This window comes from Anabrus simplex, chromosome 3 (assembly GCF_040414725.1).
Source record: "Anabrus simplex isolate iqAnaSimp1 chromosome 3, ASM4041472v1, whole genome shotgun sequence".
NCBI classification, from domain to species: domain Eukaryota; kingdom Metazoa; phylum Arthropoda; class Insecta; order Orthoptera; family Tettigoniidae; genus Anabrus; species Anabrus simplex.
Genome location: NC_090267.1, coordinates 492,076,814 through 492,198,709, shown reverse-complemented (window position 1 = coordinate 492,198,709; position 121,896 = coordinate 492,076,814). Strand labels below are relative to the sequence as shown.

The following is a 121,896-nucleotide window of genomic DNA, read 5'->3' as shown; positions in this document are numbered from 1 at the left end:
TACGTCATCTGCTACGTCACTTGATCTTTCTCGAATGAACTAGTCTTCGCTTCCGGGCGTGTATATATTGGACTGCTTGGCCCGTCTTCGGCAGACTGGCATCATCCTTTGTAAATAGTGTGTGTGTGTGGAGGGACTACGGACCTCGCACGGCTTGCCGTGTGCTGCGCCATTTTTCTTCCCTACGAGCTGATGGAATTATTCTGAAAGGACTTTGGTGAGCTAAACATATCATTTGCTAAACTTGTTTTTGGAAACTTTAATACTCGGCCTGTTTCGGCATGTTGAGTGATGGCATGCTATGAAAACTTTCAAGGTCTTGGTTTTGAATTTAATTTATTGCCACCTTCAAAAACTGATTAAGTTCAAATGATTCTTAGTGCTGAATACTTGGTGATGTGGACTGAGCCTAAACATCGTCAAACAGAAAATTTTCACAACTTTAGACGATTCTAAAAAAATCTATTGGCAGATCAGACATTCTCCAGCATTACGCAGTCGGAGTTTCCTTTCTTTTCATCCTCACTTGTCCTTATTGTACTGATCCTCCTTTTTACCCTACCTTTTTTTCTTTTATTAGGTGTGTATGCTTTTTATATTAGGGCGCCCTGGAGGCGTATTTGGGTTTTTTGTGGCCAAATATTTTCTTGATCTTCATGGTAAAAAACTGTACTTGTTGCCTCGAATTTTGGTCAGATAATAATATTTAGAAATATCTTCTGAGGTGATTGTGTGTGTGACACCTCTCTAATCAAAATATAAATAGTAATATTTGTGAAAACTGGTTTTGGTCGAGATTCACGCTGACGCAGTGATTCTATTGTAACGATTTTTTTTTTAAATTTTTGTCCTAACTTATCTGAGGGTTAGTCCCCTTTCTAAAACGGGGACCCGAGCTGTTTTGTCTTTGTAACCAATGCCTGGGATATTTTTCTCGGACTATATTTTCTTGTTTAACAAGGTGCATATTATATATATATATATTGGTCAATTTTATTCTGTAGGTTTTAGCTTAATTATCCCTTTGATAATTTCCTACAATATCCAGAGTATATTTGAGGATCTGTTTTGTTAATGTGTACTGTATTCTCGTTAAAGCTGCTGTTTCCAATACATTTGGTCATCTAAAAATTTTTAGCAACGTGGTGTTCTTTTTTGATTTTCTTTTTTGGTACCATCCACGGTAAACCTCTCCTACTATCCCTCCCCCAGTACTGCTTCCGCTCACTCTGCTGTTTTCTTGTTTTATGTGATCAACTCCTCGCTGCAGTGTTGCCTATGCACAGACCTCGTTTTGGTGGTTTAAGTGTGTTGCACAATACGTCACATATGGTAGCAGACATTTTTTTTCTTCCCCATTTTCATCATATTCTCTTGTTTAAATTGATACACTTTTTTGGTTTCTCCTGAGATCTTTTCGCATTTTGTATTGGTTGCTCTAGTAACACTATGGCTTGCTTTTCGGATAATTTTCGATTGGGCGCCGATAGCGTTTCATCTCCACCCCCACTATATCATACTCGGTCTTTACCTGAGGTTTCGACTAGTAACTTAATCTCCTTCTCTGATACCCCAACATTATCTTCCCGTGTTAATTCTTCCGCTTTGCTCAGTGATTCAGAGGGCAAGCCCTCCTCATTACCTCAACTTCATTCTATGCCTCCCGATCCACATTTCTACCCCCCTCCCCCTTCACTACCTCAATACACGCCTGTTGATGCCTCTCTCAATGTACAGATCATAAAACAATCTCTTGATCAAGTCCCTAAATTACAATCTACTGATCCTCGGAGTTTGACCTTGTGGCTCTTTTCTGCACGAAAATTTCTAAATATTGGTTTAGCTTCTTTTCCTCAGTTAATGGGATTACTGTCCCCTAAAACAACCGGTTTTTTTACTAAATTTTGGGTTGATAATATGTCAAGTTTTTCCAATTGGTATCAACTTCGGAATGCCATACACAACTATTTCTTACCTTACGAAATACGTTGCAAGCTGAGCCTTGAATTTATTCGTCGTCATCAACTTCCTCCTGAACCTTCTTGCGTACTGAGGGAGAGTCCCTTTTTGTTTATTATTTGGTATTTGGATTTATTTTCTGTTTGCTTTGTTTGTTCTGGTCCACATCTTTGGAAATTTATTTTTCTCTCTTGGCTCACCCAGTCCCTTTTTTTTTTCTTTTCCCTCCACCCACACACACTTTTGATGTCAGACTCTCCCATGCCCCTTTCTTGTATTGTTCTTGCTTTTTATTTTCATGGGAAACTTCCTGTCATTTTTATATTTGGCCACTTAGTCTACTATGTATTGGTCCGGACCGTTTTTCATTGTTCCTACTTCCTTCTTCTTTCCTTTATCCCTTTCCCTTCTTTTTCTCTATTTTCCTTGTTTTGCTTGCTTCTTGTTTTCCATACTTCTGTTGTTCCTTTTTCTTTTTTCCGATACTGCGTTTCTTCTGGTCGCCGATCATCGATTCCGGTGGAGAAGCTGCTCTTGGACTTCCCTGCTGCTGCTGCTGCTGCTACGCCTACTTGCTTTCGCCCATCCTTCGGATTCCGCCCGGTGGCAGGAATATGTAACGTGCTACTGCCATAACCTCTCCATCGACGTTCTACGAGTTTCTGCAAACTTCGTCGCATGTACATCTCCACATACTCTACAAGTTTATGTTTCTACAAGACTATAATGCTATTATTATTGTCTGCTCTGCTTATCAATACTTCTTCCTATCATCAGAATTACCTTACTTTGCTCACCTGTCGTTACCCTCCGACTTTTCTCGACACACTGACCGCTGTCTTTCTGTCTGCCTCGCACCTACTACGTCATCTGCTACGTCACTTGATCTTTCTCGAATGAACTAGTCTTCGCTTCCGGGCGTGTATATATTGGACTGCTTGGCCCGTCTTCGGCAGACTGGCATCATCCTTTGTAAATAGTGTGTGTGTGTGGAGGGACTACGGACCTCGCACGGCTTGCCGTGTGCTGCGCCATTTTTCTTCCCTACGAGCTGATGGAATTATTCTGAAAGGACTTTGGTGAGCTAAACATATCATTTGCTAAACTTGTTTTTGGAAACTTTAATACTCGGCCTGTTTCGGCATGTTGAGTGATGGCATGCTATGAAAACTTTCAAGGCCTTGGTTTTGAATTTAATTTATTGCCACCTTCAAAAACTGATTAAGTTCAAATGATTCTTAGTGCTGAATACTTGGTGATGTGGACTGAGCCTAAACATCGTCAAACAGAAAATTTTCACAACTTTAGACGATTCTAAAAAAATCTATTGGCAGATCAGACATTCTCCAGCATTACGCAGTCGGAGTTTCCTTTCTTTTCATCCTCACTTGTCCTTATTGTACTGATCCTCCTTTTTACCCTACCTTTTTTTCTTTTATTAGGTGTGTATGCTTTTTATATTAGGGCGCCCTGGAGGCGTATTTGGGTTTTTTTGTGGCCAAATATTTTCTTGATCTTCATGGTAAAAAACTGTACTTGTTGCCTCGAATTTTGGTCAGATAATAATATTTAGAAATATCTTCTGAGGTGATTGTGTGTGTGACACCTCTCTAATCAAAATATAAATAGTAATATTTGTGAAAACTGGTTTTGGTCGAGATTCACGCTGACGCAGTGATTCTATTGTAACGATTTTTTTTTTTAAATTTTTGTCCTAACTTATCTGAGGGTTAGTCCCCTTTCTAAAACGGGGACCCGAGCTGTTTTGTCTTTGTAACCAATGCCTGGGATATTTTTCTCGGACTATATTTTCTTGTTTAACAAGGTGCATATTATATATATATATATTGGTCAATTTTATTCTGTAGGTTTTAGCTTAATTATCCCTTTGATAATTTCCTACAATATCCAGAGTATATTTGAGGATCTGTTTTGTTAATGTGTACTGTATTCTCGTTAAAGCTGCTGTTTCCAATACACTTGGTCATCTAAAAATTTTTAGCAACGTGGTGTTCTTTTTTGATTTTCTTTTTTGGTACCATCCACGGTAAACCTCTCCTACTATCCCTCCCCCAGTACTGCTTCCGCTCACTCTGCTGTTTTCTTGTTTTATGTGATCAACTCCTCGCTGCAGTGTTGCCTATGCACAGACCTCGTTTTGGTGGTTTAAGTGTGTTGCACAATGTCACAGATCATCAGACGAATCAGGGTCAAATGCTGTAGAAGAAATAAATAGAAATTTAAGAAAAAGGAGCTCATAAAGTGTCGCCGGCTCCTACTTCGAAGGCCAGCGTAGGAAGAGCCATCTGGTGACGATGACCGCACCACTTACTAGAGACCAACAGTAAAAGCATTCTTAAATTATTCAAACCTTCATTACTGGAGAAGTCTTGTTCGTGAACAGTTGCGATTTTCTTCTGAAGACTCGGAGCAAAGTTCTTTGGGAAACGTAAAGACTTTCACCACCTTTTCTTGTCCCAACAAAAGCCCAAAAGCATACAATTAAATATTTTCAAGTACAGCTTCGCATTTTCATAAGTCTTTTTATGCTGTGCAGAATGAGCTACTTGTTCACATTAGGACAGTTTTGAGATTCTTACTTGAACTATCTACGAGGGCCATTTCATAAGTATGGTAACCATGGTATATCTTGCGATAATGCGACATATCCGACTGGTTGGCTGAATGGTCAGCGTACTGGCCTTCGGTTCAGAGGGTCCCGGATTGGATTCCCGGCTGGGTCCGGGATTTTAACCTTCATTGGTTAATTCCAGTGGCTCGGGGACTGGGTGTTTGTGCTGTCACCAACATCCCTGCAACTCACAAACCACAAATAACACTATCGTCCACCACAATAACACGCAGTTACCTACACATGTCAGATGCTGCCTATCCTCATCGGAGGTTCTGCCTTACATGGGCTGCTCTCGGCTAGGAATTATTATTATTATTATTATTATTATTATTATTATTATTATTATTATTAGTATTATTATTTAATTATTATACTTTTGTAATGTAAAATACCTACCACACATGAATGAATGAATGAATGCTATTTTTTTTTTCTAGTTGCTTTACGTCGCACCGACACAGATAGGTCTTATGGCGACGATGGGACAGGGAAGGGCTAGGAGGGGGAATGAAGCGGGCGTGGCCTTAATTAAGGTACAGCCCCAGCATTTACCTGGAGTGAAAATGGGAAACCACGGAAAACCATTTTCAGGGCTGCCGACAGTGGGGTTCGAACCTACTATCTCCCGAATACTGGATACTTGCCGCACTTAAGCGACTGCAGCTATCGAGCTCGGTGCTAGTTGTTTTACGTCGCACCGACACAGATAGGTCTTACGGCGACGATGGGACAGGAAAGGGCTAGGAGTGGGAAGGAAGCGGACGTGGCCTTAATTAAGGTACAGCCCCAGCATTTGCCTGGACCTACCACACAAAAGTAACAGTTGTCATGGTGATTTGTAGGCTCCCGTCATATTCGGAGAATAGCAAATGGCATACATTTTCTTGTTCTTGTACCCCAGCAGCTGCCACAAGTCATATCGGGTGCCCACATAACACGTTGGTCTTTACAGAGCGGTCGGAAACAGCATGAACCGGATACGTGAGCGTTGAAGGATTAAAGAGTTGGTTGAAAGTGTAATGGACTCAGCTCGTCCACCAATTATCGTTGTACTTTCTTCGCCCCACCTCGTGTTGAACACCAGCGGTGATCACCACCTTTCTTCTTCGCCGGCTGATCTATCACTGAAACTCGTTGTCATACGGCAAGTATCAGCTGACGTCATTGCTAGCAGCTTGCCTCGCACCTCGAATGTTCCAGTTGTGTGCTGCGTGTGACATAAGCCCCCCTCCGACTTGGCAACATATACTGCCTGATACGGCCTTCTCATCGGGACACGTTTCGACTGTTGGGGGGAGAGACACTGGCAGAAGATCGTCTTTGTGATGTTGCTGTAAATGTCTAATCTAGTTTAGGATTTCTCCATACCAACATCCACCATGAGGTATTGTAACTTGAACTTGTACCTTTACATTCTGGTTGTCTAAGGTTATCGAGTGTTTCAACTCGATCTTGGAATCGATATGGCAGCCAACGGATTCTTAATTCATGTAACTTGTTATGATCTTCCAATCTTGTGGTTTTGGTGAAAATGGACATAATTTTGGTCAATACTTCAGAACTCTTGTACTCAGGGCTGTTTGTATAAATTTAATTTGAAGATGGGTTGTGTCGTTAAAGATTGTAGACTGTTTATCCTTCGTATTTATGAACTGTTTTTTTCAAGTATTCTCTTAATCACTCTTCGTCCACTCAGTGTTTTCTATTTAGGCTATACCATCGAATTGGAATTATAAATTTCATTTGAGAATATTCTGGAGTCTCTATGTCATTTCAACCTATAGTGCTCTATTCTATTGTTCACCTGTGTTGTATTCTCTATTTTTTGAACACTTGGTTGGGAAAGATCATTTCTATGTATTTCAGTCTGTATTTGATAATATCTTATTCAGATGATACAGTATGTGAGATAAGGGTTATTCTGCCCGAAGGCAGGCCCGAAACTCCACAGATGTGTGGCTGAGCAGGAGTTTACGTACGGTAGGCTGGCCAGTTCCTTTCCGCTCCTCCATTCCCTTACACCTCCTCCAACAGCGCGTGGCAACCCATCCAAACCTTGACCACGCCCAATGTTGCTTAACATCGGAGATCTCATACGATCCAGTGTTTCAACACGGCTACGGCCATTGGCCTCAGATGATATATAATCAATGGAATACTTCCGTGCTTTATCTGTAATTTTGTAAGCGTTTTCCTATCCTTTGTCATGATCAGGAATGTCTTTCTTTCTTAATCTGCTTACCCTCCAGAGTTGGCTTTTCCCTCGGACTGAGCGAGGCATCCCACCTCTACCATCTCAAGGACAGTGTCCTGGAGCTTCAGACTCTGGGTCGTGGGGATACAACCGGGGAGGATGACCAGTACCTCACCCAGGCGGACTCACCTGCTATGCTGAACTGGGGCCTTGAGGGGGGATGGGAAGATTGGAAGGGATAGACAAGGAAGCAGGAAGAAAGCGGCTGTGACCTTGAGTTAGGTACCACCCCGGCATTTGCCTGGAGGAGAAGTGGGAAACCACAGAAAACCACTTCCAGGATGGCTGAGGTGGGAATCGAACCCACCTCTACTCAGTTGACTTCCGGAGGCTGGGTGGACCCCGTTCCAACCCTCGTACCACTTTTCAAATTTCGTGTCAGAGCAGGGAATCGAACCCGAACCTCCAGGGGTGGCAGCTAATCACACCAAACACTACACCACAGAGGCGGACTATGATCAGCAATGTAACGTTCTGTACTTTGCCTCGATATATCTATTTGTTAGACTGATTTTCTTTGATATTCTCGGAAACCCTCTTATCTCCTTCTAATTTCTATCTGCACCATCACGGTTCTCTCTTGCCCAGCGTTTGGTTGTTGTTTTGTTATTATGCTTCCACTCCGCTACTAATATTCTCCGTGAGCTCTTTGCCTACTATTTTTCATTTTAATTGTAACCAAATACACCACAAAAGCACCAATCGAAGGAAAAGCTTCTCCAGGAGAGAAATTTGAACATGGCCCTCCGAGCTGAGAGGTCACATCGGCTGTGTTTGTGTTCGACGCTGATTTCCCGGCACGGCCCTTAAGATGGTCCTAAGCCACGCACAGATTTAGCAACACCATCTCGCAAAGCTCATTTTAATTCGCCAGGAAAGCGCTCTGATTGGTTAACTTCGGCAGCTGATGAGAATTTTTGTGTTCTCTATAAGTCAATCGTGAGGTCAAAATTAGAATATGCATCCGTTATATGGATACCAAGATACAAATTATATATAAATAAAATTAATAAGGTTCAAAAGAGATTCTTACGGTTTATTACAAGAAGCATAATCAGTCAGCATATAGGATACGAATTTCATATAGACACTTATTAACAGAATTTAGCTACAATTCATTAAACGCTCGCCGAGAATTATATCAACACCTGTTTCTACACAAAATTATAAATGGCGTTATAGACAGTGGTGATCTACTAGCCGGAAAACATTTGACGTAAGCAAATCAAACTTGCGTAGCCGGACGTACTTTTACAATCCCTTATCTAACATTAATTCGCAAAAATTCGCCATTAGTAAGGATGTGTTGTACGTTTAATGACTTATTCTAAAACCAGGGCATAGATCTCTCAATGTCCCTAACAGATTTCAAAAAAATGTTTATTGATATTCTACTTAAACTATCTTCACAAATAGGATCTCATAAGAAGAAAATAGAATTCATTACACTATCCTTTGTCGATAATGCAAATGGAATTCAGTTGTCTATAAACTTCGGGATATTATTTTTAGACTGTTATTCATGCACCTGACCTGTTCACATATGTGTGTGCTTGCACATAAATATTTATTCTTCCTACTTATGTAATCAGGAGTCAGTAGTTGTTCCACAGTCTAATCCTGATCAGTTAATAACAACTTTTAAACCTACTGTTGTTTTTTGTCATTTTTCTAAATTTGTTTATTACAATTTTTGAAAGTCTGTTGGTAATTTTTCGTGATCTTTTTCAGTTTTACATTATGTACCATAATACTATATTTTGTAGTCCATTGTAATTGGAGCGCAACTCTGTCACATACATGTGTCATAAATTAATTAATTAATTAATTAATTAAATAAAGTAACAACGGTTTGAGATTTCGAATTATCTTTTTCAAATTACTTATCAGTATGCCCAACCTTCTAACGCTCCTGTATATCTTGTGTAACGAAACAGTGTCATGTAACACAATGTGCGAGGCGATGTTACCTAGCAACAGTACTTTGAGAGCTCCACAGGCCGTGTCATGGCCATCCATTAACCTTCTACTGCCCAATGTTACTTTGAAGTCACATATCATTTTGTATACATGTTCTCATGGGCGCCCGCAAGGGGGGGCAAGGGGGGGCGCTTGCCCCCCCCTGGAATTCTAAAAAGTTGATGTTCAATTGTTTAATATCATACCAGATTATTTCATAAACTGAACTTACTGACAGTCATCTAGCATCTGTTATATTCGCAAATTTCTGTAAAAATATTAATGTTGCATATGTTATATTGGTATTTATATTCAAGAAAATTGTTAATGTGCCCCCCTTGGAAAAGATCCTGCGGGCGCCCATGCATGTTCTGCTGTTAGAATGCAATTGAGCCACAACTTCCCAGTGTAACTTTAAAGTTACAGTATGGCTGTTGTGATTTTCGACTGTTTATAGTTTAATAGTTACATGCATAAGCCACCAGTAAGCGATAAATGTATGGTTGGAAGCATTTTCCAGGCACATGGCGGATAGCTAGTTTTACAGTTAGGCCTATGTTTCGTGTTATTACTAACAAATTATATGCATAAAAATATAGAAACCAAAGGTAAGCGTCTTGAATACGTTATGAGACTGTTTTATAAATTAGTTGATTTTTTAGCTTATAATTCAAAAGTAAAGCTTTGTAACCTAAAAGTCACATTGGGCAATAACGGCACCAAAACCTAATTTTATGTTTCATGAGTCATGAGTGTTCGGTCCTTTTATGGAAAGCCTAAAGGGAAGGAAAATAACGTCCAGACTAGGGCAATATCTGGATATGAATCAGAAGATTCTGATTCAGATGAAGGTGTTTAAATAAGTAGGAATGAAACTCCAAATATTATTATTCCAAAGAGCGATGACAGCGATATAAATGAAGAAGAAAATAATGTAGGAGTAGAAGATGATGAAAGAATGGCGCCTGATAATGAAATTTAAAATGCAGCACCTAATCTTACTGAATGTTCGTGGAAGGCGATTACTAGTCGCTCGATTATGCCTATTCCACCATGGAAAGGAAAACTCTCCTGTGGACCAGATGTTATTCAGTCACCAATAACATATTTCAAAACATTAGTAGATGATAATATTCTAGAAAACGCAGTATCTCAATCTAATTTATACTCTGCGCAGAGAGATCCTTCAAAAGCCTTAAAGTCGGACAAAAGTGAAATAGAACAATGTTTTGGATGCTGTCTATTTATGTCTATCTGTGGACTACCATAATCTCGGATGTATTGGAAAACTGAGACACGAGTACCTGCTGTGGCTAATGCAAAGTTCCGTAATCGGTGGGAACAAATAAAACTAAATCTTCATTTCAGTGACAATAGAACCATAGATCCAGATGATACGATTTACAAGATTCGACCATTTTTACAGGCTCTAGTGCAGAATTTTAAAACAATACCCATAGATGAGCAAGTAATCCCGTTCAAGGGCAAACACAACCTAAAGCATTATATAAAGAACAAACCTAGAAAATGGGGATACAAAGCGTTCCTGCTATGTGATTCATCAGGAATTGTATATAATATGGAATTATGTATAGGAAAGGTCACTCATAATGCCTCTTTACCAGATGTTGGTGTAAGTGGAAATGTTGTTATTCGCCTGGCAACCGTCGTACCAAAGGATGCTTTCCATAAGCTTTATTTCGATAATTGGTTCACTAGTGTAGATCTGCAGGATGAATTGCAAAAACTAGGGATTCTGTCTGTGGTTACAGTTCGCTGTAATAGGCTGAAAAACTGCCCATTTTCCTCAGATAATAATTTGAAAAAAAAGGGAAGAGGCAGCTTTGAAGAATCTGCTGGTAAAACAGGCGGTGTTGATCTAAAAGCTGTAAAGTGGTACGACAATAAGCCTGGACACTTACTCAGCACATTTGTTGGTGCTTATCCAACTTCAAAAGTACAACGGTGGGATGAGACAAAAAAAGAGAGAATTTCTATTGAATGTCCTAATGCGGTCCTCTACTATAACAAATGTATGGGTAGAGTTGATTTGCTGAACTCCCTTACTGCACTAAACAGAACCAAGATTCGATTTTTAAAAAAATGGTATCTCTGTATTCTTTTCCACTTACTGGATGTAGCTGTTGCTTTACAGGAGAGACTGTCTGGCTTGCGGAGCGAGGAGCTCTCTTTGGTCGACTGCTTTGTGCCTCAACACAAGAAGACAGGAAGACCCAGTTCGTCTGCATTAGGAGCTGAAATTGAGGAAAAGAAGAAGAAAGGACCAGCTGCTCCAACTAACCACTGGCCTCAGTTCACGGACAAGAGAGCGAGATGCAAGGTGTACCTAAAGTTATGTGTGGAAAGTGTAATGTTCATCTTTGTTTCACACAGAGTAGAACATTTGTTTCAAGAACAGTTTTCAGTAAAGTGCAGACATTGAACAATGTATCTTGTGATAATTCTGTGATTCAAAAGTGTTAATCTTTTATAAAGTAAATAGTTCGTCTTCTATAAAGTTATTTTCCAGTAAAAAAACTGCTTTGTTTCAATTCCTCAGTATAATTTGGCTTTGAGCATGATTACGAAAATGTGACAAAAATAGCACATATCAGAACATTATTGCCCAGTGTAAACTGGAAGTCACAAACCTAATTTTTGAAAATCAAAAATGAAAATTTAATAAAAACTGCATTTATGTGTAGTTTGCAACATATTTAATTAACATATGACAGAGAACATTCTTTTAAAACACAACAAAATAATTTGGGCAGTAGATGGTTAATACTTCACATCACAGCCTGCACGGTTGCTGAGTAACATCGCATCACACCCTTTTTTGAAAGACATATTTATGATCATTTGATTTGCAAAAGGGAAATTTACTTAATTGTTTTTAAATATATCTTCTTCTTCTGTTTACATTGCAGGGTTGATTTTCTCCTCAGACTCAACGGATCCCACCTTTACCGCCTGGAGCGTGAGACTTTGGCTCGTGGTATACAACTGGGGAGGATGATAAGTACCTCGCCCAGGCGGCCTCGCCTACTGTGTTGAACAGGGGCCTTGTGGGGGGTATGGGAATATTGGAAGGGACAGGGAAGGAAGCGGTCGTGGCCTTAAATTAGATACCACCCGGACGTTTACCTGGAGGGGAAGTGGGAAAGCATGGAAACCACTTCGAGGGTGGCTAAGGTGGGAATCGAACCCTCCTCTACTCAGTTGACCTCCCGACGCTGAGTGGACCCCGTTCCAGCCCTTGCACCAGTTTTCAAATTTCGTGGCAGAGCCGGGAATGGAACCCGGGCCTCCGGGGGTGGTGGCTAATCACGCTAACGACTGCACCACAGAGGTGGACAAAATTCTTATCAACATCTTGATCTTGTGTACTGTCTTCTTCGAGTTTTATTTTTGGATTGGATACCAACCCATAGTTCCTCCTTCTATCGATGGCTGTTATATCGACACGTGTGTTAAAGCCTTTAGATGATAAACAAAAGTGGCGTATGCTGGAATCAAGACGTACGCTCCCACTAGACTAATGATACCCCTTTTCGGTAGTTGGTTTAGTGAAGATGAAGACAATAGCCAACGGAGAAGCTTGCTGTGTTGTCAAAGCTGTTTCACAGGCTATTGCCTTACCCTCTGCTACTGTCAATAGTCGACACCTGATCAGTGGAGATGGTAGCCTAAGGTTTAGCAAACTAAAGTTCGGCTTTGTGGCTAAATGGATAGAATGCTTGCCTTTGGTCCGATGACCGCGGTTCAGCACTCTGTTATGAGGTGAGGAAGTACCAATGCATTGAGGAACGGATGGTTGTTAGTAGTGGCGATCTGAGGAAACGAAGTCTAGCACAGCCATCTCCCTGGTCCCCGCACCTATCGGACATTCAGCAGCGTGTCGAGCGAGGTTAGACGAGGCGAGAGGAACGCAGAGCCTGGGCTGCGATTTCTGTCTCCGACGCCTTCCTCTCAAAAATACGAGCGACGTTTTTCCTTATTGCTTTCAAGATTTGTAAATGGAACAATGTGTCAGATGTTTACATTATAATATGCTTTAGATTTCCAACGTTCTCATTTGAGTTTTTGGGCTTCACCGATAGCCTTGGTAGCCCTCAGTATACGCCACTGATAAACAGACTCTACCAAACGTGTGGACATTATGGCTATCCATTGAAGCACGCTACTATTCCTTGTTCTAGAACCAAATTGCAGAGAAACAGACGTAAACAAGCACTAATTCCTAGCCTCAAAGCAGGTTGTCAGGTTTGGGGGATGGAAGACCTACCATAGTAACTGGACATGGTCTGAGATCTATTTATTACAGTGGTAACTTATTTCATTTTATTTCTGAATCACGTCCTATCTTCTGGCACAACAGGAAAGTCCTCGTAGCATTTCCAGCCTTGCGCGTATGGGCCAAAACCGAAAACCAATCTTTGTCCCGGCACTCTTTTTAAATATCCACTCGTGTAGTTGTATCTAGAAACAAATAAATACAAAGAAATGCATAAACATATTATTTACTGTGACAGGTTTAAAGAATATAGACTAAACATCAGTAAAACAAAAACTGTTGAAAAGACTATCAACAGGAAAGGCATAATGTCAAACATTTTTATGGAGCGAACTCGCTTGCAATCTGTTTCTATCTTCAAATACGTTGAAAGTTTCACTTCGAAAGGTAACACGAAAGCAAGAAAAACTGAATAGGACTCAAAAATCTTCTCACTTTTATTTTCAAGTGAGAAATCTACTGTGGGGAGGTAAAATACCCAAAAAAGCAAAACTGGCCATGTTTCATTCCTACTTCATTCCAGTTATCACCTATGGACTCGAACCTTGTACCCTACATAACAGGGCAATTAATTAAAAGACCAGGAAATAAAATATGAAATGAATCAAACATGAAGGAAGCTTGCATCAAAATACCTGTTACCGAGCTTTTGGAAGACACAGACTACAGTGGTTTGGACATGTAATGAGGATGGACAGAACGACAACAGGGATTTATTTTGACGGAGATGTGAAAGGGGAGAGACCAGTAGGGAGACTACGGAATGCACTAGTGTCCAAAAGTTAAGCATAATCACTAAACGAAGCCATACCGCCTGATAGGAATGTCAGACGAATTGCTGAACAAACGGAAGCTGACTCACACACCATATGCCACACAACTTGTCCAAAGCAACAGTGTCAGAAAGGTTCTGATAGCTAAGGTACACCTTTGGCAACAACTAACAAAACTTGGCAATGTCTTCCACAACAAAATATGCTGTTAATAGGGTGTATGGTGTCCGGCTCCATGGCTAAATGATTAGCGTGCTGGCCTTTGGTCATAGGGGTCCCGGGTTCGATTCCCGGCAGGGTCGGAAATTTTAACCATCATTGGTTAATTTCGCTGGCATGGGGGCTAGGTGTATGTGTTGTCTTCATCATCATTTCATCCTCATCACGACGCGCAGGTGGCCTACGGGCGTCAAATTGAAAGACCTGCATCTGGCGAGCCGAACACGTCCTCGGACACCCCCGGCACTAAAAGCCATACGTCATCTCATCTCTCTCAGGGCGTATGGTTACCCCTAACGGCCACACATGCTTCGCAGCGACGTGGCATGCTCTCTATCAGGTGGTCCAAGAGCCCTTGTGGCAGTCGATCCAATGCCTCCGAAAGGGCAATCCGAAGGCCTTGGAGGGTCCTTGGTGGAGGCTGACGGGATGCAATTTGCCTACACATTGCATTCCAGGCATGTCCTATAGGATTCATATCCGCAGACCTCGCTGGCCAGTCCATGCGATGAATGCCTTCTCCAGCCAGGAATGCATCCACCTGAGCAGCGCGGTGCGGTCGGGCATTATCGTCCATTAAGAGGAAGTCTGGACCAACCGCGCCTCTGAAGAGTCGAACATGTGGTCTCAGTACCTCATCTCTGTATCCCCGAGCGTTAACAGTTGTCCTCGGACCACCCATGAAGATGTGCAGGTCCGTACGGCCATTCAACATGACGCCACTCCACACCATGACGCCACCACCACCACCATACTGGTCCCGTTCCACGATGTTCCTCTGGTTGAATCGGCTACCGGGTTCTCTCCAGATTAATGTGCGACGGGAATCGTTCTGCAAAATGAAGTGGGATTCATCTGTGACGGTTCCACAGTAAACGGACCCGTCTCTGTGCTGGAATGAGCGGGAAGCACACCGTTGGACGTCGGGCAAACACCCCTGCTGTTCTGAGCCTCCGGTACACAGTTTGCCGGGAAACTGCACCCCCAGAGACGGTTGCAAGCTCCACCGACAATTGTCTTCAAAGTGCATTCCGATTTCGTCGGGAGCTTAAGGCCAGGTATCGGTCCTGTTGTCGGGTGGTTACCCTTGGTCGACCTGGTACTGGCCTACGACTAACATCTCCTGTGTCTCGAAATCGTCTCCAAAGCCTGGAAATGACACTTTGTAGCATATTCAAGGATACGGCGACTTCGCTCCGTGTCTGGCCTGCTTCCAGGCGACCGAGTATTGTACCTTGCAAAACGGGGTCCAAATGGCGTCGTTGTGCCATTATGTTGTCACGTTCACGACGAGGCTACACTCCGCACACTACAGAACAAACACGACTGAGGGAATATGGGGCGCAGGCACTGGCTGTGTTTACCTTGCGGTTACGCCGCTAGTCAAAGCAGGGAACAATCCTTTCCTATACAGAGCGAACACGTAAGGTTGGTAGGTGCATATGTCGTGCGATTTGCAGTCTATTTCCAGTTGCTCTGCTTACTCGTAACTTATGCTTAACTTTTGGACACTAGTGTAGATGACAGACACAGTGAAATCGGAGGTCAGCAAGTGGGAGGACATAGAAAACCAGGAACTATATTCTGACAGGAGGAAATGACGACCGCTTCCACAACACACCCGGGAAACTGGAGCTAGTAATGGTTATCATCATTATTTGCTGTGTGCTTGGCATTATTTAACAGCCTTTTCATGGTAAATAGCATCAATATTAAATGAAAATAATTATTTTGCTTCACATCAGCATTACCGTCCCAGATAACATCAGCGAGACGGACTACCTGCTGTTAGGAGGACAGAGATTAGTAAATAGACAGCGATTAGTGAGGTGTGGTCATTCTTGGTTCAACATAATCGTGTGTGTTAATACTAATTTCGGCCATCTTCGATCGATAACGCAGATTCGCGACCAATAATAATAATAATAATAATAATAATAATAATAATAATAATAATAATAATAATAATAATAATAATAATAATAATAATAATGTGAGCGGTTCAGACGGTTGAGGCCCTGGCCTACTGACCCCAACTTGGGAGGTTCGATCCTGACTTAATTCGGTGCTATTCGAATGTGCTCAAATACTTCACCCTCGTGTCGGTTGATGTACTCGCACGTAGAACTCCTGGGGCACTAAATTCCGACACTTCGGCGTCTCCGAAAACGGTAAAAGTAGTTAGTGGGACGTAAAGCTAATAATAATAATAATAATAATAATAATAATAATAATAATAATAATAATAATAATATATCCAGCTACGTGGCTAAAAGGTTAGCGCACTGACCTTTGGTCACAGGGGTCCCGGTTTCGATCCCCAGCAAGGTCGAGAAATTTTAATCATCATTTGTTAATTTCGCTGGACGTATGTGTCGACTTCGTCACGACTCGCACGTCTCTTACGGGCGTCAAATGAAAAATCCCTGCGCCTGCCGAGCCGAACATGTCCTCGGACATTCCCGGAACTAAACGCCATACGCCATATCCATATAGGAGAGACCGCGGTACTTCCGAACACCTAAGCTTTGAAGCGAGATTTTACAAAAGTTTGAAGACTGGTGAAAAACAATGTGGATTAGTAAAATCCATCGTATTTACCCCGTAAGCACTCACAATTATAACATTCAAATGTAGATAGAAATATTTAAAAATTCAGTTCCAAAAAATTACTGCAACGTTCGGCATTACCCCACTACCAGGGGTAATAGCGAACTTTATGTTAGCCATTACCCCTCATGCAAATAATATGTTCAAAATGATGTGAAAACTATATTTAGACTACTAAAGCATAACTTACAACATTTTGAACAGTATGGTTTAAGTTAAACTCTTATTGACACTTTCGGATACAAAAATCACATAAGTTAACGTTCAGATTTATTTTCCCAAGAACTGCAGTCTTTGTGAGTCCATTGCTTGCAAGATGCATTTGAACATTTATACCATAACTCATTGTCACGTCCAAATTTCGCACAAACACAACATAGCTCATCAGAATCAGTTTTGGATTCACCATCCATGTCCAATATATCGACAAGATCAACATCTTCATGAGTGTCGTCACAAATATTTTCACTTACATCTTCATCTTCTGATGATCCAAAATTAATTGACCTACTGCATGAAGGCTTGTCAATGCTATGCTTCTTTTTCCTTCCAATACCATTTGGTACTATGGACACCACCGACTGTTTCTTCTGTGCATTCAACTTCCTTCTCTTCTCCTTTTCTTGAAGTCTTTCTTTCATTGGAGTTGCTGTTAGATGTTCTGAATGTTGTTTCTTTCGTCCACGATATTTTTGTCCAGAATTTGATGAAGGGCCTGGGATTGGTGAAATATCTGCAAGAGAAATGTACCCATTTCCCTTTTGATTGGTACAAAGTGGCAAAGCCACATGATCCGCTGAAATTGTACTTGGCCTGCTTTCAACTCCTTCACGAATCTCTTCCTCTGGTTGTTCTCCTTCGTCGGGTGTCTCATTGTCATGAACAATTCTCACTGTAGCACCAAGGAAGTCCTCCTCACTGAAAACTCCTGGGTTAAGAGGGTATATTCCTGTCGTTCTAAAGCCGGACATCCCTTTCTCAATGTTCGCTACTTTGATAAAGGCTCTCTTGAAAATGACCGGCACATCTGACATGATGATCTTTGGGTTCTCTCTCATGTGAATATCACACTCTTTATTGAAAGCGGCTTTCAGAGGCCCATATAAAGTAATGTCAAGGGGTTGCATGCGATGAGAAGAATGTGGGGGTAATGGTAGCACGCATATACCATTGTCCTTGCAGAAATTATATGAACACAAAGAAATGTGGCTGGAGTGATTGTCCAGCACTAGAAGAACGGGGTTTGATCTTGAGGCACCAAAAAAAGAAGCAAAATGTAGCAACCAGGTGTGGTCAACCCGATTTGGATCAAGCACTGATTGTTCCTTCTGGCCCACCGCGACGAAATTCGGCATTAAGGCGCAGTGCAGGGAAAATCATCATTGGGGGAACGTACGATCCAACAGCATTCATTGCACAGTATACGGTTATTGTTCTTCCCCTTTCTCCACTAGTAGCAGCTCCTACCTGCTTCTGACGTTTGGGAGCCAGAATAGTACCTGGTTTCTGGACACAACTTAGCCACTTTCGTCCATATTAAATCTCTTCGATAGAGGGAAGTTGTGCTTGGCCATCAGTTCGGACAAGAGTGAAAAAAAACTATGAACTTCCCCTTTGTTGAACACTGTTATGGGATTCAGACTTGTTGCCTCAGGTTTCCTTACGCTTACGGAAGGATTTCTTTTTAAGAATCCAGATAACCAATCGTCACCAGCTTCACGTTTCTCCTTATTGAAGTTATCTGTGATTTCATTTTTTTCTGCAAACTCAAACGCAAGACGTCTTAATTCGCTTGGTCTAATTCCACAGAACGCTTTGGCTAAACAAATTACATGACAGGCCATATCTGTTTCTTGATCTATACAAAATAACGGTTTTCTCCCCATGTTTGGTGCCTCCGTGTTACCAGATTTAAGTATATCATATAGAGTAGTAACAGGAATATTGAATAATCTAGCTACTTCTCGTACAGGTCGGCCTTCTGCTCGAACTTTCTTGGCTCTTTCGAGATCCTCCTCTGTCCAGCTCGCTTTTGCTGTCTTCCGCTTCGGATTCCTCATCTGAAACGTTTTTAAGATGTGCTAATAAACAGAATGAATAAATGAACAGATAAATAAATAAATAAATAAATAAATAAATAAATAAATAAATAAATAAATAAATAAATACATGTGATACATAAAACGAGACGTATCACCCTAAATAGAATGTTTTTAAATTAATAAACTGAGTTTTATCAATCGTAAAATACACGGGGCAATGCCGAACAAGTTGTTCACGATAGCTCCGTTGAACGCCATGATACTACTTCATCGTTAACTTACAAAATAACGGTTTAAAAGAGTTCTGTAGGGTCCAGATATTGTATAAATGAAGGTAAACCTTACTGGTACTATCCACATAAATACAAAGTAACCAAATATATACTTACTTTTGCAATTAACAGCTGCACAGTGTTACAAACAGTCGCGTAGTAAACACGTTTGACATTCACACTGGCGTCTTGCGGCCAACTGGAGTTTAGGCTAAAATGCGGAAGTCAGAGGAGCACTCGCGCTAGGTAGCAGCACCAAATAAGACACAGGAATGCCAACAGTTGCTCGCAAAATACTCTGTCCGCCATTACCTCAGTGATCGCCAATACCCCGGTCTCCCATAATAATAATAATAATAATAATAATAATAATAATAATAATAATAATAATAATAATAATAATAAAAAAATGACCACATGGAAATCGCCGATCAGTCACCTAGGCGAATACCAGATCGACCATGTAGCAATTACCAGAAAATTTTCCCCTGAAATTATGAACATCAGGGTACGCAAAGGTTATGTAGAGTCAGACCACCACCTCTCACAAATCAAAATCCGTTTCAGACCCAACCGAAGGAAATACCAAAAACCTACAATCCCACGCATTGACCCAGGTTATCTGCAAGAACATGCACATGAGTTTGCCCAGTCGTTGCGTGCAAATGCAAAAACATGGGATGCACTCCTTGAGAATATCCAAGAATCATCTAGGAAACTTGGCCAACCACCCCGTAAACGGAAACATAGATGGTGGACTTCGGATTGTGACAGAGCACTGGAAACACGTATGCGAGCCTGGAAGAATTGGCACAGTCATCAAACACCAGAGAATTGGCATATCTTTTCAGAAACTCAGAAGCAAACGTCCAAAAGACTCAGACGAATTAAACGTGCATACCATCACAAGAGATTAGAGGAGATCGATAATGACTTCAAACGGAATAACACGAGAAATTTCTACAAAACCTTTCGCGAAGAACTGACCAGCTACAAGCCACCCACTCTTTCTTTTCGACGCCCTGACGGAACTCTCGAGACAAATACAAAGGCTAACTGTGACATCCTGAAACAACACTTCAAAAAGTTACACAACTGCGAATCACCAACTGAGAAACTTCAATTCCACATACCCACTCCAAACACAGATTCCCTTCCACCGACTCATGAGGAGATAAGGAGCATCATATTACATCTCAAAAACAATAAAGCACCAGGAGAAGATGGTATAATCGCCGAGATGCTGAAGATTGGAGGGGATCAAATGATCGACCAATTACAGGTCATCATTGCGAACATATGGGAAAGTGAAGTCATACCTGTAGATTGGAAAACTGCCCTGATCCATCCACTGCATAAGAAAGGTGACAAGATGGATCCAAACAACTACCGAGGTATTTCCCTTCTGTCAATAGCATACAAAATTCTTTCACGTGCTCTGCTTACCAGATTGGAACAACAGACAGAAGATAAGATCGGCGAATACCAGGCGGGCTTCCGTCCACATCGATCGTGCGTGGAACAGATCTGGAACCTGAAGATGATACTCCAACACCGCCAGTCAAACCGCACAGTGGTCACTTTCGTAGATTTTAAAAAAGCATACGACTCAATAGACCGTGGTACCCTGTTCAATGTTCTTCGAGAATACGGTGTTGATAACAAAACACTCACGTTAATCCAACAAACCTTAACAGATACAACCTCTAAGGTGAAGTTCATGGGTGAAATCTCTGCACCCTTTGAAATAAAAACAGGCGTTAGACAAGGTGATGGATTGTCCCCACTTCTGTTCAACCTAGTACTGGATAAGGTCATTAAAACATGGGAGAAAGAAGTACCCGGAATAAACATGGGAACTAAAAGTAAACAGATTAACATTAAATGCCTTGCCTTTGCTGACGATCTAGCAATAATTACCCGGACTCCCGAAGAAGCCAGGCACGCCATCGAGAAGCTTCACGAGATTGCAATAAAAACTGGTCTCCACATCTCTTATGAAAAAACGCAATACATGGACTCCAAGTGCACACACCTAACATCACTAGCGACCAAATATGGCAACATTTTACAAGTCAAACAATTCCAGTACTTGGGTGAAATTATTGCTGATTCAGGCAATGAAAAAGCAGCCAACAAAATGCGCGCAGAAAAACTACGTAAAGCGTACCTAATCACCTGGAACTTCTACAATAAGAAATCAATATCCACAAAAGCCAAACTCCGACACTACCACACCGTTGTCCTCCCTGAGGCACTCTACGCAACTGAGACATCAGCACTTACCATTAACATCAAGGACATTGAGAAAATTGAACGACAGGTACTGAGGAAGATATTCGGGCCCAAGTTTCAAGAGGGCAAATGGATGCGAAGAAGCTCGGAAGAACTCTATGCATTAACTGAGCGATTCTCTTCAGTCGCACGCAAACGGCGTATGAAATTTTATGGACATTTAGCACGAATGGATGACTCACGACTGACTAAGAAGATATTTCTTATTATCAATGGAAACCGACAATCCAAAGCTCGCTGGCTAGTGGATGCACAAAAGGACCTCGCAGAAGTCGACGTTGATCCAATGGCAACCACAAGGAATACATACAGACAAAAGATCAACAGCCATAAATTTGCACCCAAGAATCCATCTGAGAAAAGCTTGAAGCTCAAAAACTCGTGGACACAAGAAAGACGGCAGGCCCATAGTGAAAGGATGAGGAAGTTTTGGGAAGATAAGAAGAACAAGAAGATGAAGAATACCAGTGCTATTTAATGGTTCCACGTGCTCCTTAAGGGGCTAAACGAATGTATATATAATAATAATAATAATAATAATAATAATAATAATAATAATAATAATAATAATAATAATAATAATAATAATAAATACACTTTCATTATTGAGAGTCATAATCATGTTGTAACTCTCAATAATGAACGTGTATTTAATCCCCAATGACACCAACATAAACAGGAAGTACCATGAAAAAGTCTACAAGTGCGAAGAACTTGCAGAAGAAATCAAGAGGACCTGAAAGATGAAACTGGTACGGACAGTCCTTGTGATTCCGTCAGTCACCGGCCTCATTCCACACACACTTCACAAGAGTCTGCAAGAACTGGGTCTTCCACCGAACATCTACAAAGTTATACAACATTCCGTCCTCCTGTCAACATTCAACACGATCGTTCCTCTCGCAAGAATGAAGAACCCGTGATCTAGAGTTTTGTATCGCCATTAGTAAGGATGTGTAGTACGTTTAATGAATTGTTCTAAACCACGACATAGATCCCTCAGTGTCCCTAACAGACTATAAAAAATGTCTAGTGATTTCCTTTAATGAATATACTTAAACAATCTTCACAAATAGCGTCTCATAAAAAGAAAATAGCATTCATTACACTATATCTTTGTCAATAATTAAATTCGTGAGGCTATTTCTAGCCGAGTGCAGCCCTTGTAAGGCAGACCCTCCGATGAGGGTGGGCGGCATCTGCCATGTGTGGGTAACTGCGTGTTATTGTGGTGGAGGATAGTGTTATGTGTGGTGTGTGAGTTGCAGGGATGTTGGAGAGAGCACAAACACCCAGTCCCCGGCCCATTGGAATTAACCAATTAAGGTTAAAATCCACGACCCGGCCAGGAATCGAACCCGGGACCCTCTGAACTGAAGGCCAGTACGCTGACCGTTCAGCCAATGAGTCGGTCTGTTTACAAATTATTTATCAGAATGACTAACCCACTAACGCTCATATATCCGGTTCACCTTGTTTCCGTCTACTCTGTATATCTCTGATGACCCAGTGCTTGAACGGCAGCATTACGACCCAGCAAACATTGTCAGTTAGCAGTTCTGACGATGAAATCACCACATACCCTTTGCTGGAAAACAAATACAAAATTCACAAAGCCGAGAACACTAGGTGTGAAATATTTATGCAAACCGCCAACAACAGAATTTTATGACAGACTGTTTAGCAAAGCAGAACTCGTACGCGACAGAAATAGAAGTAGAGGCGATAATACAGTACTTGTAGTTTCGAAGAAGAAATTGCTTGTAGTTTTAAGGGGTCTAATATCGAAGGTCATCGGCCCGAAGAAGAAATTATAACACTGTGCCCGCCTCTGTGGTGTAGTGGTTAGGTTGATTAGCTGCCACCCCTGGAGGCCCGAGTTCGATTCCCACCTCAGCCACACTCGGAGTGGTTTTCTGTGTTTTCCCACTTCTTCTCCAGTCAAATAGCCGGGTGGTACCTAACTTAAGACCACGGCTGCTTCCTTCCCTCTTCCTTGCCTCTCCCTACCGATCTCCTCATCCCCCCCCCCCCACAAGACCACAAGTGAGACTGGCTGGGTAAGGTACTGGTCCTCCTACACAGTTGTATCCCCAACTAAATGTCTAACGCTCCAAGAGACTGCCCTTGAGGCGGTAGAGGTGGGATCACTCGCTGAGCCCTGGGGGGGGGGGGGGGAGAGGAAACTATCCTGTTTAACTGTCTGCTGGAGAAGGTCATTCGGGAATGGACGAAAACACTAGCTGAGAACTCTGGTTTAAAAATCGGCTACAAAAAAGACAAGTTAACAGTTACTTGCTTAGCCTTCGCAGATGACCTCACACTCTTAGCTTCAAGTATGGAAGAAGCTACGTTCCAGCTATCCTCCCTAGAACGCATAGCAGCTAAAGCAGGGCTAAAGATCGCTGTCAATAAAACAGAATTTCTGACAAACATCAGAGAAGCACCCAACTTCATTTCTTTGGGGGACAAAATAATACACAAGGCCAACTCATTCAAATATCTTGGAGAGTGGATAACCCCAAATGTTAATGAGGATCTTGCAATGAAGAGTAGATGCACTAAATTAGAAAGAGCTTATCATCTTTGTAAGAACATATACAAGTCTAAATCCCTCACCTTGAATCTGAAACTTAGACACTACAACACCGTCGTAAGACCATCTGTACTGTACGCCTCAGAATGCCTAAACATGACCCGGAAAGGACAACTCAGAAAACTAGAACTGAAAGAGCGAAAGATCCTTAGAAGGGTTATGGGTCCCATTAAAGAAGGAGATGGCTACAGAATCAGGCACAACAACGAACTGTACAGTAAAATAGAGAGCATTACAACAGCTATGAGGAAGAGAAGACTAATCTTCTATGGTCATGTAGTCAGGATGGACAGCCAGAGACTCACTTCAAGAGTCTTCAACACTGTATCTAGAGGGAAAGCAACAAATGCCAAATGGACGAATTTAGTACGGAAAGACCTACAATACCTAAACATTGATCACGTTGACATTTACAACCGAGATAAATTCAGAAAGTTAGTCAAGACATCTGACTCTCTCCAGTCACTAACAATTAAATCACTGCGTCCAGGAGTAGGAGTGAAATGGACTCAAGAAAGAAAAGACATCCATAGCGCTAGAATGAAAGAATACTGGGCTAAGAGGAAGAAAAGAGCTCACCAGAGTTAAGAACCACGTGGTCCATCGTAGGCCTAAACGAATAATAATAATAATAATAATAATAATAATAATAATAATAATAATAACATACATATATACATTATCATTATAGACCGTTATGCCTTTCAGCGTTCAGTCTGCAAGCCTCTGAGAATTTACTAAACGCCGCCACAATCCTCGATTTGCAACTAGTGTTGTGGCCTCATTTAGTTCTATACCTCTTATCTTTAAATCGTTAGAAACCGAGTCTAACCATCGTCGTCTTGGTCTCCCTCTACTTCTCTTACCCTCCATAACAGAGTCCATTATTCTCCAAGGTAACCTATCCTCCTCCATTCGCCTCACATGACACCACCACCGAAGTCGGTTTATGCGAACATCTTCATCCACTGAGTTAATTCCTAAATTAGCCTTCATCTCCTCATTCCGAGTACCCTCCTGCCATTGTTCCGACCTGTTTGCACCAGCAATCATTCTTGCTACTTTCATGTCTGTTACTTCTAACTTATGAATAAGATATCCTGAGTCCACCCAACTTTCGCTCCCGTAAAGCAAAGTTGGTCTGAAAACAGACCGATGTAAAGATAGTTTCGTCTGGGAGCTGACTTCCTTCTTACAGAATACTGCTGATCGCAACTGCGAGCTCACTGCATTAGGTTTACTACACCTTGATTCAATCTCACATACTATATTACCATCCTGGGAAAACACACAACCTAAATACTTGAAATTATCGACCTGTTCTAGCTTTGTATCACCAATCTGACATTCAATTCTGTTGAATTTCTTACCTACTGACATCAATTTAGTCTTCGAGAGGCTTATTTTCATACCATACTCATTGCACCTATTGTCAAGTTCCAAGATATTAGACTGCAGGCTTTCGGCACAATCTGCCACTAACACCAAGTCGTCAGCATAGGCCAAACTGCTTACTACATTTCCACCTAACTGAATCCCTCCCTGCCATTTTATACCTTTCAGCAGATGATCCATGTAAACTACGAACATCAAAGGTGAAAGATTACAGCCTTGTATAACTCCTGTAAGTACCCTGAACTAAGAACTCATTCTACCATCAATTCTCACTGAAGCCCAATTGTCAACATAAATGCCTTTGATTGATTTTTAATAATCTACCTCTAATTCCATAGTCCCCCAGTATGGCGAACATCTTTTCCCTCGGTACCCTGTCATATGCTTTCTCTAGATCTACGAAACATAAACACAACTGCCTATTCCTCTCGTAGCATTTTTCAATTACCTGGCGCATACTGAAAATCTGATCCTGACAGGCTCTCTGTGGTCTGAAACCACACTGGTTTTCATCCAACTTCCTCTCAACGACTGATTGCACCCTCCCTTCCAAGATGCCAGTGAATACTTTGCCTGGTATACTAATCAATGAGATACCTCGATAGTTGTTGCAATCCTTCCTGTTCCCTTGCTAATAGATAGGTGCAATTACTGCTTGTGTCCAATCTGAAGGTACCTTACCAACACTCCACGCTAATTTTACTACTCTATGAAGCCATTTCATCGCTGCCTTCCCACTATACTTCACCATTTCAGGTCTAATTTCATCTATTCCTGCTGCCTTATGACAATGGAGTTTATTTACTATCCTTTCCACTTCCTCAAGCATAATTTCACCAACATCATTTTCCTCCTCCCCATGAGCTTGACTGTTTGCAACACCACCATGATGATTTCCTTTTACATTGAGAAGATGTTCAAAATATTCCCTCCACCTCTCCAGTGATTCCCTGGGATCTACTATGAGTTCACCTGAATTACTCAAAACACTGTTCATTTCCTTTTACCCTCCCTTCCTAAGATTCTTTATTACTGTCCAGAAAGGTTTCCCTGCTGCTTGACCTAGCCTTTCCAGGTTATTACCAAAATCTTCCCACGACTTCTTTTTGGATTCAACAACTATTTATTTCGCTCTGTTTCTTTCATCTACGTACAAATCCCTGTCTGCCTCGGCCCATGTTTGGAGCCATTTCTGATAAGCCTTCTTTTTACGTTTACAGGCTGCTCTCACTTCATCATTCCACCAAGATGTTTGCCTTTTCCCATCTTTACACACAGTTGTTCCTAGGCATTCCCTTGCTGTTTCTACTACAGCATCCCTGTATGCCACCCATTCACTTTCTATATCCTGAACCTGCTTACTGCCTACTGTTCGAAACTTCTCACTAATCATATCCATGTACTTCTGTCTAATTTCCTCGTCCTGGAGATTTTCTACCCTTATTCGTTTGCAGACAGATTTCACTTTCTCTACCCTAGGCCTAGAGATACTTAGTTCACTACAGATCAGATAGTGGTCTGTATCATCGAAAAATCCACGAAAAACTCGTACATTCCTAAGAGATTTCCTGAATTCAAAGTCCGTTAAGATATAGTCTATTATGGATCTGGTACCCCTAGCCTCCCATGTGTAGCGGTGAATAGCTTTATGCTTGAAGAATGTATTCGTAACAGCTAAACCCATACTAGCACAGAAGTCCAGCAAACGCTTCCCATTCCCATTAGCTTCCATATCTTCCCCACATTTACCAATCACCCTTTCGTATCCTTCAGTTCTATTCCCAACTCTCGCATTGAAATCGCCCATTAGCACTATTCTATCCTTGCTGTTGACCCTGACCACGATCTCACTCAATGCTTCATAAAACTTGTCAACTTCATTCTCATCTGCACCCTCACATGGTGAATATACGGACACAATTCTTGTTCTAATTCCTCCCACTGACAAATCTACCCACATCATTCGCTCATTTACGTGCCTAACAGAAACTATGTTCCGTGCAATGGTATTCCTGATAAAGAGCCCTACCCCAGACTCTGCCCTTCCCTTTCTAACACCCGTTAAGTACACTTTAGAATCTCCTATCTCTTCCTCATTATCTCCCCTTACCCGAATATCACTTACTCCTAGCACATCCAGATGCATCCTCTTTGCTGACTCAGCCAGTTCTACCTTCTTTCTTCCATAAGCCCCATTAATATTGATAGCTCCCCATCGAATTCTATTTCGTTCGCCAAGTTGCTTCCAAGGAGTCCCTCGCCTGTCAAATGGGAGTGGGACTCCATTACTCCCATAGGTCCGAGGCTTGCTTAAAGTGTTCTGAGCTCGGTAAATTCATGAAGCAGGATGCTGCCCTACTTGCACATAGTCGAAGTGAGGATCTCTCCTCTAACGGGTTATGGACCACCGGTGAGTTGTATAGTCCTAGCCGCCTGAGCACAAGGAGGGCCACGACTCAGAATATGTCCGAGATGCCCACTCCCATTCCATACCAACTGGTATCCCGACTCTCAGGACCACTTACTAGGCCACTCAGTGGTTGGCCACGGTTCACGAACTAGGACGTGACTACAGTAACCCACAAACATGAACCATATAATAATAATAATAATAATAATAATAATAATAATAATAATAATAATAATAATAATAATAATAATACATCAGTCTGCATGCCTCTGTGAATTTACTAAACATCGCCACAATCCTCTATTTGCGACTAGTGCTGCGGCCTCATTTACTTCTATAACTCTTATCTTTAAATAGTTAGAAATTGAGTCTAACCATCGTCATCTTGGTCTCCCTCTACTTTTCTTACCCTCCATAACAGAGTCCATTATTCTCCTAGGTAACCTATCCCGCTCCATTCGCCTCACATGACACCACCACCGAAGTCGGTTTATGCGAACATCTTCATCCACTGAGTTAATTCCTAACTTAGCCTTTATCTCCTCATGACGAGCACCCTCCTGCCATTGTTGCCACTTGTTTGTACCAGCAATCATTCTCGCTATTTTCATGTCTGTCACTTCTAACTTATGAATAAGGTATCCTGAGTTCACTCAGCTTTCGCTTCCGTAAAGCAAAGTTGGTCTAAAAACAGACCGATGTAAAGATAGTTTAATCATGATAAGCCAAAATAATATTATTCTAAACGTAATTAAATACTTAAATTAATAAATCTGTACAGTTTTAATTAGTTACTGGTGATTTAGTTAAAATTGGTACTCGTTTTGCTATTGTAATATCTACACTGGTGGCCATAATTCTGGAAACTTTGTAAGAAATATGGTAATTATAGTTTTTGAGCACTGAATTTATTTGGATCGATTTAAAATAGCTCCGACGACATTAAAAGCATTAAATAATTCATTATTAATCGAAATAACTTCATCTTAGTATAAACAAAGCACCTTTTAAATGTAATAACTGGGAAAATGCACGGTGCGTTCAGTAAGATTCTATGTGGTGTTCTTCGCATTCACTTGCTATTAATGAAATGTCACATTTATGCTGGGTTACCTTAATTATCATAAGTAAAATATTTATTGTTTTTACGGCATTTCAAGCGATTCCACTTAGTCTTTAGTTCAGAAATGACTTTTTCCTGAGTGATCTAGGTTTTTAGACCATTTTGGAATAATTTCCTTACAACAGTTCTCGCAGTTCACTATGTCGTCAAACTTCCCGGATATCTACAAGATTGTTTTTCTCTTATTCTATAGTAATTATTTGTAAATGACACAGGTTTAAGGGCAAAATATCTGTTTTACAGATGAAAATGAGCTTTTCAGTTACTAAGGGGGTTTACAAGTTTTTCAACTGCTAATAAAACGTGATAATACTGCACATTGCGAATGTTGAAAGTTTCTAGAATTACGACCATTAGTGTATGTCTGTTTGTGAGTCTGCCACCGTGCTTCAGACACTTTGTTGTTACCTGAGTGTGCGGCTCATCTTCTCATAATTCATATTTGGGTTGTTTTTCCGTTCTCCCCACAGCTGTGCCAACTTCCTGCTGTCCTTAACTTTGAAAATTCCTTTGTCGCGTTGTACCCAGTCGATTGCCTCCGAATTCTTCCCTGACTTAAGGAGGTCACGCAGGAACGGCCAAAGACTACCATAGCCTCCTAGAAGAAAGCATGTCCGTTTAACAACTAGAAATGACAATTTGTAAGAGTTCAAGAGGATAATAAAACACATAAGGGTACAGCCACAAAATACACTCACAAAAATGACATAAAAAGTAACCCCCTCCCACATTGTAACACGTACCAATTCTCAATACCCCCCCTAAGTGAACGTCCAAAATATATTATCCCCTTCACCCTTGTCTGGGAAAACGTAAAAGTCAATACATATGACAGAGAGGTAGTGCCAACTTCACAACAAAATAATAACGAGAGAATTCCAGGCACATAACCTTAATGCTGGTTTCCACATGCATTCGCAAAACTTCTTAGCGTACCGTGAGATTTTATACGGGCTATAAGCAATGTATAAAGCAAAATGGTGCGAATTCCCTAATGAAGGAAACTGTAAAGATTAATATTACATTTAAAAAATAATGTATTACTCTTAGATCCACTTCTGTGATGTAGTGGTTAGCGTCATTAGCTGCCATCCCTTTAAGCCCGGGTTCGACTCCCGGCTCTGCTACGAAATTTGAAAAGTTGTACGAGGGCTGGTACGGGGTCCACTCAGCCTTGGGAGGTGAACTGAGTAGAGGTGGGTTCGATTCCCACCTCAGCCATCCTGTAAGTGGTTTTCCGTGGTTTCCACTTTTCCTCCAGGCAAATGCCTGGATAATACCAAATTTAAGGCCACGGCCGCTTCCTTCCCTCTTCCATGTCTGTCCCTTCCAATATACCCATCCCACCACAAGGCCCTGTCCAGGATAGCAGGTGAGGCCGCCTGGACGAGGTATTGGTCCTCCTCCACGGTTGCATTCCCCGACCCAATGTCTTGTGCGCCCTTGAGGCGGTAGAGGTGGGATCCCTCGCTGAGTCCGAGGGAGAAACGATGAAGGGTGAACAGATTATGAAGGAAAGAATATGTTACTCTTGCAATGTCCGGTTTCGTGGCTAAATGGTTAGCAGGCTGCCCTTTTGTCACAGGGGCCCCGCGTTCGATTTCTGGCAGGGTTGGGAATTCTAACGCTGACACGGGGGCTGGGTGTATGTGTCGTCATCATCATTGCATCATCACCACGCGCAGGTCGCCTACGGGTGTCAATTCAAATGACCTGCACCTGGCAAGCCGAAATTGTCCTCAGACACTCCCGGCACTAAGGGCCATGCGCCATTTCATCTACTCTTAGAATTTACATTTAGCAGACCTGTCTCAAAATTGGTCATAATGTTTTCCAAACGCCAAAAACTATTTTATTTCTTTTACAACTTGCTTTACGTCGCACCGACACAGATAAGTCTATTGGCGATCGATGGGACAGGAATGGGCTAGGAGTTGAAAGGAAGCGGCCGTCCCCTTAATGAAGGTACAGCCCCAGCATTTACCTGGTGTGAAAGTGGGAAACTACGGAAAACCATTTTCAGGGATGCCGACAGTGGGGTTCGAACCCACTACCTCCCGAATACTGGATACCGGCCGTACTTAAGCTACTGTAGCTATCGAGCTCGGTTTTATGTTTGTCCGGAATAAAAACGTATATGAAAAGTGCTAAAAAGAACATTAAATGGATTTTGTATATCGGGTAATAGCGAAGAATAACTGATGATCGCCCCTCTCCCCAAGTTATCGTACACTTTTGTCATATTCTTTTAAGACCAGCCCCCTCAACCCGCACCCCGCCCGGCTTCGAACGAACGTATTTTATGGATCTCACCTAACAATCTTGAGATCCAGCAACCACAGGGGACAGAAAAGTTCCACAAATAAGATACATTAAACAAGAAAATTAGCGTTTTGATTTCATGAATTACTACGTGTTGCGTGTCGGATTTGACGGATTATTTTGTAATGAATTAATTACTCTAGCAAAGTAGAGTGGCATGACGGCGTAGCGACAACAGTCACTGAAGTGACACAGTAGCCCATCACATTTGGTTTCTGATAGTAAGACATGTCAGTGGCAAGCACAAGGTACGATCTCCCCTGGCATAAACGGGCTCGAGCGGAGAAACTTGAAGGAGATGCGTCAGGGGTGCCAGATCTAAAAATAACATATCAGAAGATGTTGGAATGTTTCAGAAAATGTACATAATGTAGTTCTGGGAAAGAGTGTAAGGATATCTAAATCAGAGCCTGAATTTATACAAACCTGCTCGTCTCCTCGGCAGCGCATTTTGCATTTCAGGCCGATCTTCCATAGAGTCGTCCGAATCACTTCCTAGAACAACGAGATAGAAATCGTAAATCACAGCTGATTTTCATTTATTAGATTTACATAACAGAACTATCAGGAACAGGAAGTGTGATATATATCATAAAATTTCCAGACCAAGGGATATTCACGTAGTGCCATACGAACACATTCAACACAATAGCACACTTGATTTGTATCTCTTGGTGAAAGATTTGTTGAAACTTAATAAGCATTCCTTAGATGGTATAATAAATTTATTTACAACAAATGATGTTTTAAGATTTTGTAAGCAAAACTGCTATTTTCCAAGAATATTCAACAAGAGAAATATGGACAATTTAACTGTTTTATCTGTCTTATGACTTACAATTTTAACAAAGTTTCGAAGATCTTATTTTAAATCTCGTAACCATATATCAAAAAATTTTAATGTGTCTTTCCAATTTTAATAGTATTTATTTTGTATTTCTGATATATTAATGTTAATTTATTATTAGCTGATGATGTCCCTTAGGGGACGAAACATGTACTAAATATAATAAATTATATATTGTATTGAATAGGCTGACCACTTAGTTATAATATTTAAGTTTATCTTGAATATTCATTAATTGAACTCTATTTCACATTACCTGAATGGCTGCTTGGATATTCAGGCTCTTGTGGTGTCGGTACCATTGACGATATCTCCTTCCTTCTCTCCTCAAATTCTGAAACAAAATCATGCCTCATTAAATTATAATTTCTTTATAGATCTTATAATAGAAGAAATGTAATGTAATGGAATTATATGTTTCCTCCTTAAATTTATGCCAGAATCCGTGGCTTAATTCACACGTTAATTACGGTGCGGTTGAAATTATATTTCCCTTCAGAATGCGTCAGCTAACCTGAACCAATTCAAGACAGAATGAGGACGATTTCCAAATGGGTAATATGGTACAGTTTCTCGTCCAAACTTTGCCTCCCCGTTACAACTTTAATCCCACTAAAAACCCATTTTTCGTGAGCATATCCCTTATTACTCGTCTGTATGTGATATAAACGGTCTGAAAATTTGCACTACCTACACCTTTTGCTATATCAATTTTTCCAATAGACCGGATATCAACAGAGATATTAATGCATGTCTGTTTTGATCTGCCTATAAACTGCTTACTCCATGTACTGTACACTATTGCACAACCCTGAATGTGTAGATTCCAAATACGGAGTTTTAGTAACTTTTGGCCGACCGTTTTCCAGTTTTCTTTCTTTCTTTTTCTTTTTTTGCTATTGGCTTTGCGTCGCACCGACACAGATAGTTCTTATGGCGACGATGGAACAGGAAAGGGCTAGGACTGGGAAGGAAGCGGTCGTGGCCTTAATTAAGGTACATCCCCAGCATTTGCCTGGTGTGAAAATGGGAAACCACGGAAAACCATCATCAGGGCTGCCGACAGTGGGGTTCGAACCCACTATCTCGCGAATACTGGACACTGGCCGCACTCAAGCGAATGGAGCTATCGGGCTCGGTTTTTTCCAGTTTTAGGTACACAAACAAACAGACGGACACCTAAACTAAAAGACTTTCAGATGATCAGTTATAAGTATAATACAAATAATTATCAAGATTTTTTCTGAGGTAATAAATATGCAGTGTGTCCCAAGAGAAATGTATCGTTTACTGTGAATGAAAGTTTTCATATACATGGGGTCCTTACCGAGATATATATGTTTGAATGCAAACGTTGAGATATATGTTTCGTTATTATTTGGCGGTCTTGTTTAAATGACAACATTTCAATAACATAGCATTCTCTTTAAATTTAGCCCACTGTACAGTCGAGCTGACAGTGCGTTGACATGGAAACGTGTTTGCGTAAACAGCTGACTGATTGTAGTGAATTGTGATTTGAACGTTGCAGTTGATTACAAGACTGGTTGTGTTGATTGTGACAGTGACATTGTGGACTTTGTGTCTAAGAGGCCAAACAGTGCAGAGTATGTATAGCTCATTCCATGTTAAGAAAACACGGTTGCCATATCGAACGGCTCTGCTCAACACCATCACGGGAAAACGGCGGCACAAAAATTTGTAAAATTCTGTATTTAAGTTAAAGACAAAACGCGGAAGAACCTAAGCTACAAACTGTTTTATTAACTAAAAGGAACGGGGGATTTACAGGGGCTATTTTTGGTTTGTACAGAATCAAAGGTAAACTACGGCACATAAAAATATCAGCATTGAAGTGTAAGGCGAATTGGATGAGAAAATAGACAAATAATGTTTATGAGCTCGAGGGGTGAGGGATGCATTTAATTTCACTTAATAAATGTTTCCAGGCAATGAAGGCTACAAAACAGGTGCAACAAATAAATACTGTAGAAAACTACAAAAAAATCACAGTATTAATGTAAAAGAAATAAATAACTCCGCCATTGTCCGGTCCCAAGTCCGGAATGAGAAAGGAGGAGGGTTTGCTGGTCTGGCACCCAGCTGTAAAATTGCCAACGCCGAGTGTTGGGCGGCGGGAAATAACCTGACTCCCTAAGGGGGCCAACGGCTTCGGGCGAATGAGCTCCTTTGGGTGGGGTGATGGTCCCCACAGTGGAGGAAATGCCACTGGAATCCATTATGCAGCGTCTGTTCTCCAGGTTAGGGGCGGCTGCACAAGGCGTCTGTACTCCAGAGGAGCGGCCTCATTATCACCTCACTGGATCACATCCAGAGTTGTAATTCGGGACCTAGTCCCACACAGGTGACACCTTGACAGTCAACCATGGAAGGTCTTTTAAGGAATACTCCACCGGCTGAACCAAGAGTTCAGAGAAGGCAGCATTCGGATACGGTGGGCTGCCACCTGAAAGATACCGTGAAGTCGGAGGCACGGAAATACCCCAGTACTACATACACGAATGAGACAAAATCAAGAATCAAACCAAAGCAGATAACATACTTCTCTACACACAACATAAACTCACTCATGCAAACCGGTAAACTAAAAGTGATCACCGACATAATGGACCAACACAAAATTCTTATCATGGGATTACAGGAAATTAGAAACACTGACCAGGATGCCTTGGAATCTCAAGGGTACAGATTTTATAAAGGTATACCCGGGAAGAGAGTGATGAAGAATGTCCCACAATTTGGAACAGGATTTTTGGTCAGCCTTAAAATAATAAACTCAGTTCAAGAATTCAAATCACAGTCTCCACGACTCTCAACGCTCACCTTAAAGGCATCTAATAAAATCTATACTATAATAAATGCCCATGCTCCCACTAATGATAAAAACAACTCCTCAAAAGACCAGGAGGAAACAGGAGAATTTTGGGACCTATTGGACCAGACCATAGATAACATCCCCAAACACCATATAAAATTATTAATAGGCGACTTCAACGCTCAACTAGGCAGAGAAAGAAAATACCGTGACATCATCGGAAAATGGCCAGCACACAAGAAAACAAATAAAAATGGAGAGAGACTAGTTGACCTGTGTAGAAACCATAATTTAATCTCAAAATCTACATGTTTTAAGAGGAAACCTCAAAAACTCAAAACATGGAAACACCCTGACTACACTAAAGGAGAATGGCAACTGGACCACGTCTGCATGGACAAATACCACCACAAAGAGATCTATAACGTCAAAGTCCTCCGAGGAATAGACACAGGTTCAGATCACTACGTAGTTAAAATTAAAATTAAACTCACTCCCCAGAGGAGACAACAAAAGCAAGCCCTTAAAACTAAAAGAAAAATAGATCCTACCCAGCTAATCAACAACAAAAATTACCAGAAAGCAACTGAAAAAATAAAAATCACAGACAAACTTGAAGACTTAGTACACAACCTTAAACAAATTGCAGAAGACCTAGCTCCAATTAAACCACGTAAAAAACACCAATGGTGGAACAGTGAATGTGATGAAACAGTGGAGAAAAGACATCAGGCATGGCTATTACATCAGTCCCAAAAGACAGAAATATCCTATCAAAAGCTAGTAAAACAGAGAAAAGAAACTACCCAAGTCTTAAGAAGAATAAAAAGACAACATCATAAGGACACCCTGCAGTTAATTGAAGAACAGTTCAGTAAAACTAAATCAAGGGACTACTACAAAACCTTCAGAAAGCAGCTCCAAAAATATGAACCCCCGACCCTACTGATGAAGGATGAAGATGGTAAGCTGGCCCATAACAATAAAGACAATGCAGAAATTCTGGCTAAACATTTCAACAAGCTTTTAAATTGTGAGGAACCTACAGAACTCCTTCATTTGGACACCAACACCCCGATAAAAACATCACCAGAAAACATCAATCCCCCCACAATAAAGGAAGTCTACCAGGCTCTGAATAAATTAAAAAACTACAAAGCGCCAGGAGAAGATCAGACCTTTGCGGAAATCTGGAAATATGCAGGAAACTCAGCAAAAGTTGCCCTCCATCAACAACTTGTCTCTATCTGGATTAAAGAAGAACTACCAGAACACTGGACAACAGCCCTCATTCATCCTCTGCACAAAAAAGGGGACAAAACCGACCCTAATAACTACAGGGGAATCTCTCTCCTAGATATAACATACAAAATATTTTCAATAATCATCCTTAATAGGATAAGTTTACAACTTGAGAAAGAACTAGGAGAATATCAAGGAGGTTTCAGACCCTGGAGGAGCTGTCCTGATCAGATCATGAGTCTTAAGTTGATAATGGACTATAACAGGAGAAGAAACAGAGATATGGTGATAACATTTGTAGATTTCAAGAAAGCTTATGATTGCATCCATAGAGAATCTCTGTTTAAAATTTTAAGACACCTTGGACTACACCCCAAATTAATAAACATGATAAAATTGACTCTCACCAATACCAAGTCAAAAGTGAAGTTTAGGGGTGAAACATCAGAGACATTTGAAATTAAAACTGGACTACGGCAGGGAGATGGGCTCTCACCACTATTATTTAACTGTGGTCTAGAAATGGTAATGAGGGAATGGTTTAGAAAATGTCCCCCCAAAATAAAGATTGGCCGAAAAATCAAAACAAATTGCCTGGGTTTTGCTGACGATTTAGCATTACTAGCAGTGGACATAAAAGAAGCAAAAACCCAGATATCAGAACTTCAAAACATTGCAAATAAAATTGGCCTCAAAATATCATTTGAAAAAACAGAAATTATGCCCCAAAAACCAACACAGCTAAAAGAAGTCACCATAAATGGTAATAAAATCAAAATAGTAACTCAGTTTAAATATCTTGGAGAAGTAATAACACATAACTTAAATGAAAAAATCTCAATCCAAGTAAGAACAAATAGATTAGCTAAAGCACAAAAATTAACATGGGATATCTACAAAAAGAAATGTCTATCAATAAATACAAAAATAAAACACTACAACACAGTTATAAAACCGGAAGCTACATATGCAGCAGAAACACTCTTTTACCTGAATAAACAATCAAAGACTGACAGACTTCAGAAAATTGAAAGGAGGATTGGAAGAACCTGTATCAACAAAAAATATCAGAAAGATGGACAGTGGCGGTTAATACCTAACAAAGTCGTGTACAAAGAGCTAGAACCCATTACAGATACTATGCGTAAGAGGAGACTGGGATTCTTTGGACATATCATGAGGATGCAGGACTCGAGACTTCTGAAACAACTAGTACAACACAATCTCGTCTCAAAAAATACCACAACAGGATGTAAATGGATCAGAGAAGTAAGAGAGGATCTGAAGGAAATAGGCCTTACAACAGAAGACACCAAAAATAAGATAAAATTGAATACAAAACTCAAGAATACAAACCTCCGCTTTACCCTTACACAAAACAAACCAACAACACGCACATTTTCAACTGAGGAAAGGGCACGAAGATCGGAGCGTCTGAAGAAGTACTGGGAGGACCGCAAAGCCCGAACAATCCCTTCAAAGAGACCTGAACGACGGACTGACTAAAGTGATCCTATGTGGTCATAAAAGAAGAAGAAGAAGAAGAAGAAGAAAAGAAATAAATCTCACACGTACACTTATCGCATAACCGTCACTCAACACAAGACAATAACGGACCGATTTAAAGCCTAAAACCACACGCGACAAATAAATACTGTAGATGACTTCACTACAGAAGTGAACTGCCGGCGGTTCACAGAGTAAGGGGACTCAGGGAGTAAAGAATACAGGGAGATGCCTTGGAGCTCTGAGAGTGAAGCCCAATGACAGTGGTCTACATAGGCGCGAGAAGGCATGCTGTTTTTTGGTAATCAAATCTATCACAGCTCACTAAAATGAATCCGGTGAACGCAAACTGTAATTGCGGGAATTTTCACATGCAAACACTGCACGACACGCTAAAACATAAAGGAGATACTAATATTTAGTTGTTGTAGCTCTTGCAATGTCGTGTTGTGCATACTGTTGCACGAATCGGAAATACAAAAATATTCCTGGAATAACATTTCACAGGTAAGAATCTAAGTATGAATTGTAATATGTAATACAGTATATTATATTATCTCAATTGTTATTGTGCTAGTATTTCGGAGTCTCAGAAGCACCGTCCACATTTCGTAAGAATTTTTAGGTTAGACTAGTTTATCGTCAATTTTTCCTGAGGTTTCCTTCATGAGGAAAGGAGAGCAGAGTGGATTAAGGCCATTAGAAGGGAAAATTGGATACCTTCTCCTTACACCAGAATATATTCAGCACATTTCAAATCGGAAGTTTTTGATTGGTTCATAAAAAAAGTTGTTTTGAAGGAGAATGCAGTACTTACTATTTTTGAAGCATTCCCTTCTTACCTACAGAATTAGAGCACTCGAGGCCGAGGGAGGTTTTCATATTCACGCCCCTCGTGGCCCTTGTCTTCCTTTGGCCGATACCTTCATTTTACGAAGTGTCGCATCCCTTCCACTTTTCGTCCTAATTAGTGTTAATATAGGATGGTTGCCCAGTTGTACATCCTCTTGAAACAATAATCACTAATACCACGTCTAAAATATGTATCCCCCTATGGGTGAGGACGGTAGGATAAGGCCCACGGTATCCTCTGCCTGTCGTAAAGCCACAAGCAAAAGCAAGAGTATACCTGAGCGAAAATTAATAAACTTCATTATTTAAAAATTATCAGCAAAATTACCCGCACTGCTATTCAGTTTGCATCCGCCATGACACTAACTTCACGGATATCGGGATCTGTGCAGGGCTCTGCGTATAAGACGGTTGTACGATGGGTCAAGGCGTTTCGTGCGGGTCGGAATAAGGCTTGGAACACCCTCCGTACTCACCAGACATCAGACCTTTGACTCCGACATGTTTCTGAAGTTAAAGTTGAAGGAAACCCTCCGAGGCCGCCCATTTCCATGGCGGCGATTGGATAGGAAAGGGGTAGGAGTGGGAAGGGAGTGGACATGGTCTTAATTAAGGTACAGGTCCATGATTTGCCTGGAGTGAAAATGGGAAACCACGGAAAAGCATTTTCAGGGCTGGCGTCAGTGGGGCCAATTTCCTGGCGTAACATCTGTACTCCGTGCAGTAGGGCGCTCCGCCGCTGTCATCAACAGAGAACGCCGTGCCAACGGTCCACAACGGCTTTCCGACATTTTGCAAAAAGGTCATAGACTTTGCGGGTGATAACATTGAAGGAATATAAGGAATATACTTCATTAAACATTGCGTTCTATCAGTATCGCCACTGATTTATTTAAGTGTGACTTTAAGAATCAGACTGCTACGATGCTATGTGTTTTCGGTACAATTATATGGAATGGAAGCTTGGACACTTACAGTGAATAAAACATGGTCAACCAATTGGAGGCGTTTGAGATGTGGACTTACCGAAGGATTCTGTAAGTTGGGTGAAAAGAGCCAAGAACCTTGATGTCAGTTGCGAGCGGTGAACATATTCATTACCCCAGCTGCAAACAAGTTTTTTAAAATATAAACAATCGTAGCTCCACTACACTCTTTAAAGTCAACATTACCATTTTATAAGGCTGCGTTTTTGTGGAAAGGTCTACCTGAGAAAGATCTTTCAAGAATATTTTCAACCACACGCTAGCACATACTTCCAAATTGATATCCTCGGCAGTGACGGCACAGTAACTTAATCTAACATGGGCGCCCGCAAGGGGGGGCAAGGGGGGGCAAGTGCCCCCCCCTGGAATTCTAAAGATGTTGATGTTCAATTATTTAATATCATACCAGATTATTTCATAAACTGAAATTACTGACAGTCATCTAGCATATGTTATAACTGGAAGTTTTTGTAAACAATTTAATGTTGCTGACGTTATATTGGTTTTTATATTCAAGAAAATTGTTAATGTGCCCCCCCCCCCTGGAAAAGATCCTGCGGGCGCCCATGTAATCTAAAGCAGATTTTAAACAATGTACTTACAGTTTCACCCGGTGACGCTTTGTGATAGTACAGTCATGGTTTTTACAAAAATACACTGGGACTAACTCTTTGTTTTTTACTTGAAAAGCCTAATTTAAACTAATCAGCAAAATATAACTGGTATTTTACCGTCGTTGAAGTTTTATAGTTTCCCTCTCATACTGAGTGTACGGGGGAAATATTTGTCACGACATATAACACACGCTATATCCATGAAGAATGGCACAGAACTCGCGGAACTTTACCTATAATCCAAGACGAACACTACAAAATTTCGCTATCTGCCACCATCACAGACAACCAAATACAAACTCTGTGTTCATGCTGGGCACCCTAAATATTTTTCTGCGGCTATCGGAACACGTACTCTACACGCGCCATCAATGAATTGCTCGAAGAAACTGTGTAACATGGTGTCTTTAACGACGATATGGGTTTTGGTCTTTGTTCTTTATAACAGGCAGTGGTGCTAGACGAACCACCGTCCTATACAGCCTATACGAGGCTTTTTGCGAATAGGCTGCGACAAAATTCTAAGCTAGATTGCAGGCATAGACGCACAGCTTGAAGATCTCTAAGGATTTCTCTCGCTCTGAACAAGAATCGGCACTTTAAATAGTGGTAAACCAGTTGAGGAAAATTTCCAAAATGCGTTCAATACAACAGCCAGCTCCAGATGGCACAACTGAATCTCCTCAATCGAGTCTAAACACACCGCTCCACATCGACCTAAGCGAGCTCAGTTTTTCATTAATATTCCTTTCAGGCTGGAAAACACTTATAGATGGACGTATTAGAAACCTTGTGTCACTGCCAGATCGGTAATCGTTAGTTCACGTAAGAACTGAAAACTGACTTTCTCTTTGCGTGACGGACAGAACGGACACACTTTAGGATTGCCTAACAACATACCCGGCCACATCATAAATTAAACAGTTTTATATCGAAGGATCGGGGAAGGGGCTCAACAGCACTTTCCCAATCTTCAGTATTTAAACAGTCTTGAATAACAAGGAAGTTCAGCGTTTGCACCATTCACAACGAAACAGTCCGTCTCTATAATTAAATTTACAGAAAAATGCAGGTCACATATCCTGCTTTTGGCTGACAATTGCTTATCATTCCGTGGAATAACTCTCACCCACTTCGCAAATACTACTTCCCTTTGGGGGTGTAAAAAATCGTTTATCATCCAGCTTCCTTCCGTAACCCGATTACAACCGGGAACGAACCGGTACGATTTTTTTTTCTGGAAATTATAGAAAACTAGTTGACTGCACACACAAAGCACTGCGCAGACACTAATACAGACTTTCGGAAAATATTAAAAGAAGAAAATTCCCTCGATAAGCGTTAAAATTTATCACCATGACTTGACGCACGCACGTCAATTTGACGCACGTGTTGTTGCGAGTGCAGCGCCACACTCCGGCTGTTCGTCATAATATGACATCAACACGTAACACATTGCTTGGAATGAACCAACTGGTGATGGAGAACGTACCTCTTCCCTGCCCTTTCTATGTTGTTCTTTCGTTTCAGTGTTTTCCAAATTCGTACATTGATCGATTACAGAAATCATTAACAAACTGCCTAACCTAATGTTTACAACTTCTTTACGTTGCCCGAACACAATGCAAATAAAAGTTTCTGAAGGCTGTTGCCTAGAATGTACGTTCTGATAGCGAGAAAGGGCACATCATAACACACAACACAGGGCTGATCAGAAGAGACGAAGACTAAATAGAGTGGAATATTGAAAATACGAGTAAGGCTAAAGGGTTTGCCCTGTCAGGCTCCTCACTTTCATCTATCCTATCCGTAGTAGATAAGGTAAGGGTGTATTTTGCCCGCAGACAGGTCCGAACCTCCGCAGAGGTGTGCCTGAGCCGGAGTTTACGTACGGTAGGTTGGCTAGTTCCTCTCCGCTCCTCCATTCCCTTACCCCCCCCCCCTCACGAACAGCGCGTGGTAACCCATCCAAATCTTGACCACGCCCAATGTTGCTTAACTTTGAGCTCACGGGATCAGGTGTTTCAACACGGCTACGGTAGTAGAAGATGAACAAACGGACCTTCCAATAAAGGTTACAAATCTCTTCATATGGTTAAGAGCAGAGCACGGATTTCCATGCAAATGCATGTTTTTAAGTAAGCTGGTTACACTTCTCAAACCTTGCAAATATTCGTTTTATGGCTCAATGATTCCAAATAACCGTTCTTTTTCTCCTGCATGTTTTGGCCTTTTTAGGATAAAATACGTACATAATGGATATTTTGAATATTTTGTATTTAATAGCGAATATTTGGACGTTCATATGAATAATATGACTTTTCTTCTGACTTTAGCGTATTTGTAATGTTCATTTACATGATAGTGCCTTTTATGAATGATGGTTCCTATGGTATACAGTATGTCTATTAGTGAGAGACGGAGAGAATGTATTCGTAGCATCCTATGTGACAATCAAAGTTAGTATATACGGTAGAGGTCATGGAATTCATTTTCTTAAATGTTATTTGTTCGGGGCGTCGGTCGACCTAGAAAGATCTTTTGCCCCTACTTGCACCATATGTTAGGAACCTGCGTGTCGTGGTTTCCCATTTTCACACCAGGCAAATGCTGCGGCTGTACCTTAATTAAGGCCACGGCCGCTTCCTTCCAACTCCTAGGCCTTTCCTATCCCATCGTCGCCATAAGACCTATCTGTGTCGGTGCGACGTAAAGCCCCTAGCAAAAAAAAAAGGAACCTGCGTGTGTTTGGAAATTGCGGAAGTGTAAAGTGTTGAACGTGAATGTGAGGAAAGGAACGTTAAGGACGACACAAACACCCAGTCCCCAGGCCAGGGATATTAATCATTTACGATTAAAAACCGTGACCCGGCCGGGAATCGAACCTAGGGCTTCCGGGTGACAGGCGGGCGCATTGCCCCCCCGCCCCCAAACCGCGGACATGTAATTCAATTAACCAAGCACTTTGTTATCTGTTGCTTGAGTAAACATTGATGTAAGCCGTAAGGCACCACGTCCATCTCTGTAATTGTTAGGAATAAGGTAATTAAATGAAATGGCGTATGGCTTTCAGTGCCAGGAGTGTCCGAGGACAAGTTCAGCTCGCCAGATGCAGGTCTTTTGATTCGACATCCCTAGGCGACCTGCGCGTCGTGATGAGGATGAAATGAAGGATGAAGACGGCACATACACCCAGCCCCCGTGCCAGCGAAATTAACCAAGTATGGTTAAAATTCCCGACCCTGCCGGGAATCGAACCCGGGACCCCTGTGACCAAAGGCCAGCACGCTAACCATTTAGGCATGGAGCCGGGCAGGAATAAGGTGACCTTGTTATATTGCTACAAATTGAACCACCGAGCTCGATAGCTGTAGTCGCTTCAGTGCGGCCAGTATCCAGTAATCGGGAGATAGTGGGTTCGAACCCCACTGTCGGCAGCCCTGAAGATGGTTTTCAGTGGTTTCCCATTTTCACACCAGGCAAATGCTGGGGCTGTACGTTAATTAAGGCCACGGCCGCTTCCTTCCCAGTCCTAGCCCTTTCCTGTCCCATCGTCGCCATAAGACCTATCTGTAACGGTGCGACGTGAAGCCAATAGCAAAAAAAATCGTCTATATTATAGGAACCAAACAAAAACTTGTATAGCATTTCTGTGACGCCCCGGTACTGAGATAGCTGTTTACAAACCTTGATTTTGAACTGAACCCTCTTCGATTGTTATCCTGGAATTTCCTACCCGGAACTATCAGTCGCCACACGTCTTTGTTATCGCAGCAGCCAATCGTTACCAGTTATTGAGGACATACAAATGTGTCTGCAATCAACGCACGGAGAAGTAGCTGCGGCAACTAGAGAGGTTACGTGCCGGATGCGACCAGGCCATTATCGTGCCACTAGCGACCGAGTGGTAGCATCGTGCCACATGCGACCCATCAATCACTTACAATTGATCTGCTGTCACCAAGTGGCAGATTGCTTATAAGTAGCTAACTTGGTCTTTTCTAAAATAAAGGTCTGACACCGTGGTTAGCAGGTTCGAGTGCCGTTGGTCGAAAGAAAAATATAATAATGTTGCTGGCTTTACGTCCCAGTAACTACTTTTATGGTTTAAGGATACGCCGAGGTGCCGGAATGTAGTCCCTCAGGACTTATTTTACGTGCCAGTAAATCCACAAAGCTGACGTATTTGAGCACCTTCAAATAGGCCTACCACCGGACTGAACCAGGATCGAACCTACCAAGTTGGAGTCGGAAGACCAGCATCTCAACCGTCTGAGCCGCCTGAGCCACTTAACCTGGATGAAAAATAAATTCACCATCAGAATCTTGGCCGGCAGGGTAGAAGAGTTGGTGGTCTACAGTTTCTAATCACTAGATTGCATGCCAAAATATCTGGATTAAAATCCAAACCTCTTCGCAGTGTTCAAATGGAGTGAGGGGATATGATGCTGTTGGTGATTCGTCCGTCGGATGGTGACGTAAAGCATTGAGCAGACCCCTTGGTATTACTCGAGAAGAGGAGGCTACGTGCCGACACCGTGTTTCAACTCTCCCTACTTCATTATCATAATCCCACATCCAGACGCGCAGGCCGTCCATGGGAGTCAGGTAGAAAGACTTGCACCAGGCAAGCCGAACACGTCCTCGGACACTCCTGGTACTAATAGGACACGATAAGTACAGTAAGTAGGCCTAAGTCGTAAATAATTTCAGAGAATTAGGATTTTTTTTGCTAGTGGCATTACGTCACACCGACACCGGCGACGATCGGATAGGAAAGGGCTAGGAATGGGAAGGAAGCGGCCCTGGCCTTAATTAAAGTACAGCACCAGCATTTGCCTGGTGTGAAAATGGGAAACCACGGAAAGCCCTCTTCAGGGCTGCCGACAGTGGGAGTCGAGCCCACTATCTCCCGGATGCAAGCTCAGGGCCGCGCGCCTCTAACCGCATGGCCAACTCGCCCGGTGGGAAAAGACGTAAACGCGTCACCATATTTCGTGTTGTAAAACGAGTTTTCCCCAGAAGTGTTATGTTATGCTGCTTATAGGACTTATTGAAATGGCATTGCACTTCGTTTAGCTTACCTTATCTTGGGTGATGAAAATGAAATGTCGTATGGCTTTCAGTGCCGGGATATCCCAGGACGGGTGCAGGTCTTTCTATTTGACTCCCGTAGGCGACCTGCACGTCGTGATGAGGGTGAAATGATGAAGACAACACATACATCCAGCCCCCGTGCCATTGGAATTGACCAGTTAAGGTCAAAAATCCCGACCCGGCCTGAAATCGAACCTGGGACCCTCTGACCCGAAGGCCAGTACGCTGACCGTAAAGCCAACGAGTCGGACATCTTGGGTGATGACACAACTTATCAAATGACAATTTGCTTGTCAACGCCGGTCGCATCCGGCACGGATACAGATTATGCGGTCGCTAGTGACACGGGTCGCATGCGACACGGTCGCATCTGGCACGCCATCACTAGAGATAGGTTGAAGAAAGTGATCTGTTCAAATCCTGATTTTGAATTCGCCAAGCTTATAAAAGACGGATCGTAGTGAAAATGCGAAAGACGTACAATTTGACCTGAGTTTGTCCCAAATTTCTTCATTTAGGTATGCACCTGTCACTTCTTGTGATGTAGAAATATCATTTTCTGTGCTCACGAATGTGCTGACAGATAAAGGGATGAGCTTAAATCAAGACAATTTGGAGAAATTAGTTGTTGTACAATGTTTTGAAAGGAACTGAATTCCGATAGTGCATATTTTCCAGTTTATTGTACATGAATGCCTGCATATTTTGAGATTTGATAGTACATGGAAATCCGGGCTCTAGTTATGAGGTATTTATATGTTGTAGTTAGGATATAAAGGAGAGTGTGTACAAGTCACTGGTACCACCCTATTTAGACTATGGTTCCAGTGTATGGGATCCTCACCAGGATAACTTGATTTTAAAAAAACTGAAAAATATTGCAAGCCGGTCTCACACTCGGTCTTCGTCCACTAGCACTAAACAGATTCACTCAGTCACACAGCTGCACTCGTTGCCGCTGTCGCAGTCCTCAGTCAGCCATTTCAGTCTCCGTCTTTGGCGGGACCAGCGCATAAAACTAAGGCTCTATAAGATGGGTATGCTTAGCCGCCATTTTGGTTCATACATGCGCAATGGGCCATGTGATCAAATTCTAGTTTCTCCTACCAGCGCTCGCTTCGTCACATTGAACGTATTGCTTTAATCACCGCGTGCAAGGACAGAACAGTGCTATATTTGTGTGGATATTTATTACATAATGGTGGGTTGTTCTGCACCTAATTGTAGTAATGTCTCTACTGCGGGATGCAGGTTGTTTAGATTCCCTGCTGATCTGCATTTTTCCTCCACTGCCTCTGGTACACCTTCTACTTCAACTGCTGACTTAAACCTGCATCCAGCTTCCACTGACATTACTACACCCCTTACTTCAGTCACATTGATCATTCAATACAGTATTCAGTTCTGCCCCCAAAGTCCGGCAACAGGAGTTCAACATGCAAACACCCCAGTAACAACATCTGTCAAAACTAACTTCATATGACAGACATAATTTGTTTAACATTGGTGGTAGTACAGCAAATGCATTATTGAAAACCAAGACCCGTGATAGGCCTATATGCAAACAGGTTTTAAACTATGAGCTTTCTGACTCAAGCTCGGAAACATTTGTATTTTTTTTTTTTTTTGGGTGGTCTAAAGAAACCAAACTGTGAAGTTATGAAATCTTGTAATGGAGAAAATTTTGAATGATAAACGTACCAGTACATATTCTCCAACGTGCTGTAATATAAAAGACAAAGTTTTTAGACCCTTCTTCAAAATTCGATCCTATGCTGTTGTGGACTTTAACAAGAATGTACGGAAACGAGGTAAAATGCATGGGACTGTTTCGGAAAATAAGAGAAAAAATGTAAACAAGGAATGGAATGTTACTTTTGTAAATACTGTAATAAAAGGAGACAGTAAATTTGTAAAATACTACTTAAATATCGTATTTTTTAAAATGAAATATACTGCCTGAGCAAGTTAACCAATGTTGCAACCCTTTGAAGTTTAATAAGGTGAGTCGTGTTGAGAAATCATACTACTTCTTCTCAAAACACAGGAATCTCTGTAAACAAAAAAGTACTGTTGACTTTGCCAAAGTCAAAAATTTTCAATATTCTGCACAGCTCGTGGGCCTCTCCCCTTACAAGTCACTGGCAACTGATTATCAGTGCAATACTTCAGGTTGGGAGAGAAGATTCAGCTAAAGAAGTAGTTATTCTATTCCTATTTTCTTCCTGAATGTAATTTATAATAACAAAACATTTGTTTCATGAATGTTCGGTTGAATAAACTAAATCCATCTGTTCATTACAACTCACCAAAAATTAAATTTATTTTTCACACAAAATGTATTTTTTAAAATACTGGTAAATAAGAAAAGGGACTCATTTTAGAAGAAAGAAATAAACTTAAAGAATCCCAGTTACTTGGGTGTGTTCGTACATCACATTTCAGCGTTGTTTTTGTTCGAAGAATATTTTTCTTATTATTTCGACAACATTGAAAATAACGCTGAATCAATTTCACGCAAGTATGAAATACCGACTGAGATCATATGATATCAAAATCTTCTATCACAGTTTATATATCTTTGACACTACCACGTCAAATTCCACGATTTAAGAATGGCAGTAGCCTATATCAATACGACGGTGTCCCTAATTTTATTTGACGCTACCGCGGCGCATAGCTTACGATCAGCCTATTCTACTTATCAATAATATAATAATAAAAAACCGATTTATTAGTAAGCTTTTTTTTCTAATATTTCTCAACTGAGTGTACATGCCTAGTTTGTTTGTTTGTTTGTTTGTTTGTTTGTTTGTTTGTTTGTTTGTTAAAAAGCAAATTATCAACAACCTTGCTTTTACAATCACCGTCTCGAGTAAAAATTACACAAGGGTGTACGAAATATGCTAATATTTATGTTGAGTAACCGTTTGAGTAATACTGAGAATGAGTATTTTTACAGTATTGTAGTTTAGCATTATTTTCTAGCGTGGAGAACAGTAAAAACGAGCGATATACAAGGCTGGGGCGGTCAACTGCCTTACCAACGTAGTGCAGGAATGAACCAAAATGGCGCGCGAGCATACCTAGTCTTTAGAGAGCCCTACATAAAACAGTGACGTCACCATCGGGCCCGTCCACCCCCCTCCGAGCTGCATCACACCGGGTCGAGTCTAGGTGCTAGGCCGGTCCCCTCTCTATTCGCCGTTGTCGCCGCGGTGGCCAAATGAAAAATGCGAGAACTATTAACATGGATTCTTCTATCTTACCATATTTCTGGATGTATCCACATTCCGGACTGTTCTGGAGCGACTGGCCCAAGTATATAAGTCAGGTGAGACCTGCAAGTTCGCTTTAGTTGGTGTTGTAGGTTCAGTGTGAGTTAGTTGAGTGGCGGCAGTCTGCGAGTGAGTTTTCAGTTTGTAGAGTATTCGTTCTGCGTGTTGGTCGCTGTGTTGGGGCCCTTGGGCCAGCGGCTGTGCAGCGAATATTGAGTGCTGAAGCAGCGTGGAAGAGAATACCGGATATCGGCAGCGGACAGGGAACGGAGGTTCTACTGGAGAGAACGGGCAGCGTTCGTCTCCCTGAACTGAGGACTCCGACAGCGGCAACGAGTGCAGCTGTGTGACTGAGTGAATCTGTTAGTGCTAGTGGACGAAGCCCGAGTGTCAATTAGTGTGAATAAACAGATAGAAATGAGAGAGAGCGTGAAGAGTGTAATTTTGTGATCTGCACTGTGACGTGTGATCCTGGTATGTTTGTGTGTTAGTTAATGTGAAGGTTAAGTAATTAGTTCATAAATCTTAGAAGCTCAAGGGTACCAGTTGCTGTGTTCATTTATCTACCCCGTCAAACACGTAACAATATCCAGAGCAAAGCAGCATGTTATGCTTTGAGTGATTTCCGGCAAAGATGTTTGCAACTTCAGGCTGTGACGACTTGGGAATCTAGTTACATCCACCTTATGGATAGGCAAGTTTTCCTTTTCCAGAACGTAGAAGATCCGTGTCATGACATCAGGTAAGTAGGCGAGCTGTTCGACTAAGCTCCGTGTTTTCAGTGGAGAGACAGGATGAAACGACATTAGTAGACGAATAAGTTTGAATGGAACTTCTACAAGTAGGAAATATCGTAGTACGAAGTTAAAGTTAGAATTCCTGAGGACATCCTGGGGCAAATATATGTTTATAGCAAGAGGAGTTAGGAACTTGAATATTTTACCGAGGGAAATTTTCGATAAATTTTCAAGTCCTAAAAAAAAAAAATCAGAAAAGACCAGAAAATCAATTGACATGGAATCTGCCACCTCGGCGATAGCCGTAATTTAAGATTAGTTGTGATTGATTGATTGATTGATTGATTGATTGATTGATTGATTGATTGATTGATTGATTGATTTATTGATTGATTGATTGATTGATTGATTGATTGATTGATTGTTATCGGTGATCCAATAGACATAACCCTTGCTTGTTGAAACGAGAAGATGCAAGGAACTTACGCGTGCTGCAGTCTTCATTCCTTTTGCAAATCCAAGCTTCGTACAACTTTAGTCCGTATTTCGAACTCCTCTCCTTGAAGTCCTCTTTAGACATTCTTAGCAGATCCTCGCCATTGCATTTGAATCTAGTTAAATCCATCTTATGTATAGGCAAGTTTTCCTTTTCCAAAACAGAGAAGACCCATGCCATGACATCCAGTTCTGACCACTCGTATATGGGTGTATTCATCCACATTGAATCCCAGTCGGGGGGAAGTTCTGGAACATACAAGACGAAAAGAAAATGGGATAACATTTATTTTGTTTAATGTTTCCTATACAGCAGACATGGCAGGTTGAACCACTGTTCTACTGTGGCTAGATAAAAGGCAAGTCTCCATTAACCCACGCTATACATTGGAATATTGTACAAGATGTCTGTGATTAAATCAATGTCAAACAAAACATTCAAAGAATTATAGTCAAAACAATGGAAAGAAAATAAGTGAAATCACAATACATACAAGGAAAAAGTTAGTTTCGTTTTTGTTTTATGTATACATTTTACAAACGATTTCTGTTACACAACTCTGAATAATGGTAATACAGTATCTTGTTTATTTATGATTACTGTACGCCAGGGCCTGGCAAGAAACCTGAATGCTGCAGTAATCCACTGAGAAGTTCTCACGCTTTCACGTAATCTAGCCTTTAAACAATTGAATACTGTAATTTTGAAAGGTTCTAAGTGCCAAAATAATAAAGCAGTAAAAAAGAAGTATCAAGTGCGGTTATGAGCGCGCAGGTGGAAATAGTGGGTTCAAATCCCATTATCGGCAACCCTGAATATACTTTTCAGTAGTTGCCCATTTCCAAACAACGTAAATGCTGGGGTTGTACCTTAATTAAGGCCACAGTCGATTCCTTTCCAGTCCTTGCCTTGTCCTATCCGTTCGTGGCCATGAGACGTCTACAGAAGGCCGTTCCAGATCTCTGGTGACTAGTTTCAAGGCCGCTGGCGGCTCTGTTATCAACTTGAGCACGTCGCAGCGGGGAGTGATGATTCACGTCAATACTGAGAATGTGTGTGCAGAGTTTCGTGACATTAGCTGCAACGATGCCGAAGCGGATTGACCATCACTGGGAGGAGTCCATAACAGCACTTTCGGATGCAAAATATCGCTATTCTGCATCCAAGGAATGTGCAAGAAGCGTGACTTCTTGAGATCAAAGAACGGGATCAGTGCTGTGGTGAATAACATACAACATAGATATCCCAGCACTGTACGGGAGGGTGAAAAATCAGGCATGTGTACATCAAGGGGAAAGAAACAGGCAAATCTACGACCAGTCACCAACCGTACACCAGAAGTGGTGAGGACAGTGAAGGCTCTTGTCTCAGGTGGTAACCCTGTATCGCACGTAGGTTTGAGATTTTTTTTTTCAAATTTAACACCATAATCAACAAGGACCTACAATTTGAAAAGTGGCATAAGTTCACAAGCTGTTACCTCGTGACATTTCGGAACGTCACATTGACCCAAGAAAGCTGTATGAGGGATATCACAAATGGAAAAATGTGGTGAAACTAGACGAAGCATGTGTGTATCTTAGTGACTGTAACAAATCCTGCTCTTTCTACTATCGCCCTAGACACAAAAGAAATTATCAAACATTGTATAAAGAATAGCAGGAAAGTTTTCTAAGTGGTTTCATGATCATCGCTGGAAGCTGCTACAATGACACCTGCCGTGTCGCTAATAATGTGAAGGTGAACTCTACATACTATCAGTAAGAGGTTTTAACACCCATTTACAACATAGATATCCCAGCACTGTACGGGTGGGTGAAGAATCAGGCATGTGTACATCAAGATAAAGCATCCAGTCACACCTCTCGTTGGACTCGTCTATTCTTAGAGGGAATGCAGATGGAAACTGGAGTCCGTGCAGTTCCTTTTACTGACATTCCGATGAAGGCACCCAGTGCGTGCCCCACGGACTTCTATGCATTTGGACTCCTAAATAGTGCCTTAGGGAATAGACATCTACGCACTAATAATGGCCTCTCGAAAGCCTGTCAGGACGAGTGGGATAACACCAACATGCTAGCTCTGCAAAACTGGCTGGTGCAATGGAAATTACGTTGTCGGGCTATAGCAAGAAATGATGGCTTTCCAATTGAGCATGAACGTTGGTGGGGACACGACTTTTCATAAGCTAATTACCCTTTAGTCATCGTCCCCTCATAGATTGGAGCGACATAAAAGTGACTACAAACTTACCTGGTAAGTCTGGTTGCTTGTGGACTCTTGTTGACGTTAACACTCTGTGTTCGTCCAGAATAGGACTGGGGCCTTGAAAACAGGAATACACCTGAGGCTGTAACAAAATATCATATATTTGGAGTATTATCCATTAAACAATCTCTAAAACTCCTCACAATGTTTGTGACTTCCCCTCTCGGAGAACAATCATCAAATGAGAAATGCAACCAAGCAAGCAAAGGGCGCCAATCTTTAAGTTGAGGACTTAAAGATAAAATTTATAATCAAGCTTGGACAGACTCTTATCACAGGGGTAGGGTGATAGTACACTAATCATTAAGTAGGAGAATTAGAAATCAAAAGGCTAATTAAGGCAGATTGATTACAATGAACTAGAAAAATACTATTTATTATATTTAATATGAATGACGACGGTTTAACGAGAACTGAATTTAAAATAGAAAATGAATTTAACAAAAAATTGAATGACTCTACTTCGCGAAAACTTGCAATATCTTTAACTCGCTTGCTCACCATGTCGTCTTGTTCTGCTGGTCCTTGGAAAGCTTCCCTCCTTGTAGCGGGAACATCACCGTCCGTCTTTGATATCTCTTCATCTGCAGCTCAGTACCATTCCTGCCTTGCCAATTGCACCCACCACTAATTGGAAGATGACTTCAAAACTAACACTCCCTATTATGCTTTATCCCATAGATTGGAGATAAGCCCTATGTCACAGTTAGACGAACCACCTTGGGTTATGTGGAGAGGATACTCAATTAAGAATCCTTCCAACTTTACTGAAAATGTTCTAAGAAGTTTCATTTCTATCTAGATTAAAACTATCTATTGACTTAGACTGGTTCAAACCGGTCTTATAGCCGTGCTGTACGTACTTCCTCATGAGAGTGGCTATACACCCCTCATTCAGAATTTCTAAGTATCGAGACGCAGAATCAAGTAGAAAATCAAGTAGAAGCCTCGTAGAAGATCGTAGACTAATGTAGAGAGACTCGCAGAAGCGAATAAGACGTTGTAGAGAGAGACCCTCCAGGAGCTCCAACACGCCCTCTTATAACCTTCTCTCGCGCTAATTACAGGCCGCTACACGTGGTCCAATCAGATGACACTTCTCTCCCCACTCTAGATTTTAGAGTAGATGGGTCCCACACAAGATATCAACTGTTCTTCTATTCGTCCTTTCAATCAGTATCCATGGCAACATGACGCTCCTTTGAAAATATAGGCGTTGATCAGTTCGAATAATTCTGGTCGAAATACGGTAGCTTACGTTAGGACGCGTGAACACGTGCTCGCTTTTCTCAGAACTTGATGTGTAAATTTGTCCTTCCTTCCTCCTCGGTGATGTGGCAAGATAACTGAAATCTACTGCAAGTTAATTTTAACCGACTGTCGCAAGAATCTAAGTGAATATTAGGATATTCAGCCCTCGTTTATAAGTCGTAGTTACAAAGTAATGAAATGATGGTGAGCAAATGATTAAACATGAATTATAATACAATTACATACCAAATAAATATCATGACGTTAAATTCCTGAATTAATTACACATAATAAAATTAACATAATTACACTGTAACGTCTGGAACGTTACATGTTTAAGGGAAGACGTGCGAATAACACTTTTGTAATTTTCTATCTGAGCTCTCACATCCAACAGGATATATGTCGCCTGATCTCATTGAGTTACTCCAAGTAGTGTAGAAGTTACAAATTTTTAACTCTTGATTGGAAAGTCACACCAAAAATTCAAAAATGTTATAATATTTATTTAGCGTATTATCAGTATAGGTGAGTTTTATTTACTAATTTACTTTTCCGTAATTTTGATATTTATACTAAAATGCCCTACCTATTGCTAAGTCCACAAAAGGATCTTGGTAGTGATACTTGCAACCAATTAAAATATATAGAACATAAGATTTCCAAAAAATTTGTCTTCCTGATGTGACCTTCGAACAGTTAAAAATGTATAACTTCTGCAATACTAGGCGTAACTCAATGAAATCAGGCGATGTATATCATATTAGATGTGAGAGCTCAGGAAAAAACTACCAAGGTCTAGTAGCACAATTTTGGGTTCTAGATGACATTTCATGCTTTTTATGTGGTCCTAAACGTTTGACCGGTACTGTATACAATAAAACTTTCACCAAAAGAACAAATACGGCGTGAATATACAGGGTGTATTATTTAAAACATCGCACTTGTGCTCACAGGCCGAGGGAATCCCCAAGCGAGCGTCATACGGCTTGTGTCAAGCTTGGCGAAGTCTTGACAGATGACGCTAGTAACTATTGGAGTTTTGAGATGTGTTGTTAGGTTGGTATCACGACGGTAAAGTATACTATAGAGAATATTTTTGGTCGGGTAAGAAGAAGAAACCAGTTAAAAATTGCCTTCGAAGATAAGAAATAAAAAACAGCGTACGAGAACAGATCTCACTACACAGGAGAAGTTAGAAGATGTACAGATAAGACTGCAAGTCAGTCCACGTAAGTCGCTTCGGAGAGTAGGTCAGGAAACTTTCATCAGCACGTAATGCAACAAAATTATTACATTTGGAATCTTACCGGATTCATTCAGTGGTGAGTTCAGTTTTATTCACTTATTTATTTATTTATTTATTTATTTATTTATTTATTTATTTATTTATTTATTTATTTATTTATTTATTGATATTTAGCATGCATACAGTATAGCTCAGTTTTATTTACTAATTTATTTCTTCTTCTTCTTCTTCTTCTTAACCTATTTACCCTCCAGGGTCGGTTTTTCTCTCGGACTAAGCGAGAGATCCCACCTCTACCGCCTCAAGGGCAGTGTCCTGGAGTGTGAGACATTGGGCCAGGGATACACCTGAGGAGGATGACCAGTACCTCGCCCAGGCGGCCTCACCTGCTATGCTCAACAGGGGCCTTGCGGGGGGATGGGAAGATTGGATGGGACAGGCAAGGAAGGGGGAAGGAAGCGGCCGTGGCCTTAAGTTAGGTACCATCCCGGCATTGCCTGGAGGAGAAGTGGGAAACCACAAAAAAACACTTCTAGGATTGCTGAAGTGGGAATCGAACCCACCTCTACTCAGTTGACCTCCCGAGGCTGAATGGACCCCGTTCCAGTCCTCGTGCCACTTTTCAAATTTCGTGGCAGAGCCGGGAATCGAACCCGGACCTCTGGGGGTGGCAGCTAATCACACTAACCACTACACCACAGAGGCGGACACTAATATATTTATTTATTTATTTATTTATTTAATTATTTATTTATTTATTTATTTATTTATTTATTTATTTATATTCAGCACGTATACGGTATAGCTGCTGAGTTCTGTTTCGTTTAGTTTCTGTAGGTGTAACCATGCCACTTTTTTGAGATGATTACGTCCGCTCGCCATCGCGGTAACTGCGGTCGCTGTTACCACTTCTCTGCGCATTTATGCCTCGGAACTCCGCTACGAAGTCTTAAACCATACACCCTGTAGTATAAAAAAGTCATCTAGTATTTGACTAGAAAGTAAGGCACTAACTCAGATAGAACTAGACACACACATTGACAGAGTGAGACGGCCAGACTGAAGAATGCGCTCGGCAAGCGAGTGAATCATACCATATATACTGGTGAATATATACCCGTGCTTCCCTTTCTCGCAGCACATGTTAACATCTGATGGCCCCGAGTTTGGAGGGTAAAGTAGGGGAACGAAGGTATAACAACTACTGAGCTATTGGTAGCAAATTGAACCCTCACCACGTTAATGTACTCGTCAGGAGCCGACGTGAACACTACAATCCTCCCCTCTCACGTACACTCCAGTGTCCCATCACACGCTGCTGCGCTGTACGAATTGGTTACCTGCATTAAGGCGACATTCCCGAGATAAAAATCAATATTTTGGTGAAATTTTTAATGACTGAAATTGAAAGGATTCATTTTCTTCTTTCTTGTCACAAAGTTTCTGCTGAATTCAAACAATTTTTCACTGTAATAATGCTTTGTTTGCCAATTATAATTTAACATTTAAATCCTATTTCTCTCCCATATGCAACAAAATTTGTATGGTATTTGTTTCGCTGCTATATATGAAGAAACCTGCGTATGGAATTTTTGATTGCAGGCTTTTTTCAAGTAGTAGGGAGTTTTAAGTCTAAAATTTTAGAACGTAAGTCCACCTCTGAGGTGTAGTGGTTAGTGTGATTAGCTGCCACCCCCCGGAGGCCCGGGTTCGATTCCCGGCTCTACCACGAAATTTGAAATGCGGAACGAGGTCTGGAACGGGGTTCACTCAGCCCCTGGAGGTCAACTGAGTAGAGGTGGGTTCGACTCCCACCTCAGCCATACTCGAAGTGGTTTTCCGTGGTTTCCCACTTCTCCTCCAGGCAAATGCCGGGATGGTACCTAACTTAAGGCCACGACCGCTTCCTTCCCTCTTCCTTGTCTATCAGTTCCAATCTTGCCATCCCCCCGCAAGGCCCCTGTTCAGCGTAGCAGGTGAGGCCGCCTGGACGAGGTACTGGTTATCCTCCCCAGTTATATCCCCCGACCCAGAGTCTGAAGCTCCACGACACTGCCCTTGAGGCGGTAGAGGTGGGATCCCTCGCTGAATCCGAGGGAGAAACCGACCATGGTGGGTAAAGGGATAAAGAAGAAGAAGAAATATTACACAAATTTTAGTACGATATATCTCCTTGTATAAATAATGTACAGAAAAAACGATACATAGTGCTTTTAAAAGACGTATTATCTGCCCAATTACGAATTTACATTAGCATGTTAATTTTCATGAAAAAATGAAATTAAAATTTCAAACAATATTTGAAAAACTATTAATTATATATGAAAGAAATGTTCGTGATATCTCTACTTTTATGCAGGGGACATTCCCACAAAGTTTCGTGAAAATCCGTGCATTAGGTAAAAATATATTTTTATCCCCGGAGTGTCGCCTTAAACGACATTTCTCCGTTTCCTTTTTAATATCTTAATGTTATTGTCTTTACGTGCCACTAACTACACTTTGACGGTTTTCGGAGACGCCGAGGTACCGGAATTTTACGTGTCACTAAATTTACTTACACATATGACACCCTTCAAGTAGCACCGCACGAAGACAGGATATAAGCTGCCAGCTGCAGTCAGAAAGCCAGAGCTTTAACTGTCTAAGCCACTCAGTCCGGCTTCTTAATATCTAAAGATTAAAGGAATTCATTAAAATGACTGGCGTGTGGCGTGGTGCAGGTCTTTCGAGTTGACGCCGTATGGGCGACCTGCGCGTCTTCAGAATGGGGCCCTACTTACGTCGAATCCTAATGTCGAAGCCCCCGAGTCATCGAAATTAACCAATCAAGGTTAAAATCCTTGACCGGACCGGGAATCGAACCCGGAACCCGCTATATCAAAGGCCAACACGCTAACCATTTAGCCACGGAGCCGGACAAACTCGAGGTGGTGCAGCTCTTTTCAGGCACACCCCAATGGAGGTGAGCTGTATTACCATTTCAACCACATGACAGCACACCTGCCATTCTTAAATGCCTGTCAGTACCGGGAATCGAACACAGGCCTCCGAGGACGGCAGCTAATAGTACGAACCGTTGCGCAACGGAGTCAGACATTAAAGGAATGAATTTGGTGTTTGTATGAATTGTTTTTATGCTGTAATTATTAGTTTTAGCTGGCAAAAATGAAAAAAGTTCACAGTTCTAGCCCTTTAGGCAAGCAATTCAATGTTGAAAACATTCCAGGGATATGAGCTACGAATTTTATGTAAATAAAATATAATAAAGTATTGAACCCATAATTCTACGGTGAGAAAATTTTTATTTTTCTCAAATATTTGTTTGGCATTCAGGAACTACTGTATGTTTGAGGGCAGCCATTTTGCGCTCCCAAGAGCTCGATGTTGCGTGGGGAGGTTCTTCCTTCCCGGCGAGCTCGTGGATTGCCGGGACACCTCGGCGGGGCTCGAGTGCCCGACAATTCGTTTAATCCATGGAATTCTGCACAATGAGGGATTTTGATAACATAGTAAAGGATGAAATAAAGAAGCAAAATTATTCATACACCCTCTGTGAAGGTAGAGACACCAGGGAAAATTTTAAGTGCAGTTAAGCCCAAGTACATGGTAGCGTGAGATCAGCGAGCTAGTTACACGTGCCAAGGTCATGGGCAGAAGAAAACGCGCGAAACGCACGGGCAGAAACAATTTATTTCTCCTGTTGTGAGTGTAGAAAAATTATAAAATTAACATCGAACATAAGTGCAAGTCTGTCCGGAGTTCTGGGACAAATCTTATCAAAATTGGTCTATTAGAAGCAAATTTGGCAGATTTCACAACCAAGCCTCATAGAGGGGATAGCGTCCTTCCGGAAATTATAAAAGAAACCCCCCACCGTAGATTTTGCAGTGTCGATCTGGAACTCGAAGCCGCGGGAGCTTGGGCCCGTCGTCATTAGAAATTCGCGCCAGATTGACCGACAATAATTCAATACATGTTCGTGGCTAAGGTCCATATATTTAGTTAAGAAGAAAAGTGATTGGAGAAGCTGTGAACGTTTGCAGACGAACTGGGAAGGTGTAGGCTGGTTGAAAAATACACAGCAGATTTTATTTTTATCATTTCGTGTACTCTTGTAAGTGAAGAGGGTCTGGGGGAAGCGATTCAAAATAGTTCTACTCCCTTATCGGCCGAACACCTGTTCTTATTGAAACAACGGGGAGAGAAACCACTCTGGGAAACGCATCAGACAGTTATAGTCGACTGCAGAACGAGGGAAGTTCGTGGTGCAAGCTACAGAGAAAGTGCATTATTTATATGGTAATTTTAATCTCGTGTGTGTGAAGGGTAGTGTTTGGATGAGTGAGTTTTTGAAAATGAAAATGTTATCTGTGAAAATGAGTGGCTAAGTACGAGGTTGCTGGTGATGATGTAATCAGAATGCTGAGAATGTCACCAATGTGCAGGTCTGTCTATTTTATATTATGTTGTAGTTAGTTAGTTAGTTACTGTCTGTCCTAAACAAAATTTCCAGATGATTGTCGGGTGATATTCGTAATTATCAGGCGAAAGGCGTTGTAAATTTTGGTCAGCGTGTGAAAATTTCAGTGTGTAAAGTTCATGTCAAGAACGGTAACATGCGACGCTTAAAATTTTGTGTTGAGATGAGATATCATTCAAAGTGCGGATTTGTGAACGTTATAAGTGTAAATTTGTCGTGGCGAATATCGTAATTTCAGGTGTCAGTTGCATTCAGAAATGTTGGTCAATAATAATAATAATAATAATAATAATAATAATAATAATAATAATGATGTTTACCGCGGGATAAGGAAATTCCTCTCTGTTAAATTACATTTAACCAGTTATTTTTACAAGGATCGTAAGCATATTTAGATAATGTCAACAAAATTTGTTAGAGTCACAGTCATTAATGGGAAGGAAATTTTGAGACATCGTGTATACTTGAATTGCGAAAGGTCGATGTGTGCTCTTGGATTCTTGAGGCTCGAGAGTCTTAATAATAGTAAAGTAAGAGATGTGTTTAATAATGGTTGTCGTTTTTACCAGGGGATCGATGTATGTAAAAGGATCTTGAAGGAAAAGGAATTGAGAGCGATGAATTGATATGTATGTGGAGACGAGATAGATGGAAGTAATACCGCTGGAATAAAGCGAGGAGAAAGAGTGTTGAGACAAGCTGTATTTTTGTAGAGGAAGTATTTAGGAACAGGCTGTGTGAGGCAGGCTGTATTGTTTTCCGCAATCAATCCGAATTTGAGATGACTATGATGTGAAGCATTGTGAAATTTATAGAAAGATTCCAAGTGAAAACGACTCTTGTAAAATGTTAAAGGCTGGGTAGTACACATCCAGTGATCTAGGTTACGTAAAGCCCGCATGGATGATAAGAGAATGAACGATCTCCAGGATCAAACAGTACTTTGGACACACGGTTGGGTTATATTTAATTTGTTCATTGGAGAGGTCATGGATAAGATGGTTGGAATTGATGATAGGCGATCTGAGAATTTCGAGTGCGATGGTGATGATTATTATTTTGAAGGCGTCCACTAAAAGGGTACACGTGTGTTGGGAATTTTCATTTGCTTCCCTAATACTTCAGTGCACAGGCTGAGATTGTGTTCGAGGTGGAGAACCGTTCGTCACGTCTATTTATTTTTGAGTTCACATATTATAATGATGTAGACACTTACTGTATTTTTCGAGAGGTAGACACTTGCTGTATTTCGACTTGTATTCATTTGATAATAGAGACGTGGGTTCCGTCGTGCGTAGTTGTTTGACGAAATCTAGTGTTAAATATCAGAGTTGTTTGAGAATTGCATTTCGCCTGATATGTTAAGGGAGACGTAGTACGACCCACTTTGACGCCCGACGATAGATTTAGGACGTCACGTGTTTATTCTTGGAGTCATTGATGATGAGACGTCCTAGGTCACGCCCGACGATAGAATTTGGAAGGCATCATGTACATAATGATTAGGTTTAGGGTGTACAGATTTCAAGTGAGCCCGACGATAGGTCTGGGATGGTAGCTGTACACACTCAAGTCTCGGTTTAGATGTTCCTTTGGTTTGTTCTTTTTGTGGAAGTGGCCTGGAGGAAGGTAGCGGTTACAGTACGATATGATTTATTGTAGAGGGTCTGTGCGAAGCTCTCATTGAGATAACGGGACTGCTGTTGACAAACGAGGGCTGTCCAAGTGTGGGACATCGACCCGATCTAGATTAAATATTTTTACTGTGTTTCTTCGTGCGTGTTAAGCTGTATGACTTCGAGATGTTAATTTATTTTACGGACTTTATTGTTTCCTCGTCTTGACGTCCGTTTTTCGTTGATAGTGTGCATATTGACACTCAGTGTTTTAGAATGAGACTTGAGTTGCGAATGCGGTTTCGATTCGTCAGCCAGTAATTTATATTATTTTCATCTTGTCGTATTTTCATTCTTATTCATGGTTAGAGTAAGTAAGTAATCACTTTACCAGTAGTGTGTTGGGACAGACAGTAAATAGAGAGATCTGTACTGGTAGCATTGTTTTTCAAGGGAAAGAATTCCTTAAATTGTAGTAAATTTTAGCGTGGACTGGTAAATTTATTAAGCATAATAAACCCGTTTATAACCTGAAAATCGGTTCAATAATAATATTTTCAAGTGACATTTCACTTTTTGATTAACTTCAGTGTTTGGCATTTCTTCTAAATGCATGATTAGTAAGTGTTTCCTGCATTTCGCAGTTTTGTTCCTTTAGAACGACTTAACGTAAGATCCTCCCGGATCATGTTGTTGTTGGTTCCTTCCGAACAGCTGTTTGGGGTGATGCACGTTTAGCATCGGGATTACCTTATCACTTAAGGGTGTCATGAATGACAAATCCATGGTGGAATTTTATTTCAATTGTGAATGATGCCATTAACTTGTAGTGAACACCATGCTTTCCCATAATATTTCGCAACCTATCCAAAGCAACTGATAGTCAGTTTGGTTCGATTAAGGGTCCATTCGGCGGATGTTCCGTATCCGTGAAGGGTATTTGACTGGTGGATAACCTTAATTAAGAGAAAATCAGGCGTTCTACTTGTTGAAAGTCAGATTTTCCACGGATCGTGTGGATTAACTCTCAGTTCTCGTTTGGAATAATAGGTGCCCGGTTTTCAGGTCTTCCCTTTTTCAGTTTTTCAGTTTCGCTGTCCACTAACATATTAGCTTCTCCGAAGCAACTCTTCGACATTGGAAGAAACGAAGTGACGTTATGTAATGTGACTGTGTTTGGAACTTTTCAAAAATCAATAATTAATTTTTTTTATATTTTTGTGGCAAGAATGCATATTAAATTAACGATGCTATCGTGCTCTTTCAGTTTAATAAAAGTTAGTAAGCACATTTTTGCTCCTCATTTCAAGTAGTTAGGCTCTCTTCTGAACCCCATCGTTTGGTTAAGATCGTGACCGAATTTATTCCCGCAGCGACCCAAGATTTAAGAGTTCTAAATTGTTCTACTGTAGCAGCCGTGGCCGACCAACGATGGAATGGTAAGTTCAAGGGTTCAGTATGACAATATATATTTATTTACTTCGAAAAATTACAATCCTTATCTTAATCATCGTTATCCGGTCGATTAGATTAGCATTTTACTTTTTTCTACCACTACGAGCGCTAATGTGAGTCAATGCAGAGTTTCAGTTAAGCCCTTATAACTACATTCGGTGTGGACATGTTTCAAAAAACCAAAAAGGCTGAGGGTACTGAACCAAGGAACACATTACAAAAATAATTATGTAAATAAGTTAATTTGGCTACGATCTGAATCGAAAGGGAAACAAGTAAAGAAACAAGCGAGTTTAGGCTCTTTTATTCGGAACTGCGTTTAGGCGGGAAGTGAATTTCGAATTTTTTTTTTTTAGTTACATAGAGCTATCCAAGATTCACAGTTTGAAGTCTTTCCGGGGCCTTTAGGCCGTCAACTTTCGGCACAATTGAGGAAATTCTTCTTCTTAATCTGTTTTTCGTCCAGGGTTGGTTTTTCTCTCGGACTTAGCGAGAGATCCCACCTCTACCGCCAGGGGCAGTGTCCTGGAGCTTCAGACATCGGGTAGGGGGATACAACTGGGGAGAATGACCAGTACCTCGCCCAGGCGGCCTCACCTGCTATGCTGAACAGGGGCTTTGGTGGGGGATGGGAAGATTGGAACGGATAGAAAAGGAAGAGGGAAGGAAGCGGCCGTGGCCTTAAGTTAGGTACCATCCCGGCATTTGCCTGGAGAAGAAGTGGGAAACCACGGAAAACCACTTCCAGGATGGCTGAGGTGCGAATCGAACCCACCTCTACTCAGTTGACCTCCCGAGGCTGAGGGTACTGAACAAGCGAGTTTAGGCTCTTTTATTCGGAACTGCGTTTAGGCGGGAAGTGAATTTCGATTTTTTTTTTTTTAGTTACATAGAGCTATCCAAGATTCACAGTTTGAAGTCTTTCCAGCCCTCGTACCACTTTTCAAATTTCGTGGCAGAGTCGGGAATCGAACCCGGGCCTCCGGGGGTGGCAGCAAATCACACTAACCACTACACCACAGAGGCTGACTAAGAAATGTTTTGAACATTTAAAAAAATCTCCATAAAATGGGGGCGTCTGTACCCCCCCCCCCAAATCGCCGTCACTGGTCATTCATCCCCATTTAAACTCTGTCGGTGGTGTGTACTGCACGCGCTTATCACGACGAGCCATCGTGACAGCGTACTGTGATTGCTATTTATTCGTCAACTTTAGAGTCCAGAGGGAACAGGAGTGCAAAAACACTCTGCCTGTTATACTGTGCTTTGGATTTATTGTATGTTGCCAAGCGATTCAGCATTCCTTCATTGCATTGCAATTTTCATACGCGTTAGTTTTTAACAACAGGCATCCTTTATGGGGTTCGAACCGACAGTTTTCCGACTGACTCAAACTATAGTGGAGGGACTTAAAAGCTTATTTAGATAGACTTATAACTATTTTGAATGTGAAAAATTACTTCAATTTATAATGAAGCAAGGGAATGTGAACCAGGCATAACACTAATATGTACAAGTTCTGTGTTACTTTTAATGTCAGTTCTTAAATTGAAATATTTATTTAAACTCCTCAACAACCTCATTTACTTACCGGCATCCACGGATTCCTGGGCGATGGTATGACAGCTATGCAACAAAAGAAACAGAAAATGTTACATTAATGCAAAATTCATGAATACATTACATTTATTCTACAAGGTCTTATGGCGGAAATCAAGGCAAAAACAAGGCCAGATGATCACCTGTATGAGATCTCTTGACAAGCTGGCACTACTTGGAGGAGAACACATATTCCTTCAAAGGGCACTAGCCAACTAGACAAAGGAATGCAACAGTATGGAATGAAAAGAAACATACAGAAAACTAAGGTGATGAGGGTATATGGGAAAGAAGATTTCAAGGTAAAAATAACAGAAGGTGAAATTGAACAGATTGCACACTACAGTTATTTGGGGGGGCATGCTAACTGACAAATGGATGAGTGAGAAATAAATCAAAACAAGAATAGCAATGGCTAAACAAGGTTTAAAAAAAGCTTTTCCCTTTGCGGCAATCTAATGATCATGAATATGTCTCTCCAATAAATGAAACTCAAATATTGATCAGGAACGATTTATTTGCATCGTTTCACAGAGTTCGGATAAAATGGTTCCTTTTTCTCATCAAGGCGCTTTGTTACAATGTTATATCGAGCAGAACTGCACCTCTTCGTCAAAGGAACTTAATAGACGCAGCATCTTTGGCGACTAATGTGACGTCACTGACGGTACACTTCTATTTCAACACACTCTATTTAAACAAATCAACAAATAAACTTCCTGTGGTCAGTTTCTCTGATATGGGTCTCTGCAGTATCATCCGCAGCTACGGGCACATCTCCCAGCAGTAATTTGTGTAGTAAATTTTATGTGACGAAAGTAACTTCTTAGTTTCGAACTACTTGGCATAACTACCTCTGACTATTTAAAGAGGAACAATACAGTGTGAAGAGGCAAGGTGCAAGGCAACGAAAATCTTGGGGTTCTCATAAGGAATTTAAGAGGGCTCAGTCCACGTGCAATGAGGTCATGGTTCGGCCCGTACTGACTTATAGTCTGCCTACGAATAATATGAACAGGCTGCAGAGAGTACAGCTCCGCGCCGAAAGGCTAATTAACCGTCACTCCCTCTCCCATCCATTAAGGTTACCTTCCACTGAGACAACAGCCAAACAAACTGACCTGATCTTTCTCCGGAAATCCCTCTCTGCCTCTATAGTAATTCATCTCTCCCAACGTCTGTCGCAAAGGAGTTACCATTTGTTCGTCTTTCGCCTGTACCTGTCTCTCTTCTATTGGCGTTCCCCAAAGCTCTGGAATTCGCTGTCAGGAGATGTTAAGAACTTGCCTCTTCAAAAATGTCAGATTTATATAAGGAAAATTGTAATTTAATGGAACCGCTGCATGTGTCTTCGAGTATGTGGGTTAGTGTTGTCTACTGAATGGATGATTCGAAGGAGTGTATCGATTCGTCCAAGTGTCCGAATGAATCGATTCACAGGAACGGCGAGCTCACGGCACACGATTTAGCTTACTCCCAGCGGACAGTGCTGAGTAGTGTTGGCTACTGAATGCATGATTCGAAGCAGTGTATCGATTCATTCAAGTGTCCGAGTGAATCGATTCACAGGAACGGCGAGCTCACGGCTCACTAGCGGGACACTGGACATTGGCGGGGGAGCCGAGCTTCCGCTGCAGCGAGACAGTGAATCATGGCACACCGGAAGAATCGTGGGAGCAAGCACGGCTCAGTGAGACACAAGATACACACGGCTCCTTATCGGCTCACTGGACACTGGCGGAGAGCCGAGCTTCCGCTGCAGCGGGACATACAGTGAGCCATGGTACACTGAAAGAATCGTATGCTACTCGTATGATGGACTGTCGAGCTCAGCTCATTTGAAAATAATACCCATTTTATTCACTGTCCTCTTCTTACAGGGAAGTTTAAATAAGAGTTGGATTTATTTGCAGTGTTAAAAAGGTAGTCAAAACATAATTCTGAAGTAGCTAGTAAGTAGGTAGGCTATTAGGTTATACTATTTATTACTTTAATGAATCGTAGTATTATAACTTAGTTGACATTTGACAATTAAACTCGACTCGAGCCTGCCCTATGACTATGAGTCATGCTCATGACCACTCAAAAGTACCTGTTTTATATTGGGAAGAACGGCTCAGTATTCTCTCACTTCATATGTCACATCGGTGCACAAGACTTCAATCATATGTGGACAGACGCAATAACTTAAGCAATAGTATGTTGAATCAGAATCAGAAAACCAGCGGACTACTGTACATCTCGGGTAGCCTATACAAAATATGACGATTTAAAAAATCCTCAGTTGATAGAAAAATACATATTTTCAAAAATGACTGAGTGAGTTGGACATGCGGTTAGTATCGCGTAGCTCTGCGCTTGCATTCGGGGGATGGTGGGTTCGAATCCCACCGTCGGCAGCCGTTAAGATGGTTTTCCGTGTAGTTTCCCTATTTTCACTTCAGGAAATGCTGGGACTGTACCTTAATTAAAGCCATGGCTGCTGCCTTCCTAATCCTAGACTTTTCCCATCCTGCGTCGCCGGAAACCTTCGATGTATTAGAGTGACTAGCATTTTTTCTAAGAAAGGAGTTCATAGTATGAAGACCAGATGGCAGCTGCGAGCACTGAATGCTGTTGCTGCTGTCTTACCAGTACATACTACACAGATGCAGTAGGAGCGGCGAGTAATGTGCCGTGAATCGGATCACTCTATCGATTCACTAACGTGAACGGAATCAAACGAATCGATTCAGTAAAATGAATCGAATGTCCCATCACTAATGTAGGTGAATGACAGACTCATAGAGTGAAAGGAAGTTTGTGAATGTGATTAGTTAACTATCGATAGACATAACGAACGAGCAGTATATGTACATCTTGCACAATACTATCTCAAGTATTTTGTAAATATCTCATCTTAAGAACACTCCCTTACTCCTCTTCCTATAAATGAATATTTGGGACAATTCCAAATTTATCTCCATGTTATGATCTTGCAGCTTACCCGTGTACTTATATCATTCTACGGCATCTCTTCATTGACGGCTCGGAACATACCACTTAGTCGAGCAGCTCGTCTCCTTACTCCCAAGTTTTCCCAGCCCAAAGTTTGCAACATTTCAGTAACCCTACTCCATTATTGGAAATCTCCTGGAACAAATATTTTCCAGTTCTCGTATCCAGTAGTCCTGCTGTGGGGTTCCACACTGGAACCATACTTCATCTTAGCAGAGACTTATACGCCCTCTCCTTTACAACCCCCAAATACCCTCTAACCTTTTTTTACAACCTTGTTCACGTGATAACCCCAGTGAAGAGCATTCCTTATATTAACACAGTGTTCACCCCATCAATACAATAATTACAACTGAGACTTACAACTTCAATTTTCATCACCTTTGCCATCATACCATTATCCGTTCACAATTCAGTACATACGTTATTCTTCTTCTTCTTTACCTGTTTACCCTCCAGGGTCGGTTTTTCCCTCGGACTCAGCGAGGGATCCCACCTTTGCTGCCTCAAGGGCAGTGTCCTGGAGCTTCAGACTCTGGGTCGGGGGATACAACTGGTGAGGATGACCTGTACCTCGTCCAGGTGGCCGCACCTGCCATGCTGAACAGAGGCTTTGCGGGGGGGGGGGGGAAGTTTGGAAGAGGTAGACAAGGAAGAGGGGAGGAAGTGGCTGTGCCCTTAAATTAGGTACAATCTAAGCATTTGCCTCGAGGAGAAGTAGGAAACCACGGAACACCACTTCCAGGATGGATGAGGTGGGAATCGGACCAACCTCTACACAGTTGACCTCCCGAGGCTGAGTGGACCCCGTTCCAGCCCTCGTACCACGTTTCAAATTTCGTGGCAGAACCGAGAATCGAACCCGGACCTGCGGAGGTGGCAGCTAATCACACTAACCACTACACCACAGAGGTGGTCGTACGTAAGTTCATGCTATTTATATACATGCAATTTTTAAACAATCCTTTTTGACACGTAAACCTGTACTTTAAACTACGTCTCAACGTAAATTCCAGGCATATTAAGACATTTGTCACCCGCGGTGTAGGGGGCAACGCGTACGCCTTTCACCCGGTGGCCCTGGGTTCGATTCTCGGCCGGGTCAGGGGTTTTAATTGTAAATGGTTAGTATCCTTGGCCTGGGGACTGGGTGTTTGTGTCGTCCTTTCCTCACTTTACACTTCCGCAATTTCCAAATACACGCAGGTTCATAACATATGGTGCAAAGTAGGGGCAAAAGATCTTTCTAGGTCGAAACCACGAATAAATAGCATTTCTTAAAAAACAAAAAAAAGGTACCTGCCATATCGTGAAGCCAGCTTCTGAATTCCATCCGCTTAGTAAACTAATATGCCAGCCACTGCCGCAAGGTCCGTTTCAGGTCAGCATGGTCGTGGCGTTCACTTCCAAAATGGCGCAGAAACAAGCGTTAGTCACTACGTCACGACTAGACGGTGATGCCTGGAGTGTGACCATGACAAGCCGTGAACACAACTTCCGATAATCTAAGCGTCCTGGTACAATGGCGAAATTCTAAAGCATCTGTTTTCTCGAACCTTTTTGCACCAAGTGTTCAGTATTGACAGACGGTCGCCCACTACGCTTCTCATCGTGGACGCCCTTCTTTAAATACCCAAACCCGTTTTCTTACCATTCCTTTCCTCATAGTGTGTTCTCCATACACTTCCCTAATCTGCGGATGAATTTCAACAGCTTTCACGCCTTTTCCATTTAAAAATTGAAACACAGCGCGTACTTCGTACTCGGTGGGGCATTTCATTGTCAGAGCAATTTCAATACGCACAAACAAACGTAAATACGAGCTTCCGTAATGGCGTTTGTGGCAAGCGTACAGATATACGTACCAAGTGCGCATGCGCTGAACGACGATCGAAGCACTGCAGCGGCCATATTAAAAAACGGTACGTACTTAAAAAAACATGCTTCGTACATAAGAAAACATAAAAGTCCAATAATATTTCCCAGTGGGACCCCGTATGAATCAACAAAGGATGCGATGGCACTTCACCTACTCTAATTCTCTGAATTATATTTGCTACAAATTCAGCCTCCCATTCAACGAATCTTTTGTCTAGTCCAATAGCCCTCATTTTCGTCATTAAGCTGCAAAAAACCTTGAATAAGTTGATAGCTGTACAGTCCATTTGGCCTCCTAAATCTAAAATTTCTGCTATACCTTGTAGGAATCCTACAAGTTTAGAATCACTGGAATAACATTTCCTAAACGTGAACTGTCTTCTATAAAACCAGTTTAATTTCGCAGACATGTCTAAAATGATCACAAAGAGTTTTTCCCTGAGTTTACAAAGAACACATGTCAAGCCGACCGGCCCGTAATTGTCCACTTTGTGTTTATCATCCTTTTCCCTTGTTCACTGGGGCTACTATTATAACTCTCCATTCATTTAGTATCGCTCCTTCATGCAAACAGTAATCAAATAACGATTTCAGATATGAACCTATACCCTTGAATATATCCCCAGAAATCTTATCAATCCCAGCTGCCTTTCTACCTTTCGCCTGTTGTAAATGTCTCTATTATCATAGGAAGACGTCAGTCATTCGTCAGTATTATTCGCCTCATTTATCAGGACATTATATCCACCTACATTTACATAATGCTGATTGAATACTTCTGTCTTCTGTAAGTCCTTTATGCACTCCCTTAGTTCATTAATGATCCCTTGAATGTCCATCCTGGTACCCGTTTTTGCCTTGAAATACCTATACAGATCCTTGCATTGCTCCCTAAAATTCATATGGCTGCCAAATATGTTTGTCCTTCTCTACCCACAAAAAGAAATAGCCAAGGTACTTACCTTCCCGTTCTTCTTTTAGCCTCTTCTGCAGGTCACGATAGAGCGTTTGACCATAGAGCGGATCGCGTTCGGCGAATTCATCCTCCGTCATGCCCATCAACGTGAGCCCTTTCACGTTGAAGTTATGAAGTTTAGATTGTACGATGTCCTTTCGTTCTTGGTCCTCTATCACGTAGAGAAACCAGGCCATCACGTCTACGCTGGACCATTGTTTAACTCTCTTGTGTTTCCAGGCTAGTTCCCAGTTGTGGCTCAAATCTGCAACGAGAAACAAGGGGAAGCTTGAATAACATGGTAGGTCACCTTGAAGCTCAGTGATTGCTTCTTACTATCACCTGTATTGTGCCCGTATGCCTCTATGGTTTTCTAATGTTCCGGTCTAGCTCAGAACTCAGGGGTACTCAGTTCAGAAAATTATTTGGCAAAGTGGAGGAACATATCATCGCTGCAGTGGCATAACCGTGAATGTTACAATGCTCTTCCTCTACATTATTTACCTCAAGACTTGTCACGCTTCCCAGCCACATATGGATATGCAGTCCATCAGAAAAAAATTCGTTGAGTTCATGTTCCTGTGCGCGCGTGCGAAGGAAAAAAGCCTTAAATGCTTCATACTCTAGGAGTGCCAAAAAATGTCATGCAGACATACAATGAGTGGCGAAAAGTCATGGGAAGACAGTAAATATGATGTTAATAGCCAGTTGCTCCTCCGTGAACGCTCGAAACGGCAGCAATACGGAGAGGCGTCGACTCCACAAGGTGTTTGAATCGTTCTGGAGGGATCTGGACCCACGCATCTTGCAGTGCTACCCACAATTCGTCATGTGTAGTTGATGCAGGGTTCATGGAGCGTCCATCAGCATCGACAGCATCATATACATGCTCGATTGGATTAAGATCAGGGGATTTGGAGGGCCAAATCATTCTCGTAACTTCACTAGTGCGCTCCTCCAACCACCTGCGTGCCACCACAGAGCGGTGACATGGCACATTGTCATGTTGAAACATGGCATCTCCATCAGGGTACTCCAGGGATGCAGATGGTCTGAATGAATGTTCATATAACGTGCACCTGTCAGCGCTCCCTGCAGCCGGACAGTGGGGCCTAATTGCGACCATGAGAATGCCGCCTGGACACAACCTTGATGAGAATCAGGATCCATAGCTTCATGGGAGATACGCCACATCCTTACGCGCCCATCAGCTCGATACAACTGGAACCGGGAATCATCGGACCATACCACAGGCACCACTGTTCCACGGTCCATTGACGATGTTTGCGGGCCCATGCACGTCGTCGAGCTCTGTGTCGAGGTGTCGACAAAGGGACACGAGTTGGTCGTCGGCAGGTAAAGCCTATGCGGTGCGGTTGTCTCCTTACAGTCCTGGTAGAAATGGTTCCCTGACTCCCAACATTCAACTGGGCGATGATCTGACTCACAGCAGCCCGTCGAGCGCCCAGTATGGTTCTGCGGAGGTGATGTTATGTCCGTTCGTTCAATACCTGTGATCTTCCCGTGCGGCGGTTTACGCGGGTGGTAACATTCTCTCCACCCTCGACACTGTTGACCTCGGAGACCCGCCTTCACGTGTAATCTCCGTGCACCGCGCCCTGATGATCATCCCACGTTTAAAGTCAGTTAACTCGCGACGTGTTGCCGTCTTCACGACACTGGTGACTGTGACAGACTGCTCAGCTACGCCGCAACGCTCAGGGGTCATACACGACACATTTCTAACGGGACCTCCTTCTCGTGACGTTTCGTCACTCAGCGTACATTCCTACGGCATGGCACAGTAAGGTCATTTAGACCCTAAAGAGAGTAGTATTGTCCTGAAATGGGATAAAGCTGTCCGAAGAAAAGACAGAAAACTGACTCAAAATTGTTTCATGTGTGCCATTCATTTTTTTGCGATAACTTCTTAATAAACGTAGACTCATTTACGGTGAATGGTAAAAGAATAGAGATATTAAAGTCATGATCATCATTGTCATAGGTTGTTCTGCCATCCGGCAGGTCCAATCATGGATGTGACCTCCATATCTCTCGATCTTGTGCACTTTTCTTCACTTCTCCATAATCTTCCTTTCTTTTTCGAATTCTGTCTAATAATTGATATCGTCTCCTTCCCCTTCCTCGTTTTCCTTTTATCATCCCTTCCATTGCTACTCGTAGAAAAGTATTAGATTATGCCCTATCTAATTTTCTTCCTGTTTTGGATTACGGTCGGCATGCTCCTCACATCTCCCACTCTCTTCAGAATTTCCTCGTTTGATATTCTATCTTCCAAGCTCCTTCAAATCTTCCCCCAAATCCACATATCAAATGCCTCTATTTTTCTCTGTTTTTCCTTCCTTAAAGTCCAGCTTTCAGCGCCATATAGAGCTATACTCCATGCGTTACACCTTGCAAATCTCTTCCTCAGATCCTTCTGTAGCGGGCACAAATCAGTTTTTTTCCTCTTGTTGAAGCTTTCCTTGGCCAAGGCAATTCCAGCTTTAATGTCTGTTATAGAGTGCAGGCCTTCAGTCACAATACTTCGAAGATATTTAAACTTATTCATCTGTTCAATAATTTTTCCCCATATTTTGATTGTCGCTTTTCCACATTTACCTCCAATTATCAGCGGTGGAAATTAAAACGAGAAGCATCCCCCGTACATTTCCTAATCTGCCGGAATATCTCGCTACGACGCTTAGGAACGGTAACTCTCCCGTGAAGAGGCCACCCACGCGAACACATGTCTCTACTTAAAGCCCTAGATGTCATTAGTCAGCCCGTATGTTTTGCAGTTTAGGAAAACAATTGCGTTGTTAAAGAGAAGATTGAAGAATCAGAAACTTAATTCCATTACAACACAGAGCAGGCTAAAAGTCGCTAAAGCTAAAATACATTTAATATCTGTTTTGTCATGACCGCATTGTAATCTATTACTGCAGGTTTAAAGTCGATTTCAACTACAGTGGAACCTCGATATCTCGAGTCACCTCGGGAGCTAGACTTTATTTCGAGTTATCGAAATTTCGAGATAGAGAGAATATCATTTTCGAGCATGTATAGCACGTAATTGAACCATATGTTCTATGGGCTGATAATGAATACATTATTTTTACCAGTAATGAAACATATACAAACAAACTCTATTTTACGGCATCACTTTAATTATAACTCTCATTATAGTAACATTTTAGAAGACAGCAGTGAAACAAGAAACATACCTCCGTTGGTCTCTTTTCTTTGTTTCTATTAACCTTTCCTCCCTTCACGTTGAAACTTCTCGTCATACCACGCAGCCGACATTCGTAAATGGAACTTGTCACCCGTGACTTTGGGAGTTGCTTTCGGACGTGAGCGGTAATTAATTCACACCCGAGAAACAGCGAGGCTTCGCCGATTTTCCGATCATTAGAAGTTTTAGTTTTTCGGTTGCAGTCATATTAGCTCCCAGCATCACTGTAACCCTTTCTTTACTTGTTAACTGTTCCCCACAAACCACAAATGCCGTATTGCACAGTTAGTGTTGCACAAAATTCGAGTTAGAGTTTTTTTTTTTTTTTTTTGCTTTAAGGGAGGAAACGTTTTTGCTTCGAGAAATCAAAAAAATCGTGTAACCGATTTTCGAGTAATAGAGAAATAAATACACGTGATGAATGGGACAAACGTCCGGAAAATTAAAGTTACTCCGGGATACTGAACATTCGAGTATTGGAGGTTCGAGATATCGAGGTTCGACTGTAAAATACACTTGCTTAAAAAAAAATATCTCAGGTATCAAATCAAAGAGCAGCTTCACAAAATGAAACAATTCGCCTCTCTCAGCAAAATTTTTTTAATTTAAATAATTAGTTATTTATTTTTTACTTTAGAAGTGGTGAAGTTAGGACTCGTAGCCCTCTCTTACACTTTCTTTCTTTCTTTCTTTCTTTTTTAATCTGTTTACCCTTCAGGATTGGTCTTCCCCTAGACTTAGCGAAGGATCCCACATCTACCGCATCAAGGGCAGTGATCTGGAGCGTGAGACTTTAAGTCGGGGGGCTGAAACTGGGGAGGATGACCAGTACCTTTCCCAGGCGTCCTCATCTGCTATGCTGAACAGATGCATTGTGGTGAATGGGGAATATTGGTAGAGATGGACAAGGAAGAGGAAAGGAAATGGCCGTGGCCTTAAGTTAGGTACTATCCCGGCATTTGCCTCAAGGAGAATTGGCAAACCACGGAGAACCACTTCGAAGATGGCTGAAGAAGGAATCGAACCCCACTCCCCTCTATTCAGTTGACCTCCCGAAGCTGAGTGGAGCCCGTTCCAACTCTCATACCACTTTTCAAATTTTGCGACAGAACCAGGAATCGAACCCGGACCTCCGGGCAGATAATCACACTAACCACTGCACCACAAGGGTGGATCTCTCTTACGCTTAACGACATAAATTACAAGATAATATATACATAAAAGAAATATACTACTCTATGATAAAATCAAAGATAACTAAGCTAAATAACAGATTTGGATAACATACAGTATAAAGAAGATTAAAGCAAAGCTCAACAAATGAAATAAAATAAAATCCGGAGGATAAGGGCAAAAAGGAAAGGGAAACAGTCATAAAAAAGGTAATGTACTGCAACCGTTCAGCTACAGTCGGAGAACACCGAGACACCTCAGGTGTGCTCAGTTCATAAATTAGACGCACATATAACAAATCGAAGGATGTGGCATGCATAGGAACTATGACTGAATTGTGGCATATAACAAATAAAATACAGAATAAAATTAATATATGGCATGGTTTATTAATCACACAATACTCTCAAATTGTCATCCTCCTAACTTGTGATGATGTGAATGATCGTTAACGAATTAAAAATGTGTCTCTTGAAGTACAAAAGAAATAATCAAATGGGGTGGTACATGATTTCATACCCTATCTTGTCCTAGCAATTACATATTCATTTAATATTTTGATCAGATAGACAGATTCCGTTTGATTTATTGAAAGTTCTGGATTCAGACGATCAGCTCTGAAATATTAAAAGAAAAAAAATTTTGAATTAACTTTTGCTCAAAACCCCATTAAGTTTCCACTTATCGATTCAAAAAATTACGATTCTTTACAATTACATAATTTGATGCTTCAATTTCAGTTTAAAACTGAGTCGGCTCAATGAAATAATAATCTGTTCCATTACCAGTCGCTTACTGGATTAACAAAATTAAATAGATAAATTACTGAAGACTGAAAATGCAATACGCATTTAAAATGGTCTGCCTAACTCAAATTCAATTTCTTCAATGCCATATCACAACTACTAAATGCAAATAACGAAGACATTAACATCATCCGCATCGTGTAACAATATCTGAGACAAAAAAAAAAATCAACTCCAAAACACCATAACCATACAATAATACAAAAATACACTACTATTTACACCCTATTTTACATTATCTACACATGTGGCTACATAAAGACGATCATATTGTCGGAGTATTACTAAATAATTTGATCCTATTGTCGGAGTGTCATTGTATAAGTTTATCATAGCTGAAGGTATCGTGAAATTTCTAAAGTTTAATCCGATGACCTGGATGAAAATCCTCGAATATTCTGGAAATCTCGAGTTCAGGCAAAGTCTCGAATGGTGTTCTAGAACCCTTGTAAATTATCGTGAACATTAAAGTCGTGAATTGTAGAAAACTCGGAATAAATCTAATTAAGATTACCTCTTCGAAAACTTACACAAATTCAAACATACGTAGGCTCCATATCCTAAATCACGCAAATATCTATCATAATCCACTATCAACTTATCACTTGCCTCAATAACTATATGGCGTGATTCTACTCTCGAAGAATTACTTCGCTTATTCATTACAAAATCACTTCTCTCGAAGACTAAATTATGACATTAACCGTAGCAAAATCTCCAATAACGATTCCTACTATACAATTATACATTTGTGATCCACCCCGGGATATCACAAACTCAATCTAACATCACATAACAAGTTCTACGCGTGTATAATTCTCGAAGATTCAATCCACCTACCGGTTCTCATATCTGAATTCAACTATCTTTGTTGCGCAGGATTATCTACACGGGTTCTGATCCAAAATAACGGAATCATTTCTCTTTTAAGACTTTAAGTTCCAATATTTTACGATTATACACCCAATCAATACCATGCACGGTTATATCTCATCTCTGTACGATGACTGTACATCCAGAAACATCTATTCTACATAAACGAATGCTCTAACATTATTCCACCAATTGTGGCTATAATAAAACTGAAAGATACACTCCGAGAATTGTCACTACCTGACACACTTACTGTACCACATAAGCCGTGCACGCCGTTCCAATATCACGTTATTATCTGACAAGAATAAATATGAAGATCTTCTACTGTCATTATAATATGGTAAAGTACTACAACAACATAACTAAAATATACTGCCAGACCATTACTAATTACTACTACGTAACTACACTTCTACCAAACAGATTATCTTAGACAATTGTGTCGACTTAGCTTTAAGGCGTCTTCACGATGTCGAATAACTGGTCGTCATCTGGAATAATATAGTCATAGGTGCCTTCCTCTCATCCTGTTGCCTGTCAGCTGGTCACATGGTTTTAAGCTTCCATTTCAGCACCAACACATATAGTAGTATGTGACAAAACCATGATGATATACCTCACTATTCTCTTGAATTTCAGGCTGAAACTATTACAAGAAAGATTAGTAAATTTGCCACACAACACTTCCTGTAAATATCGTTTAAATATTACACACGGTAAGCAGCTCAACTTAACTTGACGTCCGCTATGTTACGTACGTTGACAAGAATAATATTCTGAGTAGTATATTTGAATGGTCCAACTACGTTAATACAATCCAACTTCCACAATTCAATCTTTAATTATCGCCGTCCGCTCTCGAACCAAGGACTTATCTCAACAGCGTGTCAAACTCCACTGAAGTCCGGCGACTGGCATACACACTAACCCAATAACCTACTTCTCTTCACAGCTGACCGGTTGGACTCCTTGATTCTCCACGCACGCGCGTTCGAGCCGGAACTCAAGTCAAATTAGCAATAATAATAATTTACCACACTGGTTTCATTTGTAAACTAATGTTCAGGAGCGTTGTTATTATTATTATAATCGTTATTTTTGACATACACATTAATTTTCTATCATGCTATTCTGATAGTATCACAAATCGTTCATATGGTTTGTTATGACCGGTGTGAAACTCAGTTTCTCGAATGCTAGCGATGCGCGCTTTGTTTTTCTTTCATTTCTTTTCTTTTCTTTCTTTCTTCTTTCTTGGGCGGTTACTCCTAGTCGTTGACATCCAAATACAGTTTTATAGCTTCAACCATTAATTCGAAAATTATTATGCACACAGGTGAATTCATTGAGACTCCAAAGAGTACTAGTTCGAAGATATGCCACTCCATCCACATATTCAAGCCATCCGGCCTATTGAAACTGTCACAGTACAGACTGAAAAATATAAGCAGTGCATAAACAGAACACAACGGAAATACAAGTACGGCCATGAACAGTGATCTATGTACATGATTTAAAAGCTACATTTTATGTACATTTATACTGTGGCAATAAAATAAAATCATAATAACATTGTTATAAGAAACAAGAGAGTTCTTGAGTTTACAGTAAAATGGCCTACCTACCACAAACACAAGCTACTATACGTCACCAATCACACGAAACTATCAGCGGTATTCAGCAGGTAATCTCTACGCCAGGTAATTGAAGATTGCTACGAGAGGAATAGGCTGTTGTGTTTATGTTTCGTAGATCTAGAGAAAGCATATGACAGGGTCCCGAGGGAAAAGATGTTCGCTATACTGGGGGACTGTGGAATTAAAGGTAGATTATTAAAATCAATCACAGGCATTTATGTTGACAATTGGGCTGCAGTGAGAATTGATGGTAGAATGAGTTCTTGGTTCGATGACTTGCTTGAAAAGATTCCAACACTTACTGTAAAGCAAAATACGAAATTGCGTATGGCGATCTCATGAAGGACAAAATTGGAAATAACACTGCGATGCTTGGCAAGTGGTGACAGCCTAATGTCTGCTCTGTATGCGTATTATAGATTTTTTTAAATCTGCTTCTTGACCTCATCTAGCGTAACCGTAAATCCCAACTCGTTTAATTCACTGATAATTATAGAATAAGCACTGTCTCTACGATCTCCTTTCATGTAATCACAGGTCGAAACGTCCCACAGGACCTCATACTTCCGTAAAACTTCCAGAAATGGTATTATCTGATCACCTGACCACTATATATTACTCATTTTAAATGATGACACTGGAAAGTATATATATATAAGGTGTTTTAAGCTCAAACTTCTCGCTACTGTGCACTTCCTGTATCGGCGATTACGCTGTCACATAAGGCGATGAGTCGCTGCGGGATGATCACGTGACTAGCCAGCAGCGAGGAAAGTTAAACATGTCCAACTCTTCTCCCAGCGACTTTCCTTCTCGCCGGGCTTACGGCGAGTAGCGACTTTTTTAATCACACTGAACGATTTAAACACCGAGTACTCGTTGCTAGCTGACTCGCTGCTATAAAATCGCCTTAAAAAGATGCCTCATACCGGGCGAGTTGGCCGTGCGCGTAGAGGCGCGCGGCTGTGAGCTTGCATCCGGGAGATAGTAGGTTCGAAACCCACTGTCAGCAGCCCTGAAGATGGTTTTCCATGGTTTCACATTTTCACACTAGGCTGTAACTTTATTAAGGCCACGGCCGCTTCCTTCCAACTCCTAGGCCTTTCCTAACCCATCTTCGCCATAACACCTATCTGTGTCGGTGCGACGTAAAGCAACTAGCCAAAAAAAAAAAACAACAACCTCATAATCAACTACTTCGATCATTTGAACGACTTCGCTCATGGAACGAAGTGCCGCGGGAGCTGTTTCCATGAAGACAGCACAAATTAACTAATGAGATATCCTTCATTTGAATGACAAAATTACCTTGCACGCGAATGGCCAATGGCGTACTGTGTTAATGGTCACACGACAGCACATCTCCTCTCGCACTTCCCAGCTGGGGGAGAAAGGGTTATAGAAAATTAGAATGCTGATCTGTCGTTCCGTCTCTCGTAGAGCGATAATAATCACCATCTTCACTTACACAAAGTGGCGGCCGCATTGGGTAGCTGTTTTCTGCCCGTGCTCTTAATAAACTAACTAGTTCATTTGAACGAAGTGCCGCGAGAGCTGTTTCTATGTCACCTCATGAACTCGTTCATTTGAACTAGTTCATTTGAACGACTCAAGCCGACGAACGGTATCGAATGAACTAGTTCAAGCAAATGAATTACCTGGACCCATCCCTACACAAAATATACAGCGACTGGCCTGTCTTGTTCACACGGCGCCAACTGTCCCGACAATACTGAGCTCCGGGTGCTGGGGGTTACAGCTCGGCCCAGTTGGTTGTCCTCAGTCAAGACCAACTACAATACCGCAGACCTTAACCGACCTATCGAAACTGTCCATAATGGCGGCAGCTGGAGTGCTAGCATGCGTTTGTTTTGATTTGTGTAAGTCGTGTTGTTACCAAATATTTACGGAAATCTGAATATTATTAATCGTACATTATATTTATTTATAGACTTATGAAGGTTATAGATCCTCTTTAATTGCCGTAAGAAGCTGTTTGTTCTCAAAGAGCTTATTTATCCCAACAACATCGCTAATGATTAGGTTAATGTTGATTCTCGTGTTCTTCTCTGAAAGTTTCTTTATTTTTAGTTACCTATGCTATATGTTTAAAGTGTAATGTGCTGTGTGTCTGGATGTAAGTAAGAGGTAGGGCACAAGCTTCAGTGTTCCCGTTTCCAAAAGACCTAGTATTACGGCAATTCTTTTTTTTTTTTTTTGCTAGGGGCTTTACGTCGCACCGACACAGATAGGTCTTATGGCGACGATGGGATAGGAAAGGCCTAGGAGTTGGAAGGAAGCGGCCGTGGCCTTAATTAAGTTACAGCCTAGTGTGAAAATGTGAAACCATGGAAAACCATCTTCAGGGCTGTCGACAGTGGGATTAGACAAGGCTGCAATCTTCCACCTTTGCTGTTCGTAGTTTACATGGATCATCTGCTGAAAGATATAAAATGGCAGGGAGGGATTCAGTTAGGTGGAAATGTAGTAAGCAGTCTGGCCTATGCTGACGACTTGGTCTTAATGGCACATTGTGCCGAAAGCCTGCAGTCTAATATCTTGGAACTTGAAAATAGGTGCAATGAGAACGGTATGAAAATTAGCCTTTCGAAGACTAAATTGATGTCAGTAGGTAAGAAATTCAACAGAATTGAATGTCAGATTGGTGATACAAAACTAGAACAGGTCTATAATTTCAAGTATTTAGGTTGTGTTCTCCCAGGATGGTAATATAGTAAGTGAGATTGAATCAAGGTGTTGTAAAGCTAATACAGTGAGCTCGCAGTTGCGATCAGCAGTATTCTGTAAGAAGGAAGTCAGCTCCCAGACGAAACTATCTTTACTTCGGTCTGTTTTCAGACCAACTTTGCTTTACTGGAGCGTAAGTTGGGTGGACTCAGGATATCTTATTCATAAGTTAGAAGTAACAGACATAAAAGTAGCAAGAATGATTGCTGGTACAAACAGGTGGGAACAATGACAGGAGGGTACTCGGAATGAGGAGATAAAGGATAATTTAGGAATGAGCTCGATGGATGAAGCTGTACGCATAAACCGGCTTCGGTGGTGGGGTCATGTGAGACGAATGGAGGAGGATAGGTTACTTAGGAGAATAATGGACTCTGTTATGGAGGGTAAGAGAAATAGAGGGAGACCAAGACGATTTGAAGATAAGAGGTATAGAACTAAATGAGGCCACAACACTAGTTGCAAATCGAGGATTGTGGCGACGTTTAGTAAATTCTCAGAGTCTTGCAGACTGAACGCTGAAAGGCATAACAGTCTATAATGATAATGTTTGCATGTATTAGAAAGAATTACAATAGCAAATTACATATGTTTTAAAGATTTCAAATGGGAACGATCTATTTTCAAGCGACATTGACTTGTAACGAGAAGAAGATCGCTCAACATCGCAGGACGTTATTGGGCCTTATTTCAAATACACAGATTTCATAGGTTTAAATTTTATGTAAAAATTATATTGTATATTATGAAGTGGTTAAGTGTAAGAAAGGGCCGGGAGCACTAACTTAGCCACAATAAAGACGCTTTAATAATAATAATTGCATGATTTTATTCATCGCATTTAAAATCATGCTTAACTTGTATTTTCCAAGGAAATAGTATAAAGAAATAAAATGTGACAAGTCATATACATCGGGGCCCTAATTATAACCAAGCTCGATATCCCTCTGGAGATTTCTTTCGATTAGGGAATCTGTGAGAACCTACACCTTCTTCCTTCGAAGTTTACGAAGTGCTTGCGTGGTTGCAACCGTAGAGAACAGAGAAAATCATCTATTCACTTAGGTATCGTTTACAGTAGCTGATTATACCGAACCAACACCGCAGTCATAATAGAGGGCGATGCTACAACACACAGAAAACTACGGTACGTTACACTAAGCTACGCTATGCTAAGCAATGTCGAGCTATGTTGTGTTATGTCACGAATAAGAAGCTAAGCTAAGCTAAACTACGCTATGCTAAGCAATGTCAAGCTATGTTGTGCTACGTCACGATAAAAAGCTAAGCTAAGCTAAACTACGCTGTGCTAAGTAATGCCAAGCTATGTTGTGCTATGTCACGAATAAAAAGCTAAACCAAACTAAGCTAAACTACGCTATGCTAAGCAATGACAAGCTATGTTGTGCTATGTCAGGAATATTAAGCTAAGCTAAGCTAAACTACGCTATGCTAAGCAATGTCAAGCTATGTTGTGCAATGCCAGGAATAAAAAACTAAGCTAAGCTAATCTACGCTATGCTAAGCAATGTCAAGCTATGTTGTGCTATGTCACGAATAAAGAGCTAAGATAAGCTTAACTATGCTATGCTAAATAATGGCAAGCTATGTTGTGCTACGTCACGAATAAAAAACTAAGCTAGGCTAAACTACGCTATGCTAAGCAATGTAAAGCTATGTTGTGCTACGTCACGAATAAAAAGCTAAGCCAAGCTAAGCTAAACTACGCTATGCTAAGCAATGACAAGCTATGTTGTGCTATGTCAGGAATATTAAGCTAAGCTAAGCTAAACTACGCTGTGCTAAGTAATGCCAAGCTATGTTGTGCTATGTCACGAATAAAAAGCTAAGCCAAGCTAAGCTAAACTACGCTATGCTAAGCAATGACAAGCTATGATGTGCTATGTCAGGAATATTAAGCTAAGCTAAGCTAAACTACGCTATGCTAAGCAATGTCAAGCTATGTTGTGCAATGCCAGGAATAAAAAACTAAGCTAAGCTAATCTACGCTATGCTAAGCAATGTCAAGCTATGTTGTGCTATGTCACGAATAAAGAGCTAAGGTAAGCTTAACTATGCTATGCTAAATAATGGCAAGCTATGTTGTGCTACGTCACGAATAAAAAACTAAGCTAGGCTAAACTACGCTATGCTAAGCAATGTAAAGCTATGTTGTGCTACGTCACGAATAAAAAGCTAAGCCAAGCTAAGCTAAACTACGCTATGCTAAGCAATGACAAGCTATGTTGTGCTACGTCACGAATAAAAAACTAAGCTAGGCTAAACTACGCTATGCTAAGCAATGTAAAGCTATGTTGTGCTATGTCACGAATAAAAAGCTAAGCTAAGCTAAACTACGCTATGCTAAGCAATGTAAAGCTATGTTGTGCTACGTCACGAATAAAAAACTAGCTAGGCTAAACTACGCTATGCTAAGCAATGTCAAGCTATGTTTTGCTACGTCACGAATAAAAAGCTAAGCTAAACTACGCTATGCTAAGCAATGTAAAGCTATGTTGAGCTACGTCACGAATAAAAAGCTAAGCCAAGCTAAGCTAAACTACGCTATGCTAAGCAATGTAAAGCTATGTTGTGCTACGTCACGAATAAAAAGCTAAGCTAGGCTAAACTACGCTATGCTAAGCAATGTCAAGCTATGTTGTGCTATGTCATGATTAAAAAGCTAAGCTTAGCTTAACTACGCTATGCTAAGCAATGCTGAGCTATGTTGTGCTATATCAGGAATGAAATGCTAAGCTAAACTATGCTAGACAGCCGTTTGAAGATGGCGGATTACTTGAAGAGGAAGGTAGTTTTTCTATTGCCCGCTGTCGTGCAAGTTGAAGAAGAAAAAGAACAGAAAGATGAGAAGAATCTGTAAATCTGACACTTAAAGGATTCCATATTTTGATTCTAACATTGCATGTGAATGATGAATTAAAAATTACTATAGCCTAAATCAGGAACAGTTTCACGAACTTTCTTCTTTTACTATGAAGTACGACAATTATAGAATGCAATAAATGATACGTGCCATGGATTTCCAGTTTCATTTACTTCTTGCCAACAGTTGCCTTTCATAATTTGACAGACGAGTATATTTTTGTGTCTCTTCTATCAGATTTAGGAGCTGTCTGGCCGAGGCAGTAAAGACATGCTCGAGTCGCCCGGAAGGACATGGGTTCTATTCCCCGTCAGGAAGTCGAAAAATTTAAGAAACGAGATTTCTCTTCCGGAGGTGCACACGGCCCTGAGGTTCACTCAGCCTACACCAAAAGAGAGTACCAGGTTAATTCCTGGGGGCAAAGGCGGTCGGGCGTAGAGCCAACCACTCCGCCCCATCAAGTGCCGAGGTTACGGATAGTAGAAGCCTTTACCTTCCACCCCTCCAAGGGTCTTCACGACCCGTGCTTTATTTGTTTTGTTTTTATTTTTGTTTACTGTTGCTTCTACCAGTCTTTCTTCCCTTCGTCTGCCTCCCATGATAATTAACAAACACAGAAAAGTTAAGCAATATAGTAGTTACTGCATTCAGGTATTACAGGAAAGCCACACACATGCTAGATACCAGGCAACAAAAGTGGTTGTGCGCATGTTATGAAAAGCTATGAAAATCGCCTTTTTGGCGATCTGTAACAAAAATTAAAATGAAATGGCGTATGGTTTTTAGTGCCGGAAGCGTCCGAGGACAAGTTCGGCTCGCCAGATGCAGGTCTTTTGATTTGATGCCCGTAGGCTACCAGCGCGTCATGAAGAGGATGAAATGATGATGAAGATGACACATACACCCAGCCCTCGTGCCAGCGAAATTAACCAAAGATGGTTAAAATTCCCGACCCTGCCTTGTGAGCAAAGGCCAGCACGCTATCCATTTAGCCATCGAGCCAGATGGCGATCTGTAAAATTTAGCTTGGCATTGGCCTTTATACACTGTCTGATACTGTACACCTACCAAAAGCGCGCAGGCGGGGGCCTGCCAAAAGTGACGTTACTCGCTCAAGAGCTGTGGCCATCTCCTAAACCAGATAAAATAATTTAACAGGGTTTTCAGCACGTTAATTAAAATTTTATCCTGCAATTAATGAGTAAACAGAATAGAACTCCAAAATAAGTTGCCTGGGCTTTTAAAATCATGCAGTTAGGGTAGTTTTGCTATTTTGAAGAAGAAACAGCCTAACATTCAACAAATTTACTAACAATATATTATCGAATTTTTAAAAATATTTTCGCACTCTTACCTGTTGTGAAGACAGGTTTCTTGAAGGCAGCCGTAATTATATGCTGGTCGAAGTCACTGTATAGTTCACGTCCCATGTAGCCATCTAGACAGGTACTCATTTCGCTTTTTACTGAAGTAACCTGGAAAGAAATGCATCTATAGTCAGGGACGACCTCGAGGTGACGCGGCATTAGTGAGCTGTAGTCCGGTTGAAACGAAATGGAGCCCAGCCTTCCCACCTTGTAATTGATTACGTCACTCACATTTTCCTGTTAAAGACAATTCCGTCACTCTTGCATCTTTGATTAGATCTAGAAATGGCATTCCATAATGTTGACTGTTGACTGGACCAAGCAATCTGAGATTTTTTCTTTTACAATTTGGTTTAGTCACACCGACACAGATATGTCTTATGGCGATGATGGGATAGGAAAGGGCTAGGAGTGGGATGAAAGTGGCCATGGCCTTAATTAAGGTACGGGCTGAGTGGCACAGCCGATTGAGGCACTGGCCTTCTGACCCCAACTTAGCAGTTTCGATCCTGGCTCAGTCCGGTGGTATTTGAAGGTGCTCAAATACGTCAGCCTCGAGTCGGTCTATATATTGGCACGTAAAAGGACTCCTGCGGGACTACATTCCGACACCTCGGCGTCTCGGAAAACCGTAAAAAGTAGTTCGTGGGACGTAAAGCAAATACCATTCTTCTTCTTCTTCTTCTTCTTCTTCTTAATCTGTTTACCCTCCACGGTTGGTTTTCCCCTCGGACTCAGCGAGGGATCCCACCTCTACCACCTCAAGGGCAGTGTCCTGGAACTTCAGACTCTGGGTCGGGTGATACAACTGGGGAGGATGACCAGTACCTCGCCCAGGCTGCCTCACCTCCTATGCTGAACAGGAGCCTTGCAGGGGGATGGGAAGAATGGAAGCGATAGACAGGGAAGAGGGAAGGAAGCGGCGCTGGCCTTAAGTTAGGTACCATCCCGGCATTTTCCTGGAGGTGAAGTGGGAATCAACGGAAAACCACTTCCAGGATGACTAAGGTGGGAATCGAACCCATATTTACTCAGTTGACCTCCCGAGGCTGAGTGGAGCCCGTTCCAGCCCTCGTACCACTATTTTAATTTCGTGGCAGAGCCGGGAATCGAACCCGGACCTCCGGAGGTGGCAGCTAATCACACTAACCACTACACCAGAGAGGCGAACAAAATACCATTGTTATTATTATTAATTACGGTAGAGCCGCAGCATTTGTCTCGTGTAAAAATGGGAAACCGCAGAAAACCATCTTCAGGGCTCCGACAGTGGGGTTCGAGCCCACTATCTCCCGAATGCAAGCTCACAGCTGCACGCCCTTAACCGCACGAACAACTCGCTCGAAATATTTCAGATTTTGAAGGTGATCAGGATCAGAAGCCCAGAAAGGAGGATTACTTACAATCTGTTCAAAAATCAGACCGCAGTGATTAGAATTGAAAGCTATGAAAAAAAGAAAATCACAGTAGCAATCCACAAAGGAGTGAGACAAGGCTGCAGTTTGTCCCCTTTCCTTCTCATTGTTCACATGGAACACGCGCTAAAGTAAATCAAAAAGGAATATGAACCTTACCGTACTCAACACAGGAATTTATGTGTGCAGGACGCAGTTAGGCACTTCTTAATATTCATTTTCCTTGACACCTTCGCATAGGAGATGGACTGATGGACTGCATTTCTGTATGTGGCTGGGAGGCGTGACCATTCTTCAGGAAAAGTAGGGGACCCGTGCGAGAAATCTCCCATGTTCATAAAGTATGTGGTGGAGTAGTCCCCTGGTGAACTAAGGAATACACAAATCAGTACAATATTAGACAGTCATCTTTGTTTTTTAACATTTATGGCATCCACTTGAACGGAAGCAAATGCAAGTATTTTTTGGTTTTACTATCATTCTTTTCTTAACTGATAATAATAATTATTATTATCATAATTTCGTGTGGCTGTTTCTAGCCGGGTGCAGCCCTTGTAAAGCAGACCCTCCGATGAGGGTGGGTGGCATCTGCTTTGTGTCGTTAACTGCGTGTTATTGTGGTGGAGGATGGTGTTATATGTTGTGTGTGAGTTGCAGGAATGTTGGATACAGCACAAACACCTAGCCCCCGAGCCATTGGAATTAACCAATGAAGGTTAAAATCGCCCACCCGGCCGGGAATCGAACCCAGGACCCTCTGAACCGAAGGCCAGTACGCTGACCATTCAGCCAACGAGTCGGACCTTAACTGATAATTACAGCATATTATAATGTCACAAATCAGGCATCCCAGCGGCCAAAATGTGAAGTGATGGCGCGTATTTTCCTACAACAGTATTTACAAATCGCACACTTCGTACAATTTTTTAAACTCATTTTTTAAATAAATTATCGATATTTATGAAATGAGAGTGCAATTCGTCACTGCTAATGTCTATTCTCTTTCTTTTCAATGCTCATTTGTCACGATCGGTTACTTGTGAACGCCGAAAAAGGGATCTATACTACTGAAATAATAATTATAATTATATGATATTGGATGTGACGTACAAGGTATTGTTTCTTCCCCAACGATGTTCTCAAATATGTGTCGTTGTAAAACAAATTATACACCGGGCGAGTTGGCTGTGCGGTTAGGAGCGCGCAGCTGTGAGTTTAATCCGGGAGACAGTGGGTTCGAATTCCACTGTCGGCAGCACTGAAGATGGTTTTCCGTGGTGTCCCATTTTCACACCAGGCAAATGCTGGGGCTGTACCTTAATTAAGGCCATGGCCGCTTCCTTCCCATTCCTAGGGCTTTCCTATCCCATCGTTGCCATAAGACCTATCTGTGTCGGGGCGACGTAAAGCAAAATAGCAAATATATATATATATATATATGTTGTAATATCCGGATAGCTGTTTCATCTGACAAATTAATATTTAAAGTTAAATAAACGTAAAAAGAGAAACAGCTGTTACGAGCTGTTATCAGATAGCGCAAACCTGGAGGGGTGTACATCACACGCTCATAACTATACTCTGTACAATAAGGCGTGACCAAAAACCTTCCGTTTGAGGGCGTTGCTGTAGCGGGCATGCAACGTAGCACGAGTCCGATGCGGGTACGTTCATATAGGCAAAGAGGAAGAGACGGAGCGGTGCGCAGCGGAGCAGTTGTTGTGACGTCATCACCCGGGTGTACCAAGTGAATGTACTGTGCCGGCACGTTTAAACACGTTATTGGTACGGCAACGTAAATGTACTTCATCCTTCTATTCAGTACCCTTTTCTCACAACATAACTGTATTGCTGAATACAGCAATGCTGCCTTCTGCTGGAGAAGCCGACCTGCTCATTTCATCCTTGTGATGCCTCTTGATATGATCCCATAAATGTTATATGCCGCCACCCGTCGCGTAAATGCGGCCGCAAAATTTGCATTTTTATCATCGGCAGTTTCAAAGAACTGCCGCGCATCAGACGGTTTTTGTGGCATTTGAGGTCCAAATTTCTGTAAAAATTGATTATGTAAATATTCTAAAAACATGAATACCATCTGATAGTGGGATTAAATATCAAACCAATACCACAATTATTATCTACTATACTTTGCATTACCTACAAAACACAGCAAGCGGGAGAAATATAGACGAACATTTGACAAGCACTGATTGAATACAGATACAGTACTCTTCTAAGATCCAGGGATCCAGCGATTACGGAGCTGCATCGCTAACCACTAGACCGCCGTCATCTACTGCTCATGACCATAACGCACTGGCACATATTCGACGCGAAAACCTCTTGCGATTTTCTCGCGAACGGCTAAGTAATACGCCTTACTACTACTAATAATAATAATAATTTCGTGTGGCTATTTCTAGCCGAGTGCAGCCCTTGTAAGGCAGACCCTCCGGTGAGGGTGGGCGGCATCTGCCATGTGCAGGTAACTGCGTGTTAATGTCGTGGAGGATAGTGTTATGTGTGGTGTGTGAGTTGCAGGGATGTTGGAGACAGCACAAACACCCAGCCCCCGGGCCATTGGAATTAACCAATGAAGGTTAAAATCCCCGACCCGGCCGGGAATCGAACCCGGGACACTCTGAACCGAAGGCCAGTACGTTGACCATTCAGACAACGAGTCGGACGCCTTACTACTTGCACATTATGTTGTCCAAATAGACTAGTGATACAAAGTTTGAAGATAATCCGTAATCCGAACTTCGTGGCCTCCCCTTGTTAAACACTTGTGCGCTGTACTATGCTCTGGTCCTCCGCGACTACTTGTAGTTGTAAGCGGAGGGGATCGGTAGTGCACTCTACCGCTACAACCCGATTACTCAGCAGTATTATTGGCTCCGCTCCCAGCTCTAGGCAATGGGATTAGTGTGGCAGTCGTGTCGTTAAATGCGGCCACGTGAACTGTGGCGGCTTTATTACCAAATGCGTCCAAACAGGACCAACGTGCTGTTATTTTGTTCTTGACTGCCGAAGGACAAACGCCGGTGGACATCCATAAGAGAATGAAGACTGTGTATGCGGCAGTATGTCTGTCGAAAACCACCGTTGTGGAATGGTGCACCTAGTTCCATGCGGGTGGCGTTTCGACACAAGACGCCGGTCGATCTGGGAGGCGGTGGATCAGGCGCCCTATAGTCCTGATCTCTACCCATGCGATTATCACGCCGTCCGTCCCTTCAAAAAGGCCTTGAAGGTTCGGCGCTCTTCAACCCGGTGCTACGATGGGATGTGTGCCTCAGTGATCACGACGATTTTGCCAGATTCACATCCGATTCAGGACTGCACGGCCGTCGAACGGAAACTTCTTGATCGCTCCTTATATTAACATAGTAATAAGAGTTTCGGTTTTTGCCTCGTCAGAAAACAAGTTTCGCAGTGAACTTTTCTCCTCGACTTAAGAAGAAAATATCGTCTGTTCACTGCGATAATTGTGAGAAAATGAAAGGCTATAGAGGCCCATACTCGTAAATACAATACCAATCAAATGATTAGTAGTAGTAGTAGTAGTAGTAGTAGTAGTATTGCCACTCAGCGGTGTAGGGGTAGCGTGCTTGCCTCGCCTCCGGATGCCCCGGGTTCGATTCCCAGGCAGGACAATTTTTTTATCTGGACCTGAGTGCTGCTTCAAGGTCCACTCAGCCTACGCGATAACAACTGGCCATTTATGTGGCGATGAGATAGAGCCCCTGGTCTAGAAACGCAAGAATAACGGCTGGGAGTATGCGTCGTGCTGACCACACGACACCTCCTAATCTGCAGGCATTCGGGCTGAGCAGTGGTCGCTTGGTTCTGGGCTGTTGCTCCATAGGGTTTCGTTTGGATTGTTATTATTATTATTATTATTATTATTATTATTATTATTATTATTATTATTATTATTACTAGCTGATATACCCGTGCTTCGCTACGGGATTCTCAGAAAGACTGACCTGGTGGTTTTCCTAACTGAATTCAACATAGGTCATTACAAAAACTTCAGTAGGAATGTGGCGATTGAAAGCAATGTTATGATATAAAATACTCGATCAAATGAAAAACCGCACACTTTCTCACTATCAACGAACAGTACTACGGTGCCGATCTAACAGTCCAAAGTTCCAGAGCTGGAACAACCAGGTAGCAGACTGCCATGAACACTCCTCTGCCATTATTCCATTAAATATGCACACTACTCATTCCAATCAGTGGCTCGGAGTAGGGATTGAATAGCTCGAATGCTATGATGAACCAGTGTGTTACGTACCTGCAGTATCAGAAAATGTATGAACCAGAGGAGTGGCATGAAGAAAGTTTTCCAACTCCCTAGCTATTTCCCGCCAATGTTCAGTCAGGCTGTTATACTCGGTACGCAGTAGTAATCCCATCTATCGGAGTTGAGCGGCTCGAGGAACATCACAACAAACAATGGTCAATGTAAAGTTATTGTTGATCAATGTTATGCGCTTTGGATATTGTAGGCCTTCTGAAATACCACTCTTATCCAGTGGCGGTTAGTGCATGAAGGGCTTTTGGGCGCCGTCCCGCTGCCTTTACTAAAACACGTAACATAATTTCACTCCGTAGCTGATTATATAAAGAGATGGACAATGTAGCAAAGTCTAACTTATGGTAGTGTGTTATTCAGTTATACAATGTTATCTTTATTGTTTTGGCTGTAAACGTTTCGCTTTTTTATTTTCAAAGACATGGCATCCGTTCAGCAAGCACGATGTTTTCTCTTTAGTCAAGCACAATGTTTTATCTTTAGACATTAGGCGGTCGGGTGCTGGCAGGAGAGCCCCCAGTAAGCTCGTAGAGTTTAACAAGAGTGAGGGGTGCGGGAAGAGACTTGGAAGACGATATGGGCTTGTCAGGGGAAGGAAGAGTGCAGGCTTAGAGCATTTAATACTAGGTCTGTCCGGCAGAGCCCGTAGCAACGTCGCCAACCACTTTACAGTGTACCTAGGCCTTTTCCCACATGTCTTACTTTAACTGTTGTTAGAGGTTAATTCTAAAACTGTTTACAAAATAATGGATTCCATTAGACTGGCTATTTAAACAATTCAGTTCTAAAAATAAGCTAAAATAAAGATTTAAAATCTAATCATAAGGTGACGGCACTATTTGTACGTTGGTCACATTGCTTTGAGATTTGAGGAAGCCGAAAGGAATTCTGGCGTGCATTGTTTATTTGTTCTCGTGAATGTCATTGTCGTTTGTGATCAGTGAAACAGGAGTAGCCGTGATTGCAGTAGCTGTTAGCCGGCTAATGTGTGTGTGTTTAAATGCCATTGTAGTGTAGTGTTGCTGTGCAAGTGTCCAGTAGATAAAACTACGGTACCATAATAGTTTAAATAACATTGTTAATTCTACCTTCAGTTTTAAGTGTCGTTTTAATATCTTCATTCGTGTGTTTAGTACTTATCTGCCCATTTGAAAACTAAATGTTACAGTCTTAATTTAGGAAGACAAGGGAGATGAATTCTGTAAATAGTATTTTAAGTAGTGACGGGAATTTAAGTTTTGAACATAGGATAGAATTAAAGAAATTAGGGCCTCCTCGACCGAATTTAAATATTGCACAAGAACAGAAGAGTTACAAGAACAAAAATGCATATACTAGGAAATTCAGTCCGTCACTTTATAAGCAGGCTGATTGGCTGTGCGGATGTGAGATAAGGAATGCGTTCTTCTGTTAATCTTGTTTAGCAATGAATGTCGTTGATGCTCCATGGACATCAGTCGGGGTATCAGACATAAAACACCTAGGTGAAAAAGTGAAAAAGCATAAAATGAGCGAGAAACATATACACGCTGGTATTGAATTTGCTATGCTTGGTAGATTAGATATTCGATGCCAATTAGACAGTGCATACAGACTTAAAATTAAACAATCAAATGAACAGGTTTCAAAGAATCGATATATTCTTAGTAAATTAATTGATGCTATTAAGTTCTGTGGGAAGTTTGAACTAGCGCTCAGGGCCCACGATGAGACATACACGTCTGATAACTCAGGCATTTTTCGAGGTTTAGTCAGTTTAATGTCAGAGCTAGACAGCACACTGAAAGAACATATCGAAAGAGCAAATAGCAGAGTATTTGTTGGGTTATCTAATACCATACAGAACGAGCTTCTGAATTCAATCTATGCCGTGTGCCATGAAATGATTTCGGAAGAAATCTCTCAAACAAATTTTGTGGCAATTCAAGTTGATGAAACTACCGATTGTTCCACCTTATCTCAACTCGTTTTTGTTGTACGGTACGAGCTGGGTAGCAAAATAAATGAAAGATTCATAAGTTTTGTGTCGCCTGATAATCACTCAGCAGAAGGCATTACCTCTGCAGTATTCCAGGAGTTGGAAAAACTTAAGCTGGACCAAACTCCGGACAAAGTCATTGCGCAGACGTACGACGGCCATTTAATAATGAGTGGAAGGCAGACTGGCGTTCAAGCAAGGGTCAAGGTCGTTTACAAAAACGCTCATTTTGTGCACTGCTACGCGCATCAATTAAATTTAATTGTTGAGCGATGTGCTACTCAGAATAAGCAGGTCAGGATCTTTTTTAAAAATTTAGAAGGGTTTTCATAATTTTTTTCAAAATCTGCGAAACGAACTGCTGTTTTGGACGAAGTGGTAAAAAGGCGCATCCCCAAAAATGCCGCCACAAGGTGGAACTTCAAGGCACGATGTGTAAGTACGGTTTTTATGTACAGAAATGAAATATCGGAGTGTCTCGAGAAGATCGCCGATGACAATAATGACTATTCGACAGTGAGAAAAGCCGTAGGCCTAAGGAATCTACTGAAGGATCCCGATTTTCTATTCTGGCTAGAGCTATTCTCTAAAGTTATGCCTCACTGTGACTTTCTATTCAATGAGCTTCAGCACCGCGAAATTGATAGTATAAAAGCTCAAAAAAGTATATCTGATTTCAAGTTATCGGTGCAACGAGTCAGAAACTCTCTCGATTACGACCATCACTGGCTTAATGGCACAGACACCACCGATGGAAATCCAGCAGGCTCAAGTCAGAAACGCGCACGGCTTGAAGATAATAGAAAGATTGCAGCGAGAGAGGTGTGCGATGTTATTTTATCCGGGATAGAGGACCGTTTTTTGTTCAGTGACCATCTGTCTGTTGTCAAACTCTTCCAGCCTAGTTTATTTCCGAGGTATAGGATACTGTTCCCGCAAACTGAATTTGAAATTGCTGCTAGATTATTTCCTATTAACCAAATTGAAATAAGGCATGAACTCTCAGTTTTATACGGCAGAAGTGATTTTGCTAACGCTTCAGGTGCCCTAACTCTTCTGACATGCATTTGTGATAACAACCTGGAAGTACTTCTTCCCGAGTCAATTAAGTTATTACGAATTATTTGTACAATTCCCATGACAACGTCAGAAAATGAAAGGTGCTTCTCTACGCTGAAAAGGATTAAGTCGTTCACTAGGAATACCATGGAGGAAGACCGACTTAACGCGCTTGCTATGTGCTCCATCGAGAAACAGCTGTTGGCAGTTCTTAACTTCAACGAACGTGTCATCAACCACTTCGCAGAGCAGAAGGAGAGGAGAATGGATTCTGTATACAAGCAAGTCAGCTAAGGTATCGTTACCTACTTTCTTGTATTATTTTCATGTGTATCTTCATCCCATCATTATCATCATCATCATCATCAAAGTACGAACTGTATACTTATAATAGCAATTGACTGACATTTCGTAATCTACTAGAATTGTTTTTCGGATACAGTTGTTGAGTTTTCTTGCTAGTGGTGTTCGCTCTGATGTCTTCACACTTCACTTCACTTCACTTCACTTCACTTCACTTCACTTCACTTCCCTACATGTGTTGTAATATATTAGCCTATGTTTTTTTGAACCTCAACCTGAAAAGTATATCTAGTCATGAATTTAGTGGTTTTGTGAACATAAGTATATGTTTATTGTCGATGTTTTAAGGATATGTAGATTGTAATGCTTCCGGATTTGCAATGCTTTAAGTTTCTACTTTTTTCCGCTTCGCGATATTATATGATTTTCGCTACGTGATCGTTCTGCCTCGGAAGAAGATACATACAGTATTTAGCCAGTGTCATCGCATTATTATTATTATTATTATTATTATTATTATTAATATTATTATTATTATTATTATTATTATTATTATTATTATATTTCATCTACAATTATCGTGGTGCTGGACAGTGAAACCTGGGGCGTTGGAGGGGGGGGGGGGGGGAGAGGAGATGACGGCACAGCCCTGCATGAGTAAAATGTCACGAACCGCCACTGCATCATAGTCGGTACAGTAAAACTGAATGAAACATTAATGATCGGAAATTGTATTGTCTATAACTTTTGTTATGTAGTACCGTACTTTTCGATAGCACCAATAACATAGGTAGCGGTATTTAAAAATTAAATTTCAGGCGCCTTCCCCTAAACTACCTTTTCATCTCGGGAAAATAAAATTATTTACAGCTTAGACTGTAGTTTCTTATTCTCCGACACTATATAGCGGTTTTCATTAAATTCTGTTAACCCATTTTCTCGTGGCTCGGCGTTGATATGGACTTAGCAACAAAAATACAAATTCATTAATATCTGTGTTATCAGAGCCGGTACGGTAAAAATGTATAAGACATAAATGATTGGAAATTGAATTCTATATAACTTTAGTTATATAGTATTTATCGATAGGACTGCTAATAATATAAATATTCGATAATTAAATTTAAGGCCTTCCCCTAAACTACCATTTCACTCAGCGTAAATAAAATGATTTATAGCCTAGATTGTAGCGGCTCATCCCCCGACTTTACATACCGATTTCCATTAAATTCTCTTCAGCCGTTTTCTCGTGATGCGTGTACATACATACAGACAGACAAATTATGGAAAAGCAAAAAGTACATTTTCTTGTTACTATGGACATGACCGATACAGAAATACCATTCTTTTCACATTCTGAGCAATGTACAGACAAAACTCTTATTTTATATAGAGATTATTATTATTATTATTATTATTATTATTATTATTATTATTGTTACCGAGTTTTGGTGGTAGGTAGAGGTGTAAGAAGGTGCGGGCGTGAATGGGTCTCAAACTACGGAATCAAAATTAATGTAAAATTTAACAAGGTTATATTTTCTTTTCAATATTAAGTAATAACAAAGAACAGGTACTTAGTAGCCGAAACACAATTTGAAATGTACAATTACAGGGATTACAGAGTTTGGGCTTCGAGCCCTGAGTTCACAATTTTTGAGCAACTAGCCCAACTTTCCGATATACAAATTTTAACAAAGGGGCAGAAGACCCCAATCAAACCCTGGAGCACTTGCTCCAAATTACACAGTAAAGCCTCCTCGAGGCATACAACACTCCGTTTCCAAAAGAGCCACACGCTCTTTAATTTAAGCCTCTCCCAGGGCACACCAAACTCCACCTTCAAGTTGTCCTCAACGGACATAAACACAGGGGTAAAATACCCAATCTACTGAGGTCTATTAAATGAAAAGCAGGTTAATTAAATGACCTCTAAAACAATTTGAGAGGAGGCGAACTTGCACTCCTAATACACTTTGATTTTTAAAACCTACTTTGGCACTAGGCCGTTATTACAAGGGCTAATCCCATACTACAGAGGTGACTTAATAGCAATTTACATTACATTACGGAAGAATTGGTTGAGAAAATAAGTTCACCTCAAGACGATGTGAGTGGGAGCTCGAGAGGGTTAAGCACTCTCTATCCCGATATGTCGTTTTAAAATAGAATAGATACCAGTTGTTTTTACATTTTAGGAAAAGGTTACATGGTTGAACGCTTAGAACCCGCCCCGAAAGTTAAACTGCTGAGCAAGAAAAGAAAGAATTTATTAATCGGCCATTACCTTATGTTGACCGCTGCCGAAGAAAGAGGCGCTTCCCGCCTCCTGCTATGCACTTAATACACTGGAAGATGGAACAGAAGTGGCGCAGAGACCCAAAAATCAGCAGTTTATATCCTCTCGTGGAAGGTTCTAGGCGTTAGGGGAATGAAAACACCCGCCCACAATGTTTTTATTGGATAGGACCCCGCAACAGATACAAGTTGGGGGAAGATACACCAGATTGGTCAGAAATTACTAAAAGAAATTCGGGATTGGATAAATCTAAAACAAGGGGAAAAAGAGGGGTATACAGCCAACTTAAACAATAACAGAAGGAAATTTAACAAGAAACAAACTTTTGAAATAAAAATTTCTCCAACAAAATAGTTCTTTGACTCCGCACTAGGGTGCACTATGGTTGATCTTCAGGAGTGTCCTCTAGAAGAGAAAGTTCACACTTCTTACTTCAAGCGAAACAAAAACACATCAAAAGTGACACAGTTCAAAAACTCAAAATTTTCCACGTGGTGACATCTTCTGAGAAAGTAGAGAATTAATAGAGTAGATAAAGTTCAACCTTCCTCCAGAAGAGGAGTTTCAACTGGCGCAACTTTTAAATAAACGGTGTAGAGGTGTACCGCCCGGTACAGACCTCCCCCCCCCCCCCAAAAGTTCCTCCAGGGGTGACACATGAAATCAGTTTGAAACAAAGTCCAAGTAATGATGTTGATATGAAGATAGATAGCAGAAGCATTTACAAGATTTCTTAATTCAGTTTCAAAATGTTGTTGTTGCAGGTGAATGAAAGTCTTTAAGTTTGTAGAATTTGAATTTCTGAAGATAAACTTTTAATACTTAAAAGTGAAGAAAATTTTTTTGCACGGTCCACCAAATATTGCTGTTGAATTCCCAAGTGTAGTCATAGCTTATAGTAACTGTCCATGTAGTTGAGGTTAATGAAGTAGGATGGCCGGACCGGCCGTTGCAGCTTGCGTCCAAAGGAGGCCGCTCGGACCCCTCAAGTACCCTGAGATACCGCTCGCCCGCACTATGAGGGGAGCGGAGGTGTTGAAGCACGCCGCGCCCGCGGTGAACATATACAGGCTGCGGGCAAGTAGCAGGTCGTGCGCCGCACATCAGCCTTGGCCGGGAGGAGAGCTCCGGCTCGCCGTGCACATGTCGTCCTCGCTGGGGCCGAGGGGGCCCGTCCTCGAACCCAGCCGCGGCACAGCGCCGCGCGGCTGCGGGGGCACTGAAACATTAAGCTAGGCGGCAGAATTGTGTTGGACCATCATGTTACTTTTGAGGGCACAGGCATGTAAGGAGATTGAGGGGCCAGCGGCGTGCAGATATCCATGGCATTTCATCTAAGCCAGCCACTGAGTGTGGTGGAGCAGGAGACGGGAGCGTGGTAATGGCCGTGACAAGGACAGGATGTCAGTTTAACAATCGGGGGAGGTTTACAAGAAATGCTTACATATAAAATAAAATATTATAGAAGGAGCAGAATGCCTTAAAAGTTGAACTCAAAAAAAAATATAACCTTCATATTCCTTTCAAATTATATGACGCAAGTTGACACAAAATTTACACTGGTTTCACCTGGGACAGGTGAACCCTAAATATCCTCTCGGTGGCTGGGTTGCTTACTAACAATGTAACCGGAGTAAGAAAATCGAGAATGATACATGGCCCATGAAATCTGGGGGCAAGCTTGCCCGCGGGAACAAAATTCTTGACCATAACCTGGTCACCTACCTTCAAAGGGGTGGGTCTCCGTCCACGATCATACCTTTCCCTAACCTTTTCATGAGACACTTTAAGATTGGCTTTAGCCTTCTTCCAAAGATCTTTAATATTGTCCGGATCTATTGTCTCGGGTAGAATGTCACTCAGAGACCAGAGGTTAGAGAGCGGCGTGTTGGGAACAAACTTAAACATCAAAGAAGCTGGAGTAAACTTATGAGATTCATGAACCGCCGAATTCAAAGCAAAAGCTAACCAATGCAGGGACGTGTCCCACCTAGAATGATCTTCATGATGATAGGCAATAAGTGCGGACCTGAGATTACGGTTAACCCGTTCAGCCAGAGATGGTTGAGGGTAATAAGCAGAAGTAGTTACATGAGAGATGGACAAGTCAAAACAGAATTTACGAAATAAATTAGATGTAAAAGCCTTAGCATTATCAGATACAATATATTGACACGGACCAAAGGAAGCAAAAATAGAATTTAAACAAGTAATGGTGGACTGAGCGGTAGCCAGCTTAGTCGGAAATAACCAAGAAAATCTGGTAAAACCATCTACACACACAAAGATGAACTTGTTGGCATTACCCTTTGACTGGGGGAAGGGTCCTACATAATCAATATACAGGCGTTCCATTGGGCGCGACGCTTGATGAGAAGACAAGAGGCCTACCTTGGTGGACATGGTCGGTTTACTAAGCAAGCAGGATTTACAAGCCTTTACAAGTTCCCGAATTTCACCGTCCATACCTTTCCAGATGAACATGTCACGAATCTTCTCACGAGTTTTAAAGATACCAAGATGCCCTCCTAATGGGGTCTCATGATAATACTTGAAGATCATAGGTACAAGAACCGCTGGAACAACAACTTTCATCATCTTATCATGCCTCGAAGGGCAACATAGAACACCATTCCTCAGAACATAAGGGACAACATGTTCCCCAGAAGAAAGGGTTTCCAATATCGGAGCCAGCGTCGGGTCTTCACGTTGGTATTTCTCAATATCCCTAAAAAGCATGGGAGCATCTGTTAAGATGGCATTAACACCAGATAGTATGGACTCGGAAGGTGATGAACTGTCGACCGGTTCGTAGGTCTCGACGTCGTTATAAAACATACGGCTGAGTCCATCAGCAACAACATTTTCGGTACCTCTGATATGTCTAACATCAAACTGGAAGGCGGAAGTACGAATAGCCCAGCGGGCTATACGACCAGTACGACGCGGTCTACCTAAGACCCAGCTTAAGGCTTGATTATCTGTCTCCAGGTCGAATTTGACGTGTTCCAGATAGAGACGGAACTTTTCTAAGGCGAATAAGACTGCCAAACCTTCAAGCTCATATATGGAGTACTTTGCTTCTTGAGCCGAAAGAGTCCTAGATGCATAGGCGATGGGGCGCCTCCCTAGTTCAGTCTCTTGGAGAAGGACTGCAGGTACCGCCGACGACGACGCGTCGGTTTGGACGATGAATTTCTTCGAGAAATCAGGCATAGCAAGTACAGGGGCATTACAGAGAGCTAATTTAAGGTCTTCAAAAGCGGCTTGTTGAGAAGGTCCCCACTCGAATTTGATGCCTTTCCTACGAAGAAGGTTTAAGGGCGCCGCTCTATTAGCGAAGTTAGGAATAAACTTCCTGAAGAAATTCACCATACCAATGAACCTGGCGATACCTTTAATGTCCTTGGGAGGTTTAAAATCACGGATGGCCTGTGTTCTAGAATGATCGACTGCTACCCCATCGGGTGACACAATATGCCCTAGGAATGACATAGAGGGCTTAGCAAAGGCAACCTTGGACAACTTAACAGTTAACCCAGCCTTACGAAGGCGATCGAGAACTTCTCGCAGATGATCTAGGTGTTCTTCAAAAGTCTCTGAAAATACTACGACATCATCTAAGTAGTGGTATAAGTACTCGAATTTGATGTCGGAGAAGACCCTATCTAGCAGCCTAGTGAGTACAGCTGCTCCCGTAGGGAGCCCGAAAGGTACGCGGTTGTATTCATATAAATTCCAGTCCGTGTCAAACGCTGTAAGGTGTTTAGACACTTCGGCAAGGGGAATTTGATTATAGGCCTGATTCAAGTCCAAGATGGTGAAGAACTTGGCCTTACGAAACCATGAAAAACAAGAATGAAGGTCAGGAAGGGGCACAGACTGCAACACCACCTTCCGATTGAGAGCCCTGTAATCAATGACAGGCCTGAAGCCTCCTTGGGGTTTCGGGACTAGAAAAATAGGCGATGAATACGCCGACTTAGAGGGCCTAATAATACCATCCTTCAACATCTGATCGATAATTTCCTTCAGAGCCTTCATTTTAGGTGGAGATAGCCTATACGGTGGAAAACGGACAGGAATCGAATCCGTAACCTCAATTTTGTATTCAATAAGGTCAGTAACACCAAGAGTATCAGAGAATACCTCGGGAAACGACTGACACAGTTTGCGAATACTATCAGCCTGCTCCTCAGGTAGATGTCTAAGGTCTAACAACATCTCATCATGGGTAGGCGAAATAGAAGAACATGACACAGAATTACACTTTAATAGTGGGATTTTACAATTAGAAGCAAATTTGAATGTGCACGACCTAGACTGCAGATCGAGCACAAGACCAGTGTGAGAAATAAAGTCAGCTCCCAATATAATGGGGCAAGACAATTGCTTGGCCACAAACAATTTAACTTTCCATGTAAACTTAAAAACACGAATTTTGACCAGTAAGGAACCTAGAATTTCTAATGGAGATGAATTAGCCGAAACGTATTGGACAGGAGAAGAGACATAGTCAGGAAGTTTACAAACAGATTTCAATTTAGAATACCATTCAGCCGAAATAATCGAACAAACACTGCCTGAATCTAAGAGAGCTGTTATAGGCTCGTTATTTAACTCAATCTTAAGAAAAGGAACAGGTGCGGGGGTATCCGCCGCAATCCTAAGACATTCTTTAGGGCATTCAAAAGATGAATTTGAAGGCTGATCGTTCTCTGCATTTACAACCTGTTTACTAGGGGCTGAGTCTCGGGAAGATGGATTAGTCGACTCAGCCGAAGCCACTAGTCACTTTTTATTATTGGCATAGGTGGAATTTGCACCAGAAGTTGAGCAGGAGGGGGTGCTATTTGAGTTGGGACAATTCTTGGCAATATGTGAGAAAGCCCCACATTTAAAACAGCCTTGTGATGACCCGGCTCCATTCCTCGTCCCACTTGACTTGATCAGCGGACACTTGTTGCGCAGATGGTCAGGCGACCCGCAAGCATAACATTTACGGGGATTGACTGATCGGCGAGGTGAAGGCCGAGTATTACTAAAGGAAGGCGGGGGTTCTTTCGCGACACGCAAAGAATCGGCGTATCTAACTCCTTCCGCTGAGACGGCCAATGCTTCAAGTTCAGAAAAGGTTTGCGGGCACGCCGCGAAACACAAATATGATCTATAAGATGGTGAAATGCCTTCTACGATAGCCTGTACAATCTGATCCTCAGGAAAGTGAAGAGCAAACACCCTAGTATAAAACTTAATGTCCTGTATGAAATCAGCCAAGTTTTCATCCAACCTCTGTACTCGATAATAGTATTTCTGAATCAGAGATGACCTCGCGCGGGCAGGAATAAAATTTGCAAGTAGATGTGCATGAAAATCTTCGATGGATGACTGTTCAGCTATGGCTCTTACTATTTTGTCGGAGAGAATACCAATAGCATACGGATAGATAATTTGCAAGATTTGACATGGAGACAGAGAAAAAACAAGGGCATGATCCTGAAATTCCACTAGAAATCTTAAAAATGAAATTACGTCACTGGTGGTATTAACAGAAAACTTGGATATACCTCTGAGCAACATTGCCAATGGATGGGGTAAACTACTGAACCCAGGTGACATAGTCGGTAAGGGTTTCAATGGCAAGGAAGTTAATTCAGAACGGATGTTACTCAATGATGCACGACGTTCAGATTCGTTGTCCAATGGGGCAGGGATAGTTTGAGCAGCAACGGTTATCCTATTAACTTCTCCCTTGGGAGGCGCTTCCTCACTACCTGCATTCACTATGGTGGGCTGATCAGATTTGGGAGGAACTTCCCCAGTTAACAATTGAGTGACCTTGCTAGATAATTCGGAAATATTTTCCAGGAGCGTACTAGCTTCTTCCTCTGAACGTCATTCAGTTTTAGGGACAACAGATCGTTAACCCTATTCGAAAAATGATATAGCCTGCCTTGCACACGCTTAATTTGATTAGGAGACGGATCATTTTCATCAAAAAAACTAACTACAGAAGCTAGCCCAGTAATATTCTCCGTGATCGTGGAAAGAGAGTCGTCAATTTCTTTCTCTCCCAAATTGGGGATGGAAATGGGCAAATCAAGGGACTCTCTAAGCTTGTTTGTGTCTACTGCAACCGTGCCTCCAGATTGTACATTTCTAATAGTCAATTCATAGATCAACTCCTCCTTGCGCAAATAGTTAAGAAGGAGAACATCGCGAGGGCCGGGCATGATGACAGAACAATTTGGAAAAATCAAAAAATTCCAGCAACTGAGAAAATGGTTAGAGTTCGGATCAAAACAATGTCTAGCCGTCAAAAGGGGCTAAATTGAGACCCATTCAACCACGCTCTGCTACCACTTGTTACCGAGTTTTGTTGGTAGGTAGAGGTGTAAGAAGGTGCGGGCGTGAATGGGTCTCAAACTACGGAATCAAAATTAATGTAAAATTTAACAAGGTTATATTTTCTTTTCAATATTAAGTAATAACAAAGAACAGGTACTTAGTAGCCGAAACACAATTTGAAATGTACAATTACAGGGATTACAGAGTTTGGGCTTCGAGCCCTGAGTTCACAATTTTTGAGCAACTAGCCCAACTTTCCGATATACAAATTTTAACAAAGGGGCAGAAGACCCCAATCAAACCCTGGAGCACTTGCTCCAAATTACACAGTAAAGCCTCCTCGAGGCATACAACACTCCGTTTCCAAAAGAGCCACACGCTCTTTAATTTAAGCCTCTCCCAGGGCACACCAAACTCCACCTTCAAGTTGTCCTCAACGGACATAAACACAGGGGTAAAATACCCAATCTACTGAGGTCTATTAAATGAAAAGCAGGTTAATTAAATGACCTCTAAAACAATTTGAGAGGAGGCGAACTTGCACTCCTAATACACTTTGATTTTTAAAACCTACTTTGGCACTAGGCCGTTATTACAAGGGCTAATCCCATACTACAGAGGTGACTTAATAGCAATTTACATTACATTACGGAAGAATTGGTTGAGAAAATAAGTTCACCTCAAGACGATGTGAGTGGGAGCTCGAGAGGGTTAAGCACTCTCTATCCCGATATGTCGTTTTAAAATAGAATAGATACCAGTTGTTTTTACATTTTAGGAAAAGGTTACATGGTTGAACGCTTAGAACCCGCCCCGAAAGTTAAACTGCTGAGCAAGAAAAGAAAGAATTTATTAATCGGCCATTACCTTATGTTGACCGCTGCCGAAGAAAGAGGCGCTTCCCGCCTCCTGCTATGCACTTAATACACTGGAAGATGGAACAGAAGTGGCGCAGAGACCCAAAAATCAGCAGTTTATATCCTCTCGTGGAAGGTTCTAGGCGTTAGGGGAATGAAAACACCCGCCCACAATGTTTTTATTGGATAGGACCCCGCAACAGATACAAGTTGGGGGAAGATACACCAGATTGGTCAGAAATTACTAAAAGAAATTCGGGATTGGATAAATCTAAAACAAGGGGAAAAAGAGGGGTATACAGCCAACTTAAACAATAACAGAAGGAAATTTAACAAGAAACAAACTTTTGAAATAAAAATTTCTCCAACAAAATAGTTCTTTGACTCCGCACTAGGGTGCACTATGGTTGATCTTCAGGAGTGTCCTCTAGAAGAGAAAGTTCACACTTCTTACTTCAAGCGAAACAAAAACACATCAAAAGTGACACAGTTCAAAAACTCAAAATTTTCCACGTGGTGACATCTTCTGAGAAAGTAGAGAATTAATAGAGTAGATAAAGTTCAACCTTCCTCCAGAAGAGGAGTTTCAACTGGCGCAACTTTTAAATAAACGGTGTAGAGGTGTACCGCCCGGTACAATTATTATTATTATTTCTTAATCTGTTTACCATCGAGGGTTAGTTTTTCCTGGGATTCAGCGAGGTATCTCACGTCTACCGCCTCAAGGGCAGTGTCCTGGAGCGTGAGACTTGGGGTCGAGAGGGTACAATTGGAGAGAATGACCAGTACCTCGTCCAGGTGGCCTCATCTGCTATGCTGAATGGGGGCCTTGTTGGGGGATAGACAAGGAAGAGGGAAGGAAGCGGGCGTGGCCTTAAGTTAGGTATCATCCTGTCATTTGCCTGGAGCAGAAGTGGGAAATCATGGAAAACCACTTCGAGGATGGCTGCGGTGGGAATCGAAACCTCCCTCTATTCATTTGAACTCCCGAGGCTGCGTGGAGCCAGTTCCAGCCCTCATACCACTGTTTAAATTTCATGGGAGTGCCGGGAATCGAACCCGGGCCTCTGGGGGTGGCAGCTAATCACACTAACCACTACACCACAGAGACGGACTTTTTATGATTATTATTATTATTATTATTATTCTTTCTTCGTTTCGGCCTGCTGTGGACCACGTTATTTCAACCGTTTGCATCCTTGAGCTTTAATTCTTCCCCAGTACTCACGCATTCTCGTTCTGTGAGCCTCCTTCCTTTCATCAGTCCACTTCTTGCCTGTTTTCAACTTTGGCCTTTCTTGGAACCTCTTGTATCCCTGGAGCTTTTTCTGGAGAGGAGCACGTTTCTGGATGTCTTCGAGTGTGATTCCTATTTCTTGAAGGTCTTTTTCAACTTCGATAAACCAGGGTCCCTTGGTTTTCTTGTTAAGAAAGTAGGAAAAGATCCTATTGGTTTGTCTCTGTGTGCTCATGCGTGCTATATGGCCATAAAAATTAATCCTCCTTTTCCGAATCGTGTCCGTTATCCTCTCCATATGTTGGTACAGAACGCTGTTGTGTCGTCTCCTGTACTCACCATTTTCTTTGATTGGTCCAAGAATCTTTCTCAGGATTTTTCTTTCTTTAGCTTCTAGCTTCTCCATCAGACCTTTTCTGTTCATTGCAAGGCATTCTGCTGCGTACAGTGCTTCCGGGCGTACAACCGAACAATAATGCCTAAGCTTGGCGTTGATGGACACTGATCTTTTGTTGTAGACATTCCTAGACAGCTGATATGCCACCTCCATCTTGTTGATTCTGCACATGATTGCTTCTTTCTCAGAGTTGTTAGGTACTATCCACTATTATTATTATTATTATTATTATTATTATTATTATTAGCCAGTTCTGTGTTGTCTCTTAATCCAAGACCCTGGGTTCGTTTTCCGGCTAGTTCAAGGATTTTAATTCTGAACTGAGGAGTAGAACGGGGTTCCAAGCTCTTAGATACAGGAAGAAAGACCGAGCTCGATAGCTGCAGTCGCTTAAGTGCGGCCAGTATCCAGTATTCGGGAGATAGTAGGTTCGAACCGCACTGCCGCCAGCCCTGAAGATGGTTTCCCGTGGTTGCCCATTTTCACACCAGGCAAATGCTAGGGCTGTACCTATTAAGGCCATGGCCGCTTCCGTCCCACTCCTAGACCTTTCTTGTCCTCTCGTCAGCAAAAGACCTATCTGTGTCGGTGCGACGTAAAGCAACTTTAAAAAAAAATGGTAGTGAGCGCACAGTGAGAAGATGACGCTACTGACCTAGTGTACATGGACGAACAGTGGATGCCGTGGTTGCAATTAGTGGTGAGGACAGAGCGGAGCGGAGCGGAGCAGTTGTTGTGACGTCATCACACGGTAGTACCGAGTAAACTACAAAGTGAATGTAATGTGGCGGCACGTTTAAATACGTTATTGGTATGGCAACGTAAATCCAATGCCCTTTTCTCACAACATAACCAATTTGCTGAATACAGCAATGTTGCTTTCTGCTGGAGAAGCCGACCTGCTCATTTCATCCTTGTGATGCCTCTTGATATAATCCCACAAATTTGATACGCCACCACCCATCGCGTAAATGCGGCCGCAAAATTTGCATTTTGCTTATTTTTATCACCAGTAATTTCGAAGAACTGCCATGCATCAGACGGTTTTCGTGGCATTTGTGGTACACATTTCTGTAAAAATTTATGCAATTCCTTAAATTTTCTAAAACATTAATACCATCTCAAAATGGGAATAAATATCAAACTAATGCCACAATTATTATCTACTATGCTTTGCATTATCTACAAAACACAACAAGCGGAGGAAATATAGACGCAAATTAAGAAACACAGACTGAATACAGGCATAATACTCTTACAAGGGGGGCCACGATGTTCGGATCACGGAGTATCTTCAAACTTTGTACACATTTAGTAGTACATTAGGACAAGAATATGTGCAAGTAGTAAGGTGTAGGCTACTACTAAGGCGTTCTCGAGAAAATCACAAGATAAGTTTTCGCGTCGAATATGTACCTGTGCGTTGCGACTATGAGGGCGAAACGGTGGTGGTCGAGTGGTTAGCGTTCAAGCTCCGTAATCGCTGGCTCGCTGGATCGACTCCCGCTTGTCGTTATGTTTTTCAACACTGGTCAAATTCTTTCATATACATTACAATTCAAAGGTAATATACTGAAAAAAGGTATATTTGCATGAACTTTTATTGGATTTCCAATGTTATTTGGCTCTTTACTAATGTTTATCATTACAAAAAATTTCTTTCTTTCTTTCTTTCTTTCTTTCTTTCTTTCTTTCTTTCTGTATAAATGATATATATTTTTTGTAGTCCACCTCTGTCGTGGAATGGTTAGTGTGACTGGCTGCCACCCCCAGATGCCCGCGTTTGATTCCCGGCTCTGCCACGAAATTTGAAATTTCTAATACTGTAACCGACACTTTCCAGTTATCGTTGGCATTGTAGTAACATTGTTATTGTTAACAATTGTTAATAATTTATTGTTGATACTTAATATTGTTGATTATACCGATTGTTATCTTTTATACTTATTTAAACTTCTTTCTTAATCTGCTTAACCTCCAGGGTCGGTTTTTCCCTCGGACTCAGCGAGGGATCTCACCTCTACAGCCTCAAGGGCAGTGTCCTGGAGCTTCAGACTTTGGGTCGGGGATACAACTGTGAAGGATGACCAGTACCTCGCCCAGGCGACCTCACCTTCTATGCTGAACAGTGGCCTTGCGGGGGGAATGGGAAGATTGGGAGGGATAGACAAGGAGGAGGGAAGGAAGCGGCCGTGGCCTTAAGTTAGGTACCATATCGACATTTGCCTGGAGGAGAAGTGGGAAACCACGGAAAACCACTTCCAGGATGGCTGAGTGGGAATCGAACCAACCTCTACTCAGTTGACCTCCCGAGGCTGAACGGACTCCGTTCCAGCCCTCGTACCACTTTTAAATTTCGTGGCAGAGCCGGGAATCGAACCTTGCCCTCCGGGGGTGGCAGCTAATCACACTAACCACTTCACCACAGAGGCGGACATCTTATTCAAACTTATAAGTGAAAAATGGCTCTCCATAGGCTGTATCTAATAAATAAATAAATAAATTAATTAATTAATAGAAAAATTAAAAATTCCAATTCCAATTACAAATAAGTTCATCATCATCATCATCTGTTTACCCTCCAGGTTCGGCTTTTCCCTCGGACTTAGCGAGGGATCCCACCTCTACCGCCTCAAGGGCAGTGTCCTGGAGCTTCAGACACTTGGTCGGGGGATACAACTGGGGAGTATGACCAGTACCTCGCCCAGGCGGCCTCACCTGCTATGCTGAACAGGGGCCTTGTGGAGGGATGGGAAGATTGGGAGGGATAGGCAAGGAAGAGGGAAGGAAGCGGCCGTGGCCTTAAGTTAGGGACCATCCCGGCATTCGCCTGGAGGAGAAGTGAGAAACCACGGAAAACCACTTCCAGGATGACTGAGGTGGGAATCGAACCCACCTCTACTCAGCTGACCTCCCGAGGCTGAGTTGACCCCGTTCCAGCCCTCGTACCACTTTTCAAATTTTCGTGGCAGAGCCGGGAATCGAACCCGGGCCTCCGGGGGTGGTGATGACGAACGTAATTTGTAACTGTATTTGAGTAAGTAACTGTAATTCACATTGTTTTGATGCAACTCTCCATGCCATCGTTCGAATTATTGTTATTCACGAAGCAAGAATGATATCAAGTAGTTTCTGCATCCTACATCTGCTCTAATCTGCTTGTCATATTCATACCTTGGTCTACCCCTACCGTTCTTACCGCCTACACTTCCCTCAAACACTATCTGCACAAATCCTGGATGTCTTAAGATGTGTCCTGTCATTCTATCTCTTCTTCTCGTCAAATTTAGTCAAATCGATCTTCTCTCACCAATTCGATTCAGTATCTCTTCATTCGTGATTCTATCTATCCATCTCCCCTTCAGCATTCTTCTGTAACACCACATTTCAAAAGTTTCTATTCTCTTTCTTTCTGAGCAAGTTATCGTCCATGTTTCACTTCCATACAATACCACGCTCCAGATGAAAGTCTTCAGAAACATCTTTCTAATTCCTATATCAATGTTTGAAGTGAGCAAATTTCCTTTCTTAAGAAAGCTCTTCCTTGCTTGTATGTCCAACTTACTTGTGCCATCGTTAGTTATTTTACTACCCAAGTAACAATATTCATCTACTTCTCTTAACACTTCACTTTCTAATCTAATATTACCTGTCTTCGTACGACTGCGCACCAATATTTGGACTTATGTATTTTCATCTTGTACTCCATACCCAAGACTCTGTCCGTACCATTCAGCAATTTCTCGAGATCTTCTGCAGTCTCAGATAAAATAACAATATCATCGGCGAATCTCAAGGTTTTGATTTCCTCTCCTTGGATTGTGATTCCCCTTCCAAATTCCTCTTTGATTTCCTTTACTGCCTGTTCTATGTAAACAGTGAATAACTAATATCCAAAGGAAATGTGTGGCAGATATTTTAGTTTCGGAATTAAAAGCGAAATAAGTATTAATTTTACAGGAATTCGTAAACATTCGTAAAAAATGTTTGCTATGAAAGTACGTGAGCAATCTGTAAAATCCACTTACCCTGGTGATATCCAGCTGGGCACTGTAGTAGAAGTTTCATGTTTATTCCTTATCAGTGTTGTAAGAGAGGTCAGCATTCCTCTCAAGGAAATTTTCCTGATTGCTGGGTCATGACTCCATCCTACAGTAGTAACAATGCAGCGCGATAGCATAATGCCCAGTGACGTTTATCTTTACAACTCGTTGATATCATTCTGCCTTAGGGAAAAGAAAAATAATAATAATAACACGAACGATGAAATAGCAGAGAAGAATTAGCATGTCAAAAATTAGTAATTTCGTGTGGCTCTTTCTAGCCTAAATCATCTGCATGTGTAGGTAACTGCGTGTTATTGTGGTGGAAGATAGTGTCATGTGTGGTGTGTGAGTTGCAAGAAGTTGGGGACTGCACAAACAACCAGGCCCCGAGCCACTGGAATTAACCAATGAAGGTTCAAATCCCCTACCCGGCCAACGAGTCGATGTCTAATACTGATGTGATGCCAATTCGGCGGGACGTGCTCCGGGCAGTAGTAAATTGCATTGAAAAAGTGGGGAATAGCCGCCTCTGTGGTATGGTGGTTAATCTGACTACCTGCCACCCCTCCGACGACCGGGATCGATTCCTGCCTCTGGCACGAATTTTCAAAAGTGGTACGAGGGCTGGAACGGGATCCATTCAGCCTCGGGTGGTCAAGTGAGTACAGGGGAGAGGGGGAGTTCGAATCCCACCCCAGCCACCCTCGAAGTGGTTTTCCGTAGTTTCCCACTTCTCCTTGAGGCGAATGCCGGGATGGTGCCTAACTTAAGACCACGACCGCTTTCTTGCCTCTTCCTTGTCTATCCCTTCCGATGTTCCCATTTCCCCACAAGGCCCATGTTCAGCATAGCAGGTGAGAACGCCTGGGCGAGATACTGGTCATCCTCCCTCACATGTAGCCCCCCGGACGCATAGCCTCGCCTTCAACGCAACTGCCCTTGAAGCGATAGAGGTTGGATCCCTTATCAGTCAATCACCACCGATCTGTATTTAGGCCCAGGTGGCAGGCTCCCTACCTGTTGTTTTCCTAGTCTCTTCTTAAATGATTGTAAAGGAATTGGAAATTTATTGAACATCTCCCTTGGTAAATTATTCCAATCCCTAACTCACCTTCCTATAAACGAATATTTTCCCAATTTGTCTTCTTGAATTCCATTATGTTGTGATCTTTTCTACTTTTAACAACTCCACTGAAACTTATTCGCCTGTTAATATCATTCTACGCCATCTCTCCACTGGCAGCCCGGAGCATACTGTACCCTTTTCGTGGTCTCAGTACATCAATTCGTTTAGAATAGTCCTGCAACATGACATTAGAATGGAGTACCTTGGATGAGAACTTCGTACAAAGCCCTGCGTCGAAGTCTCATCTCACCTATTGGAGTAAAACGCTAGCTGCATCGGTAGACGACACGGTTAAGTGGAACGTCCTAAAGGGCAGTACGGTAAACTATCTATACAGTAGGGGAACCTCCTCTATGAGAGGAATACTATTTACCTATGAAATAAGAAGAATTAATTTTTTGCACACAATTTTAATACCTGGGAAAGCACATGGGTATTATGTACACGGATATGCAACCATATTAAACACATAAATTAAACACTGCAATTCTCTTGAGGTTGTAATGCCCTTTCTAGCCCTTTCTCTAGATTCGCATATCACTCTGAAAATATGCAAGACTTACATCGTTACACAGATAAATAATTAAATGAAGGCATATCTTGTGTTTAGCTCGCCTTGTTTACACTATTCAATTATATATTCAAAATGACAAATTGTTCTAGCGGCGAGTATTAAACATTAGCTGTCGAATGAACCAGGTGATAGACGTGTTTATATACGAGCACGTTAAAATATCTGAAAGTCGCATAACTTATTAGAAAACCCTATCTCACAAATGAGAATATATTACCTATCGTGTGTTCCAATGCGATGTCACTTAAATACTCTACACAACTTGGACATTTATACAACGATGGTCCCTGTTACGACATAGGTAACGAACGAAAGACCAATACAATATTCAAATAAATATCACTTCTGTAATAAATGACAACAAATACACTTGAAATTCAAATAATAGATCATGGACAGTAGGATCCGTCCGTAGTTGGCGGCAGTGGGCACAACTGCCTCTGGTGCTGTTGAGACACCAACTCGTGTCCTGTGACAGTTTGAGGTGCGAACTCCGATCTGAAATCCCTAGGCGGTTTAATTAACATAAAGAAATGGAGGGAGTTCTTTCATTCATTAGAACTGTAGACCCAACAGTGTTAATTTCTGACTGGTTGTATGTAATGCCGATACTGGAGAAGGGAAACGAGCCTCTTTGCAACACGTTCCTTTCAATGCGGTGACAGTGTTCCGCCTCTTTCCTCGCCTGGCTCGGCCATAAATTCTACAGGCCAGATGTGTTTACATTGTCTTCGCATTCACTTTCACTCTCAACACAAGGGAACCCAGTCGCTCCAGTTAGCGAGCCATCTGGGCGCTTTAATTTCAATCTCATCACTTTCCTCGGATGCCAATTGCATCAATAAAACACATCGGCTTTCATCTAGCCTAATTTATATCATCGGCGCGGAATTAACGCAACGCGCATATTATTCACTCATCTGGGGAGAGGTTCACATTTCATCAACACCGCATTTAATTATATCCATTTGTAAACTTTCTCTTAAATCAATAATAACTGATAATGAAGAAAGGAAGTTAAGAACCACTGAAATATATAAATAAGTCATTCATAAAATTGCCGGCTGTTGAGATTTATCTTCAGGGTCGTTGCCTTGTGACAAGGAGGTTTGAATCACTTGACATCTGGAAAATGATATTGGAAAAGGAGTCTATCTGGTAATTTCCCCACCCATGGAATTTAAACAGAATATATCTCATAAATTTTACTTTTTCTATTGAGCGTCATGAATTAAACAGCATTCACCTTGACATTTCAGCTTAGGTCGTCATGATACACCATTGAACATGTATTACCAAATAAACAGAATATTGATATAAATAATTAATATCTTTTAATTATGAAGTAACTCTCTCTTAATATCCCTCAATAATTAGTACTCAGTTTATTCCGGAACGCAAAAAATTCACACGCAGTCATGACTATTTTTACGAGAATGGACTCCATTTCACTGATGGCGTTGATATTATTTGAAAAGGCCCAACACGTTACCTTATGTAGAATCTCCGAAGAATTATATATGGCTAAAATTCATAACCATAGAATGTTGTTACAATGCAGCACCTCTCTCCCCAGTTCCGTCAACAGCAGATCTCGAATTCCCAATATGGCATGGGACATCTTCCGACAACTCATACAAAACATCTCCGATTACGCTCCAAAAGAAAGCAAGTATCACATCCGCTCACTACAAACTCCAACTCGAGAATAATCTGACACGTGTCGTGTCCACGCGAGTCCAAGCCCACGCAACTGCATTCAAAATGGCACAGTTGCGGGAATTTTCCACCTCAGCTCCGTCAGCAGTAGAACTTGCTCATAGAATCGTCACATACAGAACCGGGAAATAAACTGAGTGATCGAAGCACACTAGTCCCAAATGAATACAGGGAGTCTGTTATAATTAGAGAGTACCCATAAGAATTACCATGCCACAACGGCTAAATAATGAGCCATGCTAATATGGCATGTTCATAAAAATGATGTTTCCCATATTGCAAAGAGCTTGCATCGGCCTCAACTCAATTGACTTAAGTGTTTCCAAGATGGTACCAGAGAGGGCAGCTCCCTCGGTCGTGAGCACGGAAGATCATTATTTCGGCGATACAGTAGTTTTATCTCTTTGGTGCGATTCTTAGCATTGTTATGTGTGTGGAATATACACGTGGACCCCACGCAGATTGGATTGGCATTTTTATGCCATAAATGGGTTTTTGATAGATTTAAAATTGACCCACGCTACCATCCTTCTTGTTACTTTGATTATTAATATTACAGGTTTGTATTTATATTTTTTCTACCGTTAAATTGTACCGTTCGCCTCTTCCAATGATGGCCGATTGATATGCGTCCTGCTCTGCTGCATGAATGGGCTGCAAGCTAGTTGTCTTTATTGTGATTGCATTATGATGTATGTTGGGTCTCTGATTGATTTTATTTACGTGCACTACATTGTAAAGTATTTCGCCATCAATGAATGTATGCCCTGCGAGTCGACGTGGAGGTCCATTCGTGTCGTACGGTGTGCGTGAGCTGATGGGTGTATGTGTGACCACTGGGTCTCTATTATCCTACTGCTAATTGCTTGCGCCGTGCACGCTATCTCTGACATATGTGAGACGTTTGTTTGTGACCATGAGAGTCATACTATATGAGATTGTGTTCAACTTATTAACTGGAGCAAGTGCTCAGATTGTTTGCCGATACCGGCAGTGTCTGAATGTTTGGGTGTGTGCTGGTGAGTGAAAGGGGAGAAAGGATGACGTATCGGTCAGCTCATTTTATATTTTAATCTTGTTTCTGTGCCTCATGTTTGTTGCCGGCACGGTGATATTTATTTGGTCTTGGTTTCAATCACGGCCGTTTGCTTGCCCGCAAGGCCATCATGTTCTTTTCTTATTCAGGCTATGGGCATGCCTGTGATTCTCTTTGGGTTTAAATTTTATTTCCTTGGTCCAGAGATGTTTCTCTGTGCTATGTTGTGATCTCTCGTATCTTATTTTTAACTTCTCTGGACCCTTTTTCTTCTCAATGCCGCGTGGATGCTTTGATCGGTGTGGTCATTGTTGAGACGATGTGGAAGTTAAATAGACGCGTATATAATGAATTTTATTAATCTCGCGGAAAGAATGACCGAGTTGATCCGTATGGATTGTATTCACATTACCGCATTATGTAGCGGGATTGCAATTGAGACGGCGAGCCCGTCTTATGTATAATTTAAGCTTGGTGTTTGAAAAAGCTGTGCTCACGCATTAGTGTTATGACTTCAATTGGATGAGCTCTGCGCATGTACGTATCCTGTATTGTTTTTAATTGCTGGCTTCATTTCTTGTTTCTTTTTGATTTTATTATTTCAATAAACCCTCATTTAATTTAGTCGGGATTGTATTGCTAGTAGCTCATTGCTGTTCTGCTTTTGAAATGAGGACCGTTTCCAGTTCAGGGCTGTGTTTGGCCTTTCCTAGTCGCGGACCACGCCTCGAATCTCCCGACGTGTGTGCTTTATGATGAGGTTGGTTGTCGGTAGGGGAAGGGTCCGGCTCAATACATACATTTGAAATAGACACATTAAATAATAATAACAATAATATCTGACCGGGGTTTGTCAGGTTACACATTATAAGCTTGAAAAGCTCGGCCCCACCTCTCGGCATATCCAATACATACATACTATAGAAGAAAGAGTCCAATCGCTCGGGACAAAATATGTTGACACTCGCGATCTGGGTAAAACGCACACATTGTCACACCTCACTTGTCACTCCGTAATTTCTTCTTCACCATTCTTAATTCATATAGAGGGATTACCTAACATTTTACGTGAAGCATCAAATACAAAGAGCTTTAGAATCTCTGGATGACTCATATATGTTATAACTGATGATACATGGAGTGATTTTACGTGAATATTAAAAATCCCTTTAATTCCCATAATGCTTCACAATTAATCAAATCTAGGGCCATAAATATATCACGCACTAGTTCCCATAATAAAATAAAGAAAATACGGTTCTCCAACCATGAAGAAAAGTCAAAACAAACCCCATCAAGTAAATATTACCATCCCTTTGAGAACAACGAAATCCTACACTACATTTCTAAAGAATTAGCATGCATTAAGATATTTAAAATTTTACAGGAAATCCGACTTTCAGATATTTTGAGTGGAACTCAGCTGTCTGGATCACACCCACACCTCACCGAGGAAGGCACATACAGTAGTTTAGCCGCACATTGCGACTACATCAGCAACATGAAGTCCCGTGTTCGGCTGCAGTTGGATCGATGGCATGATGACTTGATTTCACGTTTAATGCGGGAAGTTCTCGACGTTCTACGGCGTGTCGGATAGGAACAGGCCTCCTGTGCGTCAGTCTTCTTCTTCCGTGGAGAATTATGTCAGTGGCACACAACACAATGAGGGGATCTGACTTGATTATAATTGTGATAAATGGCAACATTATAATTACTCGAGCCCTCCAATCAAGCAGCGATATTGTCTTGTAGCCCGCTGTTCAACCTCATTGCCTGTCTAATCCACTGTCGGCAGTTTAGGCCCCTAATTACACACGTTCGTACTTTCACTGTCATTAGGTGTCTGAGCCTATCATTACAAACGTAGTTTAATTCTGCCTAATTAAACACTAGTTCTTACAGGAACACAGATTAACTACTGCGTTTGGGGTTATTTAGCCGGTACTGCCCTGGTCAAGCACATCGTCACTGAGCCGCACTTTCTTCAAACAACTGACTATCCATTACTACACAGTTATTCGAGCTCCCGTGCTATTCCTTCGGCATTAATAAGTTCTTTAATTTAGTTACACGATCGCACAGCCTACTAGCGCTCGCTTCACATTCTCTTTCACTCACGTATAATTTACTCAAGCATTTCACATAATCGTCACAGTTAGGATTAAATGCCGTACTCTGTTAATATCGACAAACTTTCACATCCACTGTTAAATTATTATATCACTGACAGCATTTCAACTTCGTAGACACTATTTAAATAATTACTGACTGGTCACACTTCGTAGCACTGTAACAAGGAATACTATTACTGAAGAGTCTCTCACAGCACGTTCCACCTCACAATGCAACTGGTAGAATCGAAGTAAGATGATTGCTTTGGTTCGCATCCCTTTTTATAATGAAAGTGTGTCAGACTCGAGGGAGAGGGTAATGCTCCTCCTACTTGCGAAAATCGCTCCGTTAGCCCGAAGTTCCCAGGATAGGTTAAGGTATCAAATTAAATCTTGATTACCCGAGTTTCCACTGATCGATTCCTATCTTGATCGCTTCGCGCATTTTGCTACAATCTTGAAAGCGTTCTTTGGTAGCCCAGTGAGGGAGAGGCTTGTGGATCGGGGATCTTTTAGCTTCGTTCTCGCTGACAGCTTTCTCCAGATGGTCTGCACCTGTTAGGGTGTCTGTTTACTGCGTATATGATCTCATTATAATCAAGTAAAGCACTTCTTGGAGTCAAAAATTACTATAAAATTCGCTGCTTCTAATGAACCTTCGGTCATGGAAATCTGTTTTGTATTATGCGAATTACGTTATTCCTGTTCCTGGAAACAGTTGAAGACGGTGTATTGGTAGTGGTGTTTTCGCGGGAAAAAGAGCGAAGAAGTAATATTTTCCAGGGTTGAATGCAATGTTTGTGACCTGGTTAGCCCTCTCTTCTCTGTTGCGCCTGACTGAGAGCGTTTTTCACTTGCAGGCACAGTAGTTTACGGTGAGTACGCGTAACTAGAGTCCAGCCCATGGTGTTGGCGGCGCGCGACTCGTGTCCCGGGAACGGTAAACGTGCGCTAATTAAAGTAGAAGAGCGTGAAAAACGGCATATTTTATTTACAGGATACCGTAGTACACTCTTGCTGACGTGATGAACGGTCACAATACCACTTAGTCGAGCTGCTCGTCTCCTTTCTCTCAAGTCTTCCCAGCCCAAACTTTTCAACATTATCGTGACTCTACTTTCCTAAGCTGTTTGTAGGTCTCTCTTTCTTTCTACTTGTGATCATGTTCTCGCTCTCTTTGACATTAAATTTCATTCCATATTTTTCCACCTCATCTTCGCATGCATCTCTGTTCCTGTACTTCCGCAGGGAAATAAAACCATGTCTGTTAAAATCGAACGCAATATAAGTCACACGCGAATATTTTTTTTAAAGTAGGTTTTCCTTGGGATTATAGTGTCCTTCTTTATGGTGACGTCTCCCGCTTGCATGTGATATACGCATAACACGTAACCTTCCTGCAGTTACAGTTACATCAAGCCTGCCCAGCCTCAAGGGGCGTTCAGCTGAGCAATTCTGGTATACACTGAACTGATGGAAAAAAAACTCACTAACTATGTAGAACTTGCTCGATTTAGCACTCACTGTTGTCTCGTGAGGTCAATGTATCTAGAATACCAACAGGGAGTCCATCCCGGAGAGCTGCGCTGCCATTGGCTGGTGCGCGTGACGTCACCCTGAGGATAGTGCTACCCCCGGATTCAATGCATTATGTGTTATACGGTATAGCTAGCTGACTGGGTATTTTTTTATTTAATCGTGTTAGATATTTAAATTACACTCCACTTAGTCAAGATCTTTAGATTACATAACATTTGACGTTAGTACGGAAATATAGAGCCTTAAATATGTAGCTGTTATGATACACATACACTCACAGCGGTGATTGCGAAATTTAAAAAATAACATTTTTTGAACGAAGTATTCGAACTAATAAGCATATACGTATGTCGAGTCATAAGTCATGGCAACTATTTTTCTTCTCGCGAACAGGAGACAACACAGGAAAGCTAAGATATGCATACGGAAACGTACAGTATGTACTTGCGTATGATGCCACTAGATGGTGTATGTGAACAACAGTGTGGGTCTAAGCATGCCCCCAAGTTCAGTGTGTGAATAAGAGCGTAACAAAATGGAAGTTAGCAAGCAGGAGCAACGATCGAATATTAAAATAGCAGTTCTTCGCGGCAGAAATGCACGCCAATGCCATGCAGAGCTGCGGGGAGCATTACGTGGACAACGGCTTGCTAACAACGAGGACACGTAACAGCATTTCGGAGAGAGGTGTCGCACGTTAGCGATACACATGCAGCCTGCCCCACCGCTGGCAACGCACAGTGAAAACCTTGGGTAATTATTTCGAAGGTCTGTAATCAGTGGAGACTTGTCCTTTGTACGTAGTCTTGTGTATTTGCTGTCTATGTATGTATGTTCAGTCCGTCAGCGATTCCGCTGGTGGGATCCTCAACGGCTCTGCCATCAGCTGTCATAGATGGCCTAGGCATCACTGAAGAGGCGTACTAGGGAAATAAGGAGTGAGGTAGTTTCCGGTTGCTTTCCTCACCGAGCCAGAGTTGCTATTACATATCAGTCTGCCAAGCCCACTGAAATGCATACACCAACCGACCCTATGAGCAACATTTTCACACCATTCATAGCAGGGACTGGCTGCATAAGGATTGGCATTACTAGCATCACTCATACCTCAGTCACTTTCATATTGTCAAGGCCAAGGATAAGACAGAGACAGATCTATGAAAGTAAGAAAATTGCTCTAGCCTATACCAGAAGACATAGTGCACTGTAAACACTAGGTCCTGCCAGCAAAGTCATATTTGCTGTCTATAGCCTACCATAATAAAACAATGTTTACCAATGGCCTGTGTTCTGTCACTTTCCTACGAGAATCTCGTGAAGTCAGAATTTGTCTTCAGGCACTGTGCATATTTCCAAATGCATGTCTTAGATTTTCCGTGTTGTCTCCTGTTCGCGAAAAAAAATAGTTGCCATGACTTATGATTGACCCTCTTAAATGAGATGAAAACTGAGTACAACGCCTTTTAACTTAACTTACAGTTCAGTTAGTCTACAACTTATTATAGTTAATTATCGCAGCTTGAAAAGAAAGAAAACACGGGTTATATGACATGTAGGTTACAGGAAATGCAATAATTTAAAAATATTTTGTTATACATCTAGACTTATGTTCTATTGGAAATTACTTATTAACTCGCTTTAAACGATGATAATGCAACCCAGAGAAGATTCTTCTTCACAGCATTCTTTCGTAAAATATCCATTTATCTTTTCTAGTTCGTCTAATCCTAAAGAATATTTTTGTTCTCAAATACAGCGATATTATTTTGTTGAGAATTTCAGGGAATTGTGTGGACCTAAAATCAGGTTATCAGATGAATCGTAAGACACGCCCGTCTATATTCATTTCGTCGAAGGTGATAACTGCTACCTTCTGTAAATACTTAAATGTTTCTGCCTTTAGTCTTAATGAGATTGGGAACCTCTGTCAAAATTCCAGGCTTACACTTTGAAATGCTTGGCCCAATTTTGAAAGGTTTTTACAAATATATGCCTAAGGAGAGAACGAGAGATCTTCAGGTAATGGCATTTGCAATGTGCTCGAGGCCCCACTTCACTCTTTGGTTTTTGCTCAGAAGGGATAGAATTTGGCCCGGAGAGAAATATTGACCAAACACGCTTCAGTTCACTATGTGTTTCTTGTTTTGATATGTGCGGAAATTGTCTCGTAAAAGGTACAGCATATTTTGTAACTTGGGACTTGTTTAAGGCCATCAATTATTTCCGTAATGAAAAATTTACCGTCTTCAGTCTCTGTATTACAGTTTTCAGCCGACTGAAATGAAATGGCGTATGGCTTTCAGTGCCGGGAGTGTCCGAGGAAATGTTCGGCTCGCCAGGTGCAGGTCGTTTTTGGTTTCAACCCCGTAGGTGACCTGTGCATTGTGATGAGGAGGAAATGATGATGAAGAAGACACAATGATTGTTAAAATTTTCCCGACATTGCTGGGAGTCGAAACCTGGACCCCTGTGCCCAAAGGTTAGCACGCTATCCATTCAGCCATGGAGCCAAACTCAGCCGATTGATTTCTTCTTTGCTTTTGTCAGCTACTTCGAGAATCGTGTCTGTACTTGTTGAGTGGTGAAGTTCTCTAGAACTTAACATAATAAATTCTGTGTCCAAGTAGAAAATCATAGAGAGAAGGAAATATCGTAATAGAAATAAACTATTCACAATATATTCAGATTCTTTTCCATTCAGAATATCAGTATCGTAATTATTTTAATACCACTAATGTTGTCCTCTGATCGTCATCATTTCTTGTACTTGTAACATCGATGTCAATTCCATGAGAGTTAGGAATATTTTGAGCGGCTACAGCATCTGCCTTCAATTTCCCTTTTTCATGGCAAGCACAGCAGTTCATTGTTAAGCCCCATTCATAGTTTCGAGAGAGGAAATGTGCGGAACAAATTCTAGAAGCGTTAGGGTTCATTTTATCAGATCTTTGACACCATCAAATCGGTTTAGCCCATAAATAATATATTTTTACATGCAATGATTTTACACTCTGCAACAGCGCCGTTATTCTGCTTTTACTCATTTTACTGCCTCCTTGCACTAAATAACAGCACGTATTCTAAACTTCACTCACACTGTTGAATCTGGTCTGAACAATACCTCTCTGGTAGCTCACTAAATAAGTTAAATCTCACTGGATGAAAACACATGTTTATTTTACACTACGCATCACTTAAAGGCTAACATTTACATCGTGCGAAAACACACGGGGCATGACCGAGCTCTTACTCTCTCACACTCCTCCCATCATGCCACTCTCCTCTCACCCTGAGTCCTTGACAAGTGCTGCCACTGTTCCACATTTCGTTAGGTGAACTAAACAGAGCTAAGCAAACAAACATGCCGCCCACCTAATTTGGACTACAAATTACTAATGAATGAACAACGTAACACAGAAAGGAGTATGTACATTTACAAGTCACCAAAGAAAACAGGAAACAATAATACTGTAAACTTTGCACAGTTCAGTCAAGTAATGCTGTGATATAACTAAATGCATAGAATATACATAGTACAGTCATTAATTCTGAGACTTGACGCCTGGAGGACAGACACCCACACGACTCTGTATGTTGCACATAATGCCGTATTACACGGCGTACACCTAAACAGAACCACATCCACCCACAAAATAGTCGCCGTTGGCCGTTAATCACTTAAACAGAACCACATCCACCCTCAAAATAGTCGCCGTTGGCCGTTATGCACGTTTGCCAACGTTGCCACAGCTGCTGGAAGCACCGCTGAAAAGAAACACCATGTTTCGTCTCCAGTGATAATCCGGTTGAGAAACGTCGGATCATCGTCAGCACTACTGATGAGGTCACCACAAATCTTCATGCGATCATCGCGTTGGTCCTGCGACAGGATTCGTGGCACACTGTGCTGAGTGACAAGAGACATGTTGAGGTCACCCGTCAGAATTTTTTCTCAAGTACCATGACTGACCCCTATTGCTGCTGCGAGATCGTTTACCGATTGGGAACGGTTAGCACGCACGGTTGCAACTTCTTGGATCTCATGTTCCGTTCAAACTGTTGTGGCCGACCAGTACGCACATCATCTTCCAAACTGTCCCGTCCTTGCACAAAACGTTGGTGCCACCTAAACACAACACTGCGACTCAATGCGTCCTTATCGTAAACCCGCTCCATCATTTCAAACGTTTTGACAGCGCTTTTGCCTAATTTCTGGCAGAACTTGATGTTTGCCTGTTGCTCAAACTGTGACATGTCAAGGTCCGACTGGCGCATTCAAATCACCGTCACAACAACGACCGTACGTCTGCTTCCAGTGTATGCACTCAACTGTCTCTTTCAGGGACGAGAGACTAACTGACATGGTACCATACCACAGCGCCACCTATGCGATATAATGCAACACAGCGCCATCATAGGTCAGTCTCAGAACTTACTGACTGTACTACGTATGACTCAATAGCTAAAAAAAAAAAAAAAAAAAAAAAAAAAAAAACACAACTACTTGTCCATAGATAATTGGTGTCTCATAGGTCAGTAGGTAGTAAACAAGCATATCTTGGTCACTGGTCGTTGGTAGATTACCTTGGCAGTGCGCACAGACACCACACGAACATGACCGTCAGCTCCAGGATGAACCTCCTCTATGATGCCAGTCTGCAACCTAAGGGGTGCAAGATTGTTCACCTTGATAAGGACAAGTGTCCCCGTCTGGATGTTGGTTCTGGGGTTTTGAAATTTGGCTCGCTGTTGTAATTGAAAGAGGTAGTCACATGACCATCGCTTCCATATTTGCTGTCGACACCGCTGAACTAGCTGCCATCTGGATACATATGAAATTGAACTAGTAAGACAGTCTGGTTCAGGGAAGGATAATAGTGATTCTCCAATCAAAAAGTGTCCAGGGGCGAGGAAGGAAAATTCATCAGGATGGTCGGGTAAGGGGGTTATTGGTCGGGAATTTAAGCACGCTTCAGTCTGAGTTAAAAGGGTGCACATTCCTTCAAAGGTGAGAAGTACGTCTCCGGCGACTCTCTTGAGGTGATTCTTCACTGACTTGTTTCCTGCTTCCTAAAGACCTCCAAAATGGGAGCATGAGGTGGAATGAAGCGCCAGCCAATTCCTTCGTTGGAAGCAAACTCCTTAACAGCAGACTGATGACTGCGGGACCTCATCAGGTGCTGCAACTCCTTCAGCTTTCTCATTGCTCCAACGAAGCAGGTTCCGTTATCACTAAATATCTTGCTGCATCGTTCACGTCGTGAGATGAACCTCCGTAGAGCTGCAATGAATTCCTCAGTAGATAGACTGCTAACAAGCTCGAGATGAACTGCTTTCGTGGCCATACACACGAAGAGGGCAATGTAACGTTTTGTTCGTGTCCTGCTCCT

General features: G+C 41.7%; 1 protein-coding gene across 1 annotated transcript; it reads right to left on the bottom strand.

Annotated features, from left to right (window-relative positions):
- Positions 1 to 13,110: 13,110 nt before the first annotated feature.
- LOC136866557 (ETS-related transcription factor Elf-5) lies at positions 13,111 to 108,405 on the bottom strand. Its single transcript, XM_068226763.1, has 10 exons — positions 108,381 to 108,405; positions 84,120 to 84,240; positions 69,411 to 69,668; positions 63,566 to 63,600; positions 51,906 to 52,002; positions 49,643 to 49,900; positions 32,265 to 32,342; positions 31,588 to 31,656; positions 29,248 to 29,437; positions 13,111 to 13,289 (listed from the first exon to the last, which is right to left on the bottom strand). Exons 2-10 carry the CDS (start codon positions 84,217 to 84,219, stop codon positions 13,163 to 13,165), a joined length of 1,212 nt encoding a protein of 403 aa, XP_068082864.1. The 5' UTR covers positions 84,220 to 84,240; positions 108,381 to 108,405; the 3' UTR covers positions 13,111 to 13,162.
- Between the last annotated feature and the right edge of the window lie 13,491 nt (positions 108,406 to 121,896).

Coding starts and splice junctions, on each gene's coding strand:
- LOC136866557 (XM_068226763.1), bottom strand. CDS start 84,219: ATGAGTACCTGTCTAGATGGCTACATGGGACGTGAACTATACAGTGAC. Junction 63,601..69,410: donor GCTAAAAGAAGAACGGGAAG/GTAAGTACCTTG, acceptor TTTGTTGCATAG/CTGTCATACCATCGCCCAGG. Junction 29,438..31,587: donor GCTGCCGAGGAGACGAGCAG/GTTTGTATAAAT, acceptor GCTTTCTTCTAG/GAGGCTATGGTAGTCTTTGG.